The sequence below is a fragment of the Ricinus communis genome, chromosome 5, assembly GCF_019578655.1.
Source record: "Ricinus communis isolate WT05 ecotype wild-type chromosome 5, ASM1957865v1, whole genome shotgun sequence".
NCBI lineage: Eukaryota > Viridiplantae > Streptophyta > Magnoliopsida > Malpighiales > Euphorbiaceae > Ricinus > Ricinus communis.
This window is the reverse complement of record NC_063260.1, coordinates 29,899,261-30,009,379: the sequence shown is the minus strand read 5'-3', so window position 1 is coordinate 30,009,379 and position 110,119 is coordinate 29,899,261. Positions and strand designations below refer to the sequence as shown.

Below are 110,119 nucleotides of genomic sequence, written 5' to 3'. Positions count from 1 at the left end.
GTTGGCCCGTAACTATCTCAAACGGACTCTTAGACTCACTCCTTTGCAAGTTATAAGAGAATTGGGCAACATCAAGCAACTTCGCCCAATCTCGTTGATTGGCACTCACGTAGTGCCTCAGATAAAGTTCCAGAAGTGCATTGATCCTCTCCGTTTGCCCATCCGTCTAGGGGTACATACTCGTAGAGAACCCGAGGTCGGTGCTAATAGCTCCAAAACCGACCTGAAGCGAGTGTCCCGATCGCTCACTATGGATTTTGGCACACCCCAATATTTTACCACATATTTCATAAACAGGCGGGCAGCTTCTTCGGCGGTGATGGCCTTTGGAGCTGGAATGAAGATGCCGTATTTAGAGAACCGATCCACCACCACAAAGATCCATGCACATCCTTCCCGACAAAGGAAGCCCCATTAAAATCCATGGAGACACTCTCCCATGGTCTCTCAGGAATAGAAAGTGGCTCTAGTAGACCACCCAGGGCTTGTTGCTCCATCTTGTCCTGTTGGCACACAAGACAAGTCCTCACATAGGCCTCCACATCCTCCCTCATGCGAGGCCAATAGTAGGCATTCTCCACAAGTGCCATCGTTCGTTGAATGCCGGGATGACTACCACTTCGCCGTGGCACTCTTTAAGTATCTCCTTCCTTAGGTTATCATGGAGCGGCACATATAATCTTCTCCTTTTTGTGTAAAGCAAGTCTCCTTCCAGCCAAAACCTTCGAGTCTTACCTTCTCGAATAAGAGCAAAGAAGTTCTTGGCCATTGGATCATGCTTTAGCCCCTCCTTGATGCGCTCCGCCAAGTTGCATGCAGGGCTTATATCGGCTAGCTCCCTTTCCGCTAGGCATCGGCAACAAGGTTTGCTCTTCCGGCTTGTACTCCATGACATAGTCAAATTCGCAAGGAAGTCTTGCCACCTAGCTTGCTTGGGTGTGAGCTTCTTTGTAGTAGCTAGTGGCGACATTGTCGGTTTTGACAACAAACTTGCTCCCGAGCAAGTAGTCCCTCCAAGTCCGCAAGCAATGGACTATCGCGGTCATCTCTTTTTCTTGCACCGTATACCTCCTTTCGGTGTCATTCAATTTCCGGCTTTCAAAGGCTATCGGATGCCCCTCTTGCATGAGTACTCCACCAATAGCAAAATCAGAAGCATCCGTGTGGATCTCGAACGCCTTTGTATAGTCGGGGAGTGCTAAGACCGGCTCCTCCATAATCGCCTCCTTTAGCCCTTCGAAGGCTTCTTGGCACTTCGTAGACCAGTCCCAAGCACGACCCTTCTTTAGTAAATCCGTTAAGGGAGTGGCAATGGAAGAATAACCCTTAATGAACCTCCGGTAGTAGTTTACTAATCCAAGGAAAGACCTCAACTCCATCACCTTGGCCGGCGGCTCCCAATCCTGGATGGCCTTCACCTTTGAACCGTCCATCCTCAACTTCCCATTGCCAACGACATGCCTAAGGAACGCCACTTCTCGTTGGGCAAACAAGCATTTCTCCCTTTTAACGTAGAGCTCGTTAACCCGCAAGGCTTTGAACACTAGCCTTAAATGCTCTACGTGCTCCTCCGTACAACAATATCATCTAGATAAACAACAACAAATTGATCAAGGTAAGGAGCAAGTACCTTGTTCATCAACGCATGTGGCCGACGATTTGTGAGGCCAAAGGGCATGACAAGGAATTCATACGATCCATATCTCGTCACGCACTGCCTTTGGCTCATGTCCTTCAAGATGCGACTGATAGTACCGTAGATCCAACTTGGTAAACCACTTAGCACCACCAAGTTGATCAAAGATGTCCGCAATGTTAGGAATCGGGTACTTATTCGGATTGTAATCTTGTTCAGTAGTCAATGCATAACCAAGAGACCCATCATGCTTCTTCTGGAACAACACCGGCGCACCATACGGAGCTTTGGATGGCCTTATATAGCCTGCATCAAGCAGCTCCTTAAGTTGCCTCCTTAACTCCTCTAGCTCAGGAGGCGCCATACGGTAGGGGGCAAAGGCGGGCGGTTTGGCTCCCGATTCTAGCTCAATCTCGTGGTCCACTTCTCGGCGTGGAGGAAGCTTCTTCGGCAGCTCTGGCGGCATAACATCTTTAAACTCATCTAGTACGCCTCGGATAGGGCTTGGAAGTGTAACCTCACCAGCATGGGTACCTTCTTCCACTTTAAGGGTTGCTAGGAAGGTTGGCTCCTTCCTTTTTACCCCTTTTGAGAGCTGTATGGCCGACACCATCTTATCTTGACTTAACTCCCTTTTTATCGGCACAACACAAGGTTGACCATTCTCCATTATGCACATGGTGTTGGCGTAAGGAACCAAGAATGCCTTCACCATGTCGAGGAAGTCCATACCAAGATAAAATCGTTGATCATCAATAGGAGCAATTGTGATATCGACCTTACCTTGCCATTGGCCTATTCGGATGTTAGTTCCTCTCGCAACGCCAATGATAGGTAATCTCTTTCGCGTTCACCCCTTTAATGAAGCCCTTTTCCTTCTTGTAAGGCGGCTTAATAGTCACCACCTCTTTCGCCATGTATACCGGTCACCTGTCCACCATGGCTTGAATACTCCCGCCTCCGATATTGGTCTCCACGTACATTCGTCCACGAGGCTTTTGCTCCACTTTGGCTTGGATAGCATTAAGGAGTCGGGCGGAAGCAAGTCTTCGCTCTTCTTCTTGCCTTTCCTCTTGGTGATCACTAGTGCCCCAAGCTTTTCTCGCTTTGGACAATCATATGCCCGATGAGGTCCGTCATACGAAGGCAAGCTTTCTGGGAAGAACTACGCCTGCCTTCCTTCTTCCACTTGCCCTTGTCTTTGTATGAAGCCTTACCATCCCTTGGTGGAAGATTTTCCCTATCTCCACCACCTTTGTCACCTCCTTCGTGATTTCTTTACTTTTGGTTTAAACGAGTCCTTCCTCTTCAACTCTATCAAGGACTCTAACCATCGCGGTGGCAAGGTCCTGCACACCTCGCCTTTCTAGCTCCAACTGGGCCCACCGAGATAACCCATCAGTGAAGGCATGAAAGCTTCCTTTTCCCCCAAATCGGAATCTCCAACATCAATTCGGAGAACTCCTTCACATATTCCGAATATGACCATCTCTATGTTGGAGACGTCAGGCTTTGACCTCGCCTCCTTCTCGGCATTGTCGGGATAGAATTGCTTCTTAAGCTCCCGAACAAAATCTTCCCAAGTATTAATGGTGCAGAGGCCCTTTTCACATCCTCGCACCTCCGTCTCCACCGGTAGCAATATCACACAAGTAGAGAGATGTGGACTTTACCTTGGTGTCGTCCACGATGCCCACTGCCTCAAAGTATCCCTCCAAGTTCCACGGAAGTTGTCGATCTCCCTCGCATCCTCGCCCCACCGTAGGCTTTTGGTTTAGGAGCATCGACCTTGTGGACCGCTTGCCGCTCCCCACTCTTCGCCAACGCGGTCTTGCACAAATTAAGCTCCACCTCGAGCTTATCGACCTTCTCTAGGCATTGGACAAGCAACTTCTTGAGAGCCTCATTGTCCTCGATAAATTGTCGAGAACATTCAAGGCACCTTGCATCTCCTCGCGAAGCTCTCCGTCGTCCCCCTTGGACTCTAGCTTCTTGATGCGTAGGTCCATGTCTTCGATTTTATCCCCCCAATCGGACATGGTAGTCTCCACCCTGACTAGCCTTTCCTCCATCGCGCCAATCACGTAGCGGGACTTATCCCTCCGGCCCTTTCCGCTATCCTTTCCTCCTTCCCTTGGAGTAGGAGGAGCGGTAGAAGTAGATTGCTCACCAACCTTGGCCATTATCTCGTGCAAGAATTCTCCCAAAGAATTTATCCGCGCTATACTTCCAACTGTGGCGTGATACCAACCTGCTCTGTCTCGAACTTGGCTTTGTCTCGAACCTACTCTGATACCAACTGTCACGTGAGTTTTGTTTTATCTCCAAAACTTTGCCCACGTGCGGCCTAGCTTGCTTGATTTCCCCAAAAGTCAAGATAGCTAGTCACCACCCTTGATTGCCAAACCCAGGAATGATAGCAAATACGCTAGCGGAAGTAAATTCACGAAAGTGGCACAAAGAGACGCAAGAGTTGTGGAAGTGTATACTTGTATTGATTAATTCACACTAAAGCTACTTACAATGAGCACACTTTCTCTCTCTACAAGCTCTCTTCCTTCCTATCTCTTCACACTTTACAAATGGTACAAGGAAGGGGTATTTATAGCATTTTTCCCCCTGTCCGCCAACATGGCCGTGCTCAAGGCCGTGTTGGGAACACAATTGGCCGTGTTACCCATCGTGGCCGTGTTGTATTCAACCAACACGGGCGTGTCCTTGGGCGTGTTGGTCAACACGGGAAGTGTTGAAATCCAACACGGCCGTGTTGTGCAGCCTTCCCTTGCTAGCTGCGAGGCGGGGCGTGACACTATGGACTGCCTGCTTAAATCAAACGCAGCATTCAACTCTGCCCAGTGCCTATAAAAGCAAAGCCTTGTGTGAACGGAAAGGCACGAAATTGCTTTGGCTTATGTTTTCAGATCTCTGTCAGATTCTTCATTGTTAATAGTGGATTAGGCTTATCAATTATGAATTTAGAATCAACACTTCCTCTCTGTGCCAATATAGTTGGGCATTCTATATCAGAGTAAGAAACCCTAACTCTAAACCTTGTGTGATCTCAAAACCACGAAATTGCTTTGGCTTATGTACTCAGATCCGTGTCTCCGATTCTTCATTGTCGATGGTGAATTTAGAATCAATACTTCCTCCCTGTGCCAATAAATTTAGACTCTCTATTTCGGAATTGGAATCTGAATACAGAAGAACACAGTAAAAACCCTAACTATATATTCTACACTTATCTTTCTGAATTTAATTTTTTTTCTTGAGTTTGTCCCTATTTCCTTCTTGCTTTTGGATTGCAACCAGTTGAAAATCGAAACAAGAATAAAAGAAGGGAAAATCAGAAAGAAGGTAAATCAAGATTTTAAAATGTGAATTTTATGTGAAGCGCTACCTCGAGTTACATGAATCCTCCAAAGACTTTCAGATAATACCGGCTGGCTTTGATCGGATTGGACAATTGAAGTTATAGAAACAAGCTTTTGGTATATGAGTGACATGTTTTCAGTATTTTATATCCTTCTGCATAAACAGTTTTTGTTGTTATATATATGAAACTAATTTTTGATGGATTATTTGTAGTGTCATTGTGGCAATTTTTCTTCTTTATCATTTATTTCTTTTGGATGGCATTCTTGCTACAAGCATCCAGGCACTTGTTGACAGGAAAGGGAAATTGAGGTGTGAACACTCCTAATTCATAAAAGAGATGATCACGGTCAATGGCTGTATAAGCATTTTGTGGGTTATCCTCCTCTTATGGTTGGAGGAGCTAAAGTAGCATCACCACAGAGTCATCGTGATTTCTAGTCTTATTGAAAAACTTTTCTAGTCAAAGTTGTCTTCTGGGGAATGCTTGGTCATTTTTTTGCTTTCTTTCTTATCTTTTGTGGTCTATGTCTTGAAAACTGAATGACCTTGAACTCATATTTGACTTATCCTTCTCTTCACAGTCAGTTTGCTGCTTGTTCATAAGCTCCTGTTTTAGACATGATGCGTGAAAGATGAAAACTTGTTGCTGGTGCATTTCGGACATATTTCATGGAAATATATGTTTAGGTTTTTGACATACAGTTTTTAGGTGTATGTAAGCAATGTATATGCTGGCAGATACTCTAAGCGCATAATCATAACCAGGTTCTTGTCTAGTTTGATAAGATATACAGTTGCACCTTAGTCCATTTAGTTGCTATGTCCCTAGCTCTGATGTCTGTCCCCCATTGTTTTATCAAATTCTATTCTCTTGTTTAGCCTCTGACTGAATGTCGGAATTACAAGTTATAACTAAAGTTGCATTGAGCTAAATTCTTTACCTTTTTTTGGATTATCAAAAATTTGACGGGTTGGAAATTGCGGAAGTAATTATTGCCAGTGGTTTTGTTACTCATTTGTTTTATCTGAGTTAGTTGGCTTGCAATCTCTGGAAATTTGGCAGCTAACTATGTCTCACATTGACATATATTCTGGAGGGATTTATATGAAAAATATAGATATATAAAGGTGGCCTTTTCATGGAGGTTGCAATGAGTTCTCTCTATGATTTTGTGATGCCGTTTTTATTTTGGACTTTTGGTACTTAATAAAATTTGTAGTGAAATTTGAATCTTGGACACAATTTTGAATCATGCTCATTTCATAAAAAAGAAAAATGTGTCATTTCTGTTATTTTAGTGATAGTGGGAACTATGGCTTCACTTTTAACAATTGTGACTTGTGAAATTGTATCTTCATTGGATTAGTTCACAATATTTTGTGGTATGTTTTAGTGGCAGACACTATAAGGTGCAGTGGCCGTATGCACTTTCATGTATTTGATGCATAGATCATAAAAGCAAGGGAAAACTTACTTTAAGAATTGTTTTCAAGCATATTTCCTCATGCTCGTTCTCCTAAACTTCTATTATGGATGCACTTTGAGGAATCCTCTGAAGGGATAGAAACATGTATCCTTAATTTTTATTTTTTGAGTGGAAAAAAGACTAGGACAAACCCGGAACATAGCAAAATAAAGCCTAATCACGAATGAAACTTGTACCCATCCCATTACCAAGCAACAGATGCGAGATACCAGTTGGAGGCTCAAAAGAAAGCTTGAAGACCCATATCCATATCGAAGGCCAGACCTGCCAACCGGTCAGCACAAGAGGTTGACTCTGCTTGACGTTGATGCACCAATCCCTCTGGTTGCACTATTAACTTCTGAGATGGTATTCTTATTTTTTATTTTTTTTAATTTACTAAATTTATGCATTTGGCGGAGTACTAAAATTGGTAGCAGAAATTGATCGCTCTATTATCTTATTTGAGAACAAGAGATATATAGGGAAGGGATAAAAGCGTTTTTGGAGAGTCGAAACAATCATGTTTTTTATCAATCCAGTTCAAAAAGAGTTCAATTTCTCTTTTTTAATTTCGAGATTCCACAAATAATTGTGTGAGGTTCTTTGAATGCTTGGCGTCCTAGCAATATTACATCTCCCGGCAGCAACAAATGCACAGAGTCATGTAATGTGGTGGTGTTGTAGGCATGCCAGAAGAAAAACAGGGGAAGGCGAGAGGATTTATGATGTCGGATTAAGCACTTTCCTACACATTTTGGTTTTCCTTTATTTTTATTTCTTTTGCACATGAATGATTTATTAGTGCTATATTTATTCTATTTATGCTCTCATAAGTTGCCCTTTTCACTGATGTTACTTCAAAAACACAATGCTCGCTCATGCTGTATCTGGATTAACTGAGCTTCTTCTTTTTTTGTTTCTCCTGTTGCTCAACTAGAATAGGAGACCAGTGAAATCTATAATGATGAAACGATTGAGAGCTGTATTTATTTAATTTAAAATAACTTACTCATATAAGTATTTTGCTCATTTAAATTGATTTCTAATCAAAAAGTAAGCATTCAACTAGTTTTTAATAGAAAATAATTATGGAAAAATTAATTACTTTTCTTTGTGAAGTGGTCATTTATTGGGTAAAAGTAAAATGCATTGCCCGGTTAGTAATGTGTGCACTAAAACGCTTTGCAGTATTTTCGTGCGCGAATCAAACGCTGTACTGAATTAATATTGCGTACAGTACACGCCTGCCACATTAACAATTCCCTAAATTGGAAGCGCCGACTATGGACTGCTGCTTAAAACGCAACATTTAACTCTACCCAGGGCCTCTATAAAAGCAAAGCCTTGTGTGATCTAAAAAGCGTGAAATTGCTTCTGACTCTTTCTCCGATCCTTCATCGTTAATAATGGATTAGGTTTATCAATGAATTTAGAATCAATACTTCCTCTCTGTGCCAACAAAGTTTGGCATTCTAGTTCGGAATTAGGCACATATCAGAGTAAGAAACCCTAACTCTAAACCCTGTGTGATCTCAAAACCACGAAATTGCTTTGGCTTATGTACTTAGGTCTGCGTCTCTCATTCTTCATTGTCGATGGTGAATTTAGAATCAATACTTCCTCTCTCTGCCAATAAATTTAGACTCTCCATTTCGGAATTGGAATCTGAATACGACAGAACACAGTAAAAACCCTGACTCTATACTCTACACTTTTCTGTCTGCATTTTATTTCTCTTCAGTTTGTCCCATTTCCTTGTTGCTTTTGGATTACAACGAGTTCTCATCCACAGCAAGAATTAAAGAAGGGTAAATCGAGATTTTAAAATGTGAATATTATGTGAAGCGTTACCGCGAGTTACATGCATCCTCCAAAGACTTTCAAATAATAACGGCTGGCTTTGATCCGATTGGACAATTGAAGTTAAAATTTTTGGTATATGAGTGACAGGTTTTCATTCTTTTTATATCCTTGTGCACAAACAGTTCTTGTTTCTATATATATGAAAGTAATTTTTGATGGATTATTTGTAGTGTCATTGTGGCAATTTTTTCTTCTTTATCATTTATTTCTTTTGGATTCCATTCTTGCTGCAAGCATCCAGGCACATATTGATAGAAAAGGTAAATTTAGGTGTGAACTGCCCTCCTAATTCATAAAAGACATGATCTCGATCAATAGTTGTATAAGCATTTTGTGGATTATCCTCCTCTTATGGTTGGAGGAGCTAAAGTGGCATCAAAACAGAGTCATTATGTGTGATGTACCAGAGATATACATATGCATCCGCTCCAGTTCTTCAAAAGGAAAACAAAGTTATCATTTTCAATGACTGTTGAATCCTTGATGTGCAGGTCCTTTCTAAAAATAATTAAGAGTGACCATCATATGGTAGCAATTAACACCAAATATAAGCTCCTCCTTTGGACATGATGTCTGACAGATGAAAACTTGTTGCTGGTGCATTTCAGGCTTATTTCGTAGAAATATATGTTAAGGTTTTTGATATACAGTTTTTAGGTGTATACAGATAGAAAAATGACAATGTATCTGCTGGCGGATACTCTGAGCTCATAATCATGACAAAGGTTCCTGTCCAATTTTATAAAATATACAGCTGCACCTTAGTCCATTTAATTTAGCTGCTGTGTCCCTAGCTCGGTCGTCTATCCCTCTATTCTTTTATCAATCTTCTTTTCTTTTTTTTTTATTTAGCCTATGGCTGAATCTTGGGATTACAAGTTAAAAGTGAAGTTTGTACTGAGCTTATTTCTTTACATTTTTTGGATTATCAAGACTTAGATGGGTTGGAATTCTGGAATCCTGAGATTGAAACTATGATGGGGAATATAATCCAAAAAAATGTAAAGAAATTTGGATAATAAGAAATTGCGGGAGCAATTATTGCCAGTGGTTTTGCTACTCACTGGTCTTATCTGAGTTAACTGGCCTGCAATCTCTCTAAAAGATATATAAAGGTGGCCTTTTCATGGAGTTCACAGTGAGTTGTCTCAGTTTGTGATGCTGTTATTATTTTGGAATTTGGGCACTTACAAATAAAATGTGATGCAAAAATCTGAATTTTAAGTACATGCTCATTTCATAAAACAGAAAAACTGTTCCTTTTCTGATATTTTAATGACAGCGGCAACTGAGGCTTTTTTGTTTTCACAATTGTGACTTGTGGAAGTGGATGCAGCAAGCAAGAATCCGAGACTTGCATTCGTATCATTGGACATCAGTTCCGTAGCCATCAACCTTCATAACTAGTAACTACGGACCAACTAGAATCCATTCCAAGTCAAATATATATATCTATACATTGCAACATCTTTTTGTTAATGAGGTAAATTACACATTTGTTATTGTATTTACCTTTTTTATTTTTAGTAAAATTTAAATTTAATTTCTTATGTTTAACTAATTAATCTCACTTAACTGCTAAACTAAAGTACTCATTAGATTGGTACTCGTATTTTATAATTAAATATCTAAAAGTGCAAAGTGAGTTTTTGATATTTGAAAGTATTACATGGGTTAATTTTTAGTTTATGATATTAAAACTCAAGATCTTCCTCAATGATAAAATCGAAAAATATTCAAATGGAAGGAAGTGCAATAAAAAGTTCAAAACTATGCGTTTTAGGCTTTTAGCACGTTTCATAGAAAAGGAAAAGAGAAAAACTAACAAACACTCTTTGTAATTTTCAAATCCTATTTTTATTTTCATCTCAAGCTATTCACTCTCCGTTCTCTAACCTCACACAGTCGCCAAGCCTTCACTCACTGTGGGTGCAAACAGTCATCATCTTCTACTTGAAACCCGTTAATCTTGCAGGCAACACTGTTAAATAAGTGCGCGTGTTTGAGGCAAGTGATTGTGCAGTGAAAAAGGAAAAGGCAGAATTCTTCTTCTCTTCATACGGGTTTGCTCGCCTCTCAAGAAGTTCTCCATAGACTGGGAAGTTCTTGAGTTGAAGAACTGGTAATACCTCTGTAAATTTGTTATCTAGTGTTTTTAATTTTCCTTTTTTTCCTTCTTATTCTTTTTCTTCTGCTCTTTTTCTTCTTTTGAATTTATTGTTTATCTATGTTATTTTCTTTGGGCATTCCTTACATCAGTTAGACGGACATATGTATTAGATTACTCGGTTTTTTATAGCTGTATATTCATATCAGGATGAAGATCTGCAGAAGCCTTTGAAAAGTTGTGGCTACACTTCATGCATACAGCTTTTACATGCTTCTGTCTGTTATACTTTGATTGATTTTGTTGTTATTAACAATTTCTCTAGTTTTTACTTTCTTTACTCATGCTGTTTTTATTCATAATTTGATTGTGAGTTTTAAGCAACAAAATTTCTATTTTTTATTAGTTTAGATTCTAAATTTTTTATTAATTTAATTTCTGGTTTTTATTTTCATTAATATTTTTTAATTTATTTTAGAATCCAACTATTATAAACAGTTTGGTTAACGGGTATCTATCCAATTATTTAAATGTTCATAAAATGAGTTCATCTATATTTAACGGGTAAATTACCAGCCATCCAGTTAACTATGTGTATTAAAAGCTAAATATTAAACGGGCTTATGACGGGCTCAGGTAGTGTACGGGTATTTTTATTCGGATATGGAACGGGTTCAGATGGTAGAGCTAATTTTTTAAATGGATTTGAGACGAGTTTGGGTACGTGTATTTTCATCGGTTCGGATTTGAATATCCTTAAATGGATTACTATTGGGGTGAGGTATCATTAACGAGAAGGCAATTCTCCTCCTCCTTCTCTGGCTGGTATCTTCATTTTGTTTCTTCTTCAAAAAACTTAACAGGCCCATCTTCTAGTCTCTAATTTATTTGGTTGTTGTTTGCATTTTCTTTTCTAGTTTCATGTCTGTTACTTGCTGTTATGGTTTGGCCCATACTGCTTTTATCCAGTGAAATGAGTATCTACCAGCCACTCCTTTAATGGGTTCTTGGTTTCCATAGTCTTTCATTGCATACTGTATAGTTATGATACTCGGCGCTAGAATGTAGTTGTCCAATATTAATGTGTTTCATATACCCACAAAAACCCGCAGCTTTATCTGTACCTTATATTTGGTTATTATGTTTTATTCCATATAAATTCCTTGTTATATATCTCTCTGTGAAACGCAAGAAGATACAAAAGAACAGATTTCACCTTTTATATATTGATTATGCAGTAACTATTTTCTGCTAATAATGTTAGCTATTTATTTGGAAGTGCAATTTGATGACTTGAACTTTGTGTTAGTTGCTGTTTAAGAAGAGAAGTAGAACATCATGGTGACCTGGGTGACTACTGCTTCTCCTTTCAATCTTCCACTTCCACGATTTGCTGCTACTCCGGGAACAAGTACTGGTACCAATCTTTTCAAAGCATCCACTGGAAGTTTTGATTTTCTTCTTGCTAATAAATGCCGAAAACTGACTACTTGTCGGGTTGAGTCAAAGTGGGCCTACCCCTCAGAAAGATTGCCGGGAGTTTGGGAAGATCCTGATGACGGTAGTGGCAGTGATTATGATGAAGTTGAAGAATTGGAAGAAAATGACATGGATTATGAAAGTGATTGGGAGGAAGAAACATACGCCAAATCTACTACTAGGATAGTTGATTACTCCACATCCAACAATTATGAGGAGGATTCGGAGGAAGCCACATATGTTGCATCTACTTCTACTACGACAGTTCGTAACTCCACATCAAAAAATTATGAGGAGGATCTATCTAAAGGTTTCTCTTTTATCCTTTGTTCTTTTTTCTTGTCTTATTTTATTTTTTCTGCATTTTTCTTGAATTAATCATCATAAAAAGGATGGTCAATAAAAGAACATGAATTGAAGATGATATTATGTTGAGAAAGGAATTAATTTCTTTAACTTTCATATCTCATTATAAAATGTAGGAAATCTAGTTTAACCTTGATTTGACAGGGAGTCTCTGTGAATCTAATGAGGCTTATGATTAGTGGTAATGCATTCTCTGTTGAAGCTTAATTAGGTCTGCATAAATAATATGCTTATTAGAGAAGAAGGTGGCTAGCAAGTCAAGACATTTCAGGATAAAAATTCCACAGGCAAAGCTTTAATGCATGGTTAAGAGAAATATATGTAAAGGCCTCTTATTCTTTTTATTTTTGTAGATCTGTATGCATTCCTGTTTCTTGGTCATTGATTCCTAAAATGAGCATAAGCATTCGTTAATTCATTCTTCTTGAATGATATATTTAGGATATATTACTTCAAATTGCTGATTGGATCAAACACAATTTTTTACTGAAATGAAAAAAGATTATCCATTTAAATTCATTTCATTTATATGTTTATATCGCTTTTAGGATAGTGATAGTAGATATGTTTCTTGTATGTTGGATAAAAGTTAAAGGCATGCTACATAATATCACCTGGTCTTAATTCATTTTAACATTAGAAGTTTTATGCGACTCGGAACTAAAAACATTCATGTCCTTTATTTATTAGATTACAAATCTGTTTGTGAATGCATGAGTTGGGAAGAACTGAAAGAACCACAGCTCTGTTTGAGATTTCAGTTTCCAAGGAAAGTTTTCATGGAACCTGGCCAAATTAAATCAAGCATCATGCAATCAATAACTTCATGAATTTGTAACTGTGGATAAAAGTGTTGGGTGCTTAGTTGGTCACATGGAAAAAGCGATGAGCATGAAGTTTAGACGACAAGGAAGAAAGGGGAGGGGTGTCTGGCTGAACAATGTTCCTCAATTATGGCACACATTTGTTGATCTGACTTGATGGTTGCATATCTTTTCGATAGGACGCTGCCCACGTAGTCTAAAATGCCCTTCTGCTTGGGCATTCTAAAATGCCCTTCTGCACAATTGTTAATCTCCATTTCTTATTATTGGATGAACCAAATTGAGCTTGTCTCTGAGCCCTTCTTATATGGAATTTAATTAGGTTGACTAGAAAAGAGAACCAACTAAATGGTCGTCATGATTGTTTAATGACCTTGGAGTAATTGCATTTTACCTGGTCTTAATTTATTTTAATATTGGAAGTTTTATGGGACTTGCAAGTAAAGGCATTCACGTCCTTTGTTTATAAGGATACAGATATGTCTTAAAGGCATGAATTGGGAAAGAATTGAAACAACCACAGCTCTATTTGAGTTTCCAGTATCCAAAGAAAGTTTCCATTGAACCAGGCCAAATTAAAGTTGTTGACTGGGATTCTTTTACTGTTTAGCTTTTTAATTTTTTAATTGTTACGAGCATGAAGTTTAGACGAAAGGGAAGAAAGGGGAGGGGGTGGCTGGCTGCACAATGTTCCTCAAACATGGCACACATTTGTTGATCTGACTTGGTTGCATATCTTTTCGATTGGAAGATGCCCACAGAGTCTAAAATGCCCTTCTTTTGTTCAATTGTTATTCTCCATTTCTTCCTGTAGGATAAAATCAAATTGACCTTGTATCTGAGCCCTTCTAATATGGAATTCGATTAGGTTGATTAGAGAAAGAGAACCAACTAACCCAAGTGGTCTACTATTGGTTGGGTTTTTCCCATTCTGAAATGGATTTAGGTTGCACTTGCTCCCAATTTTCACTTGCAACCCTTTCTACCTATATATTTATTCTGGGAATTAAGGCTGATGATAATTCTTTTGCAGAAATTATACAGCTTTTGCAACCAGAAGAAAGAGCAATTTTACAACAGAATGCAACTTATAACCTGGACAAACTATCAACAGTAAGTTAGGAAAACTTTGAACAGCTTCTTCATCTGTTATATGAATTCTTTCTTTTTCATCCGCGTGTGGGTTCAAAAGTTGGCTTTCCATTTAGAAGGAGCCTGATTGTGGAAGTTTTGGTCAGTTACTATCTTTTAGAGCTTATTAGTTGTGGATAAGGCACTACCATCGTGCCATGGTCTTATACCTCCATTATTCAGGCGAAATGGAAGCCGCTCCAGACGCTTGCATTATCAGGACAGATACGATTTATGGATAAGTTGCTAGCAGATGGACTTGATATTGACAGTGTGGATAAGGTGAATTTTGTCTGTATCAGTACTTATTCTATATCATATTTTGCTATTTCTTATTTTCTGTCACCTTGAGCAATAGTTTTAAGTGAATTGGTCCAATAGGATGGTCTCACGGCTCTGCATAAGGCAATTGTTGGTAAAAAGGAGGCTGTTATTAGTCATCTTCTAAGAAAAGGTGCAAACCCTCATGTCAAAGATTGGGTGAGGATGAATAGTTATATTTTGTCCTCTCTTTGATATTCTTTCTTTTACTCATTTTGTAAATTTATCCAGTATATTGTATCTGATTGATCAAGTCCTTGTCCATTTGTCCTAGTAACAGGATGGTGCTAGCTCTCTCCATTATGCAGTTCAAATTGGTGCCCTGCAGACTGTGAAGCTATTAATTAAATATAATGTTGATATCAATGTTGCAGATAATGTATGTACAGATTCTGATATCTTGTTTTCTATCTATGTATTCTGCTGATATGTTGAGTCTCACAACATTTCAAACATTCTTACAGGAAGGTTGGACTCCATTGCACGTTGCAGTACAAACTAGAAAAAGAGATATAGTTAAAGTTCTATTAGTGAATGGTGCAGATAAGAACAGAAAAAATAAGGTAAATGCTGATAACTTAGCATATGACTGTGAAATTATGGTTGGGAAACTGATACTGTTGGCTCGACATATTCAGGATGGAATGACACCCGTGGATCTTTGCTTATGTTATGGCAAAGACTTCAAATCATATGACCTTGCCAAGTTAGTGAAGGTCGTACCTGCTAACAGAGATTTTTGACAGGACTGAGCATTATGCATCTTTGAGATAAAAAATAAAATAAAGGATCATGTAAAGCTATGCCTTGTGTTTCTTAGTGCATGAAACAATCTTTTAATCATGCATTTTCAGAGTGGACTTGCTCACATCTTGCAAATGAGCACTTCCGGTCTATAGCCTTTTGTGGGTAATTGAAACTTCTTCTGCTCTTGGAAGCCTAAATTAGGCAAGAGTCTGGGAGATGTGAGTTCTGCTTATCAGCAACTCAGTGGCATGATCATGGAGGCGTGTTATATTTGGTCAATGCAGCTGCTGCCACCACAAATTAAGGTCATTTATGTTGTGTGAACGGCAGACAGAAGGTGATGTCGAATGCATGACATCCTAGCAATGTACATCTCCCAGCAGCAACAAATGTAATGTAGTGCATGTACTGTGGTGGTGTTCTAGGCATGACAGAAGAAAAACCGTAGGGAGGCTGGAGGATTGATGATGTCAGATTAAGCACTTGCCTACACATTTTGGTATTCTAATTTTTTTTTTTAAGTTGTCGGAAAATATAAAAGCTACAATTGTTTGCACATGAATGACTTATTAGTGCTACAATTGTTCTTTGTATGCTCTCATGAGTGGCACTTTTCACTGATGTTGCTTCACAGACACAATACTCATGATGTAGTGTTGACGTATCTGGATTTAACAGAGCTAAATTTCTTGTGTTATCCTCTAATTCTGTTGCTCAACTAGAAGAGGAGACGAGATGCATCTTACTGGTGCAGTGAAATCGAAAAGGATGAGACATTTGAGAGCTATATATATTTGCAAGTGCTCAACAGTTGTATAGCTAGTTCTTTTTTCAATCAACCTTTGACAGGTAAAATCTCAGCAAGTATTACAAGTAATTCTGTAAATCAACTCATGCTTTTACAATTCAGACAAGGGATTTCTTCGTTTCCTTGGCCTTTTCGTCCGTGCTGTCATCAGCACCTCTGTATCTGTACCACTTAGCAGATGCTAAGAAATAAACAAAGTTAAGCAACCCAAGCCCACCAATCATGTAATAATAGTAATCCAATTTTCCCTTGTTAAGATCCTCAGCCAACCAATCTCCAGTCTTTGTCCTTGAAGTAATTTGATGGGTGATAGAAATAAGGAAACCACTTAGATAACTTGAGATTGCATAGCCTGCAAAGAAGAGTGACTGAGCAATACTCCTCATATTCTCCGGGAATTGCTTATAGTAAAACTCAATCTGGGCAACATAATTGAAACCTTCAGCTAGTCCTGCAAGTGCAAGTTGAGGCACTAGCCACATACCAGACATTGATGATATAGAGCCTCCTTTTGGTGAAATTCCAAGTGTTGGCCTAATGAAAGCAACATTTCTTCTATGTTCTTCAACCAACCCAGAAACCAGCATACAAATAATCGAAAGAGCAATCCCAATACCCATTCTCTGAAGTAATGTTAATCCACCATCTTTGCCAGTGAGTCTTTCAAGATACGGAACTAGAAGTCGATCATATATAGGAATCCAAACAGTAAGTGTAATCATAATAAAAATTACATATGTTGCTGCAGGGACAGTAAAATCAGTGGCGTCTAAGCGTCTGTCTAGCTGAAGTGCTTGAAGAACAGCATAAGTGTTCTGTTGTATCAAAGGAATGTGAAATATTATAGCTGATGCCCATATAGGAATTATTCTCACCCAACATTTCGCTTCTTCAACTTGCTGGATGCTACAAAGTCTCCAGGGATTAGTAGCTGATCCATCCAAGTTGATTTTGTCTTCGCTCGTAACTATCGCTGCTTTGTCAAGGAAACTAAGTTGACTTGTATGACGAAGCTTGGAATTCATAGAACTAGAAGGACAGAAATTGAAAAGAGACGATGCTAAATTTTCAGGAAGCTTCAGCTCTCTCTTCTTAGCAGCAGCAACTAGTACTTGAACTACACTTGTTAGGGGGCTACCTTGAGGTTTAACTATGACATAAATTCTTGTTCCCAAAAAGAAAAGAGTACAAGAAAGGAACATTAGCAATGCAGGAATACCCAACCCAATAGCCCAACTAACATCAGATTGCACATAGACAATAATAGTGACAGATACCATCACTGCAAATGTGTAGGTAAGGTAGTACCAATTGAAGAAGCTACTGATACCCTTCTTGCCTGATTCAGAATTGGGATTGAATTGGTCAGCTCCAAAGGCCAAATTGCAAGGTCTAATACCACCAGCTCCAATGACTAAGAATCCAAAGGCACTTAAGAGGAAAGCTAACTGCCAAGCTGCGGGCCCTATACAGTTGCTGCTCTCTCCTGCTACACACTTGGAAGGATGCAGATTGGGAACCGCTGCTGTTAGCATTAACACCAACATTCCCTGAAAAATGCGCAAAAGAATAAGGATCACCTGTGTGTTTGTATTGATTTCAGAATTACATTCAAAAGTTGTTCCCAGTATTATGTGCATAGTTTGGATGTCAGCTCTAGCCTCACCCTCTGCTCAAGGATTAATCCAAATGGTACTTTTCCTTTATGCACCGTGTGAGCTCTGCATTCTGATTCGGTCACTGACAAGTTTATGGTTCAACTCAAGGTGTGTGTATATATATATATATATAAACATTAATTTATGACTAAAACAAGTCAAGTGGAATATAGACTAACACAGGAAGGGATGCTCAAAACTCAATAATTGGGGAGTGAGAGAGTAAAAGCAAAAAGGGTACCAAAAAAGAAGATACAGAAGCAAAACCCAATGACTTGTAGCGTCCGAAATAAGTATCAGAAAGGAAGGCTCCAACCAGAGTGGCTATACTTGCAGTACCATTGAAGATGTTGATAGCAGTGGTGGCAGTAACGCTTTTCATGTTGAAAACTGTCGTCAGATACACCACAAGGTTCGTCGTTGAGCCGACGGTGCCAAGCTTCTCAAAGGTCTCATTTCCTGCATGTGTCTTTTTTATTCATTCATTCATACGTACATAATATATATGTATGCATATTAAACAAAGACTATATATGTGTGTGTCTGTGTTGTGTAAATACCAATGATAAAAGGCATAGCTTTAATTCCCCTGTAGTTGATGACTGCTTGCTCAGCATGATCATCCTTCTCCTCCTTGTTCTCCATGATATATATATATACACAGCTATAGTATATAGCACTCTTCTACATTGTTAAACACCAGTATATATAACATGTGAGGCGCATATTGCTGTAAATAATGCAATTTTAGATCAGTAATGCAATAATTCTAGAGATGACACGACAATTAGTCCCCATCTACGATTTAAAGCAGGATTTTATAATCTACAGGAAAGGCAATTGTTGTCGTTTCTTTTATCCATAATATTCTTGCAGTTATATTACACGCTTAAATGTTTTATTTTAGTAAGTTTGTTTCTTTATTTCGCTTCAGATCGAATAAAGCTAATGGATGACTGTGCCTAGAACGACATTTTACGAGAAGAGATCATTTTTTAAAATTAGTTTGTGTGGCTAAATCGACATTGGCGCATATGGGTATACAGTTTTCATTATCAAGTGATACAATTTTCAATCCAATTTAATCAAAGAATATCTATCCAATCAAGTAGATACTGGTATCTCATTTGATTCCACCAGTAGGACCTGTTCAAAAAGGACCAATAAATGAGCAAAACGAAAACAAAAGATTGAATATCTAAATTCGAAAATTTTTGAGCAGATCAGACTGATGTCAAGCTATCATCAGTCTACCACAAAACATGCAGATTAAAAGGCGCAAAATATGATAGCGTGACTTATTGAGTAAGAAGCAAAGAACAACTTGATGAATAATGTTTTGTGTGGAGATGGGGATGATGATGTAAGAGGTAATTGACATGGAAAGACTTTGCCTTAACAAACAAACACTCTGTCTGAAGCATTGCTGTTCCGTAGCAAAAGTTGATTGGTACAGTTAAATATGTAGAGATGATACAGGAATATCACCAACTTAAAAGATACAAGGAGTTTGAGCAGGTTCCTAAGAGTCTTACATCCACTATTATTAATGAGAATTTAATATTTTTAATCAAAATCTCTAAAGAGATAAATATAATCTATTATACGGTCCGTAATTAATTAGAATATAAAGAGGAAGAAAAAATTAATAAATATAAGTGTATAGGTTAGCCACTTGCCCTAAAATGCTCATTTATTGGTCCTTTAATTGAATCCAGAAGTATGAAAAAGGAAGGTTTGGCAGCATTATTATTGACCAAAATTTAAATGAGCAATTATTGAGATGGTGTCACAATTTTAAGAAATAACGATCTCTAAAGAATTCCAATTAAAATTATATTTTTATCAGGGCACCCCTACAGCCTAAAGCTATCACAGCAGCAGAGGATTAGCAAGGACGAGGATGGGTTGTAGATATATTTAGGATTGCACTGTTCTGTCCTCCGCCTTTCAAATGGACTGGATTGTAGGTGGATAGTTCGACTCCCATTTTAGTTACGGATTCATTCTTTTCAAACAATTATCAAAACTAAATCTAGTTTTATTCTGATTTTGATTTAAAATGGTATCAAAATCGAAATTTCAATCCCAACCTAACTTTCTTTACTTTAGTGATGCACACCAATTTGGGTGTAATTACAAGTCCGCTAATCAAGATAAATTCTTTCGTTAAGATGATTAATCATGTTAAACTATTAATTTTTAATCAAAGTCATCGAGATAATATTATCCAAATTATTATATAAAAATCTCTTAAAATTAATATAAAATCTTTTAACGATGTCTTAAACCATAAACGAGTAACGTGTTATAGCCACTGGACGATTGTTACAGAATTGGTGAGCTTGTCCAAATTTAGAAATAAAGAATATTTCATTTTCTTATTGAATTATATGTAAATACCACTCTTTCGTATAAACAAATTGCGTTTTACAATTCAATATTATTGTCGGAAAGAAACACTTTAGTCACATAGTCTATTGGCTCATTATCATTTTCCTTTTTATTATCAGGCAGCTCTCACAAGATAGACCTTGACTCTATCAATTATCTAAATTAAAATTATTATTCCCATTCTTAAAATTTTGATAATAATAATAAATTCAGCAAATAATCATGTTCAAACATATTGTATTATTATTATCATTTATATATAAACGTTATCTTTATACTATTAGTTTTTTAATCAATTATATAAATTACTAACTTCCGATTTCGGCTTGTTGACTATTAATTTTAAATTTTGGTTGATTATATAATTTTAAAAAATTAGTTATTTCAGGTCAATTTTAATACTTCATCAGTTCGGTCTGATTTTTCTGAGCGAAGCCCATGTTAATACGATCAATTTGGGGCTCATCACTTGAGATTAATAAGTCCCCTCTATCAAAATGTATTTTTCCCGCCAAAGCCCACAAAAATTTGTGTGTTCTCTCCATCTTCCGTCGTTGGCTGCGCGCTTTAGCGAAACAACACTTATAAACAGATGGGACTTTTGACTTGGGCACTTCACTAGGGCCCTGCTCGCAGTCTCATACATCATTCAGTCTTCAGCGTTTGTTGAATTTAAAAACCCTGATTTGGTTTTGATAATAGGATAGATGGAGGAAGAGAAAGACGTATTTTACGTTGTACGGAAAGGAGATGTTGTTGGCATTTATAAAAGCTTAAGAGATTGCCAAGCTCAAGTTGGATCTTCTGTAATTATTTCCTTTCTTTGTTTCTTTTTAATTATTTGATCAATGCTTGCTTTCAAAAAGATTACCCGGGCTCTTCTCAAATTTTTGTGATGAACTGTAAATTTGGGTCCTTTAACTTTTAAATGAAACGTGGATTCTTTATGTGCTAATGAAGTTTAACTTGCTAGACCCACTCGGTTGCATGTTTTGTTTTGTGTTATCTGATTATTAAAAAAAATAATTTTTCTTATATAAAGGTGCTAAATTTCCGGGATGATCTTCTGGCTTTTCTTTAATCGCATGATGTTTATTTGCATTTTTTTTAATTTCATTGTTATGTGTTGATTATATCTACATTTTTTAATTGAAGCGTGTGGGTGTTGCATAATCGTTCCCTGTACTACTTTGTTTTGATTTATAGGTGTGTAATCCTTCTGTGAGTGTGTTCAAGGGATATGGTTTGGCTAAGGATGCTGAGGACTACCTCGTCTCACATGGGATTAAAGATGCTGCGTTTTCTATTCATGCTACTGATGTTCAACCTGATCTTTTTGGCAAACTTGTTCCTTGCCCTTTTCAGGTTTATTTTATTTCATACTAGCCTCCTTTGAAAAATTATGTTATCATGGTTAGAGAAAACCTTTCTTGTTTCCAGATTATTGTGATTTGATTGATGATATATCCATGCTCATTATATATTTGGTGATATTTGTATGCTTTCAGCAACCAGCTTTTTCTGAAGGAAAAGCATTAAACAAGGATTCTTCACCTAAGAGTTCACGAGGAGTGCTTGGATCAATGGTATGTTAAAACTTTATTTGTGCCTCATTTCAAATTTTCTAGTATGAGAATATAATGTAGACACAATGCCGATCAACTGAAGGACCTTTAGGAACAAACACATAAAGATGAACCTAGTAAAAGTTAACCTGATTCCAATATTTACTGCCTGCTGCAATTGGAAGTATATTGAAGTTAACTTTGAAAATGATTCTCAATTTTACTAGGGTGTGGGTAATTTCTTACTTCAATGGCCCTTTAATTTTGTGTCATTTTCAATCTTAGGGTTTCAAATTTTGTGTCATTTTCAATCTTAGGGTTTCATCATCTTTATCTTATTAACTTGTTAAAGATATGGATTTTGGTTACCTGACCTTCTGTATTCCCTTAGATATGGCGAGTGCGTATTAGTTTATTTTGCACACTGACACCTCAAGACTTTCATTTTTGGTTTAAAACGTTGTATTAGCCATTAGTTATATGATACCATTTATTGTTGTAAAGGAATAACTGGATCAACTTGAATTTCAAAGATCCTCATTGCGACATTTGAAACTGGATGATTGTGTTGAAACTAAGGTGGTTGCTTCTAGTTATATGAGTTACTATCCTAGGGTATTTACTTGTATGGATTCTGAGGGATGATCCGAATATTTTTGACATGGTGCACAGGACCTATGTCTCTGCTTGATATGTGCTGTCATAACCATTGTTTGCTTTATACCTTGTACTGTTTTGTAGGGAGTGATGGGATCAACTTCAATTTCGATAAATCCTCAAAAGCAGCATCCAAAATGGGATAATCGTGTTGAAACTAAAGTGATGTCTTCTAGTTGTGTGAGTCACTATTTCATTCCATAAAATGGCTAATTTTCTATGCTCATATGTAACCATATGTATCAATCATCTGTCTGTTATCGTATCACATTTTTTCCATGCATGTGCATGTCTTAATTAAATGAGATACGTATATGTAGTTGATTTCATGTCTTTGGAATATTTTAGATGACCTCTTGTGTATTCTTTTAAGTTTAAAATAGTTTTCTACTTTCTTGGTTTATGTGTTTGGAATTCTTTTCCATGTTTTGATGAAGTGTACTATGTTGACACAATTCCTAAGACTCTCATCTGTGGAATATTGTTGTTTGTTTAGCTATTCATGTGCTTTATGAAAAGGGTATACGCATAAGCACCCCTTTGATCTGTTGCTAACTTATTGTGAGGACCCATGGTATTCATTGGAAGTGTTTGCGCTTCATATTCTTAGAATTTTATATTTTGCAATCTCTGATGAAAATAAAGTTCAACCATTCTATGTCTAGTCCTCCTGCATTCTTGAGTTTGATGGTGCTTCAAAAGGAAATCCTGGTCCAGCTGGTGCTGGAGCTGTGCTGCGAGCTGAAGATGGAAGCATGGTAAGCCATTGCTTTTTCTTTTCTTTTTTATGGATGATTGTTAAGATCACTAAATGGTCATTAAATTTTAGCTCTTTCTAACTGAGCGTTTGTAGGTCTGTCTCCTTCGTGAGGGCTTAGGAACTGCAACAAATAATGTTGCTGAATATCGAGCTGTAATTTTAGGACTGAAGCATGCACTAAGGAAAGGGTTCAAACATATTCGTGTCCGAGGAGACTCAAATCTTGTTGTCATGCAGGTTTGATGTTTAATCCTATATGCTGATTTTTATTTTTACTCTTTTTTAAATGAATTGCATTTATAACTTATGAAATGCAATTTTGATTCCAGAAGCAAACTAAGTATTAGATTGTCCTGGTGAAATATTGTTTGTGCAAGTGTTTTTGAAAAAAATCAAGGCAAAAGAATTGTAAAAGGAAACAAGGTTCATGGTACGGTGAAAGAAGTTAATATAGACAAAAAAGTAAAGAATGAAACATGATACGCTGCCTAATTTTTGATTGTGTTGAACTGAACAGGGATGGGTATGTTGTGGGGTCCAGATGCCCCTTTGTTATGGTCATTTATGAGAGAATTCCCTTGTCATTTTCTCATTCAAACGAGCTTCTGGAATGTTAAATTCCTGCAATCAAGGTTGAGTTACACGTGCATTTACTATGAAGTGCACATGATTAGTATATGCCTACGGGGTCACTGCTCTGAATTTTTTTTTTTTTTGAATTTCTAATTAATGATGTAATCATATTTTGGCATTTTGTTGTATTGGCTTCCTCACAGTGGTTTTTTACTTTACCAGTAAAGTATTTCTTTGTATCTTAATATCTGGATGTCTTATACTTGTGCTTATTCTCATTTACAGATTAAGGGTCTATGGAAAATCAAAAGCCAGAATGTGGCCGACTTGTGTAAAGAGGCCAAGGAGCTCAAGAATAAGTTTTTGTCATTCCAGATTGAACATGTTCTTAGGGTATAGGCAGATAAATACTTTTTTACTTGGAGGCTATACTATTCACAAAATCTTAAACATGCACATACTAGACTTGCACAGCATTCATTTAATCCTTTCTCCACCTCTCTTCTCCTCATGCATTCATTTAATCCTTTCTACACTTCTTGTTACTGATTAATCACGGATCTGTCTCTTTTGTTGCTGTGGTGGTGCTAAACTAAAATGTATCTTTTCTAGGTTTTAGGTAACAAATTAAGTTACCTGGTCTTGTGGATTGACCTAATGATAATTAGCCATTAACCTCACTTCTTTCTACTTGGTTCTTGAAATAAAGTCGCTGTTTTAGTAGCATCAGGTTTTAATTTTTGAAGGAGAATAGAGATAGGCTTACTATAGGTAATTATCTTGCTCAAGTTATTGCTTGTACAATTTGTCTGCTACACTTGCTTGCTTGCTACATCCTCTTCTTAATTTTCCAGGAATTCAACTCTGAAGCTGACACTCAAGCAAATCTAGCTGTTAATCTCAAAGGTGAAGATCTTAAGTTAATAGCTCGAGGGTCCTTTTTTATTTTAATTTGTGTTCATATCCTTGCTTCAGTATAACAGACTAGTTCTGTTTTTGATGCAGATGGCCAAATTGAAGAAGATTGCAGTAGAACGTAACTCGAATCCTAGGAGGTAGCAGTAACATATATTATTATGCTGTCACTACTTCAGAGTTTTGAACATGGTGATTTAGAAAAGAATCTTTTGATTCCTCCCTGCTGAAGTTAATGAAGTGCGAGCATGAAAGCAACAGATATTTTATCCTAAATCACCCTATCAAACACAATGTTGAATGTCACTCGTTCTATTTGTACATGTTTTGTTTAGCTGTATGTATCTACTAGATTTTGTTAAACTGCTACGTTTAAATCTAAAACTCTTTATTTGGAGTGGTTTTAGGCTGTAAAAAGCTTTACATCAGGTTCTTTTAATTATGTTTTTTGAGCAACTTTAAATTTTTATTTCATGTATAAGCTTTCTATAGTTGGATCCATGCACTAATCACTTGAGTTCATTTGAAGATGAAGGTTTAAAGGTTATTAAATTGTTAATATCTTCTTCTAAAAATTATATTTTAGTTCCTTAAATATTCAATCTAATTGGACGCATCTTTCTGATATTTCATATGTAAATTACTTTATTTCTTCAAATTAGATCTTTTCACACATCTGTATTTATTTAAATTTTTGACATAAATTATCAAATATGAGCTTGGCTTTGTATGATCAGACTTCTAATATGTTGTTTATTTTGACACATAAATATACTATTAATGTGTAATTTTTATGTTTTTTAAACTATTGATCTTAATAATATTATAATATAATTAATATATAAATAATTATGTTACTTTTATTTAATTTTGAAAAATAACGTATAATTAATATGTTATTAATAAAAAAAATTTATAATTAAATAATAACTCTTCATTTAAAAAAAGTATATATTAATTATTTTTCTAATATAAGTATATATATGAATATAATTAATATATTAAAATTAATAAAATAACAAAATTTCTCATTTTATACCTTCATATTTCCAATTATATCTTTTATTCATTAGTATTATTATAGGTATTCAATTTCAGAATTAGTCATATAGATATTTTTTAAAATTAAAAACTTGTTTAGAGTAATAGTAAATATCTAATTTTGAAACGAGGGAACAGAATAGTGTTTGTAATTAAATAAAAAGGAATATGAAAAAGGCATGGAAGGCTGTGATTTGGTTTGAGAATATAATCCGGTGTGAGCAAATCTCAAACAAACAAAACCCTCTTCCTGCAAGTATGGATAGGGAGTAGTGTCTAGTGTCAAGTGTCGAGTGTCAACCTTCCTAGTTCGCAGTATTAGTCCCTTACCCAGAAAACTAACACACGCACACACCAGCAATGGCCACACTCTCTACCTTCTCGTCATCTCTGCACTCAATTCCTAGACCCAATTCTCAAAGAATTCATTCTCATTCTCTCTCCTTTCTCCATTTCCAATCCCATGGATTTTCCAGTTCTTTCAACAACATTATATTAAAAAACACCACAAAGGGTAGGACTTCATTTTTCCATGGAATTAGAAAATTAAAGTCACTTGAAGAGGACACCCAAATCTCAGAAGAAGCCCAAGTAGAAGAACAACCTGAACAACAACAAACGGTGTCTGTCCCTGTCTCTCCTTCTGACACTCTTACCATGTTCTTTCAGGTACTTTCTTCTTCTTCTTCTTCTTCTTCTTCTCCATGTTTATGTCTTAAAAGAATGTCTGCCTACCCATATAATTTTTTTTTCAATACCTCATTGCTATTCTTGATTATTGTCAAGTATTTGTTCATATGATAATTGATTGGTTAATAGTTCTCTTAAATCTAGTCGACCAGTACTCTGTTAGAACCTACTTACCATGTGGCTGTAAAGTCCAAAACTGCAAAAATTCAATTGGATAGAATAATATGTAGTTAATTACCTTGTCTGGAAAGATCACAGTAGCTATGTTTCAGTTCTTTCAACTTATAAGAGAAAAAAGACTAAAATAAAACAACTGAATTGAATTCTTACACATGATTTATTCCAAAAGAAGTCCTATTTTATTCTTGGTGCTTCAAGATGTCTTGCATTTTCCCCTTGAGCTGAAATCATAGGTTTTCAGAGAGACAGCCAGTTTTGGAACTTGATGAATTTGCATGAATTTCTGACTAGTTCTTCTTAAGATGTACCTAGCATTGATTAATGTACTCTTTTGCTTGTCTGAAGGCAGAGGGAACAATGAATGAAACTGCTATTCCTACTGTGACCAAGGCCTTGGAGGTTCGAAACTTGCACCCTCTTCTTTTATTTCTTTTGCTCGAGTTAGGATGCAAACCAGATTTCTCTTAAAGTTCATTTTGATTCATGCTTCCCCTTATAAGATATTGTTTCTATAACAAGAACATCAGTAAAAGTGAATTATGCAATGAGGTGATGTGATGATGATTGTAGGTTGATGGAAGGAGGGAAGAAACTTTTGGATGCAAAAGAATTAGTTAAACTCCTTGATGAATTTTATATCGAAATCTAATAAGGTGGAGTTATGATTGATTTGAAGCTCTTATAGTTATCCTAAATAATCATTCAAGACATTTAGTGAGACACACCACCTATTTTCTAGTTGCTACAAAATATGTCTGCTTTGACCAAATAGTAATTATAAAAAGCTTTTCTTGTATTGGATATTTCTACAAATTGTAAAGGAAGGAGGATCAAATATGATATATCTGCAGAGTAAAAAAGTTGGTATATTCATCATTTCACCTGAATTTCTCATGAGAATGAACGAGCGTTTCTTTTTCTTTCTACGGGCATTATACTGGGGGTGATTAGAAGCTAGAATTTCTAAAACTTGTGAATTTTAAAGGATCAAGTTGAAAAACTATGGCCATATCTGCAGTCTAATTATGTGGGTATTCATGGTACCAAGTTGAGATACGAATTATGTTAGGTTGAAAGCATACTTTTTATCTTGTTTGTTGATTAGTTGTTTTCTTTAAAAAATTTACCTTGCAATTGATGTTGGGATGTTTATTACATAGGGATCTGAGGGCATTACAGATTTGAAGGTTCAAGTCCAAGAGGGTATTGCAAGTGTTGAGGTGTGTATGAAGTACTTCATGCCTATTATATCTTATGGGAGGTGCTGAGCTTAGTTTAGCAATATGATTTATCTTCTGATCCATCTATCATTAGATATTCCAAATGGTTGAATAAGAAATTGATATTTTGGTGCATCTTGCCTATATGGAATTTGCTTAAGCAATTATCCTGTATGTTATTTATCACACAAGACAATCAAGGGTTTGTTTACTGCAAATCATGCACCAGATCTTTTTATACATAGTTTATTGAAGAGCAAATGTCCCCTACTCTGGTATTTCTATAATGGGTAATAGAGTTGTCAATATTTTATCTGCTGCAAACAATGACCATTTGTTTTCTTCATCTTTTACATGTTTCTCAGTTAACAAAACAAACAACCGCGCAAGCTACAGGAGTGGCTTCTAGTTTAGTTGAGCTCATACAAGGTTCAGGTTTCAAGTTGCAGACATTGAATTTGAGTTTTGCGGATGAAGAGGATGCCCTGGTTTAGACCATGCAATTTTTGTCAGCTGGAAAAGCAAGAAACATATGTACTTTCTACATTCTATTTTCTAAAAGTTCCATGTATTCTTGATGCATAAGCTTGGACGTAAATTTATACCATTGATCGACAGTTGTTGTAGGCTATAATTGAATGATGATCTTGATTGATGACATTCTGTTTGAACTGTTTTCCCATTGGGTGTAGTATTCTGCACTTTATGGTTTTGTTTCGGTATCCTTTTCTTCCATCTGCCAACTGGCTACGTTTCCTAAATGGAGATTTCATTCTGAGTCACAGTTTGAAGACCTGAAGGGTTAACATTTCTGTTGAGTGGGTTTGCTCTCCATAATGTTGTCCAAGTTCTAAATCCAATGAGACAAACCACAATAGAGGTATTTTGCTTTCTTGTAAATAATTTATCCCGACGTGAAAAAGAATGTTTTTGGGAAACCAGGAAGGTGAATTTTACGGTGCTGGGAAGCTAGCTCATACAATATATCTGTGAATCCTACATTTATGCAGGATAAAGAAGCAAATGCTCAAGTATTGTTAAGCCACAAGTTGGATTTTCCTTTCAGAAATACAGGTTTCCTAGTACAAACTACAGATGAAATTGATTACTTACTATCAGATTAGCAAGTTTTCACATGCTTAGTTGAAATTGAGTGACGAACACAGTGGGGGCCTGAAATACACACCGAGACCCTGAAATCAGCAGGAATTCAAGTTGTAAAAAGATGAAAATCTGGAATAGTGGTTAATAAAGTAATAATATATGCAGATATGTTGTCATTGTTACGACGGACAATAACATCCATTGAGCCAAGTGACCGTAAAAGCACACTCATAACAGCCGCTTGCAACTGACGATTCATTCTGTCTGGGAAGCCGAAAACTAAATCTGATTGTATCAATGCTTAGCTTTCAAAGCACTGCTTCGAGTTTACTATCTTCTTTGTATCTATATATACTATCTCCTCTACATCCTTACACCATCAACTAAGTAGACAAAAGCTAATACACTTCATTTGGTTACCTTCTTTCTACATTGTCATGGCTCTGAAAGCTAGCACCATCCTTTTGTTTGCCTGTTTCCTTCTTGTCACTACTGTGGTATTTTCTACTAATTTTTCTTCTCTCTCTTGCGCATGCAAATCTTTGTTTGATGTATGCTTTTGTCTTAACTTTATCTCCTGCTTCTATTATAGGTTGCATCTAGTGAAGAGGAAATCATCCGAGAGGTAATTGGGAACAATAAGTTTCTTTTCTTTTGCTTAATAACAGTTAAGAGCTGAATGACTCCTTCTGTTAGATTTACTATCTGCCGAATTTATTTATCATATGACCAAGTATTGACATCTCCTAAAATTTGAAGATGACTACATCTTGTGACTGAAAAACAGTAAGCCACCATATAAGCTAGCCTGCCTGCCACCAATAACAAGTATGGTTTTCTTTAATATTCTCACTTCTCGAATCGATTCATACCTTCATAACAGGAAATGTCTAGCAAAACTGGTCAGGAGAACTTATTTATCTTCTTCGTAATTAATATTAGCTCTGCCAAGCACTAAAGTTAACCAAAATTATTTGAGTTGGTTGAACTTGATTTTGCATTATCAGAATGCTCCAGAGAAGGCTCTAGCCCACCCTCCAGAGAAGTCTCATTTCCATCATGTCCCAAAGAAAGCTCCAACTCCAGAGGAGTCTCACCACTACCACTACCACCAACATCACCATCGTGATGCGTTAGCACCAGAAAAGTCTCACCAGCTACAGCTCCAGAGAAAGCTCCAGCTTGGGAGAAGTCTCATCATCATCATGCCCCAGACATAGCTCCAGCTCCAGAGGACTGTCATCATCACTACCACCGCCGCCGTCATCATGCACCAGTACCAGTAAAGTCCCACCATCATCAAGCCCCGGAGAAGTTTCATCATCATCATACCCTGGAAAAAGCTCATCAACCTGCTAAGAAGGCCCCTGCCCCCTCCCCAAGCAAAGTTCCCCCAGTTCACTACCTTGTCCCATCAATGGCACCTCTACCCATGGAGCATGGTAATTAGTCTTACAGAGGAAGTGAAAGAAATGACAAAACAAAGAACAATTAGATTATTTCAGTATCAACTTCATGTTCACATTGCTCATATGATACAACGTGGTTTTGCTATGCAGGATGTGTCCCTCTATGCGAGAAACGCTGCAAGACCCATCCAGTGAAGAGGCCCTGCATGAAAGTGTGCACAGCATGCTGTGCTAAATGCAAATGTGTTCCACCAGGAACAACTGGTAACTTGAACAAGTGCAAGAACTGGGACTATGTGATGCTTCATGGCTACGAGGTTCAATGCCCTTGAGTTAGAATGAATTCAACTCCTCCATTATAGCAATTAAAGTCACTCTTCTTTATTGTGGGAAGAGAACTAATGTTTCTAGGAATCATGCTAAATGTTGTCAATTTTGTCTGTTTGTTTCTGAGTATTGTTCAGCCATTGTTCCTGTCCCATAAATAATTTATGATGGTCTATGGGACCTAGTTATTAATGAGATGTCTGAGTTGATCCACCCATGGACTTGGCCTGACTATAAATGTATATCTGGAGGACTCGGTATACACCATTAAGAGTACTGATGTCACAGGAGAGTCCTATAAGATACAAGTAACATACAGCCAAAAGAAATGACAAGCTTATTGAAATTTGATAAAATTATACACTTCATTCTCATTTCCCACAATCAAACACTTGAGCTTTCGACAGACAAAATCAGAACACCAGAAGAACATTAAAATGGCAACAGAAGGCCACTGCAACGAAGAAACACTAGACTCTAATATATTGATGTAGTAACAGCTAATACAGAAAAGCAAACCGGAAACCTATCCCACTTATCAAAGCTACAAAGAAGTAAACATCAGCCAGTAAAGCCGCTCCTCTAGTGTAAGGAACACTAACAACATCACCGTGAAACTCAACTTGCCCTAATCCACCTTCATAAAAAGCAACCATATAAGTCCGATTATTCTCTTCACCTCTAATAAACCTCCAACTGCCAGTATCAAACTGTCCGTCACTAACATATACACTTACATTTCTTGGAAATAACCCTGTAACATCTTCATCTACAGCAGTAAACTTTCTCAAGATCCATGTAATATCAAACTGGGAAGAAAGCGGAGACTGCAAAACGTAGAATCTGATAGGAGGCGGAGGCGGCGGTGGAAGCGATTTCTTTGACCCTCTTTTATGACACTTATCAAGCTCTATTTGCAAAGCAGAAATCTCTTCTTTGTATAATTCCAATTCTTGATCTTTCTTTTTCAAGTCTTCTTTCAGTTTATTTAAGGCATTGTATTGATCTTCAAGATCTACTATAGCTCCTCCATTGACTATATCAGAACGATTCCAGATCGATAAGATCTTGGGTTTGACTCCATATTTCGACCAACCAAAAAGATCGTTCAATCTGTAATAAACCAGATCAACTGATGGATCCACAATTCTTGAGACATTAAGATAACAAAACCCTTCACGATTAACTATTACATGGAGATTGTAAAGCTCTTCCCCTAAGTTCTTGAATGCAAGCCCATTGATCTGGACACCGAAGATCTCCAAGGCATCGTACTGCAGATTGGCCTCTAAACTAGCTAAATGCTTCCAGTCTGTTCCTTTCACAATAGAAGAGGAGGAAACAGCAGCATCTAGTTCATACAAGTCTAGTTTGGCTTTGTCGTGGCAGCGAAGGAAGATGGCATTAGAGTCCAGCTTATAGACTACCATTAATATTACGGGGAGAAATAGAAGAGACTGAATTGGAAAAAGAAAGACGGAGGAAGGGGAGGATCACAAACAGCAGCACTCTGCATGTGGACAGAACATATATAATTACCAGTGGCGGTTTTGCAAGTGTAAAGATTCATGAAAATCCAAAGTCAACAGGAAAGAACTAGGAAATTAACACATGGAAGTTCGAAGAAGAACTATAACTCAAATAACAAGAAAAAAAAGTAAATAAAAGGCTTTAATTAAACTCCAGGAACTTTTACTAATGGAGCGTCAACTATTATTATTATGTTATTTTAATTATAGCATAAGATAATTTCCATAGGGTCCCCGAGCTGAGATCTTCTCTGTCCAAAATAATGTAAACAAATGATCATTAATGAGGTTAGAGTCCAAGCCTGGAGCTACGTATCCAGACCAGCATAATGGGATAGAAAATGGTGGATATTTGTTGGCATTCATGAAGGAGTAAATAAGTGGGGGCCAAAGTGAATACGGCGGCAGTATTGTCAAAAAACGACATAATTTATTTGTTATGTTAAAGTAGGGGAGAGTACGAAAAATGGCCCTGAAACAGTGTATTTAGTAGGCAACCTCCTCCTTCTATCTCTGTCTGTCAATAATATGTAGCAGAAGTCATACTGGGTTCATAATTCATGCAAGTGTACTGTACTGGTATGGTGCCTGCCACTCCTCCTTCCTTGTCGTACAAGATTTAGCTGTCATGCTTTGCCAGAAATTGGGAATGGGAAAGCGAGGATATGAATCTCCAATTATTTATTATTTATTATTTATCTTTATAAAAAATAATAACGGATAAATCAACCATTTGAAAAATAAATAAACAAGAGGCCTTTTTAATTATCATCCTATAGTATTGATACTGGTCCAAACAAAAAAAGTGAAGTAGAGATTTGTCTAATTTGATTGATTTTGTAGTTAGGTGTCTTTATCATAATGAGTAGAGAAGCGGAAGAGGAAAATATTGTGCAAGGAAAAAGTAAAAGGGAGTTGAACGGAAGAATTATCCTCTATAAAAACTAATTGAATTTTAGATTTTTTTGTGATTTTAGTACCTCTGTTAATCAGATTTCACTTATTACATCCGTGTCAGCTTAAGATGTAAATTCACACGGTGTTTAGTTGAAATTCATAAAATTTATGAATTTAAAATTTATATATTTTAAATAAAATAAAAATTTAATTTAATAAATAAATTTTACATTAGTAAGTCAATACATTTTATAGTATCAAAGTATCTCTTTCAGATTTATTATTTTTATTAAAATAAAATAATTTTTTTTATGAATTTAAACCAAACATTACTTTGATTATGGAATTGCTAATCTAAGAGAAACTCAAGCAATAAAAAGTATTAGTAAAATAACGAATGAGATTGATTTTAAGTATAATATGTTTGTTAGATCTCTAATAGATACAATATAAACATAATTTGGATGTAATAATTTATTTTATTTTGAGGGCATAAAAAGTAAGAAAAGGGTGAGACGGTAGTTTTACACGACAAATGCAGGGATTGAGAGACAATAGAATAATAGTGGAGGGACCATGTTTTGGTTTTAGATTCGTAAAACATTGTCCAGACTTGTCCCAAACCAAACGCAAGCTACTGAAATCACACTCCTTTTAACAAAGGGTTTGACATAATAAATATGTAGTACTACATTTGTGTAAAGAGATGCTCTTTTTCCACCTCACTATTTGACATGATATCATCATTCCACTTCTTGTTTCCCTTTCATGCACCTGTTTTGATTTTCAAATTTATGGATGCCAAATCTTTTATCAAAGTTTTTTATCGGAGAGTATTTCAAAGTGATTTTAAGTATTATAGTTATATGAAAAGAAAAATAATAATTTATGCGATGAAACAAAAATAATATATTAGTTTTTTTGATAAATGTTATCAGTGTTTATATATGTTTAGTCAAATTCGTAGTTACTATTTAGTTAGTTTAATATTCTCATCATTTATTAGTTTAATATTTTAATTTTTAATATATTTTACTGAATATTTAAATTTTTTTAATATTATTTCTATTTAATATGTTAATATTTATTATTATGTGTTTAAATGTTAAAAATATTTAAATATGAAAAAATTAAATTTAAATACTTGTTAAACTAAATAAAAATTAAAGTTACCAATTCAAATTTAAGAATATAAATATATCTTTCGGCTATGTAGTTAAAAGGAATGGAATTTTGAGTTTTGAATAATAATGATATAGAGGGAGGAGAATAATTGAGTTTAAGAATATCAATTCTATTAATAATTTATTTTTAAATTACATCAATAATAAAGTACATTATATAATCTATTTAGTTTGTTTCAATTTTTATTCACCTCATACTGTCTATAACATTTTTATAAAAATATTTAAAGATTATTTTTTTAATTAATAAAATAATTTTATAAAATATTTTATTCCCATATTAAATAGATAAAAATTGAAATAAAATAAAATTAAATATTTAATATTCTTTAAGAGTTTATTATTATCGAAAAAAAATTAGTTAACTATTATATTTCATTTGAATTATATTTTTAAAAAGAACATTTATGTAAATGAATTTAGGATAACAAATAAAAAAAATAGATGGTTGTAGATGATAGAGGAATAGGACGCTCCACGAATCCAACCAACAATGATCTTTTTGAGCTGTGGGTGTGTCCATGGGCATGACATGTGACCTCACATGTAATACGGGCGGGGATCCTACTTCCACCGCTTCTTTGATCCCTATTGGGCTACTTCAATTTTAGGCCACCTTGTCATCTTTACATCTTTTCAATTGGAATCTAATTATTGCATTTTCTTTATTATAATTTAAGATTAAATTTTATTTATTAATTATTTTTTAGAATTTATATATTTATATTATAATATAATTTTTAAGATATAACTAACAATTAGTTTTAGTATAAATATAATTTAAAATATTGTCTTTTTAAGTTATATTTATTATTTAATTAGAATTAATTTATTAGTTAATATAATATTATAAATAATATTATAATGTCAAATAATAAAATAAAATAAAATGTGTAAGAATATAAATAAGAGATTAAAAATCGAAATTATTAATTTAAAAGACAAAATAGATTTGTTTTAGGCAGAGAGAAGCTTGGGATCCCTAGAGCTGCAGAGATTATAATAAGTCATTTTAGCATTAACCTAATCATAATAATAAACAGATAGTTATCGAAGGCAATGAAAGGCTACCAAAACAGCACTTTTTGTCTAACCAAGCATCCGGCATCCATACAGCACCAAAGATCTCGCACACATGCTCTAATATTTTTGTCATGTGGAGATGGTCAATCCCACAAACCTAACCTCAAGTTAAATTAATTAAATCCAGCCTACCATTACAAAACAAAACGAAAAAAACAATATCTAACAGCTCATTATTTTTTTAAATGGTTAATATATCATATTATAACTAATTAATATAGGTTAATCTATCCAAGTTAAACTCATCCTTGCTAACAGAATAAGTTTAAAGACTCACCAGATAAAAGCATGATGTTGTAAGAATCCATGATAACGTAACTTTGGTTCCAAGTAAATATGCATCAAAACTCGAAAGAACAGACCTCGTATGGCGGGTTTTTTTTTATATTAGAAAATACTACTAGTATATAATACACCGGCATGACTAATAATAAGAGTGAAGAGATAAGTATTGATAAAACTAGTTAAATTATTACAAGCGACAGAGTTCTTGGGTCCTGTCATGTGGGTCGAAAACCCTTAACAATAATAAGTCAGATTTTTGTGGACTGCTGCTACCCCCCCCACCCCCAATTCCATTACTCATATGTCTCAGTAATCATCAGTCGTAGCTGGCACTCACATTTACTAATTCATAACTCTGCTAATCTTCTCCTCCTCTCTATTTAAACCCTCACTCAGTTCCTTCTTTCCACAACCAACACCTGGCTCCTACTCACAGATCTCTCCACTCTTCTTGCTATGGCTTTCAGAGCTCTGTTGCTTCTTCTTGCTGCTCTTCTTTCACTTACTGCTACAAGGGTACACTTACTTGATTTACGCCCTTTTTTCCACTTTCAAACAATTTCTTTTAACTCTATTTATTTGATGTGCATGTCTTCTGAAATATATATTTTTTCCCTTTTCTTGTAGGCTTCATCCCACAGTGAAGTGTTTAAGGAGAAGGTAATATCTTTTATTGCACCATTTTTAACCTTTTGCAGCTCCTCTTTTTTTTTTTTTTTTGGTTCTGCAATGTCAAATGTAGCAGAAGGCTCAACACAATGTGCTAAAGGTGAAGTTTTTTTAGTTTGAATAAATGTACCCTTTTAACTCTTAGAGTTTAATTTGTTGCAGGACATTTACTCCAGAGTACTAATAGCGCCTACACCAGTCCCTGCACCACCGGTAGTCAAGCCAACCCCAACTACCCCGCCTGTTTACAAGCCGCCCGCCACCCCTACCACACCAGTAGTCAAGCCACCGACTAGTCCTGCTCCGCCAGTAGTGAAGCCACCCACTCCTTCACCGCCTGTCTACAAGCCCCCCACCACACCAGTAATCAAGCCACCAAATGCTCCTTCACCAGTAGTGAAGCCACCTACTGTTCCTGCTCCGCCAGTAGTGAAGCCACCGACTTACTCTCCACCTGTAGCGAAGCCGCCGACGCCTGCTCCACCAGTCGTGAAGCCCCCCAGTACTCCAGCACCACCGATGTTCAAGCCACCAACTCCTCTGCCTCCACCTTCTGGTACCCCATTGCCACCAGTCAGGTCAAGAGCAGGTAAGTAACATTTACATCAAATTGACACTTTTCAGTGTTTGTCTTGCTTTATACGGGTGAAAATGACAATGTGTTTGATAATTTGTTTATTTTTTTGGGTTGGCAGATTGCATCCCGTTATGTGCAGAGAGGTGCAAACTGCATTCAAGAAAGAACATTTGTACAAGGGCTTGCATTACTTGCTGCGACAGATGCAAATGTGTGCCGCCAGGAACTTATGGTAACAGGGAGAAATGTGGCAAATGCTACACTGACATGACTACTCGTCACAACAAGCCTAAGTGCCCTTGAAAGTTTGATTGAGAGAGAAATTATCTTTATAGTAATTAATGTTAATATGTTCCGAGTTTAATGGTGGAGTAAAAGAAGGAATAAGTGTATGCTAATTGTCTGTTTTTGCCATTAGGATAGTCTGCAAGTATATTAATAGGGCAATCAGTGCTCAATATTAGCTGTTTCTTGACTTCTGAAAGCTGATTGCAGATATTAATATATGCTGTTGTTTTAGTAATATATTAATGGAGATTGTCATTTTATATTTTCTCTTAAACCTTCTTCTCTGGACTGAAAAATGAAAGAAAGTTCAAACATAGAAGTAGAGGATGGTACAAGGTACATCCATCTATATCATATTCTTGACCCCTCTGCCAAGGGAATCCTGCTGACAGATTCTTGCACTGCTAGGCTTTTCTTGCAAGCCTTTCTTTGCTGCCCTACTCCTATCAGATAAAAAAGTTCATAATAAAGATTCAAAAATTTGAATGTGTTTGACAGAATCCAGCTAAAATTGTAATTTTGGCAAAATATATCAAGCTTATTTATATTTTCGTTCTATGTCAAAAATTTAAACTCCAATCTAGTTTGCTTTAAGAAAAGAAAAAAAAAAAAAGAGGCCAGATCATTCATCTTGTTAGATGTGAATCGCAAGTTATTTCAGATGCATCGAAATTCTACAAAAAAATGCATAGGATCTTCACTTGCTATACCTGAGCATTGATGTTTCAGTTCTTCTTAAAAGCAACGACAGTGTTAACAAAAGATCATATTTAAATAAGAAAGAGTTGTTGCCGTTTCTAGAAATACGCCTAATTTTAAATAATAAAATAATATATAAATGTTGCGCGCAAGAGAGAATACATCACCTAAACTAGAGTTGAGCTTTTAGTTACACCTGTAAACACAACAATAAATTGTCGTCTAAAGTAACTCACCACAGTTCCCAATATATTTTAAATATTTTGTCTGTTTTAAATTTATATTAATAACTTTTTAAAATTATTATTTTAGTAGGTAATTTATTAATTAAAATACAAGAATTAATGAATTATTTACATTTCTTAATGCAATATATAAATTAAAAGTAGGCCTTTTTTTTTATTGATAATAATTCATATTCAAAATAATTGATGCCAAGCACATTTCATTATACATTTTCTTTTTTCTGTTGTGGTCATATGCGCTGGAGTCATTCATAAAATAAAATACTTTTTTTGAAAGAAAAGGATGCAATTTGTTTTCGTTGGAATCCATTAGTCCTGAAGTTTAAACATATTTGTAAAGAGATACCAATTTGGCACTATTACAAAACAGATTTTCATAGTTATTGTCATTAGGCCTGCAAAGAAATTTGTACTAATTGATTATGACATATCATCTTCTTCTTGTACATTTCATAATTTATCATTCGCATTTCTTGAATAGTTTTTAAGGTGCTGCTGTATCATAAATGGCAAACCAGTATCCAAAATGACAAAATTAGACTCATAGGTTCCACCATCAAATGCATTTCCAAGAAAGAGATTTATTTATTCAAAAGAAATAATCAAAACCCTATATAAAAGCAAAGAAATGGATCAATTTATAAGCACAGCAAATACATTACTTTTGCCAAAAGATTTGTATTACACAATCTCCAAATTGTAATGAGACTAGACATGGTTCTTGAAAAGACTCTTGTAGCTATTATCATTGGCATGATCATTTTGGGTGTGGCTGTGGAAGCAGGAGTTGGAACTCCAGGCCCAGCACCTGCCCCTAATGCAACTTCTCCCAATTCTTTCCCATCCATGATTATGGGACTTCTGGGTTTTGCCCTATCATTCTTTGTGCTTAAATTTGTCGCTTGAGAATTCAGATACCCTCCCATTTTTCTCTCTTATTGGTTGGTTTGCTTCTTTTGTAGTATCTTCTGATCATCATTATCACCATCACGAGTCCATGGACCCTCTTGTTAGTGTTACCATTTATGATTTGATCATGTAGTGTTCTCCCACATGTACTATTCTGTTTACAGTTTATGTAATAATGGTGACACATGATTAAGCTACTATTACATTTATCTTGTAATGGGTCTTATTGAGCTAACGAAAAAAAAAAGAAAAAAGAAAACTTAAGTTGCTGTCTAGCTGGTACATAGTGTGCTTATCTTGCAATTTTTGCACCGGCTTCTTTCCCTTTGCTTAATTTTTAACTGTAAAGAGATAAGGGGAGAAAGAAAGAAGAAAAGGTCAAGTTTACATATTATCATAGCTCCAATTTTTCTACCGGTTCTTCATACATATTATTAAGCGATTGATTAACAATTATTGAAAAAGGTTCTAAGTTCTAGGTTAGCAAAGGATGATACAAAATAATTATTCATACCAACAATCAAAATCTTGACGCGAGTATATTATTGTCTATAGGACGAGGATGAAAAAATCGCTATTTTTTTATTATATAGCTTACGGTTCATTAAAATTTTAAAAATAAATAAATAAAAAATCACTTCTATTTACCAATGCAGTAAATTTTTTTATAGTCATACACTTAGAACCAATTAAAATTTATAATTATGAGGAAGTTATAATTTAATGAAAGTTTGAGTACTAAATTCTTTTTAACTTAGTAGTTAATTATGTTACGTAAAATGATAGCAACTAGAGATAATATAATATTAATATTTTATTATATTATACAAATAAAATTGATAAGATAGAATATAGTATAATATATATCTTTGAAGAATATATAACAAATATTACAACTAGTTGAAATTGGGACTGATAATTTTTATAACTATATATAAAAATATTATTATTGAGAGATTTATAGGTGTGTATATTTTATAAAAATTATTCAAAATGGAATTTAAGGAAAAAAAAGAAAAGAAAAAGAAATTTTCAACCGAATCCATAGAATGACAAATGAGGCGGCCCATCAGGCCCAAAAGTCTTAACCAGAGATCTAATTTCAGTTTGATTTTTGTTATCTCGCGTTCAAGCGAACTGCAAACTGCAGAGAAGAAGAAAATGGGAAGTAGTGATGGGATCTTATTCTCAGGAGTGAAAGAAAAAAATGTAAATAGAAAGAAATGGCTAAAGAGAAGAGAGAGGTGGCTAGTAATAATAGGTGTGATTCTTCACGCTGTTTATATGCTAAGTATCTTCGATATCTACTTCAAGACTCCAATTGTTCATGGCATGGATCTTGTTATGCCCCGCTTTCATGCCCCTGCTAAACGTCTTGTCCTTCTTGTTGGTACGTTCTTTCTTTCTCTGTTTGCTTTTATGTCTCAATGAAACGACATATGTATTTTTCTTCGTCTTCTTAATATTACTATTACATTTACATCGTCTGTGCTAATTTGGTTGTTTTATTGAAGTTAGAATTGAAGTGTGTTCATAATGAGAAATGGAACTCATTTGAAGTGTATTCATCATAGACAACTAACAAATCTTATGAAGCTGTCTAACATAATTTTAAGAAAGCTAATACTAGTTACTTTCGTTAATTAATTTGGTCGAGTGAATTGTTGAGCTTTGAAAGGGATCAAGTGACTAGAATGAGATACGGGGATGATATTTTAAAATCATTGTATAGTTTGACATCTTAGATTGACTATTGATGCATTTTTAGTAAAATAAAGGTATTAAAAGGAATGGTTGTAGCATAAATATGGTTCCAACTCTTATTGAAATATCCATTTTAGTTCTAAATATGCTCCTTCGTTTACATCAGTATCATTAGGCTGACTGCTATAAATCTCTTTCTTTGCAATTCTTCTCAGTTATCTCTCCTTAGGGCTTGCAAGAGTTCAACTGACTTGAAATATTGCAGAATTACGTCATTTTTTATATCATCTCATTCCTTCCAAATTGCTTTTTTTCTTTAAGGAAAGTAGTCTAACAAATTGAATTGCTGCAATTATGAGTTTCCAAACACAAGAATTGACTAAATAGAATTGTATTGAAACGAATTCTTGCATTCAAACAAGAGGTTTTAAGTTATAATTTCTTCAATTTTTCTGCTAAAATCTTTTGGTGGTAAACATGACTGCAGCGGATGGTTTACGTGCTGATAAGTTTTTTGAGCCGGATTCTGAGGGAAATCACAGAGCTCCATTTTTGAGGGGTATAATAAAAACCCAAGGTAGATGGGGAGTTTCTCATGCTCGGCCACCTACAGAATCAAGGCCTGGACATGTTTCTATAATTGCTGGTTTCTATGAAGATCCTAGTGCAGTCACAAAAGGTGGTTATTTAATCTTCCTGTACTAATTGTAATCAATGAGTCATTAGTAATTTTTCATATTCTTATTCTTTGTTTATCCAACTATCTTTTTAAAGATGTTGCATTGAATTTGCAGGATGGAAAGCTAATCCAGTTGAATTCGATTCAGTTTTTAACAGAAGCAGACATACATTTGCTTATGGTAGCCCAGATATTGTCCCAATATTCTGTGGGGCCTTGCCACACAGTACTTGGAAGACCTACCCTCATGAGTTCGAAGACTTTGCGACTGGTTTGTTTCAAATTCTTTAAACAAATTCTTCTGTGTTAGAATTTTATCATGCTATTTTTATTCAAAAATTAATTTACTGTTGAAATTTGAAGTTTAAAGAAGGAGTTTAGAGGGCCTCTAATGACTAATTTTATTTAGTATGATAATACTATAGGAATGAAGCTTTTTTTATTATACTGTTTCAGGTTTTATATTTCTTATATTCATTCAATACTTTTATCATTCAATAGTTTTATTGCAGATGCTTCCTTTTTGGATGAGTGGTCTTTTGATCAATTTCAGAGTCTCCTGAATAGGTCCAATGAAGATCCACACTTGAAGGAGTTACTTCTGCAGGATAATCTTGTTTTCTTTTTGCATCTACTTGGCTGTGATTCGAATGGCCATGCTCATCGGCCTTATTCATCAATCTATCTCAATAATGTCAAGGTTGTGGACTACGTAGCACAACGTGTTTATGCTCTTCTTGAAGATTATTATAAAGACAATAGGACAGCATATGTATTTACAGCTGATCATGGAATGAGTGATAAAGGTTTGGTGGGAAATATTATGTACTTCTCCATGATTATTCCATGGTTTTTGCAATTCATCAATTTCTCTTTTTTTCACTAGTGGTATCATAGTATTTGGAGAATTATTTCTAATTTCAGAAGTAATGGAGCTGGTTGGCGTAGTCTAGTGCTTCATTAAATGGATTGGTAAACCAGAATTAAAAAATATTGATTCCAAAGACTTTAGTCTTCAGCATGACAGCTTTGTTTTTATTTAAGAAAATTAGTTTACATGCTTCTTTCAAATCCTTGTATCTTCTATAACAATGCTGTTCTGTTAGTATTTACAATTTAAAGAGGCTGACATATGTGGTTCTAATGGTAGGTAGTCATGGAGATGGGCATCCTTCAAACACTGATACTCCCCTTGTTGTTTGGGGGGCAGGGGTAAAATATCCCAAGCCAATCTCTGGTGCTGATCATTCTGATCATGAATTTCGCTTTGTTGATGAACATGCCCCTGACATGCCAACACCTGTAGATTGGGGCCTGAATGGCATCGAAAGGGTGGATGTGAATCAAGCTGATATTGCACCGCTCATGGTTATACATTTTATCCTGCGAAACTATGTGTTTTGGGGCCTAAATTTAATGCTTTCTAATGTCCTTAGCTTTTATCAATACCTGACCTATGTGTTTTGTTCCCCTTGAATGGCAGTCGACGCTTCTTGGTTTACCATGTCCTGTCAACTCTGTTGGAAATTTACCACTTGGATATACTGATATGATTGAGGTGGGTTCAATAAACTAACAGTAATCAGTGTTCTGTTCTCTAGAAGTATGCATGTATTAACTGACTGAAGAAGATTAGGAGTAGGAATGGGTAGAGTGTGGGTTGTTATTGTCTAGTTCGTGTTGTCAATTAATATTTATGTAGACTTTCTAGAATGTTTTATCTTATATCTCACCTTCTCAATACAATTGAAACATTATTATAGAGGAAATAGTTATTCTGATAATAAAATATAAATTTTAATAAACATAAAACCTTTATGTACTAATTTTTTAAAATTGAAATATGAAATATAAAGGCCTTTTTGGTGATGCCTAATGACTGTCCTCTACCTTCTTGTGATTTCATACTGCATCCAGTGCAACCTATGGGTTGTAATATGGTAAGATCAGAATTGTAACGAGGCTTTTGAGGTTGTACTGCAGGAGGGATCAGTGCCAGACCATATAGAAGAGCTCTGATGGAAATTAAATTATGAATAATAACTTAATTAGCTGACTCAGATAAACAAACTTCTAATTCTATGCTGTTGATTAGCCAGCTTTCCCTAGGATGGGGGGCCAGGAATGGATCTTTAGTTCCAAATGTTAGATGAAACGTATCCTTCTTTGTATCTACTATTCTACGTGGGATCACTTACAAAGAATTTTGTTATTTGATTTAATAAACGTACTGAATATAATTGAAAGAGAAACTGAGTTTTCTTTTCTATCTTTGAAACTAGCAGGCAGAAGAAGTTGAAGCTGTGTTAGCCAATACAAAGCAAATCCTCAACCAGTTTCTTCGCAAATCACGTATCCTTTTCTTTTACCAATTTTACTTTGCCTTAGGTATATAACAGACTATCTTTTTTTGCTTTAGGCAAAATACATGAAGTTCTTTTCAGAAAATATTATTTTGTTGCTTGAATGAAAATCTATTTGTATTATTTATTTGCTTTGATGATGTTCATTACTTGATTTTGCTCTGTTTAATTGATACGATTTAAGTGTTTAAGTTTGCTAACATTAAGCAGTGTTTATCTTTCTTGTTTAATTTCCTCGGTCAAAACCTGTTACGTATTTGGCCACATACACTTCTGAAGTGCATGATGTGCATAAATATTTATATGTATATGATCTTTTGACTTTAAATTTCCTTGTTCTTTCTTAACAAACTTAGAAATAAAACAGTCAAGCTCATTATATTTCAAGCCGTTTAAACCACTGACTCAGTATTCCTCTATGCTGGAAAACATTGAACATTTAATATCGGCAAGAGACTATCAAAATGCAATGACGCTGGCTCAAAAGCTCAGAACCTTGGCGCTGCAAGGACTTCATTACTTTCAAACATATGACTGGCTGATGTTGATGACTGTAATTACTCTTGGGTATCTTGGTTGGATGGTCTGTCTCATTCTCCATGTGCTCCAATCATATACTTCATTGGCAGAAAACATTTTCAAGGAGCAAGCTGCACAGACAAAAAATAAAACTGGAAAAGTAATTTCTAAGTAAGCTTAGCCTCTTATAAGTTGTATTTTTTTTTTTTATTTCATTGGTAAAAGGGAAAAGATGAACAAAAGTAAAAAAGAGAAAAGAAAGGAAAAAGATATGTATTTATTTTTCTATCATGTTCATGCTGAAGATAAAACTTTCTGGCTCCATCACTGTTGGCACATATACTTATGCGTTTAGCTTTTGTTCACGTGAAGATTTTGAATATAATGCAGTGTGTTTTTCATTTATTGCTGTCTTTTTTATTATTAAGAAGTTGGAAAAACTAAGGAAAGTTTATAGCATATGTCATGCTACATTTAATGACTTGTGAATTTTTCAAGAACCAGGCTCCTAGTACGTTTTCTTGCTGTCCCCTGTAAATCTTGATAGCTGAGAATATATTAATTGTGATAACTGCCAGCATTCAGCTGATGAATATTACAAAACTAATCATTCTAGAATTTATGTTTTTTAACCATTAATTATAGCTAGTGTCTACAACTAATATCTGGCAAGATATAAGAAATTGTAACAATATACATCGATATTGCAACCAAAATGTAGCTTGAAACTATGAGTGTACATTTGATATATCTCATTGTCTTTGGCAGGTGTATCTCTTTGGGGGTCTCTTGATGGGAGTAATCTCTGTTCTATTATTTGTGGAGCACTCTCCCCCTCTATATCATGCATATATTGCAATGACTGTGTTTCTTTGGACCCAGATACTCGGTGAACATCAGTTTTTAAAAGCACTATGCAGACACTTAAGTGGGAGAAAATTCATTTTCGCAATTAAGCTTTTTGCTGTCTGTGCTGTATCAATAGCAATCGTTGAATTTCTGGTATCGGCCGTCAATCGCTATTGCTAGTCAAGCTTTCTAACCATGCTCTGGTGTTATTTTATCTTTATGAGTGATAATACTTCTATTTTGTGCAGGTGAATAGCTTCACAGAGAGGAAACTTTACACCTGGTGCTTCTTAATTGTTGGAATTATAGCCTTTCTTTATCTTTTCAAATCAATTCCATGGAGATCCGGGATACCAATTTTTGTTTGCATTGCGTGTTGGTGTCTGTCTGTTTTTACTTTGATGCCAGCAGAAATTCCAGATAATAATGAACTAGTGTAAGTCACCTTTTCAGTTTGTTCATTTGCTAAATTTAGATTAGTGATAGATAATTTGTGACTCATAAACTGCAATTTCTCCAGTCTTTAAGCTTTTCTGATTGTAAAGAATAATGTTATTGGAAAAGAAAGTCAGTTGTGAAACGACATTGACTCCCTTTCTGTTAGATGCTATTACTTTCAAGTAAGTTGATTATGATGTGTGAATGGTTACAAATGTATTCCTAGAATTGCAAGTGGAGTTATTATTATCACGATCGGAATAGCTGCAAGGTGGCTGGATCAGCATTCTGAAGGAAATAAGTATTGGTTAAGTATCTGTAATCATGAAGCAGAGAAACCCAGATTCCGAATGTTATTTTACGTACAGGTATAGGTTTCTGTAAGTTCTGTTAATTAGAAATTTAAATGTGCAGCTGCCTAACAGATTTATCATTCAATCCATCCTTTGCATGGAAATAGGCTCTTTTGGTTGGACTATCATCAATTATGGTGTCATTATCAACTTCTTACAGAACAAAGAAGCGAGAACTACATACAGTACACCAGCTAATAAATTGGTCTCTTGCTGGTAACGAATTTGAACATTCTTTATTGCCTTTAAATATGTTATATTGTGTCTCTCTCTAGATTCCCACGAATGTTATATGTAAACTTTGGCTTTTCCTTCTCATCCTAAAATTATAGTACTACCTTCATCTAATTCGGGCAGAAATATATATGGTTCATTCTTTATGGTGTTATACTCCTTTATAATGATGTGGGCCAGTTGACCCTATAATTGATAAGAAATTGTGATAATTGTTTGAAATTCTTGATTATAGAGAGAAGCTGTTATGGTTGAAAACATGGCTTTTTTAGGGTGCTCACAGAGTCACAGGCCTTATAAATGGTTTCGATTATTTTTTTCCCAATTTCAGATGCAAGATCTCGCTATAGATTTTTTTTCCTCTTCAATTTTGGGATGCCACTTTAATTTTTTGTTTTGTTAGGTTTACCTACTAGACTAGCATGTTTGGTTGAAGAGTTCTTTGGCTTTACTTGTCTATTTTCCTTTCTCTTAGCTTTACCAAATGCTATAATCCCATGCTTTAAGCATTTACATTTCAAAGTACACTCCGTTTTCTTATTAATGCTCACTCCTTGTAATTGTATTGTTACAGGTTTCTCAATGGTTCTCCCACTTTTCTCAGAGAATGGTGTATTGCCACGGCTTACTTCGATCTTTTTGGGTTTTGCACCCACATTCCTTCTTCTATCTATAGGGTATCTATGATTTTTGAGCTACAATACTCAAATAAAATAAGTATGCTTAATCATAAGATACACTTATGCTTTTCTTTCTTTTTCTTGTGTTTTGTCCTTCGGATGCCCTTTCATGAAATTCATGCAGATATGAAGCTGTTTTCTATGCTGCACTTTCTCTTGTACTTGTGGCATGGATTTTATTTGAAAACACACTTCTCCACTTAATGAAGGCGAAAAAATTGTCGGCTACCATTAGAAACATGGAAGAACATGCTACACTTGAAAATGATAGATGCTTGCAGCTTTCTGATGTGAGAATACCATTAACTTTTGTAAGTCTTATCCTTTTGCTCTTCTTTTATTCTCTTTCCATCTTTTTACAATTTGAGATGTCCTACGTGGACATATTCGTTGGAATTCTTTTTTGTTGATGATTAATCTAGTCCTAACCAATCCATGAGGTCTGCTTGAAGCAAATTTGACAACATGAAAGGGGCTTTTGTTTAAGGATTTCAAGTGATTGATTAAAGTGTATCAAATGTGGTGATTATCAGGGGAGGGAGCTTCTTTGATGGTTTAATTCTTCTTAATTAATGTTCAGAAACAAGTGTAAAATCATAAAGAAATAGAAGGGTAAATTGAGGAATTAGAAAGAAATGAAATGGGATCACCCTTTCTTGGTTAAAAGTATGCATGAATGCATTTAACTTTGATATTTTTGTAATATCTTCTAATTGTGCAAGAAAGTAATACTTTATTTGCATGGTATCATCTAATGGTGTCACAATGATAAGTAACATGTGCCGAAATTTATATATTTTGATGGCTTGTTCTTTCAGATGGTTCTATTTAATGTTGCTTTCTTCGGAACGGGGAATTTTGCAAGTATTGCAAGTTTTGAGATTTCATCTGTCTATAGGTTCATAACTATCTTCAGCGTAAGTGAAGATGAAAACCTTAAATATACATGATGGTTTGTGCATTGGGATCTATTGCTGGATTTGATATTGTCTGCTTTTGATTGCAGCCTTTTCTGATGGCAGGCCTTCTTATTTTCAAGCTATTCATACCATTCATGCTTGTCATGTAAGTTAAGTTATTTTAATGTGATGGCTGTTTACAAGATAAATAACAAGGTCTTACTGAGAACTAATTTCTGATTTGTGATTTCATGTATAGAAGATAGCAATACTTCAAAACATAATCTAGGAATATTTCTTCTGTTGCATTGCCTCCAATGGTCGTAGAACTGAGTAGCAATTTTATAGAAATAGCTATCCAGCTATGATATTGCTCTTAATTTCTTCTAGATTTTGTCTGTTGAAGTCAAGCTTTCAAGTACATATTGTCCTCTTCCCTTCCTCAATCTTCCATTATTTTGGAAGACATAAGCACCAAAATTCATGGAAAAATAAATGTGTGCATAAAGATAGAAATGTTGTTGACGAGAATCAACTATGTTGGTAGCAAGGTCGTCAGTATGCATGCAGAAAGTCAGTATCTGAAGATGTTATGATTTAAAAAATTTCTACCAAAATACAAATGTAGCACTCGTGGTTTCTTCAATAACAAGATATGTGATAGCTAGAAAGAAGGCGTGGCATTTTGAGGCAACCACAGTCTTGATTATTTTCTTATGTGTTATGTAGCCTGAAGTTACATTACATTGGGAAAAAGTTTTGTTCTGTTTGTTATTTCTCTACTGTCCTTTTCTACACATGCATACGCATTTCTGTTTTTGGGTGAAATGAAAACTTTAATTATGATTTACTTGCTCAATGTAGATGTGTTTTCAGTGCAATAACTAAACTACTTCAAGTTCCACGGTTGGGATGTTATTTTCTCGTGATTTTATTTTCAGACGTGATGACTATTCACTTCCTCTTCCTGGTAAGAATATTTTATTGTCAAGTTGATGCTCTTGATTTAATCTATTTCTGGCCTTGTGGATCTTCTTTTTGAACGAAACTCATAAGAAAAAAGTACTTGTTTGATTACTTGTATGGTCCGTAGTTTATATATTATGTGTATGCATATGTGGGAGGGTGGATACATAGCCTTGGGTGAGGTAGGGGGTAATTCCTATTGACAACATGGAGTTATATACCTTCACAGTTTAATGTTTGATCACACGTGTTTGCTTTGTATCAACTAGATGTGCATAGCTGAACTAGATAAGAAGCTGCGTAATTGTTGGCATGCTCAGAAAGCAGAAGTTAGCATTTCTCTGTTGATTATATAATGAACTCTGAGAATTTTCTTTAAGCTTCACTTGAGAAACACATTGAATTTAAACATTGAAAGTTTTTGTCAAACCTCTTTGGGAAACTCAAACTAATATTGGAGTCATACATCTCTTTCTGAGAACCTTAATGATCTGAAGAATAGAATTGCTGAGAACATTCCCACTTTTTAATCTCGTTCTTGAACTTACCATTTACCAACTTGTATTGCTGCTTACAAACAGGTCCGAAATACGGGAAGCTGGATGGAAATTGGTAACAGCATTAGCCATTTCGGAATTATGAGTGCCCAAGTTGTCTTTGTGCTGTTACTTTTTGCCATCACAAATATATACACAAAAGACATCCAAATTAGATCAGATAGCTCAGCCTCTAGGAAAGCAGCCTAAGTGACTTGAAATTGGAAATTCTTGAATATCATAATCAGCAGCCTGCATGTCCTTTGAGGTGAGCTTTTGCATTCTTATAGCAACAATCTAACAGCTGCTTCACATTTCAATTATTATTCTTTTGGCGATTAATCCTCATTTCATTGCTGTATATGTATGAGACCAATTGAACAGTGTATTATTATTATTCAAGTTCATCCAATTCAATTCTGTGGAATTTTGTAATGTTTATTAGAATGCTCTCCTGGATAATATGTACAAATCACGAGCGATTATGAGATTTTCTTTCAGGTTTTGGCAAGCTTTTAAACAAGTCATTTAGCTAAAGTTAAAAGAAAACGATGGTCTTGTTACAATATTGGGCTGCAGTTCTTCTTAGATTTGATTGAAATGAAACTTCTCCAGAAAGTTCTGTAGGCTTATTTGCACGTATCTTGGCAAGGCAAATCAAATCAAGCTGCTGAGAATTGATGCCTTGTTTATTTATTTTAATTATTTCAATTCGCTCTAAGGCCTTCTTGTTTTTGTTATATGGTAAATTTTTAAAGAGCAGAGAGCTAATGACTGAACACCTGACATTCTGTATCCTAATGCTCGCTACTGAGCATTGGCTTTATGGCTTTAAAGGGTTTCTTTGGCTAGAAAAAGGAAAAGAAAAAGAAGTCTTCCAACTTTATTGCTTTTTATACCTTTCTTCAATTTTTCTTTTTTCTAATTCCCCGTTTTAATTTTTATCAGCTAGGATATAGACTTATTATGGTTCTACGATAATTAGGAGTCATGAAGATTCCTTCCATCCATTCAAGAAAGTAATATATTTTTAATATTTCACTTTTCCCTAACACACTGCCGAGTTGGGCGTCAATTTACTTATTGAAAGACTCATTTTCCCGTTTGCCCTTTCTTCATTCTGCTGACTTTGCATGGGGCAATCAGAGGTTCCTTCAAAATAGTGGGGCAATTTTCTTTCTCTGTTTTGCAATGTTGAGTCTCTGGAATGCAGTTGAAATTTTGTGGTAAACTGCTAGGATACTACTTGAAAGAACCCTGTACGTTTCCAAAGCAGTTGAAAGTTACTGGTAAACTGCTAGGATATTACTTATTGAAAGAAGAACCCTGTAGTTTTCTAAATCAGACAAGAGATGCAGCAGTTAGGAAATGACTGGATGGCGAAACCAGATACCCTCGTAGCTATTTGAGCTGTACCTTCTTATTGGCTAATGCCTTATTCTAATGAATATTATTGGATGACAATGCATGTGGTGTGTGAGATTAAGCTCAGCAACACACCTTAGGCTTAAAATTTTGAGACATCAGATAAGATTATATTTAAAGTAAATAAAAGGGTCAATTAGACTTTGGCATACATATTGAAAACTTGATTGGCCAACCGCTTGAAAAAAAAAAAAATACATGACTTTCATCTGTGAGGGAACAGAAGCCCCTTCTTAAACTCACCTACTTCCGCAATCTGAAAAAAAAAATTATACTTAAATCATATATAGAAAAAAAAAAATTATACTTAATATTGACTAGGAAAGATCTAAGAAACTAGATCAAACCTTTAAGCAGAGAGATTTCCTTTCCTAAGTAAAGAACCTACTGACCCCAATGACTTACAGTTAGCAGTTTACTTGACTATTTAAAGCATAACAATGAAGCTAACTTGAAATATTATGTTCTTGAGGTAATACTTTCCCAATTTCTATTGATAGCAAAAGCAACAAGAATGAGCCAACTTCCCTTGTATGTCCAATATTTTACTTTCTTATAACTCGAAAGATTATTAATCAAGTTATTACAGGAAACCGACGCAGACTTTTAATGTTATGTTTTCTTCCGGTGTTTTATGTTCTTTTCTTGCAGGTTTAACAGTGGACTAGAATTGGCCAATTTAGCGGTCAATTCCAATTTACTACATCTTTCACTGAATGCAATTTATACTCTTCAATCTGAAGCAGACCCAAATCAACAGCAACGCCAATCTTTATCTCTAAGATGGAAATTTGAGAAGCAACAGAGTAATACAATTATTGCTTTTGTGACTTCTCCTTGCTGTACTGTTCATCATCTTCAAGAAGGAGCTGATTTGGTGTCATCAGCGACCCTTAAGCAGGAGAACTTTAATCACTTTGAATTCTTATGCTCTAAAGGCAATCCATCATTTTCTGTCAATAGAGCTGCTATCGCCCTTTTTTACCAAAGTTTTGATGATTTTTCTCGCCTCAAAACCCAGGTACCTTTTCTGTTCTATCCATAATTATAAGAAAAGAAATCATATTATACAAGTTTGCCTAACTGGGTCATAATCATTCTCTACAAATTTCAACATCTTTGTACCATTTATATTGAGAGTGGTCTTGGGAAGTCTAACAATGAAAGATTCTATTGAGTCAATCTTCACATTTGGAAAGTTCACATGTATGGAATCCAATTCTTTCAAATCATGTTGCAAAATCATGCCAAAATTATCATGATTTTCGTTTGTTTCAAAATGCTTTCTCTTTCTGAAGTTGAAAGAATTGAATCCTTGCATGTGTATACTATCCAAACAAGGGTGCATGAGTTTATGAATTCTTATAAAATCTTTTTGGCTAAGATAGACCTAGATTTTTGGTTGCTATGTTATAATTGTTGCCTCATTTGTTACTTGATTCTAATATATTTGTTCTTGATTTTGTTTGTGGTGTGTCATCTGTTAGTTAATTGATTCAGCGACGTGTAAATTATTAGTGGATACTCCATTAATTGTTGCTGGAAACTCACTTGGGGGATCGTTAGCTTCACTCTTTACCTTATGGCTGCTAGACAGCATCAATCCATCCTCAAAGTCCAAGCGTCCTCTCTGCATCACTTTTGGGTCACCATTATTAGGCGATTCCGGCCTTCAACGTGCAATTTCAGAACGCTCGACATGGAACTCTTGTTTCTTGAACGTCGCTGCCAACCAAGACCCAGTCCCATGTCTCTTCATTCCACCCCTTACTCATCAATATTTGGCCTCAACTCCACAAACCGCTGCTTATAGGCCCTTTGGTGCATTTCTCTTGTGTTCCCATTTGGGATGTGCTTGTGCTGAGGACCCTGAAGTAGTTGCATGTTTGTTAGCAGCAATGGGCTTGGAAAGTACAAGAAGTCAGGTTTCTGGTGAACAGTTGCTGACTTATTATGGGACATTAGTGGAGAATCTGAAAACCAGAGTTATCTTAAAGGGAAGTTCAGGCCTTAGTTTATCAGTTATGGATTCACTTCAGGCAGGATTTATTCTACAACTGGAAGCAATTGGAGATCAAAGGATTCAGGTAACTGAATCTTGCGTAATGAATACATTTTGTGCACATAACTGAAATTGCATATATTCTTAGCAATTTATGATTTCCTGCTCATTAAAAAATCCTGAAGAATTACTTCACAAGCAACAAAATTGGATGATCAAAAGATTGCCACTATGTTTTCTCGAGCCAAAATTATTTTCCTCTTTGTGCTATATTCTTTTGGATCCTCAGGAAAGTAACATCCAATCCAAAATTAATATTTGATTCTTCGCAGCAACAACAGCACAACATGGACATTGCTGATCTGATAAAGAAACTCAAACAGAGGGAGCAAATCTGTATGTTAAATAAAAGAAAAGCATTGAATCCAAGCAGAAAACTAAATGAAATAAAGATCAAAATGGCCTACCTAGAATGGTACAAGAAGACCTGCAAGAAAAAAATGGGTTACTATGACAGTTACAAGAGTCTCTTGTCTACTAGTGACAGAGAAATTACCAAGCATAAGAAATTTCTTACAAACTATTGGAAAGACATGGTTGAAGAAGCTGAGAAAAAGCCCCAAAAAGAAGGATCATTCATTCGAGGGACATGGCTTTATGCAGGAATGAACTATAGAAGAATGGTTGAACCTCTTGACATAGCAGAATATTACAGGGAGAAGGGAAGAAGAAATTATGAGAGCGAAGGAAGATCTAAACATTACATTCTTTTGGAGAAGTGGCAAAAAGAGGATATAGAGAAACCTACAGGCCCTGCAAGTACCAAAAAGAAACAAAATGTAGCTGGTAGTCTGACTGAAGATTCTTGTTTCTGGGCATATGTTGAGGAAGCTCTCATTTCAAGTGAAGTGTTGAAGGATGCAACATCCAGTGCCGTGGATAAACAATCATCAAGGGAGTACCTGAGTAAGTTTGAGACCTATGTGATGGATCAAATCAACAATTATGCAGTGTCGCCAGAGATTTTCCTGAGAGAGAGCAGTTTTATGAAATGGTGGAGAGGGTTTCAGGATGTTGCTTCTAATTCTTCACTCCTCGACTTTATGAAGAATGCAAGATATGTCCAATATGAGAAGGGATGCTTTTAGCCCTGTGATATCTTGTCTCTTGCATGCAAATGTAGCCATAGATTGAACTTGGTTGATGGAAATAAATGTCTAAATCTCAAAGTTGACTACTATGCAAAATCTAAATGCAATCCAGTCTACTAAATCATAAATGGAATCATCTTTTTCCCTTTGTTCGTCCTTTTTTTTTTTCTTTTTCTACTCCTGTTTCTTATAATGTTACTATATTTCATAATTCAGTTTCCAGAAAGTTCTGGGATTGTATTTACACATCCTATAACTATGAAAATTTGTACTGGTGCAAAACTGGTATGCTTACAGGTTACATCTTGCATGGTCAAATGAAAATTACTAGATTCTGATGCTAAGATAACTTGATCATAGATTCTATTCGGAAGAGTTTGGCAAAAGCTTGATATATATATATATATTTATAAAAGGATTATGCAGTATTTATCCAAATACTTGAAATGAATTGTTTGGAGTAGGGCTCCTCTGAAGGCAGGAATAGATTAGGAAGAGTAACTAATCTCATGTCTCCTTAATGATCTATTTATTTGCCGTTTCATTTGAGATAGTTTGTTTGAGAGGAAGGTAACCTAGACATCCAAAATTCATGTCATCATCATCCATGAAAATAATTAACATAAATTTGATCAAGCATGTACCAAATAATATATATTAGCTACTAATAAAAATGAAAAATATAATTCTATACTGGGAATATACACCCTAATAAAATAGGATAATAATTACAAACAATATATATAATTTTTTGTTATATAGATTTAATTAATAAATAAATAGAGTAAGTAAGAATTTATAGTGTAAAGTGGTGTGATGTGAAATGAATAAGCTGGAAAAGACCTGAAATTTTGTGAATTGAGGAGGGAGAGAGAGTCCCCTTGGAACCATTTGGTCTTCCTAACTTAAAATGGTAGGACCAGCTTTGCACATGCTCATCATCTCCTCTACTCATCTAATTTCACCTAATCATCCTTTTCTTTTTCCAGCGCCTGCTTGAGTGTTGAATTTGAGTTTCTTTCCTTGGCCATGTTATCTTATGGAATTTTATGTGTCTTTGATCTTTCTGTTAATTTGTTTTTAAGACAGTAATATGAAGAGGCTTTTATTTGCCGACCTGGGAGATGATTCACCGACACTTTCTTGCAAATTATAAGCTGTAGTAAACCTGTAGCTATAAATGTAATGCCAATACTCTTTTTCCAATCCCTGTTTTTTCTTTTCTAAAGAAAGATTCATACCAAATAATACTTTCTATTTATTATTTGGATTGAACCCAATGTTAAACTTTCTGGGCTAAACATTATAAGTAATATCACAAATTACAAATTAATTTATTAAAATTGGTCAATTAGTTCAAATACGTTGTTGGTTTTAATATAAAAGGATTAAAAATTTCAAACCACAGTCAAAAATTGAATTAACAAATTAGATTTAATTTTTAAATAAATTACATGTTCATAAGTGAGTTGATGAGATTATAATATCTTTTTCAATTTTTTTTTTATTATCAAAATAATATTATTTTACTTTAAATCAATTTTGTAGTTAGTACTAAACACTTCAAACGTAGAAATTATTCATAAATGAATTTTATTTATTATTCTAAATAAAATAATTTTAAAAATACTTCAACTAAATACAATAATATATATAATTTGAAGATATGATTATAATTTGTTGAGTATTCTCAATTCAAGCAATAGAATTTAATTTCAAAATTTTTTCTTTTTCTATTACTTATTTTTTCTGAAAGTAATTTTATTATTTATCTTTTATGTTCATTATAAATTCAATAAATTTATTTTAAAAAGAAGTTCATTGAATTTAAGCTATAGTATATTATAAATGGGAACTTTCTATTCACACTCGCCATTGTCAAACACCAATTGTTATTATTATAATTGGTTGATAATAATGGTTAGACTTCAAAAATAATGAAGTGCTGGCAAAATTTATGATATTGTCCCAAAATTAAATAATTATAAATTATTTTTTGATTGGAATAAAATAATTACTATTATAAGTCCTGGAAAGGGAAAAGAAAAAGAAGTGGGGCCCATTACATTCCGCGTAAGCTGAAAATATCGATGAATAAGCCCAAACATGATCCGTCATGTGAGCAACGGAATACGCGCCAATCACACCGTTGGTCCTTTCTGCTTCTTTTTATCTCTTGCTGACACCTATTTTAATGCTTCTTTTAAAAAATATATATTAATATCCAGAAAACGCCGTTTTTAAATATATGATTTAGGACAACAAACCCACACGCCCCAAGTCGCCGCAGTATCCAATCCATAACTTACTGCACCGTATTCATGTGGACCTTATTGTAATTTCACATCACATCAGTTATCACACAAAGTCTCAGATTTCTCTCTCCTTCCCATTTGTGCAATAAAATGGCTGCCAGAAAAAGAAATGAAAAGAAATTCATAAAACATAAATTAAAATTTTCTAGTTAATTTATTTATATTGAAACAGTTTAAATATAATGTAAAATTTATGTTATTTATGAATGAATAAAATACTTTTAAAAAAATATAGAAAATATTAATTATTTTCTTGAAAATCTATGCTCGTCTTATGTTTTTTCTCTCTCGATTTTTTATTTTTTTATTTTTAAGAATTAATGGCCACCAGCTCAGTATCATCATCAACAGATCCATGGCTCCCACAAATGATGGAATTAGATGAACCCACATTGAACAGATACATGACCACCGCCGAATAAAACCCTATTTCACCAATAATGGATTCCCTGATGAAAAAAGAGAACTGCAACATTTTGATTTGTTATTATAATTCCATCTATGAAATTGTTTATCGAATGTATTTTTTATTATCTTTCAAAATTTTGTCTTTATTTTATTCTTATAAATTCGAAACAGAAAAAGGACATCATGAATATTTTTGAATTTTTTTATTTTGGCGAAATTAAATTTAATTGTTTAAGTATTAAATTAAATTGAATTTTAAAAGAGTAAAAACACATTGTGATATTATTATCAATGTTATATTGTGGATTTTGTTACTAATATTATTGTTTATTGCTGATGTGATTGTTTTTGATTTTGTTATTATTTTAAAAGTCATTGTTATTGTTATCGTAAAAAAATATTTATTAACGGTAATATAGAATTATTATTATTATAATTACAAGAAGCCATTGTTTATAATTATACAAGCGATATCGATGATGATTTTATATAATATAATTAATAGTAATAATATTTAATATATATATTATTTATTAATTTATTAAAAATAATTAGTTATTTTATTACATAAAATATAATTTTTGTATGTATAAAAACTATGATTCATTTTCTATTTTTTCTTTAAAAATAAGGGCTAATTGAATAAACTACTAAATTTTAAGTTTAAATGGCTATAAAAATTCAAAAGCATTTCTGTTAGCAAAATCAGGGGTGAATTAAACTTTATTCCAAAAATGTGATATGTGAAAATTCTAATGTAATGATAAACTTAATAATAAAATAGAAATTATAAAAAGAAAATCATAATTTTATAGAATAAACTTTGTATGTGTGCGTAATAGTCCATATTGGTCCATTCCGGAACAGCACTAACATGGTTGTATTGTGCATTACACAGCTCATGAGCATTTGCCAAATGACTAAACAGCCATTCACAACTGGCCCCGCAAGCAACCCGTGATTGGTGGCTAGTGAAGAGAGTGGCGCGTGCATTTTCTCGAAGTGTAAAGCCATCACTTCTTCTTGAGCTCACTTTTGTAGCTAAAAAAGCACTCTCCTTTCCCTCTCTCATCACCACCACCACCACCGCCACAGCAACCATGACAAAGCCACCACCCTCGTTATTCCTCATTTTCCTTTCTCTCTCTCTTCTTTTTATCTTCTCTGAATCAAGACTCTCTTACAACTACTACGACAAATCATGTCCAAGATTCACTCAAATCATGCAAGAAACCGTTACCAACAAACAAATCACTAGCCCCACAACCGCCGCCGCCTCTCTCCGTGTCTTCTTCCACGACTGTCTCCTCAACGGCTGCGACGCCTCCATTCTCATCTCCTCCACTCCTTTCAACATGGCCGAGCGCGATGCAGACATCAACCTCTCACTCCCAGGTGACGCATTCGATCTAGTCACTCGTGCCAAGACTGCTCTCGAGCTCTCTTGCCCCAACACAGTTTCTTGCGCTGATATCCTTGCTGTTGCCACCCGCGACCTTGTCACTATGATGGGTGGTCCTTACTATAACGTTCTTCTTGGAAGGAAGGATTATCGCATCTCCAAATCTTCTTATGTAGAAGGGAATCTGCCAAGACCCACTACGCCGATGTCTAGCATTATCAAGATTTTCACTTCTAAAGGTTTTACTATTCAGGAAATGGTGGCTCTAAGTGGGGCGCACACTATAGGTTTCTCTCACTGCAAGGAGTTCAGTAGCAGTGTGTATAATGACACACATTATAATCCAAGATTTGCTCAAGGGTTGCAGAAGGCTTGTGCTGATTATCCAAAGAATCCAACTCTTTCAGTTTTTAATGATATTATGACTCCAAATAAGTTTGATAACATGTATTTCCAGAATTTGCCTAAAGGGTTGGGATTACTAGAGTCAGATCATGGGTTGTATAATGATCCAAGAACCAGGCCTTTTGTGGAGATGTATGCTAAAGATCAGAATAAGTTTTTCCATGATTTTGCAAAGGCTATGGAGAAGCTTAGTGTTCATGGAATCAAGACCGGAAGAAGAGGTGAGATTAGGCGCAGGTGTGATGCTATCAACTGATAATGTCAAAGTTTTCTTTTAATTATTTCTTCTTGTGATTGAGGAAGGAAAGGGAGATTAATTGGTTGATGGTGGGTTCTTCTTGAGTTAATTCTTTCTTAAATCTGCGAGGATCTGAAGATGATATGTATACAATTTTTATCTTTCTCTGCACCAATCATGATATGAAGCTTAAGTTATACATAATTTGTTTAATTGTTTGTTTGTTCTTGATGTCAGTCTTTCAGTTTTCCTCCTTGTGAGTCTCTTGATTTCGTTCTGTTGAATATAGAGCTTTTCCTAGTACAGAAAACTATTTTGCTTCTTTCTCCATTTCATTCTGCAAATAATTGCTAGTGCGATCTTGTACCAGTACCAGTTAATTGGTTTGCAAAACCAAATGAGTTTATGGAAATAGCACCAACTCTGTCTTTTCATTTAGTTTTTAATTACAGAGTTGTGATGGGAAACTGCGGTTTTTTGAAAACATAACCAGTGTTGGTTAATTACTGGTTGAAACTAGAATTTAATAAGAGTTTTGTTATAATAATAACATTGATAAAGAAAGATGCTTTTGGAGTTGATGAAGATAGTATAGATTATTTACAGTCTTGAGTTGAAATTTGTCTGTTCCACATGGCTTCTTTAGGTTTTCCTTTTAACCTTCTTTCGGTGCCTGTCAAAAGTTATTTTAAACACTATGATCGCATATACCAGGCATGTGGTTTTGATTACATGAGGTGTAAAATTCACCAAATGATGACAATAAGCAGAGTGAAATTTCTGTACAAGAATTTATGAAAACCCCTCTTCACTGCGGACATTAAAGCAGCAGCAGCAGCATCATCATCATCTAAATCTAGTGTTGCCATCAAAACTTTTAAAGTTCTAGATATGTCAAACCTCTAGAGGTGCAAACCCCACCTCTAGTTACTTCAAAAGTATGAATTCAACCACCATAGCCTACTGCATTTAAACATAATACATTATTGAATTCAATTTAATTGAAGTTGGTAAACAGCTACTATATTTTTGATGACTGAATATGGAAACTAATTTGTCATTCTTATTTTCGGGGTTCATCTGATGACTGACAACATTTGGTATTATCAAGTATGAAGAAGGTTTCTTTTCCATTGCCCTGAAAGGAGCAGATGTAAGTGACTATGTTTAAAATGCCCTAGGCAGAAAAATGAACCTGCAGTCCATACATATGGGTCAAAAGTTAGCTACTTTATATATCCTTTTACAGTGGAAGCCAACCCCTAAAGTGCTGTGGAGCGTCGGCGACCCGGTTCGGAATCGGAACCGTTCTGATGAAACCCGGGCCCATAACCAGTCAATGTTCTAAGGGCCCAAACTTTTAATTCATTTGGGCCATACATAAAATCACATATCACAACGATGGAAGGCCAGTCACAAGAAAAGATACTCAGGTCCAGTCTAGTCATGTCCGAAAAGACGTGTGCTCCCTAGATCACAAAACAGGCATCCCTACTAAAAGATCAGTTTGGTGGGAAAATTGTACCAAATTTGATAGTCACTGCCAAGGAAAGGCGAATCTATTTGCAGCTAAAACATTAACAAAAGGATTTAAAGGAAAATTGAAAAAAAAATGGAGACTTGGTTCTCATGTTTCCAGTTCAATTTTTCTTTAGAATAATATAATTTTTTGTGGCAAATAAAATTTGATAACTTTAGTCTTTCCCTCGCTAAAGAGTTTCAAAATTAAGGAGACGGCTGGCAATAACTTACTTTGATGATATTTAATTTTTTCTTTTTTGGGATTTGTACAAAATAAAATTGTAACGTATTACTGTAAGAAAGTATTATCAGTTCTTGCTTAACTTCAAATGAAAAGAGGAATGGGCTAATCCATATCCCCTACCCAATTGTAATGGGCCCAAAAATGAGAGGAAAGTCAAATGAAGTCAAAACCCCTAAAACTTGAATTAGGGTTTTTGCTTGCTCAGTTTTTGTAAGCTGTAACGTGAACTAACAATTGCTCATCTCCTTCACAAAATTCGTATTTTTAATTAAAATTTTGATTCAAAGAAAACCCATCCTTTACTCTTTTGTCGCCATGGATGTAGAATACCCAGGTTTTGATTTCTTATATGCCTCAATTATTGCATTCTTATAATTCTTTTTTGGAAAAGAAAATTGATGTGGATAGTGTTTTCTAATGTTTTTCTTTCAATTTTTACACAATTGGTTGTTGATAATATCTCAGTTAAGGATTTAGACAATGAGGCAAGTGAAGAAGGAGAAGAAGAAGAAGAAGAAGAAGAAATGGGAAACAGAAGCAAAGTGAAATCTAAGAAAAAAGCAGCTAAGGAACATAAAAATCAGTTGCAAAGACTTCAAGCAAAGGTTTTTATTTATTTATATTTTCTCTTTATAAGAGACTTTATTTTGTTATGTTAAATATATGTCTTATAATTCTTTTATACAGGATCCTGAATTCTATCAATATCTGAAAGAGCATGATGAAGAGCTTCTACAATTTACTGATGAGGATATTGAGGTAATTGCAGAGTCTGTTCAGGATTCTGATTCTTTCATATTAGTGTGCTAAATTGCATTGCTAAATCACATTTTTGCAATTTGTGCAGGAGGATGTTGATACTGATGTGGATGATGCAAAAATGCAAGTGGATGAAAAAATTCGTGGTAATGATATTCCTGAAAAGGAAGAGAAATCATCTAAAAATATGATTACTACTGATATGGTAGACTCTTGGTGTAAATCAGTTCGAGAAAATGGAAAAATAGGTCCTGTTCGTTCTCTAATGAAAGCTTTCAGAATTGCATGTCACTATGGTGATGATAGTGGGGATGACCCTTCAATGAAGTTCACCATCATGTCCAGCAGTGTCTTTAATAAGATAATGTCATTTGTACTTAGTGAAATGGATGGCATTCTTCGCAACTTGTTGGGGCTACCTACTTCTGGTGGTAAGAAAGAAACCATCAATGATTTGATGAGCACAAGAAAATGGAAGAATTACAGCCACCTGGTGAAGTCATATCTTGGAAATGCCTTGCATGTTCTGAATCAAATGACTGACCCAGATATGATATCTTTTACAATACGTCGTATCAAATATTCATCCATATTTTTGTCTGGTTTTCCAAATTTACTACGGAAGTACATTAAGGTACACAGAGTTCTACACATCATTTTCTTGAAGTTTAGTGTTTTGAATAGAGTTCTCCGAATACTAGTCTATCACTTGCACTTGTTATTCTCATGCCTTTCTGATGGAGCCATGTTCTTTTTGTGATTATTTCACAGATGAGTTGCTAGGATGAAATTATTTATCAGTTGGCGTTCACAAAGTTAGGAGATAAACACAGTTTAAACGTGAAAGTAGATTTAGGAATAAGAACTCGGTACAAGTACTCAAGATACATACACCTGCCCCTCTAGATTGTTATTCTCTCCACTCCCCCACCCTGCGCTCTGCTCCCACCAAGCATCTAAATACTACATCTGCCACTTCTTGGTGCTGCAGTTACCAATACAAGAAATCAGTTTGCTGTTGGGTGTTAAAAAGCAGGTTTAGAATTTTTAGATTCAATAGATATATTTTTTAAATTTTCTATAAACTGCTTATATCAAACATGCTTTGAAAAGCAGTTTGTGAGAACTAAAAAGTTAAAAGAAACCTTTTTTTTCAAAAGGCACTTTTGCCAAATGCAATCCCAAACACCTGTTCATGTAATCCAGACATTGTTTATGGTACCCATAATTGCTGGTTGTCATGATGTCCAAGGCATATGGTCATCTCTTGGTAAGCAAGAATAATCTTTTGTCTTCATCTATTTCAGGTTGTCCTTCACTTTTGGGGTACAGGAGGAGGTGCCCTTCCTGCTATCTGCTTTCTCTTCCTGAGAGAGCTATGCATTCGACTTGGATCTGACTGTTTAGATGAATGCTTCAAAGGGATATACAAAGCCTATGTTTTGAATTGTCAGTTCATAAATGCAACAAAGTTACAACACATTGAATTTCTTGGGAATTGTGTCATAGAACTTCTTCGTGTGGATCTTCCAACTGCATATCAACATGCCTTTGTTTTCATCAGGCAGTTGGGAATGATTTTGCGTGATGCAATAACTATGAAAACAAAGGTATTTTGAATTATCACTTTTTAACAAAGGAACCTTGTTCTGCTCCTAAAATGCTTTTTGTTCGTTTAAATTTGGATACATCTAACTGGCATGGCAGCAGTATTCAATGGACTAGGTGTCTCACAATCTTTTCAAACTGACTATATTTTCTTAGAAATTGGGCCGAAGACTGTTTGAATTCTTGTACCATTTTTTGTATCCATGCCCCAAAATTAGCAAATTTGAGTTTGTCCTTTGAGACTCCAGACCTGCAATTTTATTTTTTATTCCGTAGATTGAAAAATTGCGAGGTGGTTTCTTACTTTCCTTTGTTTGTTTCACACCTCTCTCTGTTTTCATAGGAATCATTTCGCAAAGTCTACGAATGGAAGTTCATCAACTGCCTTGAGCTTTGGACTGGAGCTGTCTGTGCTCACAGTTCAGAAGCTGATTTTAGACCTCTTGCTTATCCATTGACTCAAATAATTTCTGGAGTTGCTCGCCTAGTTCCAACTGCTCGGTATTTTTCCCTTAGATTGAGGTGTGTCAGAATGCTGAATCGTATTGCTGCTTCTACTGGTACTTTCATACCTGTTTCTATACTCCTTTTGGACATGCTGGATATGAAAGAATTGAACAGACCTCCTACTGGAGGTGTGGGGAAAGCAGTTGATTTGCGTACCATACTAAAGGTATAGTTGAATTATTTTTCTCTATCTCCTTAAATTTATTGATTTAGTTATTTTACGGTTTCCTTAGTTTTGTTTATGTGAATATGGAGAAATTTTAATTCAGGTGAGCAAGCCTACCCTAAAAACACGAGCATTTCAGGAGGCATGTGTATTTTCTGTGGTTGAAGAGCTTGCAGAACATTTAGGTCAATGGAGTTATTCTGTTGCTTTCTTTGAACTGTCTTTCGTTCCAGCTGTGCGGTTACGTAATTTTTGCAAAACTACCAAAATTGAAAGGTTCCGGAAAGAAATAAGGCAGCTTCTTCGTCAGGCGAGTATTTTAAAATAGCGATCAGTTGTGAGCCGTTGTAGCATCCCTTTTCTCAGAAATGAATCACAGCATGGATATTTCAGTGCTCTTTTTAAATTTAGCTAAGTTTTCTGGCCAATCTAATATTTTCATTCTTCCATGTCCCAGGTTGATGCTAATTCTAAGTTTACCAATGAAAAGCGTATGCAGATAAATTTTCTACCAAATGATCCAGCGGTTACGACTTTTCTTGAGGTCTGTAGATCATGCTTCCTTCTCTTTCTCTGCCGAATATGTGTGGCTCCTATATGGAAGATGTGTGCCTAGCTGGCCGATATTTTGTGTACTCCTTCAAGAATGGTGTCTTTTTATTTCTATGTTGTCCAAGTACCTCTCATTTTCCAAAAGAAAGGGTTGGGAGTTGTTCTGAACTCTTTTGTCTTCTATTGTTTGCATTTCTTTCAAGCCATTAGCTGGTTGACTTCTTACTGAAGTTGGCTGTGCTTGGTAATGATTAAAATTGTTATCTGCTGGGACCATAAGATGCCATTGAGAATGTTGACTAATGAGTCCTGTATTTTGTTGTAGGATGAGAAAATGTCAGGAGCCAGCCCTCTGTCACTTTATGTTACGACTTTGCGCCAGAGAGCACAACAGCGGAACAATTCATTGGCGGAATCCAGGTTTTTCTTTTATATATATATATACACACACACACACACACACACATATATACAGATAGATATATATTTGCCCTCTCTAATGGTGCATGATAGTGGTCAAACCTCACTGACGGCCAAATAATAAGATGCGTGTGGTGATTTTCAGTGTTCTTGTGGGTGAACACTCCTCCGAGTTTGGAAATAAGGTGTCAGAAATTGATGAAGATGATTCTGATAATGAGAAAGGTGCTGCCATCTTCAGTTCCTCCTGGTTACCAGGAGGTGAATCCAAGTACAGTCTCTCTCTCTCTCTCTGCACTAGCATGCAGGTGCATACTTCATCATAATTAAGGATTCTCCCCCTGCCCCCACGAAAAGATGCATGTATACATATTCATCAGAATCTAGATTTCTTTAGTGCATGTTTAATAAAACCAAATCTTGATGAGTAATTTAAATTTCTCTATCAGGTCAATATATAATTATGTGTGCTCATGAATCAATTTTCTTGCATCAGTACACAATTTGATATTTTATTAGTTGCTCTCCCTATCCTATTTACAACTCAAATAGCTTTACCTCTTTGGCTTGTAGGGCCAAAGCTTCTAAGGAGAAAAAGAAAAAGAAAAAGAAAGGGGAGAAGCAAGAAGAGGGACCTTTGGATGAAGATGTCGTGGAGGACCTGGTACTTAGTTCTGATGAAGATGGATCTGATAATGATTCTCTTTCTTCTTCCGAAGACGAAGGTGAAAAATCAGCATCTCCTATGCCACAGAACAAGAAGCAGAATCCTCCTGAAAATTCGTCAAAAAAGAGATCTCGTACAAAGAAGTCAAAGAAGAAGTCTTCAGGGAGTCGCTCCCCTTCTGAGGGCAAAGGTGATAAAGCAAAACCTGTGCCTCCTAAACAGCACAGGAAGAAACCAAAGCCTTATGGAAATTTGTCAACGAAGAATGTACCATCTGAGGCAAAGAAGAGGAAAAGAACTAATTGATGTATAAGCAAAGTTGAAAAAGAGAAAGAGAAGTAATTTAATGAAGAATTGGATTGTCAATTTTGATGATATGGTTCACTTTTGTTTGTATACTCATTATTACTACAAGTTGCTAATATATATCTGCAGGAATTGTTGCTCGCACACAGCCTTGATCTTCAGGAGAACATGTGCCGATCCACTAGGGTATTCATTTTAATTTTTAATGAATAAACGTTTTAGTTTATGCCATATAATCTCTTGTTAAATCTTAACAAGAGATTTAACAAGAGAAAGAAAGTATAGACTTGATTTAACAAGAGAAAGAAAGTATAGACTTTATCATATCCTACAAAAGGACACTAAATTAATACTAATTCTAAGTTCAAAGTTTCTTTCCAATCTTCCCATTTTATTCCATTCCTCCCAGCTTCTAATCAGAAAAATACTTAAATTTAACTACAAAAGAAAGCATATCTATTCTATACACAATTAAATCTTCATTACTATTTGTGTACGAGTTAATTACTTTTATGATAAGCAAAACACCTTATTTAATATACTTAAAATTAAAATAAAAACAAATAATTAAGGAAAAAAAAAAAGGAAATCTGAAATAATGAGCAACTAATTAATTGTGTCAAAATACACAGAATAAATTCATTGACAGAACAACATAACAAAAACAAAAAGAAAAAAATATCTTATTGAACATTTCTCTAATTTTCATCAGAATCAAGCTTCAACATTATTTACACCTTTTTATGCCCATCACCTTTTGATAGGAATTATGAAAAGAAAAAAAGGACCCCCAAAATGTAAGTGCCCAACCAAAAAATGGCTCCCACATCCAAAACCCGAAAGGAACCAAATAATTAACCAAAACCCAAAAACAAGAACTCCACTCATACTTGTAACTCGGATATTTTTTCACTTGACTCGTCCTTCCGACTGCTGAATCGACACTGAGTTATCGATTTTGATCCGGAGTTGAGCAGTTCCTCCCAATCCACCTCTTCCTCCTCCTCTTCCTCTTCTCTCCCATTAATCATTTGCAACATTTTTCTTGCCTTTTCCCTGTTTTGTTCCCTTCCTGAATTCTCCAGTTGTATTAACACGTCCACCGCCCCTGCAGCCTTTGCCAACCCTTTAAACCTCAAACCGCTTTGACTCAGCGCATACAGCACGGAGACACAACTCTCCCGAGTTGACGCGGATTCCAACTCACTCTCCTTTAACATACCCACCAAAAGATGCACCCCACCCGAATCCAACATTGCAGCCCGTCCGTCCAAACACGAAGCCAAGTTACATAAAATAAGCAAAACCCGACTTCTCATATGACCCGACTTGATCATACCCAAAAGTATTGGGACCGCCCCGAGTTTAACAAGCTTAGTCCTATTACTTTGAACGAGTGAGAGGTGATACAGTGCTAAGGCCGAGTCGTGCCGAGTCCCCTCACTATTTGATCTTAACAAATGTAGGAGTGGAGGCAAAGCACCCAAAACTCCAATTGCAGTCTTGTTATGATCATCAAGAGCTAAACTAAAGATAGCACCACAAGCATGTTCTTGTGCATCAGGAAAACCTCCTTTTAATACATCAATTAATAAAGGAACAAGCCCTGACCTTACAATCTTAACTTTGTTTGATTTCTCTAATGACAGATTAACCAAACATGCCACTGAATTAACTTGGATGTTAGTGTACCTTGAAGTGACCAAAGAACGCAGTGCTGATAGTAATCTTGGAGTACAAAGATGGATTCTTGTATCTTCTTTTGTTCTCGTCATCTTTCTTATTGAAATAAGTGTTTCTTCAATCTCAAACACTTGTGGGCTTCTCAGTTTTGTAATGATCTCTCCTTCTTCTTCATTAATGTTTTGGGTTTCAATCTCTGATGAAGAAGAAGAACCAGAAGAGTAGTAGCAACTGGGTCGAGTTGTGGACTGTAATACACGTGCGGACTCGATTGATTCAATTGAACTCGAAGAGAAATGAGTCAAATTCAATGAATGTGCTTCTTTCTCTTGTTGCTCTTCGCTTATTTTCTTATGTTGTAACCTAGCGTCCTCCTCCATTTTTGCACGAACAATCCTCTCTGCAGAGAAAAAATCAATAGGTTTTGGTGGCTCAAGAGAGTGCTTATTGCACCAGTTGATGATGGCAGATTTGAGAGCTAAATTGGGTATAACAGCAGAGAAATCAGGAACTGTAGTATTCGTTGTTAAAGTGGGTATAAAACCAAGCGTATTGCAAGCTTGAACACTAGAACGTTCGAAAGTATGGCCAGAGGAAACAATAACAGGATCATTCATGAGAATATTAGAAATTGGACAAAGAAACTCTATTGGGATTTCTAGTTTAGGGTTGAGTTGTGGTTTCGTTGATGAAGATCTGCGAAAGGAAACAACTTTCCATTTGGGTTGGTGCTGCTTTTGATCAATTTGTTTATCATCTTTATCAAAAACTGATGACCCTTTTGATCCTTTTCCTTTTCCTTTTCCTTTCCCTTTTCCTTTCTGCGCAGGCTTATTATTATGTACAATAAGCCTCACCATAGCTTCTTGAAAATCCATTACTAGTGTTCCTTCCTTCCTTTTCTTTTTCCTCCTTTCAAATATGTATGGACGATGAGACAATGTAGAAATGAAAGAGACGTTGTTGGTGTTGTTGCAAGTTCATGGCTTGAAAAAACAGATTTTTGGGAATAGAGAAGTGAGAGTGAAGACTGAGTCTTGGGGGAGAGAGAGAGAGAGAGAAAGGTTAAGAGGTTTTTATGAAATGTTTGTTAAGGTTAGGGCGTGATGAAATGAGATTCTTTTGAAGGATATGATTCCTTTGGTTTCGGAAGAAGGAATAAACCCTCAATCTCCAACTCATCATCATCACCATAATTTCTCTTGTAATTTGATTTGCTTTAGATTTGTTTGGTAAAGGGAAAATGGGTTAACTTTTATTTGTTTTGTTTTGTTTTTCTGACTTTTGGGTTTTGCTTTTACGTAATGAATGTTTGGATTCGTGGGTAATTGTGGGCATTATGATATGGGGAGTCCAACTCATGCTCACTTTAATATCATTCATGTTAATTATTTGATGACTCTTGTTTCATGGATTTCCACAATTCTTTTATCACTTTTTACATATATATATATATATATATATAGAATTCCAATCTATCATTCTATTTTTTATGTGAATTCTACAATTCAATTGCGGAGTATCCAATAAATAATAAAAAATATTTTCAATTAAAGTTCATTTTGACACAACTTAATTTAATTAGTTTTTACCAATTAAGACTCATTGTATATTAAAAGAAATAATTTGTTCTTTTACTTAAACCAATGATCAGAAAACATCCAATCAGATGAATTATGGATATAAAAGATGACATTTTATATAAGACCTTAGCAGCTTTGCCTGCCAAATTGAGTTTTATATATTTCTTATTCCCTTTTGAGATTCATATTTTTAAAACTGGAAATCAAGAAGCATGTTTGATGTTTCCTTATTGTCAGGTCTGTAAATGCATGCAATTATTGATCTTGTTGTTAAAGCCCATTAGCATTATCAGCTTTACATTTATGCTAATATTATTTATTAAAAGAAATAATAAAATAAAATAAAAGCACTTTGCTTTGCTTAGACTGAGCAAATTTTATTCTGTGACTTAACAGAAAATTAGGAATTTCCTTACCAAAAGAAAACAGAAGATTAATACAAAAAATGATGTGGCACTTTCTTCACCGTTGATCTCCTAAAGTGGGCTCTAGATTAATTGCGACAGCCATTCGTGCTACTTGCTTTCAATCCAAAAAGTAGAAGAAAAAGAAATGCAGCTCTCTGTCACTTACTTTGCATGGCGAGAGAGAGAAGAAGAATGTGGCCACTATCCTTTTAGAGTGTTAAGTATTAATTTGACATAATTATGTATCATAATTCATACTTAATTGCTAAAAATAAGTGGACCTTCGATCCTTTATTGACTTTTTAGAGTGTTCTAGGCTGGATCATATGTGTTCATCACCTATGCTACATTCCCTTCTCTCTCTCTCTCTCAAACTTTTCTTTTCTTTTCTTTTGCTTTACATGTAATTGCATCTGCTTGATAAAGCAATACTTCATTAGTTATCTATCCATAATTAAGTGCTTGAATTTCATTAAAAATCATTACCATGCTAATAATCTTAAAGTTTACTTCTAATATGAAATCTACCGATTTTTTATTAATTTATTTTTCTTAGTTCGATAACCTGAAAAAAATTTAGAATGTATGGAGCATGACTCATGCGGTTAGTAGAACATTATTATTTATTAAAATAAAAAACTTATAATAAAAATAAATATGTTTTAATGAAAAAAATAGAATGAGTGGTTAATCTAATTTCAAAATAGCCCAAATAAAGGAAAATATCCACCATTTCCACTGTGGGATTTCTTCTTTTAGAAAAGTTATCAAGAAAATAATAATAAAGGAGGAAAAAGTATATACTAAAGCATATTTTGGCTGTCTCCAAATGCCATTGTCTCTTTACCCTTAGGAATCTTGACAAACTGGACTTTTATTGTTTTGAATCAATAAGTCCACAAATATGGACCGGTGGGTCGGTTTAATAGTACATGGTTGATATATACACGTCCAAATAGATGGTTTTCTTTGAAGAAAAGTGAAAAAGAAATTGCCTAATTCAGATTTAAATAATTCTTTCCTAAACGTCAAAATTTAGTATGATTAGCGCTTTATATATATAAATCTATATTATTCCTGAGATCAAACTGTAAGACTAATGTATTAAAGAGATATGTTATATAACTGTACAAATAAATTATTTAATGAGTTGTTTCAGGGTTAAAGGTTCAATTACTGCTATGTATGTCGTAAGAAAAAAAATATATTATGAAAATTAGATGATTGTTCTAGGGTTTTTCCCCTGTCAAAACCCAATTATATAATCTTTTTGTGCTCTTATAATTTGCTTTTACTTGTTGTTGTTATTGTTGATTTTTTTTACAACTTTTTGGAGAAGAGATTCTTTCATAATTTATTTTTTTTCTTTTATCAACGAAAAGTGTTTAGGTCCACATGCTGTTGCACATCAAGCATACATACATAGATTTTAGATGGATGGTGAAAGCTGAATTACTTTTGCCAGGGCTCCTGTATACGAACAAGATAAGTGGTATCTAATTTGGTATACATGTATACATATAAAGTTGGTTAATTTAGAATATATCCAGTAAGACCCGTACGAGTAGGATACCTAAGATCTCGATCTTTACTACTATTTCATCTACGTGCGAGGCGGTGATATTTAATTTACGGAATTATATGCTATGAATCATTCATTATTTGACTTTTTACAGTGTTACATTTTCATAAAACTTTTATCAATTTCAAAATTGGCAATTTAAGAACTGAAATATACATATCAAACTTCTATTTGATGAGGCTTTGCTATAAAATCTTCCGGCCAAATTAAAGCACTTTAGTTCATAAACCTCAGAATTGAGATATAGGAATTAATTCTACCAGAAGAAAAGATAAAGGAATTAATGGTAGTTATATGTATGATACTGTATAGTATATAATTGAATTCAATGGAGAGGGCTAAAAAGGAAGGAAAAACAAGCCGCAGATAGAAAAATCTCTCTCTACCCTATACTCCATGTCTATGGTTATTAATTCGCGAACCCTGCAAGAACAGGATAGATATTCGTAAAGGCAGCATAGGTGTCCTCTCTCGTCTTGGCTCCTGTAATCACAATTTTACCCGATACAAATATTAGCATAACGATCTTTGGCTTTGTCATCCGATAAATCATCCCAGGAAATATTTCAGGTTCGTAGCTTGAGAAAGCAGCATGCTTACTGTAAACAAACTTCTCCAGTCTAATGCGGAAATTAACATCGCAAGATGCAACTATGTTCTGAATCTTGAAGTCTTTAAACTTTGCAGGAAACCCTAACTTCTGCACAATTCTTGCATACTTTCTTGCTGCTATTTTGGACTGAGCTTCTGATTTAGCGCCCGTGCAGACCATCTTGCCCGATGCGAAAAGCAATGCGGTGGTTTTAGGGTCTCTGAGTCGCATAATTACGGCAGAGAAACGCCTAGGGTTGTACTCGGAATTTCGAGAGTGGAGTGCTATGTCTTTGAGGTCTAGTTTGCAGTCTAAGTTAACAGTTGATACTATGTTCTGTAGTATGGGTGTGGGGATTAGATGATCTGAAGGGATTGATGGTATCGCCATTGACAATTCTTATGCTTCAGGTTTGTATATGTCCAAGAATGTACGTAATATGATTATCGCTCCCATATATAGTTCCTATTAATTCTTATCCTATTTGGATTAGGATTATTCCTGTGAAACCCAATTAGAACACACATTCTGTTAGAGTTTGTTTAAGTAGTCTTGAATTACAGTCTTGATTATCATGATATCTTTCATAACTTGACTTTATGTATCTTTATTAGAGAGCTTTCAAAAAGCATATGATATTTTATATTATTTCTTTTATGTTATTCTAATGCTCAAACTTATGTCATTCAGTTGACTCTTTTAATATTTACTTTTATCATATTTTATTAAAATATGATTTCATTTCCCGAATGTTATAACTATAGATTTTAGACTTTTATCTATTTTCTTATTTAGATAAATTGGTCTGCTCCATATATGATATATAAATAAAATTAATTTATAATTTCTCATATAAGCCCGCAAGCTTAAAAAATTATAAATAAAATAACTTAATCTCAAAGGCATATACGTAGCAATAAAATTTTGAAACAGAGTACATCATCATTAGTGTTGGTACCTCATCATCGCATGAAGATGATGAATATAAGATTATTTAGTACATAGGCCACACACTTGAATTTCTAAATGATTTGAGTTTCAATCACTTTGGAAGACGTAGATAAAGAGGAATGAAATTATGAGCATTAGGAGGTGAGTTCCAAACAGAGAATGCGCTTGTAGAATTCATCCATTTCTTTGTCATTTCTGGATAGTGACGATCAATCACATCTTTTAAACTTTCTGTGGTATTCACCCATTTAAGTCCTTTCTTTCTATATGTATCTTCATTGAAATTGCTTGTGAAGAATCTGTCAGTTTCTAGTCTCCTGTGCAATCAAATAAAATATTATGACAAATATAGAGAAAAATATAAGGCAATAAAAAAACAATTTACCTAGTTGCCATAAGGAGGAATATGACAAAAGCAGTCTCGCTAATGGCAAATCCTGTGATCTTCTTCTCAGCCATGAGACCCACCAAAAGATCAAGTTCCTCAACTTCATTACCATACACCTCACTCAGAACTTCAATAGCTTCTTTGTCATCCGTTAGATCCTCCCATTTAGTTATGGGTACTAACAATAGGGACCTGCGGAAATTATTATACCTTGCAACTTTCCTCTCTCTATCCCTATAAACTGCATCAGTCATCGACAATTATCAATTCCATATAGCATTTTGGTGATAAATCAATTAAAATAAGTAGTATCAATGACAATGTATTTTTCTTTTTAAAAGAGAAGAAATCATGTGATATTACCTTCAAGAGCTGCTAGGTCCACATGATTAATCCTTTCACTTCCATCAATGTTTTGTGGTATAATATCTCTAAGCCACATTGGGTAGTTCCATAATTCTAAAGCCCCACAAGTTTGGTGACCCAGTGAGACCATTTGTGCAGTGAATCCAATATTTGATAGTTCCTTTTCTCCTTTTAGGCCTATGAGGTCTTGCATAGGAATTCTGTATATGCACAATGAAAGAATTAGAAACAAAAAGAAAAAAAAAAGGATCAAAGTAAAACACTAATACTCAAAAGGAAAGATATTAGAGTAATAAAAGTATACTCTTTAATTAGTGTTGGAGATTTATTGACACCAGGTTCAGCTGAAACATCTCTGAGAATAAAATTATCAGGTAGTAGCGAGTGCATTCTATAAACGCTAACAAATTCTTCAGTCAATGAATATGGGACACCATGATTTTCTGGTTTCTTTAGACCCACAACACCTCCAAAAATTGCTCCTCCAATGTGCCCAAATGTGTCCTTAAATTTCTTTCCCAACAACCCATACCTAAAAAAATTTCAAACTCAAAACTATTGAAATGATCGAGTACATAACTGATAGTGTAGATAATCAGAAGTTAATAAACTCCAGAAAAGTTCATGATTTTTCAGATCTCAATGTACTAATTCACTCAATCTTTTATAACCATGTTGGCTGATATAAAAATAAAGGGTTAATTTACCAGTTGACACGCATTCCTGCTAATAATGTATCAGTTTTCAGAAGTTCTACAGTCCAATCAATGGTATGAATTTTGGCAATTACAGCAGCAGTCACTAATCTTGCATGCCTATATAATTCTTCATCATCTAAATCTGGATACTCCTTCTGAAAACATCACAAAATAAAATAAATTAGCCAAAGAATTTACAATAGTAATATAAAAGAACCAGGTAATAATGGAGTCATCTATAAGGTTGCGAAATCAAAACCAGGCAAAGTCCATACCTTGAGAGCATCGCACACTGCATTATGCTCCTTAATAAAGAGGGCCTGCAGAGTGGAGACACCAATCCAACTATTGCGAACATCTCCAGAAACAGCAATACCGTTTGGGTCATGGAGGAGAAGCCCATCTTTTGATATTTTCAGCTTTCCATCTTTAAATGTTCTCACTTTATGCAGCCATTCAGAGTTGCTACCATATATAGCACTTCCATCCCTTTAAAATTCACATGCATATGAATTATTATTTTTTAATCTGAATTTATTATGGATTGCATAACTTAATTATACATGCCTAATCTATGTTTTGTCATTAGAAGTAAATTAAACTCTCTCCAAATTTAATTAATTAAGAAAGTTGGAGGGATTCATATATACCTAATCACCATGAAGAGTATTTTATATATACTACATATATTTTTTAAAAAATTACAATAAATTTTAAATATTAAAAATTATTCTATTTTTATTAGATGTACCAATCGGCCGATCATTCTGTTCAATATATTATAAAATTTAAATCAACTTGACGATTGTTCTGTTCAATCTATTACAAAATTTAGATAAACCGATCGAACAATGACATGTAAACAATTCTAACACTTACCACCGAGGAGTGCGAATGTTGAGTGCACCAGTGTTGATGTCATAGAATCCGGTGGGAACTTCCTTAGTCTGATAGAACTTGAAAGACTTAAGGGGACATTGACTTGCTACTTCTTTGGGAGCAATCAGCTCAATCTTTTTACAGAAAAACAAACCGACTCAAAATTATCATTGCATAAGCATATATAATAATCATCCCATAATGTAAATTTCCAGCTTATTTTATTTTATTTTACCAATGTAGATGGAGAAATGATCATATAATATATCCAAATTGAAATCCATTATAAACTCCTAAATTGAATTTGGCATCTTATAAGAGCTATATAACTTAAGCAGGATAATTTCCCCCCCTTTTTGCTATCTTCTTATTATAAACAACTCGATTTATATTCTCTCTTCTATTATTTTCAAATTCCATTAAAAAATAAAATGTTCTTTTTCCTAAATGAATATCTTTACAAAACAATCATATTCATTAATTATTATGTAAAATAAAAAATAATAATAAATATCAATTGGTAAAATGTATAGAAATTGGCATTGCATTAATTATAATAAAGATAAAGAGTTATATATAATTATTCAAATATAAACAATTAAATCCACTCTTTATCTTATATTTAAAAAATAAAAAATATATTTAAATTTTATTTTATTGAATAACAGAATTTAAATTATTTAAACCATTGAATGATTTAGTTATTTTATGGGGTAACTATTTGTTCCTCACATTTTCTTTTTTCACATTATCCTAGTTACTTTTCAATATTTAAAAATAATTTTATTTTCCTATTTTTTAATTTTATATTAAAATTTTTTTTATCAGAAATTTTCCCAAATAATGGTCAATTAGGTTTGGTTTTATGGTACTTGCGCTCTGATTTTTAGTGTAATATACAAGTTGCCCTTATAATTTGCTTATTATATTAGAACCTCCTTGTCTTTTATTAAAATTAATTGTTATCCCTTCCATCCAAAGTCAAGACAGTCAAAAAATTAAATTGATAAAAAATATTAAATTTATTACTAAGTATCAAGCTTTTCTAAACTTATTTTTAAATCAAATTAAAGTAACATTCTATTTTTAGTAAAAATTAATTTTAATGTTTGTAGAAAAAAAAATTAACCAGTATTCTTTTACTTACTCTAGTTTCTAACATAATTAAATCCTAGTAAAATTTAAATATTTTACTAGTACTTAAATTTATCAAAGAATATTAAATTTTATATAATTTAACTTTAAATTGTCAAAGTAAAATATAACTTTAATAAGAAGTTTGAAGATTAAATTTTATTTTTTATCAATTTAATTTTTTAATTAAATTGATTTCAAAATGTAAAAGAATTTTAGTTAATATATATATATATATATCATGTATGGTATTACCTGGTTGGTATCCTCCAAGTGATCAATCCAATCATGGATCATAAACTGAATCCAAGAAGCAGCTATCATGTTGAACTGCTTTCCTGTGTCTTTAAAGTTTCTCCTTGCTAGTAATTTTGTAGCAACCACCATCGGATCTGGCTTCTTCAACTGCATTATATACATTATACACTATGCTATTTTACTAAAGAAAAGCATAGTTTCTCTACTCAGCATTAATATTTGTATTTCAATGTAAATTATTTAAATGTATATATATACACCTTATCTTTCTGATCAACAGGGAGCATATTCCGGCCAAAGAAACTTTCTTGGCTACTAGCAACGTCATTGAAAACCGGAGTCTTACCAACGTTGAGTAGGCTATAATTCTGGTGAAGATGCCGGCGTAAAGCAAGGTACACCAGACCTAAAAACACGGGTAATTTAGGCCATATCCCCAGCTTATCAATGGAGTGCACAATCTGCATGCATGAATGTGAAGAATAAAGAAGAAAGAAAGAAAATCAACAGAGATTACTGCGTACTATTTTTTGCATGATAGTACAATAAATTTAAAGATGGAACAGAAGTAAAGTTTTGGGATTTTAATTACAAGGAAAAGGAAAGTATCTAAGATGGTCATCCTGGCAACAACTGCGTGGAAATCTTCATGGATGAAACGATGCAAATAAGAACTTATCAGAGACTTCATAGACGACATTACTAATGAAAACAAACACACACTCACACGCACTCTCTCTTTTAGAAGCTCTATTGACTCTTTTGTTTTATAACACAATTTTACACCTATTTATAGATAGATTAATTCTTACTTACATTGTGTATATATAAATAGAAGAAAGGTTAATTACATTTTTAGTGTCTAAATTTGTCAAAGTGATTGAATTATTAAAACTAATAATTAGGTATGTTAATGGTGACTTTTAAATTTTTTTTAAAATCTTGCAAACATGGATGACTGAGCAAAAATTGTTAAATATATAAAAAATTAAAATGAATTTATTAATGACATGAATTTAAAGTAAATTTTATCTCATATATATTTTTAGAATATCTTTTTCTCAATTCATTTTTTCTCATCTCTATTTTTTTTCATGTATTATTCGCTCTTTTTTTTTCTATTATAGAAGAAAAGACTATGAGATTGATGGTGATCTTTGTATCTGTCAAAAAGATCATGCAGAAAAAAAGTCACGGAGTAATAGAAATCCAGTAATCCAAATCTCTAATTCCAAATTTAATAATCTAAATCTTTAATTCTTGAATCTTAATATTTTATTTTAAAGACATTTGTATTTATTAGACAAGTTTATCACTTTATTGCTATTGCAACATATTATTATCACGTGTTTTTTATTTTTTATTTTATTTAACTTAAAAAATTTATGTTGATATCTATAATTTGTGACCTACTGAAATTATTATTTTATAGAGTGTTGCACTTAATTATTAGTTTTAAAAATTTAACTACTTAATTATTAATTTTTAACGAGTTTAAACACTATAAATATTATTATTATTATATATAAATAAATATTATATTTTAATATTAAATAATTGATAATCTCTAGATTTGAAATCATTGTTTATTTTTTATTGTTTAAAAATAATTAATATTTTAATTACTTATTAATTGAATTTATATATAGAAATGTACAATTAAGTTAGATAAGAGTTTCAATTTTTTAATATCACATTTTAGTTGAATGTTAAATTAAAAAATATTACCAAATGGGACTAAGTAAAACAAGAAACCAAAACTCAAATTTTCTTTTTTTCTTTTTAATGGATTCAAGTGGGTATATAGGAATTCGCAATTCTTACTTACACAATGATGCATACATAAAAAGATTCCCTGTTTTTATCTTATTTGTTATGATTATTTTATCATGAGTGTCAGATTTACAACACTGAATATAATGCACTGAACAGAGTCAGGAATCTTCCCCACTCTATCAAAGCACCAAGAGGCAGATGAAGAGATAAGATGATCGCAGGCCATACTAATTATAACCCTCTTTTTCCAATTTTTATAAATGATTTTTATTTTACATTTACTTTCATAAATTATTAATTACATCTTTATTTTTATAAATTATTTATTATTTTCTTATTTCTTTATGATATGAATCTCTAGTGGATTTTTTAGCAAATTGCTTGGGAATTGTGTAGTTCTTTTTAGAATCATGGAACATACAAACTAGATTAGTAAATATTTATTCGTTTAAAGTTTTTATTATTTATTTATTTATTTTTACTATAGCCTAGTCCAATTTCCACTTTTAGAATTCACATCCCTTCATTTTTTATAATTTATAAAAATTTAAAAAAACAACAATATATATATATATATATATATATTAATTTAAAATCTACTATTGGACTGCATTTATCAATGGGAAATATCATTTGACAATTTAAATTGGAAATACCATCAATTCAGGATTATATTCTCAAGAATTAATATATTTTATAATATAAAATACGATAACTAATTTATTATTTAAATAAAAAAAAATTAAGGATTAAATTTATATATTATTTGAAAAATTTTACATTTTACTATCGAATGTAAGAATAAAAATTTAGGTGAGGATGAAAGATATTATTTATAGAAATGGAGAAATGGAAGTGTATATAATAAGGTCAATTTTTAATTATATTTTTTTCAAAACCAAATAAAGAAGAAAAAACTAGCCAATGACAAGGGATAACTTATTGTTATGTGGCACAGACTGATTGGCTGCAACCCAAAGAAAAAAGGTCAAACGTCCACGCGCTGAGCTCTCCAGAAACATCTATAAAACGAAATATAATACTTATAATAAAGATCGGAAAAGGGAAACGAGAAGCAACACGGAAAAGAAGTCGGGATGGCCTTCCTGTCTTAGGCCCTAAGCCACCTTCAGAAACCTTTTCTTCATATATATATATATAACGTATCTATCGTCTTCCTCTTCATTGCTTATTTTTTTTGTATTGTTTCTTGAATTCGTTATCTAATTAAAAACTACTTTCTTCTGTTCAAAAGAAAGAAAAGAATAATGGCAGCAGGAGGAACCGAAGCTTTTCCTGATTTGGGAAAACATTGCCAACATTCTGAATGTAATCAGCTTGATTTCCTGCCTTTCCAATGCAACCGTTGTCAAAAGGTAAACGTAAAAATTATTCGAATCCCATTTTCTTTATGCATTTACATACTATCATTCAAGAAATCTTTTTCTCAATCTGCAAATATTTTGATGTTCAGGTGTTCTGCCTCGAGCACAGGTCGTACAAGTCTCATGAGTGTACGAAACCTGATCAGAACAGCAGAAAAGTGGTCGTTTGCGAAATCTGTTCTTCATCCATTGAAACCACCGGACGCAATGAAGACGATGAGAAATTGATATTGGAGAAACATGTCAGCTCTGGGGACTGCGACCCCAAGAAGAAGAAGAAACCTACGTGTGGTGCCAGGCGGTGCAAGGAGGTTTTGACCTTCTCTAATACATGCATTTGCAAGACTTGCCATTTGAAGGTTTGTTTGAAGCACCGATTTCCAGCTGATCATGAATGCAACAAGGCTTCGTCTGCTGGGGCTGCGGCTGCTGGTGGTGGTGGTAGGCGGTCCAATGATAAATTTCTGGTTGCTTGGGCTTCTAGGAATGGGAAAGATTGTGCCAAAAATGCCAAGCCTTCTTCGTCAAAACCCAGTATTTTCTCTGTTAAAATATTTTAATGCCCACAAGCATCCCTGTATGCCTGTATTATGTTACAAATAAAAATGTATAGTCCATCCGGGAATTATATTCAACTGATTTAGATCTTTCGAAATTGGTTCAGAACTCATGATTTTTGCATCATCTCTCAATTAAAAACCATACGAGTATAATTTATCAGCAAGCAAAATGAGAGCAACTATTCCTAAATATCTCCAAGAAAGAAAAAGAAAATCAAAGATCACAAAAGCTCGACAGATATACCATTAACAATAAATATAAATAAATTTCACATACAATTGGTGATTTTCTCACTGAAATGCAGAAGGCCCTACACGGCAACATAATTTCAGAACAGTCTCATCAGTATCCATTTTCATGAACATTTACATTCCTTGGAAGCAGGGCAATTACAAACTAACATTGTCGTCCACAGGAAAAGATCATTCACCGAACAGATAGATGAATACAAAAGCATAAGCCCTTCCAGCGAACAGCCATTTAATGTTGCACGCGTGATGTTTGCCATTTCATGCGTGCCATGAGGGCAAGCAGAATCTTCTTTCTTGGTCCCTGCCATTTAAGCAGCCTTGGTGAGAGGAAGGAATATACATACATACTGATGTGTTATGCATCCACGCATGATGAAATAATCCCATACTTTTCCAATTATCCTAAGAAAATGGGTAAAACTAAACATCTAAACATCATTAGACACCACACAATAAAAATCATAATTGCCTGGCCTTATTCCTTTTTTGAGATGGAGTTTATTTTCCTTCTTCACCAAAATAAACAGAAAATGACTCTCGACTGTGCTCCATATTTATCCATGGACATTTGTCGGAGACTTGCATTGTCTTGTAGAATACCACATAGTAAGTGTTAAATACCAATTTGTTTAGCTTCTTTCCAAAATTATTTCACAACAAACTTGGATTGCCAAACATATTGTTTATAAGGGTTACAGGGATATATGAAAGTAGTTAGAGAATTACCATTGGTATCCCCATTTCTTTAAGGTCTTTATCCCCCATCTGCTTCAATATGGTCATGTCCACCTATAAAACAATTAAGCTGAGAATTATGCACGCTGACAAGTGAAATTATCATGAAAGCAGCTCAAGAAACCAAAACTTAAAATAGAAAACACAAAATTGCTTAATGTGGCAGAAATTTCTTGGTAAGGGAAGGACTAAAACTTAAAGGTACTTATAAGGTCACAAGTAGGAGCATGCAATACAACCTAATGATGCATCTGAATTAGCATAATAAGCACCCAACATTCATTCACTTTCAGAAGTCTATAACAAGTAAAATTAAAAACTCTCTCTCTCTCTCTCTCTCTCTCTCTCTCTCTCTCTTTCTCTCTCTCTCTCTCTGCCTCCTACTCAATTTTATATTACTGCTGGGAGAGCCTAAAGTTGTTGCTCTCTACATACACAGCCCATAGGCAATTTCCATCTTTCTGTACTCCAAAAGCATAAATTATTACCTCTATCAGAACTGAGAAGAACCTAAAATGAACAGAACTCTTATTTTATTTGGCTGTACAATTAGAACAAAATAAAAGTACCCATAGCCCTCTTGTCATTTCAAGGATCTTTATAGTTTAAACATCAGTGAACTAGACAGCTTACTTCTTCTGCCTGAAAATTGACAACATATTTCCCTAAACCAAGAGAATGCAAGAAATGAGCAACAGTTTGAGGTTCCTCTCCCTGTAAAACAAACAAAATAACAAATAAATTTGCAAAATCATGGTATGCACAATGCATGTTTATGCCTCAAGGTAAACTGAAAAAACAAGTTATTTACATGGGCAAAATGGCAACATTAACAAGCCCTATAAAAGTCAGTACCAAATGTGATACTGCTTGCATGATGCCACTTGTTGGTGCTACTCGTGTTACTAAATTTCCAGCTTGAGATGTAGCTTTCATTATTACATGAGGAGCCCTTCTCAGTCTAGAAGCATCGACAACTTCATCACTCAAAAATTGCCCCGCTCTTGAGACATCAGCAGTTCTCATGGGCGTTACCTTCTGTATTTCATCAAACTTCCTGGTTGGAGATGGCCTGCTATAGCTTTTCTGGATTTCATGTGGAGATCTAGCTCTTGATACTTCCATGGTATGATATGGGTAAAATTTCCCCAAGGAGTCCACCTGCCGCAAACCCTCGGCAATTTCTCTATGAAGTATTTTTCTTGAGAATTTACTTCCATTGGGTTCAGGCCCATGTGGCAACATGTAAGAATTCACAGAACTTATTGGAGGCTGAGTTTCTGTTACCAGCTTTTTGCGAGGTTTGATTTTTCCTTGCTCTTCAACAACATTGTGAATTTTCTTAGACTGCCTTTTGTGCATCAGCTTCAATCGGAGGTCATTGTGAGCAATTTGGGATCCTTCCTTATGTCAATGCACCAGTGTTAGAAAACAAAATATTAGATACAAAGCATCCAAATCATGCAGAAGATAACCCATTACCATCAACACCATCAATGATTGGACTCCACTTCATACCATTTCCTCGATACCTGGACAGTGGCAGTCAATCAAATCAACATAATGCTCAAATCGTAAGATTATGCTAGACTAACTTCACAAACAATGAATTCTCAGAATGTCGGGAACAAAAAAATTTAAGATAACAATGACACCAGCTAAACAAAATTACTCTTGGAGAATTGTAAAGTTTTAGATATATCATGATAGAGAAAACTGTAGAAACAGTGCTCCTAAACTTACCTTAACAAAAAGTAAAACTACCTAGCTCAAGACTTGAAAAGGGAAAAGAAAAGAATAAGATTGAATTACATATATCATCTCCCATTTACTTAAGTTCACATCAACCAAGATATAAATAAAATCCTCTTCTCTTTTCCTTCCCATTTTTCTTTCTCAACACATAATCTCAAAATTTATATAACGTTGTTTGAGAATTCAACCATAACAAGGAACCGAATGAGAAACAAAATAATCTCTCCAAGCAGAGTACTGAAAACATCTTAAACATGTATCAATTTAACGTAAGAGATTGTTCAAAAGCAGTTAACGCACACCTTTTGTTAGCAGAAGACAAGAAGCTATCACCATTGCTCTCATATCCCTCTCCCCTGGACCTCTTGCCTCCCTTTGTCACTACCTGCAAACCAACTTAAAGGAAAAATAAGAACTCAACCCCATAACAAATTCAGAGTCCTAAACTTATTAGATAGAACTTCAGTTCAGTTTAGAACAAACAAATTCATGAAAACATTTTAGAACAGAAGTCAGAACACAAACTCAAAAACCCATAAAGAAAAATAGCAGAAAATTGTTGAAGCGTCATTATATCATAACAAATATATTCACGGATGAATCAATTACACAAGAACATAACCCATGACGAAAAAAGGAAAAAAGTCCTTAACTCCTACATCATTGAATTCTTTAGTTACCAAACGAACCCACAAGAAATTATCAACCATTACAACATAGACATACACATGAATAAGAGAGGGAGCTAAACGGTACCTGGCCTGAACGACCAAGAGTGATGGTGACTTCTGGACTGGACATTTCTTTTTATGGGGTTATTGAAAGAAATAGCAGACAATTGTTAAAGCTCATTCATTTAAAATAACTGGAGATACAATAGAGAAGCTGAATCGAAGCAAGTTGTTTTCTTTCGTTCTGGGATACGTCTTTTCAGCATTTTGAGTGCATTTACTTGGAGGATTTTTCTTTCTCTTTTTCTTTTTTTACAAATTTTGCACCAAAAATATGTAAATCCCACTATAAGGCTATACTTTCTTTAAGAAATATAATATTTAATTTATATTCGATACTTTATATAAACATCGTCACACCTTTTGCATTTTGTATCATATATCAGCAATGAGGAATAAGATAAGAAAAAGAATAGAATGTAAATGGCTTTAAGTTTCGAATATTGTATATATTTCATTAAAGACAGTTTATTAAAACATAATTATGTCTTTCTCAAGACAGTTGTCAAACAGACTTTGGAATTAATTATACTAATAATTTAGCCTTTTACTCTTTCAATTAAATTCTCCAAAGGACTAACCTTTTCTTGTAAACAAGATTATGATTGTTGCCTCAAACAAAGCCATTGCCATTTTAACCGAAAGATCATTTTATTGCTCGAGGGTTGCCTCCTCTGCCACTCACTGAAATATCGTGGCTCAATCATGCACCTCTTCTTTGTTGCTTAATTACAATTTATAAATAATTATTTGGATTGGACAATAATGTGTATATATATATATATATTGAACAATCACGAATGAAGTTCCCTATTTTTCTTCAGTGGTTTCTCCAAATATAACACGAAGGAACTCTTTAAGTATAACCACATTATTTATATATCAATTCAATAAAAATAAACCACATCCATCAATAATCATGAAATTAATTAATTTTAAATATTTTTCTATTACATATTTATGTTAAGTTAAAATCAATTTCTATAGATTTTAATATAGATTATTTTTATTAATATGTCTATAAAGAAAGTGAGACATAATTTACCTACAAATTTTTTAGGTAAGAACATGACAGTCCACCGGAGTCAAGAAAAGCGAAAAAGACTTCTAGTCTATAAGTGTAAATAGAAATTTTTTTAACTAGTTGCTAATGAAATCGATAATGATTGATATATATTCATTAGTTTTAAATAATAGAATATGAATCAATCATTAAATACTAAAGTGTAAAATATTTATATACACGTATCAACCTCCTATTTATTAGGGTGTATACACTGGTTCTAAGTAAGAATATTTCAAAGTGTAATTGTAATACTAATAAATCAGATTGGTTTCCTCATTAGCATATAATATACACGCACGAGGATTGTGGTAATAATTTTGGCCAAAATACAAGGTGATAGCTCATCAGCTCAACAAAAAGGAAATGAGGAAAAAGAAAGAATACAATAATACAATACATTAGTCATTACATATTTGCTGTTGCTTCCTTAATTTCTTCCAGGGAGATTTCCTGCGCGGTAAGAGAACCATTGCGCTCACATTAGACAAAGAACAAGCCATGGCTTATGACAAATAAAAAAATACTGTTTATAAATTACTAGTTATGCATCAAGCTTTCCTTAGCAAATTATGCCCAAACTATCCTTAGAATATCATTGTTTCTCTTTGTTATTTTTAGTGGTACATGCAAAAACTGTGTCCTACTGGATGTGCGAATTTTGAGTTTCCCATGCCAAGCCTCACACATACGGAACCCAAAGTAACCGCATTTTCTTTCTGAGTTCTAATTCTGACCAGCATTAATTGATATGCAGTCAGTTATGTAGACACACAACAGTTAAGATTGTAAAGCATCATTACATGATGCTCAATTTACATTTCACTGTAACAATATTACTGTAAATTTTGAGAACCAAGGGATTTAGAATTACCTGATCCTTGCCTGCAAAGTCATTCTCTGGAGTAAGAAAGAGCATGCAGTGGCACTCCTTCCTGCCAAGGAACTCTCACAGTTTAGGGACAGGATTTACATTAGTTCTGAATAGAAACATCAAATAAGTGAAAAAAAAAAAACATAGGACACTGCCTTTCTCATGGTAGATTCAAGCCAGCAAATTTTTCTGTTCAAAGTATGGTGTCCCAAACAACTAAATTGATCCTCCTAAAGAGCAGATATTGGAAATCTTTTTTTTAATAGTTGTATCTTTCTTAGGAATATTTTTGCTTATCCTTCGTGTGTAGCATAAATATATCAGAAAACACTAGCTTTAAGGATGTCAAACACTCGAGAGGTTTTTTCTTACTCTTTTGTTAAGCATAGCAATGTAAAATTTGTGGGCATTTCCTCAATAATTGAAAACTATTTTAGTGATAGTCTCTAACCCTCAATAATTGGTGCCTAATCCTCCTTTCCTTTCATTTCAGGTGGTTAACGCAAGCAATAAGTTGCGAAGATGAATAACACCAACAACTTACCACCTTGTTCATATGTCAATGGTCAGGACAGATAAAGATTGTCGAGTTCTTTCAATAACTTTCTAGAATACTAGGCTTTTTTGGGAATACCTTCTCTAGGTTGTTTCATAAATTGCCCTGCTTCACATTTTGATCTATGTTTAGGTAATACTGCTATTGTCAACTATATACCAATATTATCACTAGCTACTCCTCTACTGCTACTACTCCAGTAAAATTAAGACTATAAATAGTAATCCAAGCAAACCTTTATCATGCAATCCCATTTAGCTTTCATCTAATTATATACAATGGATTTGCTGCAGATACAGTTCTGGTTACTCATTGATGGCTAGAGTAGTCTAGCGTTCTATATGATTCAGAATGGCTGGTTCAACAACCATCTCATCAAATTATGTCCAAGTAATCCAAATTAGTTTGGGTTGGCTTGATGGCCGTTCCCCACATCTTCGGAGAAATGTAGGGCTGCTAAATCTTTTGTCACCACCTCTCTAAATGTTATCTTAAATTTCTGATAGCTTTCTTATCTCCTACAACTTCAACGTGTTCAGGTTTTCATACAGATATATTTGCAGCAATATGATGATACATGTGACTAAAAACACCCATCTTAAGTGAAATATCAATTAATAATTATTCATTGAATATGGTCATGAAGCCAATCTACCTTTATCCGCTCTAGTCTAATAGTTTCAACTCCTCTATGATCCCCTCGTAATATTGAGAACTAAATCAAACTCACATGAAATCATTCTTGCATATTTCTTCAACGCCTCAAGTACTTTATATTGATACTGCCAACACTTATTGTAGATTATAAGTAATTTCCATTACTTTGACCTCTGATTGAAAAGATTAAAATTGAAGGATAATATTAAATAAAAACCAGGACAGACCTCAAGTTCTATATCCCTTTTTGCATACTGAAACAACTTTTAGCACAAGGCTATTGTTGTTTAATCTCATCTAATATCTTCTCTAGCACACCTGATGCTGGCCATTAGCATGTGATGTTGGAGAATAAGGAATCTATTTGTTATCCCATTGCATCTTGTACCACTAAAAACATACTGAAAATTTTCTACTCTCTATTTTCCTCAAACAAATGTAAGTACCTATAACCACAGCATTCCTGCAATAAACAGAAGGCATGCTTCCTTTAAGTTAATGAATACTCCAGTAATCAATTCCTCCCCTTTAATCTTTGCTCAGTCCTCTAATCACTAAGGTGGCTTCCAAAACTATGCCCATAGCATAAATAGTTCAATACTAGGTTCTTATATCTAGTTGTTCGAATTTGCATTAAAACGGCAACTAGTTATCTTCCTAGGTAATTCAACTCTGAAAATTACCAAAGAGGAAAAATTAAATATGCTCAAATAATACAATTTATCTCACATTCACAGGGGCATCGAATGAGATAACTAACAGATATTAAATGCCACACCCATAAGGCTGCTTAACCTCCATAATGAAGAGGAAAAAAGTTGAAGAGATAAAGTAGATATCTATGCTCTTGGAATGGGGCAAAAGACTTTGAGAATTTCCAGCAGAATCTTGGAAGCAGAATGAACAAAGTATTCAAAACGAAAATAATTAAACAGAAAATAAAAACTAATAATTTTATAAACAAGCGAGTTAACAAGACCCCAACATTGTAATTTAAAAAAAGTATAAGTAGAAACAAATATAACCCTTCCATGCATACAAACAATTGAGACCAAATGAAAATAGTAAACATAAACTTCCCATCTTACAGAATTCATAAGGAGACCTTTAATATACCATTCATGGTAGTAACTTACAAACTTGCGTCCACTTAATAATTGATAAAGATAAGATATTTATGTACCTTTCTCTCATGGGGACACAAGGACAATTCCAAAAGCCCTGACTTGTTTCAGCTGGCTTATCATCGTAATGCCTGCAAACCAACGATTATTCTAAGAATTCCTTGGTTTGGTGACTACTAATATAAAGTTGAAAAAGTATTGATAAAAATAAGAACACAAAATATTTACCGACAAGGGCAAAGAGGTGCACCCAATGTGTCTTTATGTTCTGCTAATCCCTATTTTAACATTACAAAATCAATACACGCAGAGAAATGAATCACAGAAAAAAAAATCAATAATTCAACGAAGCAAACAAACCTTAATGACAACAGAAGTGACACCCTTATCGACGCAGAAATACGTTCCAGATTTACGAGCATACTGCTCTGAAAATTTCCTCATTATCTCTACTGATTTCTCCGATGGTTCAGCTATTACAATAAAAAATGTTACCTTCTCTTTTATTTACTTATTAATTGCCATATAAAAGAAAACCTAGAATTCTTCTAATATGCCAGAATAGAAACATCCATTTTCCTAAACAAAAAAATTGGTTAAAAATCAGAGATTAGAACAATAAGAAAGTTGAAAAATCAATTTGTTACCTTTGGCTCGAATTACGGTGAGCTTCGCGCGGCGGAGACGGGCGGCGGTTTTGAGTGGGGAAATGAAAGAGGAGATGGTACCGTAGCTGCTGCAGGAACTTGCTTGAAGACTCATCACTGCAACCAACAATAACAACCTGTGTCTGTTGAACTCTTATTACACTACCTGGATATTATATGATTATGGTTTTTATTTTATTTTTTTTAATATATAATTATCTGTTATTACCTTTTTTTGTTTTTTCTTTCTCTTAAAGTTTCTAAAGAGAAAATTAAATCAAAATGTCCAAGATTTTGCATTTTTAACACTTTGATCCCTGCATTTTTAAAAATGTTATTCAGTCCTTAATATTTGAAAAGAACATGGAATAGTTCAATCTTTCATCTGTGGTCCTAATGGGTCAATCCATTTTCTGGCAAAGGTTAACATGACATTGGATGGATAAGATTAAAGTATAGACCTTACTAGATCCATTTCCCTGCTAGGAAATAAAAATTTCAATACTAAACCAAAAAGCAAATAATTAAAGTTTCAATTTCACCTCTAGCATCAAAACTAAAATTGGACTAACTTAATTCAATGGTGATAAAACAAGTATGGCAACAGAATTAAAATTAAAACCTGGAATTCAAACTAGCTTTATCCTTTAGAATAATTATAATCTTCCTCCCCTTGGGAGAAATTAAAATTATAGTTAGATATATTAAATTGAACCTAAAAGACCAATTTGTTGATTATTATTGTCATGTTTTAGTTTTTGCATGCAATTTAATGAAATCGTATTAGTTAATTCATTCTCAATTACTTTAAGATCAGAAACTAAAGATAATATAAATAGAATTATAGGATGGAAGTGTTTGCTTGCTAAACTTTAGGAGCTTACTTGTAATTTTCTCCGGATTGATTTTAATACTCAAGGACGTGAGAAGGTGAGGGCCACTCGTTGCAAAATATCAGCCTCGAAAAATATACAACCACTCCTATTTGTGTTTCTGTTTGGACCTTATTGGTCCTGGTTTAGATGGGTCTGCTTAACTCTGGGTTTTTCCTTTTTCTTTTTCCTGATCCTGTGAGCATTTATTTATAAAAAGAAAAGAGAAATATGCCCATCATTTATCAAGTAGTAGTTAAAAAGAACAGAATAATGTAATTAAATGGAGATTTTCTTAATTTTGAAATGATCCCTTCATTAATTGTTTGTTTTACTTACAGATTATACAGAATCATAAATGAAGTGAAAAGTAAGGGCTTCATCAAAATAAGAAAGTGTGTGTAGCCAAGCAAATACTCAAGAAACAGTAACGGGAGATGTGGGTCTAATGACTTTAACTTGCCTGTCAAATTTAGCTGGAGAAAGGTGGGATTATGTGCTTGGAGATGCAACAGTCCTGGAATAAATTGGGGCAACTAGAATGGCTTCAGAATTTGGACTCTTTGATCCTTGAAATCGGAAGAAGGCTTGGAATTTTAAGGAAGAAGTGATCTAAATGGATGACCCAACATCAGCCATTCAGCATCATCTTTTTGTACAAAGTGACTTTCGGTTATAACAATCTTTTGGCTTCTCTTTCACAAGTTCTATTGTTGCCGCCTCTCAATGACAACTTATTAAAAGCTTCGTATGACTTTTAGCTGCATGCACTTCTCCCTACACATTTTCTTTAACAGGGGAAATTTGCATTTTAGATTTTAAATCCATTCCATGGGCAAGTTCATTATTTCAAGAAGTCTTATCCCCTTGCCCACTTCCAACTAGTTGGTTCGGTTCAAATAAATAAAATTTTGTAAATATCAATAGAAGCAATCCAAAAATTAGACCAAATCTGAATAAAACTTTATATAATTATAAACTGAAAATTGCCAAATTGAGAAAGTTAAACTAATTTAACCAAATTAACTAAAATTTGCTTCAAAAAATTAAATCTCATAATATTATCAAATTTTATTATAATTAAGATTAATCTTTTAGTTTTATTAATTGGACGGATTTTTTTCTTTTAACTAAATTAATCAATTTCAATTTTTAAGAATTTAACCAAATTATCAGTTTGTTCGATTTTCTTCTTTTTCAGAATTTAGCTCACCCCTAGTCGTAACTTTTGTTGGACAGTAATGTTATTATTATTTTTCTTACTTTTTTTTATGAATTCAAACTTTTATTTGTATGGTCAAGTATTTATTTTATTTTAAAAAAAAAATATAAATCTCCTTACTGATTAAGACAATTTTATTTTATAAACGATCCAGATTGCAAAATAAAATCATGGCTTATTAACAAGAGGATTTAGTACTTCGATTGTGGTTTTGCAATAAAAACCCCTAAACTTGCAACATGGTTTTGCCAAAATTACTAAAGCTGCAATGTCCAAATTGATGAGCTTATTAGAATCACATATATTAAGACTGAGAAGTTAAGGTTAAATTAACTCTAATCAAAATTTAACTATAGAAAAAAGTGAATGTAAATTTCTTTTAACCAGAGATTATTAATTTATCAACCTATAAATTTTGTCTCGGAAACTCACATCACATCATATCAATTATGAATTTGGCTTTATGAACCCCTTTTTGTAAATTAAAAAAAAAAAAAAAAAAAAGAGAGAGATGAGTGTGGGTTAAAGCTGTCGACACATACAGGTGGGAACCTCCAGGAATTTAGTTGCATTCTAGCTATCTTAGCATGTTAGTCTTAAAGTTTGTCTCTGTATCAACTTAAGTTTGGAATCATGATAGTGGGGACCTATTGAATTCAATACTTTTTGTTGATATATATAAATTTTGATTCATTTTATTATCGCTGAAATCATAATTTTTATCCGAATTTATAAATTTTAAAAAATATATTCATAAACACACTCGAAACAAATATTACCATATATATATATATAAATATGTTTTCTTTTTAGCAATCCATCTACAAGGCTGAGGCACTCCAAAGATTATCATTTTGATTAGCTCTCCTTATTAAGACTGTGAATAGAAAGATTATTTACCTTTCCTGCTATGCTTTTTAGTATGATATTATTCTACCTTTCAGGATTACTCATTCAGTCTGCATTGCATATTCTCCTTATAATCTTATGGAGTGTAAATATATGAATAAAAGTTCCAATTGCTTTACACTGGATGTATTTTCAAAAAGAAGGGTTTGACAAGACAGCAAGGTCATACCACATCCTTGTATCTATCTGAATTATATCTACACAAACCCTTTTTCTTTTCTTCAAGGAAAGGAATTAAAAACTGTACTAGTGCATGAAGTGATCTAAAGTATTGAATTAAACTTGAAGATGATCTATGTAATCAATTTACTCATCTCATAAACAATGAACCAATCTTACTGTAAGCCTGTTCTTGATTAAGGAAGACAGCTAATTATGTTGAGAAAAACAAGTCAGGTATCCTCTACTAATACGGCACAATTCGAAGACAGATTTTACAGCTATTATGCAATCGAAAGACAATGTAATTTAAAAAATAAAAATGTACATTGTACACCAATATGGTCGTCTGAATTATTACTGTTCATTTACATTAGTATAAAATACTTGACATATATATCCCATAACGTGGAGATAAAACAATCCAGGAAGCGAAGAAAAAAGAAAAACAAGAAACATCTTCCCAATATATACATTCATACATACATATGTTTCTTTTCTTTAATTATAAATGCAGTGACATACAAGAACAGTAGCTTAGCCTATATGAATATATAAATTGTTATGCAAATGTTTGGTGATGTTTCTTAATTGATGAAGGATGAAGCATATATCCAAAAAAAAAATCAACAAAATAATTAACCTATCAAAATTAAGTTAAAAGAGAAGATCTATAGATTATATATGTTTTTCCTTTTAAGTGGCAGCTACATGCATGTCGAAAGTACTATTTTATGTGAAGAAATTTGAATTATAGCCACCAAGACTTATACATAAACTCTTTGCATATATGTGGTTCCTCTTTTACTTACGATGCATCAAACAGTTGCATGGCTACAAAGATCAGAAAAGAAGTATAGAGAAGCTAGCAAGTAATTAGACATGAACAATCTTGAGATGGTTTCTGAGAACAATAAATACATGCATAAACACAAAACTATGATTCCTAGTCGCTGTAATTCTAATTAACACAAACTGTTTTGATGGAGAATCTGTTTATGATTCAGCTGCTTGAGATTGAGGTGTAAAAGAGAAAATAGTACGGAGCATTGGGAAAAGAGATTTTTCATTTCATTTCACACTATACGATTCAAGATCTATTGAGGGTAGACCTACTCAAACAAACAAAAACAAGTTTAATTAAGGAGATAATACACACTTATCATAACAGCAGTTTACAGCTTCAAGAAAACTAAAGCAAAGTTCAAAACTTAACAAGATCTACGAAATAAGGAACACCTTTGATGCAAGCTTAAAAGGAAAAAAGGAGAAGAGATAATAAGATGATCGGACCAAGATGCTTGATTCCCCAAAGAAGAAAGCAAGAAAGAAAGACTTTCCTTTCAAGTAGCCTTAAAAGGCAAAAGTTTCACTGAAAACCGAGAGAGCCGAAAAGAAAACTCTCAAACATGGCCTTCTTGCTTATTGTATCTCAATTATCTTTGTTTTTTTTTTTTTTTCTTTCTTGTTCTTGGAAAAAATGATGAGGGTTTGTGGGTAATGGAGGATTTGGTAAAGAAAGTGAAAGAAAGAAAGGTGTAGTTGTGGGTACAATGATGGCGATGGAGAAGGTAAGGAGCAGAAGGGGAGGACATGATGATTGCTGTTTCCCTCTGGCGTTGAAACAAAGAGAGAAAATATTCAAGGTTTTTTGTGCATATGTCAGATAGAAAGATAGAAAGAGAGATCATTCATGAATGAAACCCTAGCTAGGCCCTTTCTTTCTTCTTTAGAATATACAAATAATAATAATAATAAGAATATTTTACATTATGTCATAATTAGAGAGAGAGAGAGAGAGAAAGCTTGCTCTACTCTTTAGGACAGCAGCGCGTGCAAAGATAAACTCTATATTAACAGAATAATATTGGTCCATAATTGCTTGCTACTAGTTTTGATTTAATTAACATAAATTAGATTCTTGGAGTCGTTTCATTTTCATGTGTAAGTAAGCAAAAAGGAAGTCAGAAGCATGAGTAGTAATAATGATTTCTTGTGATACAATACAAAGAAATAATAATCTAAGTGTTCATTAAATTTTTTTATTTTTTCATAATAGAAATTTAATTATTCTCATTCAATTTTACTCATGTTTTAGTTTAGTTTTATAACGAAATTTTTTATGTAGATTCAGTTTTTGTAGATTAAATTAATAGTATGTTTATGTGATTTTATTTATTAATTATTATATTTTAATTTATTTATTACCATTAATAATTCATGGTTAAAATCTAATCAAAAAAATATAATAATAAATAAATAAAATTATATATAACATGCAATTGATTTAGTCTAAAAACGATATTATAAACGTAGCCTATCTAAGAATCTCTCTAGCTGCGTTACATTAAAAATTAACAGTTCTCCAAAATAGTTAAAGTAGTAAATTAAGAGTTAAAAATGAGCCGTGTATTTCTCATTGATTAAATAGTTAAATTATAACTAAAATTAAAATTAAATGAATAAAATATAATAAATTAAAATCCAATAATTAAAACAAAATTTGGTAAGTATGTATACTATTATGTGAAATAAAAATAACTAAGCTCAAAAGGTTACTGCAGGTGTACTGTCTCCCATGAAAGGTTACAACAAGTGTAATATTTCCTATGAAATTGATGATTGCCATTATCCTTATTTGACAATCACATATGAAAACAATTACAATAATATCAATACTAATATAAAAAGAATTGTTATATTAAATAATTTGAAGGGCAATTTTAGGTAAGGGGAACAGTGTATGAAAACTCATTAGCAGCATGAATAAAATTGCTATACTGAAAATACCAACACAAATTTCCATTAAGAAATTCAGTTAATGCTGCATTTGGTCATTCTGGAATCATAACCAATAAAACAAAGCACTTCACTAAACATATTGATATTATTAAATTTACTGTAGTAAGAGTGGGAAACCACTTCATTTTGCCCTTTTTTTTTTTTTTGAAATGCCTCAATAATTTCATCCACCCTTTTTATTTTATATTTTTTAAAAGTGTGTATTCACTAGTAGATTCTGAGCACAAATGCTATGGATTAAATTGGTGTTAGATGTGTAGAGCCTAACCTAATTATGAGGGGTAATCTTTCCTCTCTTCTTACAATGTTTGATGGCACTCCATGATTTTCTCTTTCAATATAAAACATACTTACTTACTGCATATGATTCCAATTAAGCCACTAAGCTCAGAAGAAAGCTATATGATGGAGTGGGTGTCTCTCAAAATTAACAATCACATATCTGGACTGTACCCATCATTTGATATTTGTTTAGGACTTGGAAGTAGAGCTCTGTGAATTATATTATGCCGTTCATTGCTTATCCCTTTGCTTTGATTTAATGAAATGATTTTTTTTTTTTTTTGGGTCAAAAAACTATACAGATTATTGTAATTTATAATAAAGAACTTAGTGCACATTTCATTTGGATTGGATTAAATTTTCAAATTATTATTTGTAGACAATTTTTTGTATGCTGTTACTATATTAGAATGGTCTAACTTTAGAAGAAATTATATATATTATAGTATGTATAAGTTCCACAAAAACCATTTCATATTATTCATTTATATCTGTAAAATAATAGTTTTGGAATAGAATCTATTTGATATAAAGACTCATTTGAGCCTTCATTTTTCATCCAATGCGAAGGCAGACCAAACATTGCCCTAGCGGTATATTTCCATGGCCATTATGAATCACCATTTCAAATATTTTCTTATTTGTGTTCCATTAAGCAAATTTAAAAATTTCATCAAAAGTCATGATTTATGTGAACAAAATCAATGGTGTAAATTCTGTCTGCCATGTCCTCTAATGTCCTAATCTGAATCAGAAAGTTTATAGTGGAGGATGCATGACCATTAGGCCACAGCAAAGAAGAGTTAACAGCTACTTTTATGTCTCATTAATGTGGAGCAACATTAGGATTAGCCGAAAATTAACATGTATAATCCTGTCATTTATAGATGTTAAATGATCAAATACATACCACCTTCGTAGTACAGTAATTGTATTCCCACTGAAGAAACATGAAAAGGCAAAATATAATTTTACATGATGAAGTTTCGAGTATCGTCATCTTCCCTCCAGTCATTTCTTTCCTAGCAGACGTGTTTGAAAAGGACTTCAAGAACGCAGGCAGGGACCTGAATACAAAATTCCTTTCAGTTTAGCTCATGCACCTGTGTCGGAAAAGATCAGCCATTTTGAACCCAAAAGGTAGAGAGAGAATCTTGGAAGCCGACAAGGGTTTTCACATGGCGCTTTAATCTGTCAGAGAATTTCTGCTTATGCCAGGTACTGCTTGATTTTCAAATTAATTGCTACCATATGTAACATAAAGATGGGCAACTAGTCTGAACATATGCAGCTGGAATTGGGAGTAAACTATTAAACCAAAATTAGCTTTTGACATAGAACAGAATAAGATGCATTGTGATTACACATCTTTATCTGCATGTAAATATAAGTCGTTGACCGAGGTGGGGAAGGAGCAAAAGCAAGACCACAAGTAAATGTTAAGAAGCGTAAGAAGTAAAGCATGGTATCTGATGGTTATGAACCTTTGACAGTTATTCTAGGATGAACCAGATTAACACGCAGAAACGGCACTTTTTCACTTCTTTGAGATGTTGCCCTTCCTTTTTTTATGCAAGAATGTCCAATGCATTGCCATGGCTGAACTATCATAAATCTGAGATAAACACTCTCCTACAGCATATAAAACTAATTAAGGAGACGAGGGAGAAACCTATCACCATGCCCTCATAACACATCTCTGGTATAAACAATATAATGGATCAGGTAATACCTTTGGCACTACCTCAAATTTCAGCTAATGGAGTTTGCTTCTGTTCTTGCTTATTCTGCAGGCCACATTCAAGTCTGATTGCAGCCATGAGCTCAGGGGACATGCCAAGCCTAGAACTTTCTTCTTTAACCACTGATGTTTTACCTGAATCATGGGCATTCTTCTTACCTCTGTGACCAGGTTCATCAAATGCACCCCAGCCCCGGTAAAGAATGACTTTGCTAGGCTCCTGAGAGACTAAAACCCCACCTGTAGCTTGCTGTAAAAGTGAATGAAGGGAAATATTTAATCCAATTTGTTCCAGTTTGGCATAAACAATACTAACCCAATTTATTCAAGTTTGACATAAGAAAAATGCTAACTGTATAAGATACGGAGGAAAATACTTCAGCAAATTTGTTCAAGTTTGACATAAAAAATTAATAAGAAAAATAAAGGCAGGAATTGGAGGTTACAGACCTCCAGCTGGAAAACCACTTCCTGGACTGAAGTCCCTTTGGCTCTGCCTTTGACATTTACTATTGCAAGAGGATATTTTTTAAAGTGAGCTTTGATTGTTTTTGCAACGCCAGTGACAATGTTGCTCCTCCCTGGAAAGAATTAGCCGTAGCACAGAGCTTAATGAGTTCCCATGGGTTGATTTAATTGAAAGGAATAAAAGAAAAGATAAGGTGGAAAACTAATATCAACGTGTATGCAACAGAAAATTTCAAGGAGGTTCAGGACAACTTATAAATTTCAAAGAGTAATAATTGTTGCCAGCCATCATCTCTATAGCCAATTGCCAGTAAAGGATGTATTAATCACATTAAGAAGCTCAAAGCTTCTCCCTGAATCGATTGCTTAATTATTCCATTACACCAAGTGAATAGATTCTTGTCCCACACTTCACCAAACATATCATTCCAAATCATAAGACTCTTGACCAGAAAAGACAGATATGGAGCACACACGATGGTTAAAGAGGCAGCAGCAGCAAATAATTCAAGGAAAGATTGCCCAATACCATCCTATATTCTGACACACATGGTAAGAGATGTCCACCCAGAGGATGTCCCATAATGTCCTATATTCTGAAAATCAGCGATTGACACCATAACACTATAGTCAAACTACAACTAAAGCAAGAACTTGCCATCCCTCTAGAGGAAGGCCCTACAACTTCACCAATCATCATCTTAACCTCAACACCAAAAGCTTTGAAATCAATGCATAGTCAGAAAAAATTCCCTGTATGGCTGCTAATTGGCTATCTTTAATTAAGGCTACTACAAAGTCCTCACAATCTCACTCTAACAGAACACATGGAAAATGAAATACATAACCCATATCCTCCTTCCAACCTCATTGAAAGGGCATAGTAGATTTAGTCCTAGAATTTTGTTACCATTACCATCCTTGAAAACTAAAGTAATCACCTCATGGAGAGGCTTGTCATGTCAAGAAGACACCCCAATTCTAATATGTATAACTCCATTTGTAGAGTCCTCTTATTCACGGACTCGAAGTACATATTTTTAAAGAACTAACAAACCACCTTCTTCGTCTCTCCTAAATTTGATATACCACCATAGCAATCTCAATCTTACTAATAATGTGTGTTTGTTCTACCACAAATACTACCATTCTGAAGCATGAATATTTGTTTCAATTTAGATGTAATTTTTCCCCAGCATAAGGTGGGTAGGCAAGGCTATTTAAATGTTATATTTTATTATCATGCAAATACCTCCTAACAAAATAAAACAACAAGGAGCAAAGTCATTATTAGTTCTTATTCTTTTTTAATAATTGAAAAAAATGACATTCACCAATAGTTTCATCTTCCACAAAAAGACTAGGCCAAATTTCATTATCAATCATCATAACTCATGATAATAGAATTAATCTACAACCAAAATCTCTTTTATGTAGGAGATTTAAGTTAAGGAAAAAAAATCAGATAGTCCAGGCCAAATAATTCTCACCTATTACATCTGCTAAGTTCAGAAACATTAATCACAGATAACATGGCAAAAAAGAAAAACAAGAGAGAAAAAATAAACATGTAGAGAAATACCTACTGCAAGCACTGGGCGGTTTTTCATCTTGAGGGCTTGCTTTCTTAACATAAGCCTGTCTCTATTAGAAAGACAAATGGTACTGGATTGCATCTCATTATCCTCGTTCGCGGAAATTGAAACTGATTCTTCCAGCACAGTTGTAGTTGATTCTACTGTTGACCCCATTATCTTATTTTCATGCACACAATTCTCAGCACTAACGCAGGGATAAGAGCCCCTTTCCTCTGACTAAATATGAATGAAAAAGAACACATCAGAAGCTAAAAGAAGAAAGAAATATATAACAAAAGACAAACATAGAAGGGATTCTAAATATCACCATTGAGGTATTAGGAAAAGAAGTGGAATCAACAGCTCCACCATTTATAGCAGTGAATAGACTTGCATGGGTTTCTTTGCTCAATGATTCAGATGAAGATTCAGGTTCATTTTTACCAATCCTGATCCCATCATATAGCAAAGAAGGATTTATTTGACTAGCTTGTTCATCAGGTTGAATGATGTTTACTGATGCATGACTTTCCTTGCTCAGTGATATAGACAGAGACTCAAATTCGCTTCTACCAATTCCATTCCCGTTAAATAGCTGACAAAAATCAGTTTGATTGGTTCCTTTTTTATAAGGTTATATACTTGTTATTGATGCATTCAAACCATCAATTGAATTACAGATATTGAATCAGTTCATATTTGCCTCTAGTCTCTGAAGTAATCGTTCCAAAGGCTCTATCAGATATGGCAAATTCTATCAAGTAGATAACAAAAAAAAAAAAATGTAGGTCGCATTGATGTATTTAATGCATCTATTCCTATACATGGTTTAGAGTGCCTGTGAACCAAGTATGACTAGTACAAAATGTTTTCATTTTTTTGTTCAAATCTAATAAATCTCATCTTTAAACAACAGAAAGAGTAGAAAACTAGAATAAAGTACATTTTCTTTTTCTTTCAAGTATACTTACCCCTACATTCTCTTTGCAATGAGAAGAAATGCCTGAAAATGAGTGATTATCAGAATTCAGTTCAGAGTCTGATTTCACATGTATAGCTGACTCCACGCTGTGCATCTGTTCCTTAACCTAGATTACAACAATAAATTTGAGTAAATAGACATTAGTCAAAATATTATCTAGGCATTTGCACCAAATTTACATATAATAACATGTGTGAATGCACATGCATTTATGTGCTAGGGAGATAGTATAACTCCTGAAATCTTACTTCATCAAAAGACTGCGCATTGTGTGCTTCCTCATCTTTAGCCTGGTTGAAGATAGTGCACATCAATATTATTTGGGTAAACTTATCACTTAAATAGCTAAAAGAAAAGCCCAACAAGAAGTCTCCAGTAACAAATAATGAGAATGCTTACCAATTTTAGTTTCAAGTCATTTATATTTCTGGTAAGCCTCAAAACATGAAGTTTCAAAGACTGCATCAGGAAAAACACACACCAACAGAGTAAGACTTTACCATATTGCATATAATCCAATTGTTAAATATAGAAAAACTCATTACATTACGTAGATATTGAAAGCACTTAATCCAATTTTGAAATATAGAAAAATGTACTGGTTAGAAATTGGAAGCATATTAACAGCATGCCATCACATTATTCCAAGCTAGAAAAACTGGCTTCTTAGACACACTAGCAGAAAGAATAAAATTCTCTGACTATCCTTTAATGGGTAAAACTCCTATCCAAAACCAATCCCAAAACAAACCCTGTCCTTTATTTTAATTGGGTTTAGTACTAAGAAAGTATTAAACACATAGTAAGACAATGAAAAAGTTAGCATAAAGACCTAAAGTTATGCTCTAGCTCACAAGGCATGCCGACTGATCTATGGCCAACTACAAACATTTACAGCAAAAGACGAACCTCAATTGGGACCCTACTTATCAATGATAGGTTGGCATGTACTACACCCACAATAATTGCTGATATTTTACCTCACGACGCTGTGCCTCTAAAGAGCGCTTCATTGCTTCCCTCTTACTCAGGAGAGTTGGAGGCCTCAAAAGAGCAGGCCGCTGATAATTCTTTCCACGATATACAACAATAGCATAACCCTTGCTGACTCTTTCCACTGCAACTAATATTCCACCACTTTCTGCTTCTAAGCTCTGTGCCACTTCATGAACAGCGTTTAAGCTTCTCTCTTTACATATAATCTTAACAAGCTCCCTATACTTCCAATGAAGATGCATGTTTTCAATTGTTCCGTCAAACACCCCCCTTCTACCTGAAAGGGAAATAAAAAATGTATGTCAGGGTCCATACTAGTAAGATGCACAAATATTAATGGGTCTTTTAAAGCTCTCTGCTTCTGAAGAAAGAACAAAAATCTGCGGAGCTATTCTTTTATGATGCATAACTCACCTATTAATAAGAAAGGCTTCATTTTCAAGCCAACCTTCCTTAGCATATATCTTTCTTCATCAGTGATACCCTCCTTATCTATTTCTGGCTGTTGAGACATCTCTGAATTTTCTATTTCTGCTAGAAGTTTCACTGCTTTTGCTTTTTTTTCCAATGCCTGCCAAAACATGCCATCTGTATTAGCAAATAAGAGTTTACCAATAGGCATTTAGCACCTTCACAAAATCATACCATAGACAATCTAATGCTGGTTCTTTTAATAGCTTCCTTAGTGAAACTCAGCTTCCTTTGTTTAGAGAGATCGTAACTCTGCTCATTGTTACCGTGAAATTCATCTTGAGAGCCAGAATTACTAGTGCCATCTTCAACATCCTCAGCTTCCTTTGCTGTTTCAGCCGATGTGCTATTGTCTGTCCTCTCTTTAGCCACATTAAAGACATGGTTTCTTCGCTCTTTTATTGCAGAAGAAACTGCAGATGGAAGGAAATCCTTTCCCCTATACAACACAATAAATTCCCTATCCCGTGAAAGTAGAGTTCCACCAGTCAGCCGCTGCAACAAAATATTTAAATCTTAATAAGTGCTGATAGCATTGCCTATTTGCTTTTACAGTTTAATGATTTGTAATGTGTTCTTATGCAGAAAGCTTCTATTTTAATTTTATATGTTTAATTTTTTATGGCTATTGAGAACTTACAGCTGAATAGCTGATGCAAATAGTGGTGCTATTACATGATCAATAGCAGCAAGTTAGTATATAAACTTTGATGCAGATTATCTTGGTAACCATCAAAGCATGAATTATTCAAGAAAATCTAAAATGTTCATGGTTGGAAGCAAGAGTCTAAGCAGTAACCACTTTAATCAACATAAGAAAGACTTGGGAAGAACAATGACTCTCCGATTTAGAGCAGCCAATACAATTATTATCCTTTTACAATTACCAAATACAAAAAAGTAGAGTACTATAAGCATTGTTTGAAGTAAAGCATGATAAAGCACCAATGAGAGCATGAATTGATAGCAATTGTAAATAAAATAATAAATTTGCCAATGTACACTAACCTTTAACTCTTCAGCCATCATCTCACTATTAGTGTTCTGCACTCCTCTCTTAACTGCAATTTTAGCAATCTCACATTTTTCCCAAAGCTTGATTATTGAAGCAGCCAATCCTTGAAGTTTCCTATTTCTACCTAATAGAAAAGGAAAGTGAGTAATCAAATGTTATCAAAAGATCACAAAATGTAGAATCAGAAGTCAACCTCACCTAACACAAAATGGCAAGGCAAGGGTCTCCCAAGCCTTTTTAATGTGGTCATTTCATCATTTGTCAGTATAGGCTTGATACCGTATGGAAGAAGGCGGAAGGGTTTCTGGTATCCAGGAACAATAGCAGGAAGAAGATCAGCATCAACTGGGAGTGGCTCATATCCCCACCAATCACTAAAACGCGGGCCTAATCCTTCTAACAAACTGTCAACTTCTTCAGCAAGTTGTGCCTCACCTGGAAGTTGAAATCTTACTCTATTCGGTAAACCAACACCTTGTATTAAAGCTGGCCTAACTGCTTTATTGGTTGGACTTGGTCCAGAAAACTTCACACCATCCACACTAGACGAGCAGCTCTTAATTTTATCACTGTCATTGTGCTTGTGTGTATCTTGTACAGCATCAATAGAAGTATCATTTTCTGTAGTATTATCCGATAAGAAATAAGGATATATATAATTGACACCTCTATACAGTACAATTTTACTCCCAGCCCTCCAGACAACCAAACCCCCAGTTTTTCTCTGCAAAAATCACAAGATAATTATAATATTACCAATTTGTAAATGGCAATCTTGTCATGTAATTTATCCATATATAAGTTACTACACCACAAGGCATGTAAAAAAAATCTCTAGGTAGCGAATCAAAATCCAGAACCACTATCAATATTTCTGGTTTTGGAATAAAGCATGTACTTAAAGTCAATTCAGTTGAATTCTTGCAAGCTGATGTCTGTTTTGGTACAACTTAGTTTCTTTCAAAAAGTCTTTTAAGTTTAAAGAACTGAAATATAGCAATTTAACCTCTCTAACGTGAAATTGATTAAAAATAAACTCAATTATTAATTTTTCCGTTTTCTTTAAACTTTCCAAAACATAATATAACTAAGAACTTCGAAAAATTTCTGACCTCCAACAAGTCATGAGTCCTTTTCATATTCATTCTACACAAATCCTCACAAACAATCTTAACAACTTCACTTCTCCTCCATCTCTCATGAATCCCATTCACAATCCCTTCTGTAATCCCGGCTTTTCCAACCTTCAATTTCCTCTTCTCCGCAATCCCGATTCTCCTCAACCTCCTTAACTCTTCCTCTGACAAACTCAATTCCGCTAAAGTCGGAACTTTTGCCTCTCTTTTCTTATCCTCTCTCTCTTTCTTCACTTGCTTCCTCAACTCGTGATACCTCAGTATCGCATTCCCGGATCCCGGTCTAGGCACGGGGTTCTCCGGGGTGCTCCAGCTTGGGTCTAGCGTGTGTCCTACCCGGTATTTGGATAATTCATTGGGTAAAGGGATAAAGATTTCACCTTCACGTTGTTTTGTTTCGGCTGAATTTCGGGTATGAGGCTCAGGATTATGTTCAGCGAAGCCGAGAGAGCGGAGCTTATCCGCAATACGTTGAATGGCGGAGCTGGGGACAGTTTTAGAGTTGGAGCAGTGGATGGTGATGGAGGATTTGGAAGGGACTTTACGGTTTTGCAAAATTAGGGTTTGTGGAAATGGGAAAACTGGAGAATAGGGTTTTCTAAGAGGTGGTGAAGGACTAAGAAGGTGAAGAGAAAGCAGCATTTCATTTCATGGAACAGAGAGACGAGTGGAGTGAAGATGAAGAGTGGTAATGCGGTAGTTATTACCTAAACTATCTCATTTTGTAAACTACCTCCTGTATCCTTAATCACGTGACTCGCCTATATTTTTTTTTTTGGGCACGTGCTTAGTAGAGGTGTAGTTTCAGCTCAGCTCCATTAATATATGAAGGAAACGTAACAAAATTTCAACCAGGTTTTTAAGCCTATTATCAAAGCATTTCTTTTTGAAACTAAGATAAATATCATTAAACCAGATCAAAATTCAATACATCCAACAGAAAAGAGGGAGGGTTTAACCACCACTCCTTAAGATCAAACAAGGAAGCAGACCCTCGTCCAAGACAACGAGCGACTTGGTTCGCTGACCTTCTAACAGAAGAGAAATCCCAAGAAATAACTTCCTACAATCATGGAATAATCTTGAGAATAGTTCTGTACCGCATCAACCACTGCCAACGCATCCATCTCGACATTCACATTACAAAGTTGATGACCCTTGATCCAGCTCAAAGCCTCACGAAGGCTTAAAGCTTCTGTAAGCTTCGGGCACAAAATTGTGTAGCTTTTGCTGCAAAAAACAAAAAAAAAAAAAAAAAAACAAAGCAGCATCTGCATCCCTTATAACACACCTCATTCAGTCATAGAAAAATTTGCAGCATCTGCGTTGCATTTCAATCTTGAATGATTATGTGAATAGTGCTTATTCTTTTCCCTTTTTTGTAAGATTTGCCATTGTGTTAAGTTCTGATGTACTGTCATTTTAATTTTAATTTGTTGTAAATAATTGATATTTGTAGCAACTACTTGTTGCCAATCATTATATTCATAGTAAAAGTTGTTCCGCTAATTTTTATTTTCTGCCACAAATATACTTTTCTCTTTTCATGATAAATAAACAAAAATAAATATATAGAAATCAATTGATTAAATACACGGCATGCATATGGTAAAAATATAGTTTTATTTAAAAGAAAAAGAAATACATTAATTAATAATTAACTAAAAAGAAAACATGGTTCCTTTAGAAAGGTTATTTAGCCAAAACAGAAAAAGTAGACTAAGCAGTAGAAGAAAATGTCAAGAAATTCTTGAATTGATCAAGAAAATCATCCCCGTGCCAACAAAGATATTCAATAAGCTCGCAGTAGAGGTCGTGGTTATTCATGTGACCTTCTTCAAACAATTTACAGCAATGCAGAAAATCTTTGTAGTATTCCTCAAACATGTGATGCATGAATTCTTTTATCTCATCTAGGATGGTGTTATTTTGACCTCGGAACAGTTTCAACTCCCTCTCTGTGATATTCCATTGATTGCCCGATTTCTTCCCATAAAAGAACTTGCAGAGTTCGTCAAAAAAATCTTGATGATCACACTCAAAAGCATCAACCAGTTTGCAGTAGAGGTCAGTCATGCTTGGCCATCTGCCCTTCTTTGTATAGATTCCAGTCATGGAGAAACTCTCTGCATTTGTAATATCCTTTATCACCTTCGACATATAAGCGTTCCTTTACCTTGTTTACAAAACCAATCTCTTCTTCTTCACTGGACGGAAAGCTCTCTTTCCTATGAAGATTTTCATCGACAGAAAGCTCGTCGGAAAGGGCTAGCTCTTTCTTGGTCATCTTTTTCTTATCGATTCTTGAATTGTGGGTGTCAGTAGACTATGCGTGTGTATGCTTATGGGAAAGAATAAGGATGAACACACATATATATATATACTAGTGTATCTTGGCTTACATCGCTATTGGAATATGGAATCCAAAAGGGACTGTGAATCCTTTTCTTTAATGGATATGGAACTAAATTACGAACTTAGCAAGGATTTTCCTTCTTAATTGGTTTGTCGCAGGCAATTTGGAGAAGGCAAACGAATTATATGACAAAGCAATTTGTCGTCAGTATAAAGTCCATGATAAAGTATCGATGGGATGTAAGAAAAATATTTCAGGTCTTTGATAGAAAAAGAATTTTCTATTATTTTGATTATGCAATGTAAAATGAGTTTATAAAAATTTTATGTTTTCAATAATTTATAATTATTCTATATTTCTAAAAAATTATTATTATTTCAAAATATTTTTAAGTGTTGTTTTTATTAAAAAATTTAATATTTTAGAATTATATTAATTCAATAATTTTTGAACTAATATATATATATATATATATATATATATAGAAATTATTTATAAGTTATTTTTAGGATTAAGAATTATTATATAATTAGAAAAATAACTCTTTTTTTTTTAAAAGAAAAACTTGTTCATTAATATATTAATTATCTAATAAATATAAAATTATATATTAATATAATATTTATATATAAATGCACATGTCAAAAATTTATGTTTTATATATATACATATATATATTAGTTTTAATATTAAAAATAATTATATAATTAAAAAAGTAATTTATTAATTAATATAATAATATGTGAAACATCCCATTATATTGCACAGCTCATTTAAGACCATCTTATTTGATGATGGAACATACCGAAAGCACCAAGAAACTCCTAATGTATTAGCACAATATACGACTCGATGCCATTGCTTTCTAATAATAAATAAATGTAAACAATGCTTAATAACCAATCAATTTATTTCTGCTTATTTTTCAGGATATGATTACAGAATGTAAATGATACAAGCAAGAAGCACTGTCTCATCTTATTTACAGTGGATATTCATTTTATACACATTTTTTCCAGTTTGCAATAGGAAGAGAGATCATGCAAGCTTTTGAAGAATGGAAGCGAGGCTCCTGCAATTGACAAGGAATGCATCAGGAGTCATTTCAATTCTATTCATTCTGCAGGACTGACTCAAATTGCATCACTGTTACCAAGTAAGTTTCAAGGTGACCCCCCTTCCTTAATCTGATTCGCTATAAAATGAATATGCTGCATCCATCCTTGAATACTTACATTTTTTGATGGAAGTACTCATCCAATGTCAGAGGTTTAGGGCCACCAAACCAATTGATCAAAAATATATCTTCAATATCTAATTTGAAGAACTGGAAGTTGTGATCCTTAGGCCAGCCTACCAAAAGTAAAGATGAAAATACAATTAGTTGCCAATTATTACTCGTCACTTGTACTGCACTATCAGGCTTCTGAGGAAAAGGCTGCTTGCAATATGTAAATTTTGCTACTTACCTGGCATCTCCTGATGCCTGGTAAACAGGGCAGTTCGAGCAAATTCTGCTTCCTTGGTGTTTTCCTCAAGTAACTTCAACTGACATATCATATGAGGCAATACTAGTTAGTGCACAGCTGTCCAAGACGATATAATAGACAGAATATTTGGTGACAAAAGGGATCATAAAAAGCGAGATCAACAAAAACCACAACAACATAGATTTCTTTCTCCCAGTTTTTTCAAATCTCAGCAAACTGTTGCCCTAGCTCTTAGTACATCAGGAAATTGTAAAACTAAATGCATGGGATCATGGCCAATAAGAAAGAGTTGTTCTTTTTCTTGTAGATTTTCTTCCTTTTCATAGGCTCAAAGAAGTAACACTGTCATAAGCTTTCAGATAACTACACTTTGTTTGCATAAATCATAACATTCAGTATCTAACAAAACCTCAGAACAATCAATAAACAGTAAGGATATAAATGACCATTTCTTGGTTTAATATTACCAGCTTATGTGGGTTTATCATGCATAAACCCCAGGCTAAAGAGACCATGGTGATAAGGACTGAGAATTAGAACTTCAAAAAACTGATATTAGCAGTCTAGTAAAGGACTTTGACTGTTCTCATTAATCCAAGTCCAAGAACTTATAATTTATCTAATGAATCACAAAACAGTAAGCAACTAGCTGCATATCTTTCAGTTTGCGTACGCATGGCAAATTATTCTTCTCAGCAGTGGTTATTAGTCACTTTATTTCCAATGCTGATTCAAGAATAAAATTCTGATACAAACTAAAAATTAGAGTAGAAGATATTTAGGTTTGAAACACACCTTCCCAGTCAGTGTAATTTTTGCACAAGTGGGGTTCTCAGGGTCTGTCTTGCCACATGTTCCTATAGGATATTCGCTGATTGTGAGTGAAGACCTCTGATCTTTCAATGCATTCCTCGCAGTTGGATCAAGAGTAGTCAAATAAAAGTATGGGATGCCACTACCTTCATTAGGTAGCCCATCGCTAAATGAAACAACATTCCTGCAGTGCAAAATAATAGAAATGGATATGGGAATAGCATGACAAATCTAGATAATCTGGTTGTTAACATGAATATAAGAAATAGAGGCACAACTTTTCTCTTTTATGCCTCAGGAATCAGGCCATAGTGAGTAGACATAACAGTTGTTTCAATTTGCTATGAATGAAAGCTATTGACACAGTTGAGAATCTATTTGAAGAATGTTAAGGAAAACAGAAAAATGGTTCATTTGAATGTTTCTCTGTTTGTTATGTATCTATGGATGTTCCTAAGAAGAGAAGGGAAGAATGAATTTACATCTCGTTCATAGGTTCATAGAGGTATATGAAAGACCAGAATTTCAATAATTTTCTAGGGAACAAGATACGACAAAATGAGTTGGGAAGGCAAAACAATTGACAATTACAAGCTTATGTAGAATCTTCTCAGATATCAGTTGAAACCATCATAAATTTGACAGGAATTAAAACAGGTCTCAACAAATGTTAAGGGAGTATAAGAGTAAGAACTTAAACAACAGTTACCAATCTGGCATTTGAGACCTTAAGATGACTAGTTCAGGCAACCTTGAAAAAGAAAATGCAGCTGCTCAGTTCGGAACCATGTCATAAAGCACAAATCTAAACCATTTTAATGCAGCATTGGTAAGGAAAAGATCAGGTGATAACTCAAAGAAATCCTTCTATTCTAAATACAAGTAAGCTTGAAGAAGTTAATCAATCACGTCTTTATGATGTACAACAACAACAGTATGAAATAAAGCACTTTAACTTTGAATATTTGCCAAGAAATAAAGCACTTTAGCTCATGCAAATAAAATCAAGTATGAAACTCAAATAAACAAAATAAATAAATAAATAAAAACCTTTACCCGAAGGGTGCACCTCCCAAATCCATTGATATGGTACTGCAAAATTAGAAATGAAATTAATCTTCAATTCAGGAAAAGTCTAAATTTCACAAATACCAAAAACAGTATTAAGCTTAGTTAATGACTCGTCAGAGACAAAAGAACATATATCAACCACAGACTTCAAGATTAAAGAATCTAAAGACTATTTCATGGTAAATTGAGAAAATAAAATAAATAGAAATTTCCTGATTGATCCAATCGTTCCTTTGTATCATTAATTATAAACAAATACAATAACTCAACTAAGCCTTAAAACAGCTTCTTCTTCAGGTTTCAGCAATCCAACCAAGAAAGAATCAAAAAGACCCTAAACCAACAGATGCCAAAAGTAAATAAAAGAACCGAAGCAGAACATAACAAGAAAAGGCATAGGACATACTTCAAGACACCCCAAGAATTCTGGGAAACAAGCCAGCGAGCTGTTGCAGCGGCATTATCACGGTCTGGTTTCTTTAACAATAACAGCCTTCCCTCTACAAAATCTTGAAATCCCACAAAAACCAACACTACATACAAACAACTGACAATACTTTTTTTGATGCCCATGTTTTATCTGTCTCTGTACTGCACTGATCACTATCCAGTTATCTCTGTATTTATAGGAGAAGTAAAACAACTGAAAAGAAGAAAAAGCAAAAATTTTATAGCTGAAGATCAACCAACTAATACAGGATTTTCTTGCCAAATTGGACAAGGGGAGGTTAAATCCTCTGCAAACTGGTGTATAGTTTTTGTATAGCTTGTTGGATGGAAGAGTGGGATTGTGTGATGATTAACTAGCTTTGAGTTTGACCCAAATGGACAAACAGTAGGCAGAGAGTAGTATACTAGGTTTGTGACATGTGTTGCAGAAGATCTTCAGATGAGAACATGGTCCCAAGTTATGCGGGTCCTCAAAGGCATGGAGAAGCACCTGTCTGTTATTATAGCTTTGAGCAATTATGGGCTTTTCCTCTTATCTCTTGGGCTCACATGGAAAATCCAGCCTGTGGATTCTTTTTCTCCATAGGGATAAGGTTTTCCTTTTTTTTTTTTTTTTTTTCCCAATCAAGTTTGTCCTAAGAAAATGCCTTTTTGCTTACTCTTCTTTTTGTTTGTTTCTTACTTTTCCTTTTTCCATTTATCACTGATAACACTTTTAAAAAAAGGAACACCAAATCCTTCAAGTTACTAAAATCTTCTTACTTTAAGCAATCGATACATCAAAAATTTAAAGGTTATAAACCTAAAAGTAAATTATAACAAAAATAATTAAAAATTATAAAAAAATTAGCCACTTATTTATGAGTTGTAAAACCATTATTTTTAATTTGGCTATTTTAAAGATTTATTTATCAATATATTAGCCATATTTATTTAGATTAATGTTAAAATATAATTAGTATACTATTTTTATAATTATAAATTATTATTTAACTAGAAAACATCTTATTAAATAATATATTAATTATATTTATAAATTAATTTTACAATCATCTTAAATTAAAATATTGTTTAATTAAATAATAAGTTATTAATTTGTATAATTATATATTAATTAAAATAAATATTAATTTATATAGAAATGGTAATTTTACATACATCAATAATATTATTTATATCAAGAAAATAAATTAAAATACTATTAATTTGGTATATTTAGTAGTTGATAAATCAATCATTTGACTAATTATTAAATTTTTAAAAACCAACGCCAATCCTCGTTGATACCAATTCTACTTTTACACCAATTGATGGCTTTTCAGACCCATTCAATTCCTCGGCCCATCCAAGTTATTGTTGGAGCTGCTC

General features: G+C 34.1%; 19 protein-coding genes and 1 long non-coding RNA gene across 41 annotated transcripts; 10 read left to right on the top strand and 10 right to left on the bottom strand.

Moving 5' to 3' along the window:
• Positions 1 to 10,111: 10,111 nt before the first annotated feature.
• LOC8280571 (ankyrin repeat domain-containing protein EMB506, chloroplastic) lies at positions 10,112 to 16,018 on the top strand. 3 transcript variants are annotated; one of them, XM_048374408.1, is made up of 8 exons: positions 10,112 to 10,468; positions 11,775 to 12,242; positions 14,156 to 14,235; positions 14,437 to 14,535; positions 14,635 to 14,733; positions 14,855 to 14,953; positions 15,039 to 15,137; positions 15,213 to 16,018. In XM_048374408.1, the coding sequence occupies exons 2-8, from the start codon at positions 11,792 to 11,794 to the stop codon at positions 15,315 to 15,317; spliced, it is 1,032 nt and encodes a 343-aa protein (XP_048230365.1). In that variant the 5' UTR covers positions 10,112 to 10,468; positions 11,775 to 11,791; the 3' UTR covers positions 15,318 to 16,018. The 3 variants fall into 3 exon arrangements, with proteins under 3 accessions (XP_048230365.1, XP_002517389.2, XP_048230366.1); XM_002517343.4 differs by having other exon boundaries at positions 10,115 to 10,468; positions 11,763 to 12,242; XM_048374409.1 differs by lacking the exon at positions 10,112 to 10,468 and having other exon boundaries at positions 11,763 to 11,870; positions 11,963 to 12,242.
• A 94-nt stretch (positions 16,019 to 16,112) lies between these two features.
• LOC8280572 (protein NRT1/ PTR FAMILY 2.11) lies at positions 16,113 to 18,968 on the bottom strand. 3 transcript variants are annotated; one of them, XM_015718180.2, is made up of 4 exons: positions 18,348 to 18,452; positions 18,029 to 18,256; positions 17,796 to 17,869; positions 16,113 to 17,679 (listed from the first exon to the last, which is right to left on the bottom strand). In XM_015718180.2, exon 4 carries the CDS (start codon positions 17,674 to 17,676, stop codon positions 16,228 to 16,230), a length of 1,449 nt encoding a protein of 482 aa, XP_015573666.1. In that variant the 5' UTR covers positions 17,677 to 17,679; positions 17,796 to 17,869; positions 18,029 to 18,256; positions 18,348 to 18,452; the 3' UTR covers positions 16,113 to 16,227. The 3 variants fall into 3 exon arrangements, with proteins under 3 accessions (XP_015573666.1, XP_002517390.1, XP_048230364.1); XM_002517344.4 differs by lacking the exon at positions 17,796 to 17,869 and having other exon boundaries at positions 18,029 to 18,246; positions 18,348 to 18,968; XM_048374407.1 differs by lacking the exon at positions 17,796 to 17,869 and having other exon boundaries at positions 18,348 to 18,446.
• Positions 18,969 to 20,635: 1,667 nt separating this feature from the next.
• Positions 20,636 to 25,120, top strand: LOC8280573. The gene is made up of 9 exons (XM_002517345.4): positions 20,636 to 20,987; positions 21,388 to 21,546; positions 21,690 to 21,767; positions 22,488 to 22,583; positions 23,069 to 23,161; positions 23,257 to 23,400; positions 24,022 to 24,129; positions 24,591 to 24,642; positions 24,742 to 25,120. Exons 1-9 carry the CDS (start codon positions 20,889 to 20,891, stop codon positions 24,774 to 24,776), a joined length of 864 nt encoding a protein of 287 aa, XP_002517391.2. The 5' UTR covers positions 20,636 to 20,888; the 3' UTR covers positions 24,777 to 25,120.
• Positions 25,121 to 25,929: 809 nt separating this feature from the next.
• LOC8280574 lies at positions 25,930 to 28,504 on the top strand. Its single transcript, XM_015718142.3, has 4 exons — positions 25,930 to 26,361; positions 26,908 to 26,961; positions 27,723 to 27,782; positions 28,148 to 28,504. The coding sequence occupies exons 1-4, from the start codon at positions 26,053 to 26,055 to the stop codon at positions 28,274 to 28,276; spliced, it is 552 nt and encodes a 183-aa protein (XP_015573628.1). The 5' UTR covers positions 25,930 to 26,052; the 3' UTR covers positions 28,277 to 28,504.
• An 819-nt stretch (positions 28,505 to 29,323) lies between these two features.
• Positions 29,324 to 30,835, top strand: LOC8280575 (forkhead box protein B2). The gene is made up of 4 exons (XM_048373622.1): positions 29,324 to 29,383; positions 29,479 to 29,511; positions 30,016 to 30,328; positions 30,446 to 30,835. Exons 1-4 carry the CDS (start codon positions 29,324 to 29,326, stop codon positions 30,625 to 30,627), a joined length of 588 nt encoding a protein of 195 aa, XP_048229579.1. The 3' UTR covers positions 30,628 to 30,835.
• A 133-nt stretch (positions 30,836 to 30,968) lies between these two features.
• On the bottom strand, positions 30,969 to 32,388 carry LOC112534592. Its single transcript, XM_048374914.1, has one exon. The coding sequence runs from the start codon at positions 32,050 to 32,052 to the stop codon at positions 31,123 to 31,125; it is 930 nt and encodes a 309-aa protein (XP_048230871.1). The 5' UTR covers positions 32,053 to 32,388; the 3' UTR covers positions 30,969 to 31,122.
• A 3,546-nt stretch (positions 32,389 to 35,934) lies between these two features.
• Positions 35,935 to 37,408, top strand: LOC8280577 (gibberellin-regulated protein 14). Its single transcript, XM_002517349.4, has 4 exons — positions 35,935 to 36,116; positions 36,228 to 36,260; positions 36,432 to 36,858; positions 36,965 to 37,408. Exons 1-4 carry the CDS (start codon positions 36,057 to 36,059, stop codon positions 37,147 to 37,149), a joined length of 705 nt encoding a protein of 234 aa, XP_002517395.1. The 5' UTR covers positions 35,935 to 36,056; the 3' UTR covers positions 37,150 to 37,408.
• Positions 37,409 to 39,854: 2,446 nt separating this feature from the next.
• LOC8280579 (GPI ethanolamine phosphate transferase 1) lies at positions 39,855 to 50,382 on the top strand. Of its 3 annotated transcripts, XR_001535092.3 has the most exons (19): positions 39,855 to 40,377; positions 41,179 to 41,370; positions 41,486 to 41,641; positions 41,883 to 42,176; positions 42,521 to 42,738; positions 42,854 to 42,928; positions 43,653 to 43,722; positions 44,090 to 44,412; positions 45,021 to 45,254; positions 45,350 to 45,537; positions 45,766 to 45,907; positions 46,000 to 46,108; positions 46,701 to 46,803; positions 46,931 to 47,117; positions 47,625 to 47,723; positions 47,813 to 47,871; positions 48,570 to 48,675; positions 49,253 to 49,475; positions 49,709 to 50,382. XR_001535092.3 is itself a non-coding variant. In XM_015718174.3 (18 exons), exons 1-18 carry the CDS (start codon positions 40,044 to 40,046, stop codon positions 49,415 to 49,417), a joined length of 3,054 nt encoding a protein of 1,017 aa, XP_015573660.2. In that variant the 5' UTR covers positions 39,856 to 40,043; the 3' UTR covers positions 49,418 to 49,648. The 3 variants fall into 3 exon arrangements, 2 of the variants coding, with proteins under 2 accessions (XP_015573660.2, XP_002517397.2); XM_015718174.3 differs by lacking the exon at positions 49,709 to 50,382 and having other exon boundaries at positions 39,856 to 40,377; positions 49,253 to 49,648; XM_002517351.4 differs by lacking the exon at positions 49,709 to 50,382 and having other exon boundaries at positions 39,857 to 40,377; positions 43,656 to 43,722; positions 49,253 to 49,648.
• A 562-nt stretch (positions 50,383 to 50,944) lies between these two features.
• LOC8280580 (senescence-associated carboxylesterase 101) lies at positions 50,945 to 53,941 on the top strand. 2 transcript variants are annotated; one of them, XM_015718175.3, is made up of 4 exons: positions 50,945 to 51,104; positions 51,284 to 51,653; positions 52,120 to 52,719; positions 52,967 to 53,941. In XM_015718175.3, the coding sequence occupies exons 1-4, from the start codon at positions 51,094 to 51,096 to the stop codon at positions 53,780 to 53,782; spliced, it is 1,797 nt and encodes a 598-aa protein (XP_015573661.1). In that variant the 5' UTR covers positions 50,945 to 51,093; the 3' UTR covers positions 53,783 to 53,941. The 2 variants fall into 2 exon arrangements, with proteins under 2 accessions (XP_015573661.1, XP_002517398.1); XM_002517352.4 differs by having other exon boundaries at positions 50,991 to 51,163.
• Positions 52,700 to 54,991, bottom strand: LOC107261132. The gene is made up of 3 exons (XR_001535093.3): positions 54,629 to 54,991; positions 53,102 to 53,121; positions 52,700 to 52,996 (listed from the first exon to the last, which is right to left on the bottom strand). It is a non-coding gene; the product is annotated as an uncharacterized LOC107261132 (long non-coding RNA).
• Positions 54,992 to 57,470: 2,479 nt separating this feature from the next.
• On the top strand, positions 57,471 to 58,863 carry LOC107261130 (peroxidase 31-like). The gene has a single exon (XM_015718120.3). The coding sequence runs from the start codon at positions 57,609 to 57,611 to the stop codon at positions 58,569 to 58,571; it is 963 nt and encodes a 320-aa protein (XP_015573606.1). The 5' UTR covers positions 57,471 to 57,608; the 3' UTR covers positions 58,572 to 58,863.
• Positions 58,864 to 60,451: 1,588 nt separating this feature from the next.
• On the top strand, positions 60,452 to 65,372 carry LOC8280581 (nucleolar complex-associated protein 2). Its single transcript, XM_015718238.3, has 11 exons — positions 60,452 to 60,652; positions 60,784 to 60,923; positions 61,006 to 61,077; positions 61,166 to 61,711; positions 62,385 to 62,687; positions 63,029 to 63,358; positions 63,462 to 63,668; positions 63,816 to 63,902; positions 64,236 to 64,330; positions 64,476 to 64,601; positions 64,904 to 65,372. Exons 1-11 carry the CDS (start codon positions 60,634 to 60,636, stop codon positions 65,301 to 65,303), a joined length of 2,325 nt encoding a protein of 774 aa, XP_015573724.1. The 5' UTR covers positions 60,452 to 60,633; the 3' UTR covers positions 65,304 to 65,372.
• A 591-nt stretch (positions 65,373 to 65,963) lies between these two features.
• Positions 65,964 to 68,417, bottom strand: LOC8280582 (U-box domain-containing protein 40). The gene has a single exon (XM_002517354.4). The coding sequence runs from the start codon at positions 67,862 to 67,864 to the stop codon at positions 66,188 to 66,190; it is 1,677 nt and encodes a 558-aa protein (XP_002517400.1). The 5' UTR covers positions 67,865 to 68,417; the 3' UTR covers positions 65,964 to 66,187.
• Positions 68,418 to 70,948: 2,531 nt separating this feature from the next.
• Positions 70,949 to 71,562, bottom strand: LOC8280583 (TATA-box-binding protein 2). Its single transcript, XM_002517355.2, has one exon. It carries the CDS (start codon positions 71,538 to 71,540, stop codon positions 70,968 to 70,970), a length of 573 nt encoding a protein of 190 aa, XP_002517401.1. The 5' UTR covers positions 71,541 to 71,562; the 3' UTR covers positions 70,949 to 70,967.
• Positions 71,563 to 72,040: 478 nt separating this feature from the next.
• Positions 72,041 to 76,622, bottom strand: LOC8280584 (alpha-dioxygenase 1). Its single transcript, XM_002517356.4, has 10 exons — positions 76,417 to 76,622; positions 76,085 to 76,285; positions 75,822 to 75,971; positions 74,433 to 74,566; positions 73,829 to 74,042; positions 73,563 to 73,708; positions 73,160 to 73,387; positions 72,853 to 73,055; positions 72,487 to 72,730; positions 72,041 to 72,418 (listed from the first exon to the last, which is right to left on the bottom strand). Exons 1-10 carry the CDS (start codon positions 76,522 to 76,524, stop codon positions 72,193 to 72,195), a joined length of 1,854 nt encoding a protein of 617 aa, XP_002517402.2. The 5' UTR covers positions 76,525 to 76,622; the 3' UTR covers positions 72,041 to 72,192.
• Positions 76,623 to 78,630: 2,008 nt separating this feature from the next.
• LOC8280585 (zinc finger AN1 domain-containing stress-associated protein 12) lies at positions 78,631 to 79,640 on the top strand. Of its 2 annotated transcripts, XM_002517357.4 has the most exons (3): positions 78,631 to 78,763; positions 78,856 to 78,976; positions 79,075 to 79,640. In XM_002517357.4, the coding sequence occupies exons 2-3, from the start codon at positions 78,869 to 78,871 to the stop codon at positions 79,543 to 79,545; spliced, it is 579 nt and encodes a 192-aa protein (XP_002517403.1). In that variant the 5' UTR covers positions 78,631 to 78,763; positions 78,856 to 78,868; the 3' UTR covers positions 79,546 to 79,640. The 2 variants fall into 2 exon arrangements, with proteins under 2 accessions (XP_002517403.1, XP_015573729.1); XM_015718243.3 differs by lacking the exon at positions 78,631 to 78,763 and having other exon boundaries at positions 78,778 to 78,976.
• Positions 79,641 to 79,764: 124 nt separating this feature from the next.
• LOC8280587 lies at positions 79,765 to 83,362 on the bottom strand. Of its 5 annotated transcripts, none has more exons than XR_003078877.2 (7): positions 83,044 to 83,362; positions 82,590 to 82,672; positions 82,015 to 82,064; positions 81,344 to 81,932; positions 81,166 to 81,246; positions 80,524 to 80,586; positions 79,765 to 80,098 (listed from the first exon to the last, which is right to left on the bottom strand). XR_003078877.2 is itself a non-coding variant. In XM_025157035.2 (7 exons), exons 3-7 carry the CDS (start codon positions 82,024 to 82,026, stop codon positions 80,027 to 80,029), a joined length of 777 nt encoding a protein of 258 aa, XP_025012803.1. In that variant the 5' UTR covers positions 82,027 to 82,064; positions 82,590 to 82,672; positions 83,044 to 83,359; the 3' UTR covers positions 79,765 to 80,026. The 5 variants fall into 5 exon arrangements, 4 of the variants coding, with proteins under 4 accessions (XP_025012803.1, XP_025012804.1, XP_015573727.1 ...); XM_025157035.2 differs by having other exon boundaries at positions 81,388 to 81,936; positions 83,044 to 83,359; XM_025157036.2 differs by having other exon boundaries at positions 81,568 to 81,932; positions 83,044 to 83,356.
• A 940-nt stretch (positions 83,363 to 84,302) lies between these two features.
• Positions 84,303 to 89,473, bottom strand: LOC8280588 (ferredoxin-thioredoxin reductase catalytic chain, chloroplastic). Of its 2 annotated transcripts, none has more exons than XM_015718126.3 (7): positions 89,275 to 89,473; positions 87,940 to 88,056; positions 87,653 to 87,765; positions 87,521 to 87,570; positions 87,352 to 87,423; positions 84,956 to 85,016; positions 84,303 to 84,534 (listed from the first exon to the last, which is right to left on the bottom strand). In XM_015718126.3, the coding sequence occupies exons 2-7, from the start codon at positions 88,052 to 88,054 to the stop codon at positions 84,490 to 84,492; spliced, it is 456 nt and encodes a 151-aa protein (XP_015573612.2). In that variant the 5' UTR covers positions 88,055 to 88,056; positions 89,275 to 89,473; the 3' UTR covers positions 84,303 to 84,489. The 2 variants fall into 2 exon arrangements, with proteins under 2 accessions (XP_015573612.2, XP_048230156.1); XM_048374199.1 differs by lacking the exon at positions 89,275 to 89,473 and adding an exon at positions 88,824 to 88,985.
• Positions 89,474 to 95,033: 5,560 nt separating this feature from the next.
• Positions 95,034 to 103,285, bottom strand: LOC8280589 (CRM-domain containing factor CFM2, chloroplastic). Of its 9 annotated transcripts, none has more exons than XM_015718194.2 (14): positions 102,548 to 103,284; positions 101,634 to 102,159; positions 101,429 to 101,559; positions 100,595 to 100,915; positions 100,364 to 100,520; positions 99,934 to 100,226; positions 99,353 to 99,412; positions 99,202 to 99,243; positions 98,943 to 99,059; positions 98,300 to 98,566; positions 97,977 to 98,208; positions 96,377 to 96,507; positions 95,918 to 96,176; positions 95,034 to 95,817 (listed from the first exon to the last, which is right to left on the bottom strand). In XM_015718194.2, the coding sequence occupies exons 1-13, from the start codon at positions 103,211 to 103,213 to the stop codon at positions 95,931 to 95,933; spliced, it is 3,189 nt and encodes a 1,062-aa protein (XP_015573680.1). In that variant the 5' UTR covers positions 103,214 to 103,284; the 3' UTR covers positions 95,034 to 95,817; positions 95,918 to 95,930. The 9 variants fall into 9 exon arrangements, 8 of the variants coding, with proteins under 8 accessions (XP_015573680.1, XP_015573682.1, XP_015573684.1 ...); XM_015718196.2 differs by having other exon boundaries at positions 95,034 to 95,376; XM_015718198.2 differs by having other exon boundaries at positions 95,034 to 95,252.
• A 2,534-nt stretch (positions 103,286 to 105,819) lies between these two features.
• Positions 105,820 to 109,234, bottom strand: LOC8280592 (protein CREG1). The gene is made up of 6 exons (XM_002517364.4): positions 108,708 to 109,234; positions 108,287 to 108,322; positions 107,213 to 107,414; positions 106,397 to 106,475; positions 106,163 to 106,280; positions 105,820 to 105,999 (listed from the first exon to the last, which is right to left on the bottom strand). Exons 1-6 carry the CDS (start codon positions 108,872 to 108,874, stop codon positions 105,966 to 105,968), a joined length of 636 nt encoding a protein of 211 aa, XP_002517410.2. The 5' UTR covers positions 108,875 to 109,234; the 3' UTR covers positions 105,820 to 105,965.
• Between the last annotated feature and the right edge of the window lie 885 nt (positions 109,235 to 110,119).

Bases quoted from the DNA above. Each gene is read 5' to 3' on its own strand.
- LOC8280575 (XM_048373622.1), top strand. From the start codon at position 29,324: ATGGCTCTGAAAGCTAGCACCATCCTTTTGTTTGCCTGTTTCCTTCTT. The intron at 29,384-29,478 runs GTATTTTCTACT...CTTCTATTATAG, and splicing joins TCCTTCTTGTCACTACTGTG to GTTGCATCTAGTGAAGAGGA. The intron at 30,329-30,445 runs GTAATTAGTCTT...TTTGCTATGCAG, and splicing joins ACCTCTACCCATGGAGCATG to GATGTGTCCCTCTATGCGAG.
- LOC8280581 (XM_015718238.3), top strand. The intron at 61,712-62,384 runs GTACACAGAGTT...CATCTATTTCAG, and splicing joins TACTACGGAAGTACATTAAG to GTTGTCCTTCACTTTTGGGG. The intron at 62,688-63,028 runs GTATTTTGAATT...CTGTTTTCATAG, and splicing joins CAATAACTATGAAAACAAAG to GAATCATTTCGCAAAGTCTA.
- LOC8280588 (XM_048374199.1), bottom strand. The intron at 87,424-87,520 runs GTAAATATTTTG...GTTGGTTTGCAG, and splicing joins GCACCTCTTTGCCCTTGTCG to GCATTACGATGATAAGCCAG. The intron at 84,535-84,955 runs GTAATTCTAAAT...CTTACCGCGCAG, and splicing joins ACTTTGCAGGCAAGGATCAG to GAAATCTCCCTGGAAGAAAT.
- LOC8280573 (XM_002517345.4), top strand. From the start codon at position 20,889: ATGGAGGAAGAGAAAGACGTATTTTACGTTGTACGGAAAGGAGATGTT. The intron at 20,988-21,387 runs GTAATTATTTCC...TTTGATTTATAG, and splicing joins AAGCTCAAGTTGGATCTTCT to GTGTGTAATCCTTCTGTGAG. The intron at 21,547-21,689 runs GTTTATTTTATT...GTATGCTTTCAG, and splicing joins TTGTTCCTTGCCCTTTTCAG to CAACCAGCTTTTTCTGAAGG.
- LOC8280571 (XM_048374408.1), top strand. From the start codon at position 11,792: ATGGTGACCTGGGTGACTACTGCTTCTCCTTTCAATCTTCCACTTCCA. The intron at 14,236-14,436 runs GTAAGTTAGGAA...TCCATTATTCAG, and splicing joins ACCTGGACAAACTATCAACA to GCGAAATGGAAGCCGCTCCA. The intron at 14,536-14,634 runs GTGAATTTTGTC...TTGGTCCAATAG, and splicing joins ATATTGACAGTGTGGATAAG to GATGGTCTCACGGCTCTGCA.
- LOC8280592 (XM_002517364.4), bottom strand. From the start codon at position 108,874: ATGGGCATCAAAAAAAGTATTGTCAGTTGTTTGTATGTAGTGTTGGTT. The intron at 106,281-106,396 runs GTAAGTAGCAAA...TACTTTTGGTAG, and splicing joins CAGGCATCAGGAGATGCCAG to GCTGGCCTAAGGATCACAAC. The intron at 106,000-106,162 runs GTAAGTATTCAA...TGTCAATTGCAG, and splicing joins GAGTACTTCCATCAAAAAAT to GAGCCTCGCTTCCATTCTTC.
- LOC8280580 (XM_002517352.4), top strand. The intron at 51,654-52,119 runs GTACCTTTTCTG...GTCATCTGTTAG, and splicing joins TTTCTCGCCTCAAAACCCAG to TTAATTGATTCAGCGACGTG. The intron at 52,720-52,966 runs GTAACTGAATCT...GATTCTTCGCAG, and splicing joins TTGGAGATCAAAGGATTCAG to CAACAACAGCACAACATGGA.
- LOC8280585 (XM_002517357.4), top strand. From the start codon at position 78,869: ATGGCAGCAGGAGGAACCGAAGCTTTTCCTGATTTGGGAAAACATTGC. The intron at 78,977-79,074 runs GTAAACGTAAAA...TTTGATGTTCAG, and splicing joins AATGCAACCGTTGTCAAAAG to GTGTTCTGCCTCGAGCACAG.
- LOC112534592 (XM_048374914.1), bottom strand. From the start codon at position 32,052: ATGGTAGTCTATAAGCTGGACTCTAATGCCATCTTCCTTCGCTGCCAC.
- LOC8280589 (XM_015718193.2), bottom strand. From the start codon at position 103,213: ATGCTGCTTTCTCTTCACCTTCTTAGTCCTTCACCACCTCTTAGAAAA. The intron at 101,560-101,633 runs GTGAGGTTGACT...CTTTTCTATTAG, and splicing joins GCCTTGCCATTTTGTGTTAG to GTAGAAATAGGAAACTTCAA. The intron at 96,177-96,376 runs GTCTGTAACCTC...TCACTTTTACAG, and splicing joins AAGTGGTTTTCCAGCTGGAG to CAAGCTACAGGTGGGGTTTT.
- LOC8280584 (XM_002517356.4), bottom strand. From the start codon at position 76,524: ATGTCGTCTATGAAGTCTCTGATAAGTTCTTATTTGCATCGTTTCATC. The intron at 75,972-76,084 runs GTGTATATATAT...TATATAATGCAG, and splicing joins CTGTTGATCAGAAAGATAAG to TTGAAGAAGCCAGATCCGAT. The intron at 74,043-74,432 runs GTAAGTGTTAGA...TGAATTTTAAAG, and splicing joins AACATTCGCACTCCTCGGTG to GGATGGAAGTGCTATATATG.
- LOC8280582 (XM_002517354.4), bottom strand. From the start codon at position 67,864: ATGGATTTTCAAGAAGCTATGGTGAGGCTTATTGTACATAATAATAAG.
- LOC8280587 (XM_015718241.3), bottom strand. From the start codon at position 83,088: ATGTCCAGTCCAGAAGTCACCATCACTCTTGGTCGTTCAGGCCAG. The intron at 81,933-82,014 runs GTAATGGGTTAT...GACATAAGGAAG, and splicing joins AATCATTGATGGTGTTGATG to GATCCCAAATTGCTCACAAT. The intron at 81,247-81,387 runs GTACTGACTTTT...TTTGTTTTACAG, and splicing joins TGCAAGCAGTATCACATTTG to GGAGAGGAACCTCAAACTGT.
- LOC8280572 (XM_002517344.4), bottom strand. From the start codon at position 18,432: ATGGAGAACAAGGAGGAGAAGGATGATCATGCTGAGCAAGCAGTCATC. The intron at 18,247-18,347 runs GTATTTACACAA...AGACACATGCAG, and splicing joins AGCTATGCCTTTTATCATTG to GAAATGAGACCTTTGAGAAG. The intron at 17,680-18,028 runs GTACCCTTTTTG...CGCATTTTTCAG, and splicing joins CTTCTGTATCTTCTTTTTTG to GGAATGTTGGTGTTAATGCT.
- LOC8280574 (XM_015718142.3), top strand. From the start codon at position 26,053: ATGGCCACACTCTCTACCTTCTCGTCATCTCTGCACTCAATTCCTAGA. The intron at 26,962-27,722 runs GTTCGAAACTTG...TTTATTACATAG, and splicing joins CTGTGACCAAGGCCTTGGAG to GGATCTGAGGGCATTACAGA. The intron at 27,783-28,147 runs GTGTGTATGAAG...CATGTTTCTCAG, and splicing joins AGGGTATTGCAAGTGTTGAG to TTAACAAAACAAACAACCGC.
- LOC8280577 (XM_002517349.4), top strand. From the start codon at position 36,057: ATGGCTTTCAGAGCTCTGTTGCTTCTTCTTGCTGCTCTTCTTTCACTT. The intron at 36,117-36,227 runs GTACACTTACTT...CTTTTCTTGTAG, and splicing joins TTTCACTTACTGCTACAAGG to GCTTCATCCCACAGTGAAGT. The intron at 36,859-36,964 runs GTAAGTAACATT...TTGGGTTGGCAG, and splicing joins ACCAGTCAGGTCAAGAGCAG to ATTGCATCCCGTTATGTGCA.
- LOC8280579 (XM_015718174.3), top strand. From the start codon at position 40,044: ATGAGGCGGCCCATCAGGCCCAAAAGTCTTAACCAGAGATCTAATTTC. The intron at 41,642-41,882 runs GTTTGTTTCAAA...GTTTTATTGCAG, and splicing joins GTTCGAAGACTTTGCGACTG to ATGCTTCCTTTTTGGATGAG. The intron at 48,676-49,252 runs GTAAGAATATTT...GCTTACAAACAG, and splicing joins CTATTCACTTCCTCTTCCTG to GTCCGAAATACGGGAAGCTG.
- LOC8280583 (XM_002517355.2), bottom strand. From the start codon at position 71,540: ATGGCGATACCATCAATCCCTTCAGATCATCTAATCCCCACACCCATA.
- LOC107261130 (XM_015718120.3), top strand. From the start codon at position 57,609: ATGACAAAGCCACCACCCTCGTTATTCCTCATTTTCCTTTCTCTCTCT.